At 41.0% G+C, this 144,179-nt stretch overlaps 4 protein-coding genes across 5 annotated transcripts in view; 2 read left to right on the top strand and 2 right to left on the bottom strand.

Moving 5' to 3' along the window:
* LOC122652849 (glucan endo-1,3-beta-glucosidase 9) overlaps positions 1 to 15,220 on the bottom strand; it is a 19,519-nt gene extending 4,299 nt beyond the window's left edge. Inside the window, exon 1 of the mRNA XM_043846728.1 lies at positions 14,885 to 15,220. Within this exon, the coding sequence (XP_043702663.1) occupies positions 14,885 to 15,219 (335 nt within the window). The 5' untranslated portion in view covers position 15,220. The remainder of the gene's footprint in view (positions 1 to 14,884) is intronic.
* A 1,603-nt stretch (positions 15,221 to 16,823) lies between these two features.
* LOC122650677 lies at positions 16,824 to 17,183 on the top strand. Its single transcript, XM_043844072.1, has one exon. It carries the CDS (start codon positions 16,824 to 16,826, stop codon positions 17,181 to 17,183), a length of 360 nt encoding a protein of 119 aa, XP_043700007.1.
* Positions 17,184 to 23,684: 6,501 nt separating this feature from the next.
* Positions 23,685 to 24,335, top strand: LOC122650676. The gene has a single exon (XM_043844071.1). The coding sequence runs from the start codon at positions 23,685 to 23,687 to the stop codon at positions 24,333 to 24,335; it is 651 nt and encodes a 216-aa protein (XP_043700006.1).
* A 34,718-nt stretch (positions 24,336 to 59,053) lies between these two features.
* Positions 59,054 to 115,111, bottom strand: LOC122652819. Of its 2 annotated transcripts, none has more exons than XM_043846684.1 (6): positions 114,791 to 115,111; positions 113,630 to 113,806; positions 71,387 to 71,518; positions 71,026 to 71,205; positions 70,240 to 70,404; positions 59,054 to 59,537 (listed from the first exon to the last, which is right to left on the bottom strand). In XM_043846684.1, exons 1-6 carry the CDS (start codon positions 115,007 to 115,009, stop codon positions 59,112 to 59,114), a joined length of 1,299 nt encoding a protein of 432 aa, XP_043702619.1. In that variant the 5' UTR covers positions 115,010 to 115,111; the 3' UTR covers positions 59,054 to 59,111. The 2 variants fall into 2 exon arrangements, with proteins under 2 accessions (XP_043702619.1, XP_043702620.1); XM_043846685.1 differs by having other exon boundaries at positions 71,387 to 71,512.
* Positions 115,112 to 144,179: the final 29,068 nt, after the last annotated feature.

Genomic DNA, 144,179 nt, shown 5'->3' with positions numbered 1-144,179 from the left:
ATAGACAATGTTGCAATTGATGCTTCAAAAGCCTTGATCAGTTTATAGGGAAAGAATAGGTTGTCCTTGGTTGGTTTACTCTATTGTTGCATCGCCCGTGGTTTAAATAACAGACAATATTATGATTGATGCTCAAAAGCTTTGATCTGTTTAAAGGGTTAAAATGCATTGTCCTTGGTTGGTTGTAACCAATGTTTCTTCAGCAGGTTGGATTTCTGAGGATAGGAATAGGGCTTGAATAATTAAAGATTTCTCATTAGAAATTCATACAAATTACAAAAGGGAAGGGAGGGGAGGGGCGGGCCGGGGGGGAGCGTGATAAGATAAATTTAATACAAGTTAAGAGAAACCTACCTGATAAATTTATTCGATTTCTTCTTTCAAAGCTCATTTGTCATAGTTTTATCTTCTATACCCCCCCCCCCCCACCAAATAAAAAAAGGACGAAAATTTCTTCTTATTTACTTCCATTGCAACCTCAGGATGGCTTAATATTTTAGGATTTTGATTCCACGAGCTGTTGATTTTGATGTCATACAACAACAACATGGCCTTATCCCAACTGTTGATTTTGATGTCATACTAGAATAAAATTGATAATAATCACAACCAAAATCATCTATTGAAAGTTTCAACACAGTTAAAAATATAGTTTAAAATCTCAGCGAAATTTCCCCGAGATTTCAAAAACTCCAGTAATTTTGAAGCTAGCAAAACAAAATATGGGGCAAAATAGAAGACTGACATTATTTCAGCGATATTTCAGGTGTTTTGGCAAAACAATATTGTTGAATGTTCATAGATTACCCGTGACCCAAACCCGGATCCAGACCTTGATACATTAAAGTGTCCAGGTTCATTATGCACATGTGATTTGGCTGTAATTTTATTTCCTTTATTGTATTGATCTCTGATTATAAATAAAGAGGTTGAGGGCACATTGTTCATAAGCCACATTCAAGCAATTCCAGATGGTATCAGAGCGGGAATACATCCGAGGATCCTGGAGATAAATTTTTTTTTGGTTTTTTCTCTCCTATCTCTTTCCCGCAATTGAGCCCTAGCCCCACCACCAGTACCACCACCGACCACCACCGCCAGCCCCTCTTCCGCTACCGCCCACCTCTCCTCCACCTTCCGCTACCGCCCACCTCTTCCGCCTTCCTTCTTTTCCGCCCACCTCTTCCGCGTTCCTTTTTTCCGCCCCCCCACCGTTCGACCACCACCAGTTTTTTCCGCCTCCCCTTCCCTCCCATTTTTCCACCTCCCTAGACCCTTCCCACCCTTCTTTTTTTTTCTCTTGGAAGAGTTCTCCCTTCTCCTTGTTTCAGCCATCCTTTCTTCACCCTTGGTGGTGAGTTGACTCCCACCAAGGATTGTTTGAGCACTTTATGAATCAAATTTATTCTACAGAATTTTTCTCCCTTCCCGGATTTTTTTTCAAACCAGCCACCATGCCAGGAGATTCCAATATTACCACTGCCTCCTCTGGACACGAAGGCACAACTCAGCATGATTTCCTTCCGTTCCAGACTAGCTCCATTAAATTGAATGGTAGCAATTATTTGTTGTGGTTTTGCTCCTGACTCTTTGCTATCGGTTCCCGTGGTCTCTCTGGGTATATAACTGGAACGGTAGCCAAACCATCTGAGGCTGGTTCTGCACTTGACAAGTGGGTGACTTCCAATTTTCTTGTCATGTCATACCTTGTCACCTCTATGGAACAAGAAATCGCCGAGCGCTATCTTCTTCTTAACATGGCTGCGAAGACTTGGAAGTGTTAACAGATTTAGATTAGAGTAAGGCTTGGATGATTAATGATCATCCCAAGCTCTTTATTTATATCTTGAAGAATAGAAGCCAGAAGTACAAATAAGCAATGTGGGACTAAAGCCCACATAATAGAAACACAAAAAACGCAATAAGATGATCCAAAATACCCCTACGGCTATGATTCTAACACTCCCCCTCAAGTTGGAGCAAATATGTCAATCATGCCCAACTTGACTAGATTAGGATGGAACCATTTTCCAAACAATCCCTTGGTGAAAATATCGGCAACCTGATCAATAGACTTCACAAAGGGAACACAAATCAATCCGTCTTCCAACTTCTCCTTGAAAAAATGTTTGTCCACTTAAACATGCTTGGTGCATCATGCTGTACTAGATTGTGAACAATGCTGATTGCAGCTTTGTTGTCACAGTACAACATCATAGGAAGAAGAACAGGAACACCAAGGTCTTGTAGCAAGCCTTTCAGCCAAAGTAACTCACAAATGCCAAGCCATAGCACGAAACTCTGCTTCAACACTAGAACGAGCTATCACATTCTGCTTCTTGCTGCGCCAAGTGACAAGATTGCTCCCTACGAAAGAACAATACCCAGAGATAGATTTCCGATAAGCAAAACCCAGTCAGCAGCGGTAAAAGACTATAGGTGCGTAGTTAGCTCTTCGTAAAGCGTTATACCGCAAACCAAATGAATAGAAAATTCCATGCAGAATTCAAGAAAGTGTGGAGTATACTAGGTAGTTGGAAGTAAATAATAGATGTGAAGAATTTAAGTTGGTGAAAAGGACGGAAATGGGTGTAAGGACAGAAATGGGTGTTGGTATAACCAAGAACAGACGAGAACAGAAAAAAACTGGAACTGAAGGATTTGACAAAACCTTGCCCAACAATAGGTATGAAGGGATAATGGGTCACCGGACTCCGTTATTGGGAGTGAACATAAGGATTCCATCAATATCCTAATTCATCCTAAAGTTGAGTAAGTATTGGAAAACCAGAAGTGAAAGTATTCATAGGAAAAACCATGTGAACACAAGTAATTTAGACTTATGCCTTATGACCAAAGACTATAGGAGTGTAGATATTGGATGAAATATGCAGACATAGTACGATCTTGCGATTGCTTAAGGTACATTTTTTAGTTCGATTTCCCTTAGGCCCTTATAATTAAGCTGAATAATAGATGAAACAAACCGGAGAGCGATTTAAATCACTTATAGGGGGGTGGATATGTTTGAGAACCACACCTTTGCAGCCCAATCGAAGCAATGACTTGCGCTGATATGAGACAGAAGGATCTGAAGTGCGCCGTGGGCAATCAGGTATTTCTTTGAGTAGCACCAACCAAAGGGGTGATGCAATTCAATAAGAAAAGGAAGTTGAATCCGAGAATCACGAACAGTGGCGTAATGATTGACAGAAGTCCATGACGTATTCCATGTATCGGTGTTGAAGAAGTACCTCCCGGACTCGACTCATGTCTCGACTCAGGAACCACTTGGGCTTGCTGCCGCCATGACCTGTCAAGAGAAACTCGAAGAGACTGTGGGACGTGAGGAGCACAATCTCCACAACCTGATTATCTTGTTGTAAAGGTACTGTGGAGTAGTCGCCTCGATCAAGGAACATCCAGTTTACGAGAAGATGAAAGGTGGTCGAATTATCCTCATTAACTTGAATCCCAAGACATGTTCAAGTTCGAGGACGAAATTTTTATAAGGTTCGGGGAATGTTAAACCCGTGCCCAAAAATACGAGCTAATTTGAATTTTTGTTTAAGGTCTGGAACCCGAGGTCAAAGCTACCAGTACACTGTGCTGCATTGATCCCATGGTTGAATTTAATGAGGTAGCCCCATTGGTGAGAATCTACATACTATTAAGAAGGTAAACACCAACTCCTTGAAACTATACAGTTCACCACCAAATGTATAGCCTAAGGAAGGTACCATCCCTTGATTTCTAAGGCCCTACCCGAGTACATGATACGTTAAGCCTTTGAAACATTTAGGGAAGGTTAATAGGCGAAGACATTAACAATAGGGTGATTCGATACTGTTTCATTAAGGAAGGAAGAAGAATAAAAGAGAGGCCTAGGCTCCTAAACTTAGCTTGAGTGTGAGAAGCCAAGCTTGGAATCCTATCAAATTGCTCCCAATTTCTAAGGTAAAGACCCCAACCTAGTGAAATTCTTTCTCCCAACTTATTCTTAAACATAGGGTTGGTTGGTATTCTGGAATTAAAGATAAGAAGTTAACACCCATCATGCTTGCATATGTTCTATCTTGTTTTGGGTTAATTATAAACCCAATTCCTTTGCATGCATGCTTAAACCCAACTATAGGACCTAATCCTAGTTCTAGGTTAAACTAATGATGACCCTCATCACCTTGAATGTTCGAGTTAAAGTATTTTTAGACCAAACATCAACTTGCATGTTTGATTTGATGATGAGAACTCAATTCCATACATGCATGTTAAATCTCAACACAAATATCAATTCTACTACTCTGGTAGATTGACCCCTGCTTAGTTAAAATGATATAACTCCATAATCCGAACTTCATTTGCCTTGGTTCCAATTTTGTTAGAAACTAGACTCATAGAGCTACATTTCCTTAGAAGGAACCATTGTCCAATTATGTCTCTAAGTGAGCTAAAATTTCACTTCAAGTTGCTGTCCAGAATCGAATCTTTCTGTTGGACAGATTGACCTTTGTTTAATAAAAATAATATAACTCCATCATCCGAACCTCATTTCCTTTTATTCCAATTTTGTTAGAAACTAGACTCATAGAGCTGCATTTTCTTAGAAGGAATCATGTGGAGGAACCAACCCCTATAGAAGCCACAACAAAAATTCAGCAATGCTGCCTTCTTTGGATGATGTACTGATTGGCCCAAAGCTCCAATGCAAGCTCCAGTGATGCCAAAACCTATATTTTCCCATTCCAAACTTGTGGGAACTGGATCTACTGCCTTCAAACACCTCCAATATGTATCTTGGAATTTTAGGAACCAATCTCCATCTTGGAATCCATGTGGGCCCCACCTATATAGCTAAACTGGGCAAAAAATCACTTAAAAATGCATTTTTCCTATAGGACTGCCTAGCCAAACAGACCTTAGTTCTATAGAAACTATAAATAGGGGCCCAGCTCAGAAATTAGGCTGTCATTGTTCAAAAACAGCAGAGAAGAAAAGAGCAAGAAAGGACGAGAGAAAGACAGAAGGAAGGAGAAGGGAAGAGAAGGAGGGCTTGCGGCTTGAGCAGCCTTGGCCGAATCCTTTCATAACCTAAGGTAAGCTCACCAAGCCTAAATCACTCATGTAATCATGACCCCATATCTGTTCTTTGATTTTGAACCCAAGAACCAAAGCTATATAGCTTGTCTCTGTAGGAATCTCAATGGAATCACTACCTAGAGCTCCAGGGCTGCTTAGATGCATGCATGCCTAGTTTTAGGAAATCTATATGATTCAACACTGTTTTAGCTTACGAATATATGCATCTTGAATTCCAGCCATGCATCTAGCTAGATTTCATGCCTGATCATGCATGCAAACCATAGATAGTGAGCTATGAGCATGGATCTTGGCATGAATGAGGTGTTTTGCATATTAGGGCTTAGGATTTGCTTGTAATGCACGTGCATGTCTGCTGTTGTGTGTATAATTGAAGTTTGAGTGGTTGCATGTCTGATCTCAGCCTTGCATACTGAGTTATTTGATGTTTGAACCCAAACCCATCAACCACTTGGCAAACCCTATCTAGGAACCACTAAAACAATTGCTTTAGCTTAATTATAAGCTATACTACCCTCTGAGAGCATCCCAAATCGAAGATGGGATGAATCCAGCACCCAAAACCAAGTCCTGAGCAAGAAAACCCGTGTCCAACAAGGACTGCAGGATGCACTGACGTCCAGTGAATCGTTCAGTGCTGCTGTACTTGGTCTAATCTGATTCTAGCCTATTGGACCATCACCGCAGGCCTAGGCCAGTGTGGGGGGCATGAAAACCACTCTAAAACACTATCCCAACCATCCTTGCTGATAACCATCCCTTGAGTGTATCAGTGGACCCAAAAAGGGGTCAGCAACCCACACTGTAACCCAAGCCAACCCAAGGAAAGAAGCCATGCTTCTGTTCCTCATGGTTATGGAACAATGAATAAGCAAACCTAAACCAATCCTGGAACTCTAAGACCCTTTTGAGACAGTGTTTGACACGTTCTAATGGTCCAGTTAACATAGGTTGTAACCCCGAACACGAGGTGCTGTGTCAGAACCGACTGGGACCGAGCTGACTGAAGAACAAATGAGTTTTGCACAAGGTGAATGGAATTACACCATGGGTGTAGGTGTAACATGACTGATGAGTCATGACAATAGCAATATTTACTGTCTTTATTCTTTTAAATTGCTTATATTCCTATTTGATTTCTGATTCATATCCGATGGCTATTGGAATTGAATGCGAATGTTATAAATGTGAAAATGCTAGATTAGATGCCGTAGCCGGCTTGAAAAAGAAGCCAGTGGTAGCCCGTAGAATGGGATACAGTTGACACCACCCGTCTCATACTATGTCATATAGAATGCATCTGGTTAGGGTATCATCACCCGTGCTACGAACCCTTGCCAACAGGGGTTTAGGTATTGGATACCACAAAAGTGTGAGGCCAATGTCCTGACGGCAATTGCTCGGTCAATCAGCTTATCGGGTCACTAAGACAGGTGATGTCTATTGGCCCATCAGTTAATAAGGCTAGTGGTAGCACAGTGGTAACCTAGAGGGCCGGTTGGGCTGACCTTGGGAAGGGATGCTGGAGCCGACTGGTTTTCTCCGACAACTCAATGGGTGTATCGCGGGAAGGGGTTAGAAGCCCACACCAGGGATACACATATTGGGGATTGTAGTAGCGCTATACCTGCCTTAGTTTTGTCTGTTAGGTGGCTTAATAATAATAATGAATATCATTCATATAAGCTCATGGTTATGTTTGCATGTGCACGTCTAGTTTATATTTCATTCATGGGCTCGGTGGAGCTCAAACTCTTGTATATTCTCTTTTAGGTGATTTTGCAGGTACTGGTTTACCACTGGACGATGAAGCTATTGATGGATTGTAGATCTTTCTCATGTTGTTGATCTACGGAAATTTTGTTATTATTTGAATTTCTCTATTTCAAGAAGTGTAATTACCATGACAATGTAATTTTTGAACATAAATGGATACGTATATGGTATAAGATAGGTATTTGGGATTTTATTATAAATGATATAAATCATCTATGGGTAGTTCGATCTTCCATTGCACTCTGATATTCATTTATTATCTTTAACCCTCATTGTGTGGTTTGTGACATGTAAGTACGACTTCTGGATCCTTGGGGGTTGGCGGATGTCGTAGGATATCCGGGTCACTTGCCTAAATCCTCCTAGGGGGTGGTTTGGGGCGTTACATTTAGAGTGAGAATTTGGGCTAGGGCTTTAGGTCGAGTGCTACGGGTAGTGAGGAGAGGGTTCAGTTGTAGTATGGATGGATTTGGACGGCTGGATAGGTCTAGACAGATTTTTAGGATGTTAGGTTTTAATAGGGATTAGGGTTTAGGTGTTAGGATGGGACTAGAATTGGGATTGAGTAGAGGGGATGAGCTGTGGTGTGAATTTGGGAAGATTCTAAAGGTGAGAGTGTACTGGACAGATTATAGATGAATTAAGGTTAGATGGATCGATGGAAAATAGGTAGGGCTTAGTTGGAGGATTAGAAGAAGGAAGAATGCTGAAACAGTAAATTACTTGTAATTGAATATCTTCAATGGCAGCAGCTTGAAGAATATAGGGTCTCCCGATCTACAAGATGCAAGGAGTTGACAAGAAGATCCTCCCGGTCTACAAGACGTAAGGAGTCAACTGCAGATCCATTAGTCCCTTCACCTTAATATTACTCACAAGGCACACTCTCAAAGGAGCAAAGCAGCAGCAGCAACAATGGCAGCAAGCAAACACAGTTCATTTTCAAATCTGAACTGTGGGGGAGCCTCCCACGATTTTATTATTTTATAATATGGTCATAGGCCTAAAACGTATTCATCCTAGGAATTTGAATCCTAGGCTGAATCCTAATTACAAACTAAAAAGCTCTCCCTCTAAAAATCGTGGAGGGATGGAATTAAAACACTTAAAAGAAAGATTCCCTAACTACCAATAGGAAATAAGCACCTAACAACCAATAGGATTAATTCACTTAAATTGAACCATGGTCTGAACTGGTTCAATTTAAGTTTACAATTAAACTGAAAAAAAACTAAGTATGGGAATCAACTAAGGCTCCAAATACTAGGCCCTAATCTTAGGGCTTCTTCTTCTTGTGGATGCTTGGATCTGTATCACTCCGGTTCCTCTTCCTTCAGGGAAGAAATCAGTAGGGTGCAAATGGGTGTTTGTTGTAAAGCACAAAGCTGATGGGACTGTAGATAGCTACAAAGCCTGGCTGGTTGCTAGAGGATTTACCCAAACTTATGGATTGACTACCAAGAAACGTTTGCACTAGTGGCCATGATGAATACTGTGAGAGTGATTTTGTCTTATGCTATGAATCAAGAATGGGACCTTCAGCAACTTTATGTTAAAAATGCATTCTTGTATAGTGAACTGGAAGAAGAGGTCTACATGGATATTCCTCCAAGCTTTGCTTCTCAATAGACTCAAGAAAAGGTATGCAAACTTAATCGTGCCCTATATGGCTTGAAGCAATCTCTCAAGATGTGGTTTGGAAGGTTTCATAAGGCAATGGAATCTATTGGATTCAAGCAAAGCAATGCTGATCACACTCTCTTCATCAAGAGAACTCCTACACATGTCACTATTTTGATAGTTTATGTTGATGACATCGTTATCACAGGGAGCAGTCTTGAAGAAATCTCCTCCTTGAAGCAATTCTTGGGCAAGGAATTTGAAATCAAAGAGTTAGGAAAATTGAGAAATTTCCTGGGTATTGAAGTTGCTCATTCTGCGAAGGGTATCTCTCTCTCACAAAGGAAATACACCACTGATCTATTGACTAATACAGGAATGTTGTGTTGCAAGCCTGTTGATACTCCTGTAAAGCCCAATTCTCATCTTCGAAGCAAGGAAGGAGAACCGGTTGACAAGACCAGCTATCAGAGGCTTGTTGGGAGACTCATTTATTTGTCTCATACACGTCCAGACATTGCATTTACTGTGAATATGGTGAGTCAATATATGCACGATCCCCATTCCCCAACATGATATAACACAGTTGATTCCCGTGTCAGTTTTGCTGATATCTCTATCTTCCACTGCTCTGATTTTTTATTATTGATTTGGATTGTGAGGTTAATGTACTGCTTCTGTGATCTTGGAGGTCCAATAGGATGCTTACTAGCATCCTAGTCACACTTAGGTATAGGGAGTGGGGTGCTACATATTCAAGAAAATAAAAGAAAGACAAGGAAAGCCCAAAGGTAATTGTGCAAAACAACATGGAATGATATCAAAACAATTTATAACTCATGACAAAAGACCAACTCTTTGCAAGCCACCCATCTTCCACCCCAAAACCCCCCACAACATCACCCTCTAATAGTCACACCTGACTTCTTTTATCCCCTAAAACATATAAAAAAGAAGATTTTAGATAAAAATTTGAGGGAAAAAAATACAACAAAAACAGAGGGCAGGGAAAGCCCAACCAAAAAAAAAAAAAGGTACAGTTCTCTTCAACCCAAACTCTTGCATGACAGTTTCTGCCCTAACCAAAAATAAAAATAAAATAAATAAAATAACCCCTTCCATGACCCCTAACAGACAAATGATTCCCTTGAACCTCTATCGTTTTCGCATTTCTTGGCTCTAATTAATATGACAAAAGTCAAAAACTAAATGATGACCAAAGCAAGCAAGTTTTAGCCATTTTATTATCTCTCACCTGCAATTACTAGCATCACAGAAGTTTGTTGAAGAAGCTTTCTCTAAAGCATGCAATCGACATTTATCATGCCTATCGCAACCCTATGATTATCTGATTATGTTGGATCCAGCAATCCTGTTTCCTTGGGTCACAGAATACGATATTTCGCTGGTAAAACTGCAACAACGATGCTTATAACTGTGAAGGATGGCTCCCTTCTCATGGTGGGTGTAATGTAATTTTAGATTGGTAGGAGACCAACTAGAACCAATAACATGGATCTGCTATGGATTGGGAAAATCGGCTAGGTCAAATTATGTGAAATTGTGAAAATAGGGTTAGATGTTAGGATTAAGTTAGGAGAGTGTGGATAATTTGGGAGAGAAGAGATGTTGAAAGTTATAGTTAAATCAGATGACTAACTCTGAAATTATTGAGGAATCCTAGTAGAAATAGGATTGAGGGGTAAAAGGGTGATTTCAGACAATCAGTTAGGTGGATGGTAATGAAATTTGGTTCGAGTCTCTCTTAGGGTTTGAGGAAGATTCGATCAAAATTTCAGCAGGTTCTAACGGCTAGATTTGGCTGGGAAAAATTCTCAAAAAAATCACCTTGTATGTGACCATCTATAAGAGAAGAATAATTGCTGAATCTAAAATCAAGGAATAAGGTAAATACTAAACCCTTGTAACAGACTCTGGCGGAAGAACCCAAACCTACCCATGTTGTAGATTGGTTCTCAAAATTGGGGTGACTTTTGGGTCTGATTCTCTAGGATTTGAGTCAGCCTAGGGTGAATAACAAACACACAAAATCTGAAAAAGGAGTAAGAGAGATCTGTTGGGAAAACCTTCCCTACCTCCATGATTGTTTTGATGATAACAAACGTGTTGGTACAAGCCATTGTGTATAAACATGTCAACAGGTTTGTTGATGGAACCAAGAAGATCAAGCCAAGAAATTGAAAAACATAAAGCTCAAGAATGTTCAAGACAAAGCTTGAAAGATCAAGGCTTTGAAGATACCTCACCATTCTCACTAAAGAATAATTGAAGAATTCAAGATGAAGACTCTTATGAAGATGCTCGTGTGCACAATTACATTTACACACACACACTTGCATACTTGTATTTGCATTTGCATAATATTAATGAAATTGCATTTGCATCATATAGAGACCTTAGGAGGTTGTACTTGAACCCACATAACCTTAGGAAATGTTGGAAAAAGGTTGGAGCAAAGCCCCACGAAACCCCACAGTCAAAATTGTCAGAAATAAGCATAACAAGGGAACGGGACTGTAATCCAATCGACCGGATCTTAGAATCCATTCCATCCAGATGCTGGCAGTAGCAGCACGGGATCGTACTTGTGACTTGGTCCGATTGACCGGATCCAGTGGGACGATGGTCCGGTCGACCGGACTGCGACCGGATGCCTTTTTGTCTTCCAACCGCTATATTTTTCTAACAGCTATGATTCGGTCGATCGGATGGACCAAAAATAGATCCGTTAGAGCTCTTTTGCACATGTTTTTAGTGCATAAAATGACCCTATAAATAGAGGACTTGTGAGAGCTTTTCACATATCCAACACAGTCCAAAATACTACTTTTGTGAGAGGTGAAAAGTCATTCTAAAGTCCTATTGATTGAAGTCAAATTATCTCCATCAAGATCATTCTAGTTTGACTTCAACACTCAAGACCTTACAAGCTTTCATTCTAAAGAGAAGTTCTAAAGAAGGTCAAAACATTGAGCATTACTGCATATCATTCATCACTTGCAAGGAGTACATGGTATACTCCTTGCCTAGGTAATTCTTACCTCTTATTTATTGTATTGTTTATGCTTTTGAGTTAAGAAAGCATTAGTGTGTTAATCTAGACTGTACTTAGATTAATACGTTGGGATCCTCTTATCCTGTGAAAAAGATTGTAAATGTATTCTTCCCACCTATTGTACTGAAAGGAAGAAGCTAGTGAAATTCTCTCAAGGTTGGGAGGAGTGGATGTAGGCTGGGTTAGCTTAACCACTATAAATCTTATGTGTTATTCTCTTTGAGTATTTACTTTTATCTATCTTGTCTTAGTCAAAGAAAATTTTAAAAAGGCTAATATTTCACTAGTGATAACCTATTCACCCTCCTCTAGGTTATCTCACAAGATCAGCACCAGCCTTGTGGTTGCTCTTATCGCTAGGACAGAAAAGTAGAAAAAAAAAGAAGAGAGGATCTGAGAAGGGAGGTTCAAAAATTGCAAGGAGAGGAGAAAAACCCACAGGCCAATCCTTGGCTCCACAGCAACTCAAATCGAATCATTTATTCAACCGTAATATCCAACGATGAAGTTACATGTTTTAAAAAGGAATAACAAACTCCAACAACTGAATTTCAGACTTGTTGTTTGAAAATATCTTGAACCTTGCAGAGAAATTCCAGCAACTGAATGTTTCTTCAAGAGATCGGCTATCGCAGAATTGAAACTTGAATGGAGCTTGATTGGAGATCAATGGAGGGGGTTGGGGAAGGGGATGGCTATCTCAGCTCACCCTGGGCATCTCACCCAACCTATCTCAGGATTTTTTAACAAAAGCTAAAGCCAATATTCCATTAATCCAATTCGTGCACAACACTGGCCTCCTTTACAAACTTATATAGAAGACTCAAAAATAGACTTAGGCACTAAAAAGGAAAGGCCTAACCCTATCCTTAACTAATAAGGTAACCTAAATTAACTAAGAAAGTGAAATAATAAAGAAAACAAACTCAAAATAGGACTCTAACTAAACTAAGGAAGTAAATCCCATTTTCCCATTTTATACCCATATTTTAGGCTCATTAAATTGATCAATTACAAAATAAACCCATGAGATCAAAAGCCCAACACATATATAACCCAACCCAAAGCTTATTTTCAATAAAATATGCCCTCTAAGTGATTTATTTACATCAGGGTGCTTCTTTAGTCACCTCCCCACATCCTGAACCATAAATCCACCTGAGATGGTGACAAGACAACCTCTGTAAGGCAGATCTAGAATAAAAAGAAATCCACCTTCTAACGTTTGACAGCAATAGTCTAGGAACAGTGGGGAGATTGAAATAAACAGTGGCATGTTGGTCCATCCATAGGGCCTTTGGGAGGGCAGAAATAATTATGTGGGAAAAAGTTCAATAAAATGTGTGACTATAGTACATAATTGCATGGTTCTCAGAAAATTTACAAAGTTTTTGGAGGACAACTCCATCAGGTTCCATTCCTTTGTGTATAAGAGTTTCAGGAGGGACTATTTTGAATCAGATCTTTGTCTGAACTCAGAAGTCCTGTAATATTAGGGGGGAAGGGGATGTCTGATGTGATTAGATTCTCACTTATAAACATAGGCCATGCCATATCAACAGCAGAATGAGGGGGCTTGGCAATTTCTTAAGAGGGAGTTTTTATATTATCTTTGCCTTGTTCCTTCCCTCCTACTCATGAAGATGGACATATCCAATTCCTCTGTCATCCGGACATTTCCATGTTTTCAACGGTCAGGTATTTAGGTCTTGTTACCTAACTGCATTTACTATGCACTAACAGTCATAACAATGAATGGAAGGACAGTGAGCAGATTCTGGAGTGGAGAGATTGGAGGGGTATAACACTAATGAACAAGAAAAACCAGAGTTTCTCAAATCCAGAATAAAGACGTGGGAAGGAAAGACTTCTGTATGCTGAGTGAAAAGAAAAGAAGTTCATGGAGAACACTAAAGCTTAATACAGAATGGAACAGTCAAGAGACCTAATTCTGTAGGAAAAACACTGAACAATGAATTCGTGAAAGTTTGAAAAGATAAGAAATCAATTGGTGACAGTTGATAAAAAGAAGAAGATGGAGAAAAAAAATTTCTATGGGTTTGAGAAAGCTAAGAAGAAGTAATATTAAATTCTGAAAACAGCTTCCTATAGGTGGATATTGACAATGAAGCTGAGAGAAGGAAATCGGTTGAATACTACAATCTCCGTATGTCGGTGCCAAGGGGACAATATAAGTGTTGAGGAACAAACCCAATATTCTGTGAGTTTGGGATCCTGTAGTTGACAAACTCTATAAAAGATTGTCCACTCGGAAGTCGGAAGAGCAAATAAACATCTTTACGAGGCAGGATCACCTTCATCAAAACAATGCATTCAAGGCTACCACTTTATTACTTATTAGTCATTAAAGCTCATGAATTTTAATCAAATGGAGCAAAACCAGACTTTCTATATGAACTTAAGGAAATAAGAAGGAGAACCTGACAAAATGGGATATTATCTGCCCCTCTAAAGAAGAGGTTTAGCAACTTAGCTTTGGATAAGTTAGCTGATAGGAAAACTGCTTTTCTTTCAGAGACATGAAGAATTTCTGAGAGAGCGCCATAGATATTTGTATTCTGTGACAAAGCTAGATATGGCTTATATAGGGCGGGCCACCGCACAGCAGTAAGGTTGCTCCATTGCAACCAAGTAGTCGCGGATTCGAGTCAAAAAACAGCCTCCCCAGCAAGCGGGAGTAAGATTGCGTACAATATGACCCTCTGCACATACCTGCAGTGGCGGGAGCTCGTGCACTGGGTACGCCCTAAAAATCGATGTAGCTGCCAAAACCAAGTACTTACTAAAAATATGCCTCCGGGCAGGACTAGTCACGATTAAGACAGCAAATTCATCTGAGCACCAAAGCCATGAAAGCATGTCCGAATGTGGCTCAAAGTCTTTCTCATAGATTAGGAACAGAACTCAAGCATCCGTCCCTACATTATGTAAATGACATCTATTTCTTTATCCTAAGATTGACCCAAGGGTTTCCCAAAGGCTGGAGTCAGCACAAACTCATCAATATTCCAATAAAGGATTTCCGTATATAGTTGCATTGCCATAAAAGGACAATGTCAGATAAGGGCAACCGGTGCTAATAGGGACGAACACAAATGAAATTCCTCCAAACATTAAAAAAAGGCAAAAAACCAGAAAGAAACAGACCACGAACGAGCAAAAACAGAAACAAATCACAAAACACCCAAGTTCTCACCCTAAGATAGAAAACAGAAGCAATCCGGGAAAGAACACAAATGCAACCAAAAAATCAGACAAATACAAACCCAAATGATAAAGAAAAGAGACACATACTCGATTTGAACTCCACCATTAGAAAAATAGCGAGTGACATTATCGTGCACCCAACTATTCGCGACCTTCTTCGATGAACTCAAGTTTCTCAGCATCGAATTTGGAATGCCAACTGTGACATCGATTCGAGAACCCGACAGGGCCCCAAGAACGAGCGGGTCTGCATCAAAGAGTTTCACTTTAGTGATCTCATTGGACTTCAGTAGCTCCACCACATTGGTAGGTGGAAGAGGGTGGGAAGCAGAAGTTCCCCAATTCACTCCCATGGCTCCTATCTGCAACGCCGAGTTTGAAACGGCCAACACAATCCAAACCACACAAAGCTTCCGCAACATCTGCGAGACAATTTACCCTGCCTTTCATGAGGTTCCCAACTTTCGCTGATCACTTATCAGACAGGTGAAGCCGTGAAGGCGTGCAGCGATTGAGAAAGCGAACATTGTTTTTACGGTAAATTACACATTAGCCCCTGATTTTCAAATGAAACTCAGATCACCCCCTGATGTTTTAAAAACTCAAATCACCCTCTCTACAGTAACGGTGTTAATCTGCTATTAGTTATTGGTGTGAAAAGATTATTTTATCCTTGTTCTAAAACATTAGAATTAGATTTACAATACTACCCTTTAAAATCTATGTTTGGATGTCAAGGATAGTTTAGAGATTTAAATTTATTTAACTGGTTGACATCATCACTTAACAGCATAAAACTAACGGTATGGACTAATTTGTCATATTGGGATCTAAACCAAGGGTAATTTGAATTTTTTCAAAAACTAGGGGGTGATCTGAGTTTCATTTGAAAATTAAGGGGTGATGTGTAATTTACCCATTTTTTTATTTTCATAGTCTTTATTACTTTTAAATTGTAACTTTCTTATTTCCATTAAATTAATTTTTCATCACCTACATTTTACACATTTCACATATGTTTTTGTTTATTTTTTGTGAAATTTTTAATACTCACAATTTATAAAAAATATATTTTCCCCAGAAAAGTAGTTTTTATTGCAAACTGGAAACTGATAAATATAAAAAAAAAAAAATTTAATTTCGTAAATCATAATTTTTTACATTTAAAACATCATTTCCATAAGTTTTAGACTTTTTTTATATTTTGAATTATTTTAAAAATTATAAATTTGAAAACTTCATCATCCATGGACCATTTTTTTTCTTCTATTTTTCTATTTTCTGTTTTTTTTTTGCCAAAAACCCCTTAAATCACCAAAATTAAAAAAAGGGTAAATTACACGTCACCCCTGGTTTTCAAACAAAACTCAGATCACCCCTTGGTTTTTGAAAAAATTCAAATCACCCCTGGTTTAGACCCCAATATGATAAATTAGTCCCTACCATTAGTTTCATGCTATTAAGTGATGATGTCAGCCAGTTAAATAAATTTAAATCCCTAAACTACTCTTGACCAATGTTGAAGATGAAGGAAGGGTAGTATTATAAATTTAATTCTAATATTTTAGTACAAGGGTAAAATAATCCTTTCACACCAATAACTAACAGTAGACTAACACCGTTACTGCGGAGGGGGTGATTTGAGTTTTTTCAAAAACCAAGGGTTGATCTGAGTTTAGTTTGAAAACCAAGGAGTGACATGTAATTTACCCTAAAAAATTGTCATGATAAATATAAGGGAAAATTACGTTGTGACACCTTGAGGTTTATCCTAAATACAGAGTGACCCCTTGTGTTTCTAAATTATACAGTCGCACCCCCTGAGTTTTGGTTAGTTGTTACAGTCAGCCTCACTCCGTTAGTTAGGTGTTACAATGTTGGTTAAGTTTGCCTTCAAATGACTAATATACCCCTTCCAAGGTGTGAGCTTACCATTTTGCCTGTAGGGCATCCCTAACTTCACACCCCCCCTTCCCCTGTTACTCAAAAAGATGAGAAGTTGATACCATATCAAGAACATGTTGAGATGGTATCTGAGGAATTCGAAGAGATCTCCTTCTCCTATATGCCAAGGGATAGTAATCGGTTCGTGGATGTGCTAGCAACCCTAGCATCCATGGTTGAGATGGAATTTGGAACAAAGGTACATCCGTTCTCAATTGAGTTAAGACATCAACCAACATATGCCAATCACATTCATGCTTTAGCGATTGATGGAAGACCATGGTATGCAAATGTTACTGATTTCATAAGGGAAGGGCGATACCCTAAGGATGCCATAGCCAAGGAGAAACGTTTCTTGAGGAGATACGCAGCTCAATTTGTGCTACTTGAGGACATTTTCTACAAAAAGGTCATACGATGGAGTACAATTGTTGTGTGTTGATGAAGAACAAGCAAGGCTAGTCATGGATTGAATCCACCAAGACATATGTGGCCCACACATGAATGCAAAAATGATGGCCAAAATGATCCTAAGACTAGGGTATTATTGGAATACTATGAAAGCCGATTGTGCACAATATGTAAGGAAGTGTCACAAGTGTCAGATATTCGACAATCTCATACATACACTGTCGTCAGAGTTACACACTCTAAGGTCTCCCTAGCCATTCGCCACTTGGGCAGGTAAAGGTACTTTAAGAAGAGAGAAAAACCTGCAACAAGTAAGGACTGCCGAAAAAATCCTCACTGCGTTGGGTATGACTCCCTCGTAAAATATCTAGTCCCTTATTGTCTCAACCAAGACAATAGGAACAATGTCCCCCATAGGTCGTCATACCTATAGCCGGGGACCTACAACACAAATTCATGGTTAGCTGCCATAAAAGAAAATATCATGCCCCAAACCACCAGGAACCAGAAGTAGTTAATATAATTCACAAACACACATGCCCACAAGTAATGGATAATCAATACACAATGCAGTGGAAACTAAAGATTATCATAAAGGATTTAAATACATACAAGATGTTTGTGCAGTTCCCATTTCACACCTTGTTCATAGAGTCAAAGACCATGCTTCAACGCCCTTCATAAACCAGTGCATCTGCTTCTTAGAGAGTCTCTCCGGCTCGAGTATGAAGCGAGGAGGCCTCATAGGAATACAAGGCCCTCTCAACACTGGGCCACTGCCTGTAGGCCCTATCTCCCAGGTACCAGGCGTACCCAGAAGGCCCCACAAAGACCATGCACTTGTTGGGTAATCAGTTCCCTCCCCAATCATTGGTTTTGATGATAACAAACAAACCTGTTTGAAAATGGACATCAAGTCAAGAAGTCAAGAAGCCAAGAAACCCAGAACCAAAGAATCAAAGAACTTGGATGATTAAGGATGTTGTAAAGCCATACGAAGCTTCTTCAATAAGAAGATCTAATCAAGATCTTTTGAAGATTGAAGAACATCTTTGAAGATGTCAATATGAAGCTCAAGATTGAAGACTCAACCTTGTAGACACACACCACTTACACACAATGTACTGTATGATAATTTTAAATGAAAGTTACATTGCATACATCATGCATTTTAGAGACCTTAGGAGGTTAGATTATATACCATAATGGCCTTAGCATTAATAGGGTTCAATATGTGAAAGTATCCACTAAGAAAAATCACTGAAAATACCTTGTCTATGAACCGGTTTCAGAACCGATTGACTGATTGTTCCTTATATAGATTGACCGTCAGTCACAGAGGCTGAAGTGGGATGAACCTGTTGGGGAACCGATCGCCCAACACCAACCGGTTCCACAATCGATCGACCGACGATCGATCGGTTAGTCAATTTTGATTCCAACGGCTATATTTTCAATGGCTCTCTTAAAGAGGTCGACCGACACACAAAGTGGTCGACCGATTTGACTAAAAACTAGCCATTTTTAATCCGTTGTGACTCAAACTTAACCCAAATTTTTTGTATAAATAAAGCATCTTCTTACCTCTAAACACAACATTTGAAACCCCCCAAGTAATAGCCATTGAAGACTTGTTTGTGTGAGTTTCAAATCAAATGAGAGCTATATTCAAGCATCAATCTCAAGCTCTCTTTGTTGAAGTCTGGCCATCTCTTACAAGCATCATTCAAGAGAACTTCAACACATCAAAGACTTTCTCCAAATTCATATTTCAAGCTTTACTATGTTGAAGGGATTACATAGAGCATTCATATATATATCATTCTTCACTTGCAAGGAATACTTGTCACATTTCTTACCTAGGTAATCCTTATATTTTATCTTTCAATTGTTTATGCTTTTAAGTTAAGAAAGCATTTTTACATTAATCTAAACTGTACTTAGATTAGTAGGATCCTCTTATCTTATGAAAAAGAGTTAGGATCCTCTTATCATGTGAAAAAGAGTTAGGATCCTCTTATCCTGTGAAAAAGATTGTACATGTGTTCTTCCCACCTACTGTACTGAAAGAAAGTTACTAGTAGAATTCTCTCAAGGTTGAGAGGAGTGAATGTAGACTTGGTTTAGCCGAACCACTATAGATCTTGTGTCTTTCTATTTTCGCATTATTTCTGTTTACTATTTTGTTTCAAACACTTAATTGGGAGATAAATCAAAAAATGTTTAAAATTCACTAGTGATAACCTATTCACCCCCCTCTAGGTTATCTCACAATTGGTATCAGAGCGGGAGCTCAATACCCAAAGACTAAAGATCCATGATAGCACACCACAACGCACTTGAGGGACTAAATGTCTCGAGACCTCCACTGTTCAATGGAGATAACTTTGCATATTAAAGAATTAGATTTAAGAACTTTATATATGCACACAACTTAGATATTTGGCATGTTATTGAAAATGGTCTATATACTTTCACCAAGAAGGTTGGTGATGAGAATGTACCCAAAACAACTGACGAATTATCTCCAGTTGAAAAGAAAAAAATTCAACACAACTTTAAAGCTATTACCTTTTTGCAATATGCATTAAGCGAATCTAAATTTGATAAAATAGCTATGTCTGAGTTTGCTAAAGAGATTTGGGATACTCTTGTCATTTCCTATGAACGAACAACACAAGTGAAAGAATAAAAAATTGATAAGCTTGTGATTGAATATGAATTATTCAAGATGTTAGAAAATGAAACTATTGTTGATATATTTTTGAGATTTACTATCATCATAAACAAGCTGAAGGGATTAGGGAAGACCTACACCAAGTCCGAAAATGTGAGAAAGATTTGATGAGCACATTTCTGTGTGAAATCTTAGGGCATAAAAGCATACATTTTACCACATTGGACAGAGTTACTTGGTGCTTTCATGTGCGTTTCAGGTTTTTGGGCTATTTATTGCTATTCTGGACTATCAGAGGCTACATCTCTAATTTTACATGTAAAGTTGTCCAATATTTTTATATGGCTATAAAGAGGACTAAATTTAGAGCAGGTTGGACATGACGGAATGCAAGTACGCATTTGTTTAGGCCTCAATGTAGTGAATTATTCTTTTTAGCCCAAGAAATAATAATGGGCCAGAAATGAGCCAAAACGCAAGTCCGGGCCAGTTTGAATTTTTTGGAGATTTATATTTGGCATCGAGGAAGGCGATTATGATCAAGGGTTGAGATCCTCTCAAGTATTTACCTCTTTTTGCATTGTTTGTACAATTGGAGGAGAGAGAAAAGCCAAATGGGACCCCACACCTGTTCACATGTGACCAAGGGTAAGATGGGAATAAAGATGAGAGAAATAGTAGGAGAGATAGGAGGAAAAAGAGATTAAAGAAAAAAAAGAGATAATCTCTCCCCCTCTTTCCTAACTTCTTCTTCTCTATCTCCCACTCACGACTCTTTCCCCTCTTTCCTAACTTCTTCTTCTCTCTCTCCCCTATTTTACCTCTCTTTCACTTTTTACTTATATTTTATTTATTTATTTATTTTTTATTATCTTTTTTCTCTCTTATCCCATCACAAGCCCACGATTCCCATCTCTCTCTCCCTATCTCCCACTCACGACTCTCACTCCCCCTTTCCTAACTGATTCTTTTCTCTCTCTCCCCCCTTCTCTAATTAGATTGTCACATTCTCTCGATCTCTTTTCTCTTATCTTTTATTTTATTTTATTTTATTTTTTCTCACCTTATCTCCTCTCTCCACGATTTTTAGAGGGAGAGAAGCCCCAAATTCGTTGGAAGCATCTCTCCCCCTCTTCTCCCCTTTCCCCTATAAATATCCCCTCTTCTCTTGTAAAATGATGGATTCAATTAGTGAAATTTTATTTTCTTTTCTTATTTTTGGCTTTAGTTCTTAGTTTTGATTTCATAAATTAGTTCTTTCAAGTTCTTAGTTTTGCTTTCATAAGATTAGTTTAATGGTTGTAATTTTGATGTCATCAATTAGATCTTTCAAGTTCTTAGTTTTGCTTTCATAAGAGTAGTTTAATGGTTGTAATAGGTTTAGTTCATGCTTTAATGTCTTCAATATGGTTGTAATAGTTTTAGTTCTAAGCTTCCTAGTCTAAGCTCCTATGTTGATGACAAGACTTGGAGATTTAGAGGAGGAAGTCATGGTAAGTTCATGCAAGTATTCATTCAAGGTTCTTCAATTAATCTGGTTCAAGCACATCTAGGTTTGCATTCTCTAAACTCTCAATCTCATTCTCTCCTTCTCCCTATATTTCTTTTATTTCTCTTATGGGTTACTTTGTTTATGTGGTTATTTTGTTTATGTGGATGTGGATATGTGGCTACATTTTTATTACTTCCAACTTGCGTTAGTATAGGATTTTATTTTTTACTCTCAATTTACGTTAGTTTGATAGGTTAGATGTTCATGTGTTAGGACGCCAACTTAATCCCGTAGATGCGTAATTTGTTAGATCCGTTAATTTAGTTACCCTTAATTTAGTAATTTAATTAATTTGGTTCACTTCGCATTATTTTTAAGACTAGTTAAATAGAGTGATGTATATCTCCTCGTGTTCGACCCGTAGCTACGATTGACCCGTACGCTTGTGATTTTATTTTAACTCAAACAAGTTTTTGGGGCCGCTGCCGGGGAGATTATTGTCCATTTTATTTATCTAATTTTTAAGTAGTTCGAAGTGTTTTAGTTTATTATTTTTTCTTCTTCTAAAAAAAAAATAAATCAGTTTTTGAAAACCTCTTCTTGTTTCTCTTTAGTTTCAAATAGTGTGCGCCCTCTGTTTCAAATAGTGTGCGCCCAATCTAAAGTCCTTCATATGCTTCAACCCTCCATATTTTGGTGTCTCTCATAGGATTAAATTACCTATGACACTACATCTTGACTTGGTAGGGGGGATTGACATGTAACTTATCTTTGGAGGTGACCACTCTTGATAACAAGAAAGTGACATAGTGAGAGCGTTGAAAACATAAACGTATAGTAAGCCTTCACTCTACATCAGAATCCACATTGGAGTCGCCCGTAGGTGGCTATAGAAGACTATACGGGTTCCTTTGCTGTCAACCTATATGGCATCCTTACAGCTTTTGAACCATTGTTTCGCTTTTTGAGGGACAAATGCACCATCTACTTTAGGCTCCCTCTTGTTTTTAGCACTTTTTTTTCTTTTCTTAAGTCTTTTATTTTCTTTAATTTTTCTAAGGGAGACCTCAATTTGGGATAGGTGATTAGTTTATGCATGTCTGGTAAACTCTCTCTCCCTATCTCCCACTCACGACTCTCACTCCCCCTTTCCTAACTTATTCTTTTCTCTCTCTCCCCCCTTCTCTAATTAGATTTTTACATTCTCTCTATCTCTTTTCTCTTATCTTTTATTTTATTTTTTTTCCCACCTTATCTCCTCTCCACGATTTTTAGAGGGAGAGAAGCCCCAAATTCATTGGAAGCCTCGCTCCCCCTCTTCTCCCCTTTCCCCTATAAATACCCCTCTTCTCTTGTAAAATGATGGATTCAATTAGTGAAATTTTCTTTTCTTTTTCTATTTTTGGCTTTAGTTCTTAGTTTTGATTTCATAAATTAGTTCTTTCAAGTTCTTAGTTTTGCTTTCATAAGATTAGTTTAATGGTTGTAATTTTGATTTCATCAATTAGATCTTTCAAGTTCTTAGTTTTGCTTTCATAAGAGTAGTTTAATGGTTGTAATAGGTTTAGTTTATGCTTCAATGTCTTCAATATGGTTGTAATAGTTTTGTGGTCAAGTGCCTACTGCACTTGGTAGCTAGTGGTGCGTAAAGGCCCATTGCTACCAGGAGGTCTTGAGTTCAAGTCTCCTAGTTCACATCCTACATCTCCCCCCTTACCTATCAAAAAAAAAAAAAAAAATGGTTGTAATAGTTTTAGTTCTAAGCTTCCTAGTCTAAGCTCCTATGTTGATGACAAGACTTGGAGATTTAGAGGAGGAAGTCATGGTAAGTTCATGCAAGTATTCATTCAAGGTTCTTCAATTAATCCGGTTCAAGCACATCTAGGTTTGCATTCTCTAAACTCTCAATCTCATTCTCTCCTTCTCCCTATATTTCTTTTATTTCTCTTATGGGTTACTTTGTTTATGTGGTTATTTTGTTTATGTGGATGTGGATATGTGGCTGCATTTTTATTACTTCCAACTTGCATTAGTATAGGATTTTATTTTTTACTCTCAATTTGCGTTAGTTTGATAGGTTAGATGTTCATGTGTTAGGACGCCAACTTAATCCCGTAGATGCTTAATTTGTTAGATTTGTTAATTTAATTATCCTTAATTTAGTAATTTAATTAATTTGGTTCACTTCACATTATTTTTAAGACTAGTTAAATAGAGTGGCGTATATCTCCTCGTGTTCGACCGGTAGCTATGATTGACCCGTACGCTTGCGGTTTTATTTTAACTCAAACAAGATTCTCAGGTCACTTTCTCCCAAATGGAGACTGAAGGTTACGACCATAAAATAATCAAAGAATCTGAACATGGTCAATATGGATGAGCTTATGGGATCTCTCCTAACTCATGAAGTTGAGTTAAATGAAGATAACAAGTGGGCAGAGATGAAGGAGCCAAAGAGAAAGACTATTGCACTAAAAGCTGCAAACTCCTCTGATGATGAAATGGATGAAGATGAAAATCTGAGTATATCAGAACAGGAGATGTCTCTAATCCCTAAGAACTTCCAAAAATTCTTCAAAAGGAAAGGAAGAAAGTTCTTCAACAAATTACAAACATCAAGAGAGAACAAAGGTAAATACATCTCTAAGGATAAACGTTCTTTGTCTAACAGAAAAGATATAGTTTATTATGAATGCAGAAAGCCTGGTCACTTCAAAACTGAGTGTCCAAAGGGTCAAGACAAGAAGAAAGCCTATGTCACTGAAATATCATGGGATTCGGATGAAGAACAAGAAGAAGATCAATCCGAAGAAGAAACCACAAACCTAGCACTAATGGCTCATGAAAAAGAAAATGAATTAGAGGTAAATTCTGACTTTTTTAGTTCAAATAGCAATTCAATTGATTATATTGATACAAATGATATAAATGAAGATGATATAGAAAGAGGCTTTGAAGCTCTCTATGAGGCAAGCCAAAAGCTTGAGGCTTCCAACTCTACATTAGAAAAATAAGTTATTAATCTTCATAATAAGGTAGATAGTCTAATTGATTATATTGCTAAGCTTGAAGAAGAAAAGAAAAATTTGAAGTTGGCCTTGCTCACCTCTACTAAAGGATAAAAGTCCTTAGATGCTCTTCTTAGTACACCACAAAAGACCCCTCTTGATAAGGAAGGTCTAGGCTATGATGGGAGAATCCCACAACAAGCCAAAGGAAAGAGTAAGATGGTACATCCAAAAGAAGTAAGCCAAGGTCAAACTTCAAATTCTCAAGTCTCCTCTTCTAGAAAACCATGAAGAAAATAAAATCATGGAAAACCAAAGAATCATGCCTTCCAATATACCTATCACAAAAGGTATAGGTCACAAAGGGAATTTGTTCCCCAAGAGCCACAAAGGCAATACTATAGACCACAAGCTCTATACTTTATGGAAAGAAACTATAGACCTCACCCAAACCATAAGTCATACAAGCCTTACTACCTAAGACATTATGAATCATATATTCCTCAAAGAAGAAGGAGATCTCAAAAGTCCACCATCTCTCTTGAATATCTATCCTAGATATCAAAAACCAAAAACTCAAAAATTTACAACACAATCCAGATCATCCTCAAGTAGCTATGGTCAATCCCCAAGGAACCTTTATTCCATGAACTACTCTACTAAGAGACTATGGGTGCCCAAAGGAACCCTTGATCCTAACCACAATGGACCCATAAGAATGTGGGGGTCAATGTATGTTTAATCTTGTTTTGTAGGTATGCTTAAAGAGCAAAGATCAAATTGAATGGTACATTGATAGTGGATGCTCTAAGCATATGACATCAAATGAAAAGCTTTTTACAAAACTAAGAAAATATGATGGTGAATGGGTGAATTTTGGAGATAATGGCAAAGAAAAAATTATTGGCATCGAAAACATAAATATTGGAGGTACTACTATTTCAAACATTTGTTTGGTAAACAAACTTGCTTACAATTTACTTAGTGTAAGTCAACTTTATAGTACCGGATTTAAAGTAAACTTTAATGTTTCACATTGTTTAGTTATGGATGCTGTTGCATGTGAAAACCTCCGTCGTCCGGTTCTCCCACAGATAAGCCTGCAAAAAAGATGAGTGAGCGCAAGAGAGCCGGTGTGGCTCCTGCCTAGGAATCTTCGACGCTCAAGTTAGGTCTCCAGTGCAACAGTGTAACAACTAGTAAAAAGTGAGATGAGCGTTTGAGCTCCATACCTGAGTATTTATAGAGGGAGTTGAGGCGGTTGGGAGAGTCCTAGTATGTAGGAGTTCTTCTCTTGGAAGGCTCTTTCATGTAGAGCAGAGTGGAGAGATATTTTCGGGGTCGGACTCTCATTAAATAAGAGTCCATGTAAAGTGTGATTCTGTATTGCGATGGGATTGTGGATTGACCCTTATCCCGCGATTCTTGGGTGGTGCTGATGTGGCCTCGTGATCTCTGGTGGGAGCGTTATGGTGGCCTCTGTGGAGAGCTCGGCCTCGGCCTATGTGACCTGAGGGTCATCATAAGTTGTGTGTGGGCTCAGCCACACTATGGTGCTCCAATCGTGGCTGACTTGCGTAGGCTCAGGCCCAGGGGTCGACGGGCATGCAGCTCGTCCATGAAGGGCAGATCTCTGGGTTAGCATTGATCTGTCATCGTGCCGTGCACTCAATGCTCGGTTGACTTCTCGATGAGGTGCGTGCTCGGCTGGGTGCTCGACCCCAGAGTGGCGGAGTATCAAATCTGGCAATGATCTGGTCGGTGGGGCTCGGCACTGCTCGATTCGGTTCATTGATTGTCCTCGGCTAGGCCATGTGTCAGCCTCTGATTGGTGGGTGATTTATGCCTTATCACAGGTCCCCCCACTCATCAGGGGTCAGCTCGGCATTGATGAGTGAAGTTTCTTGGTCAGTTCGTCTGAATCCTCCTTGCGGCCGAATCGAGCTTCGTTTGTCGATGATTTGACATTGTACGGTCTGACAGTTGGGGTGTCAGTGCTAGGTCAGCAGGAGTCATTATGGCGGGCTTGAGAATTCGAATCATCCTTTGATCTGGACCGTTGATTCTCGTTGAACTCTCCTCGGCCATTGGATCGCTTCAGCCCAAGAGTTATTAATAGGTGACTCCTCCCTGTTCATTCTTCACTGCTTCAAGTTATTGACCGCTCGGCTAGCTTGGATTTCTCAGCTCTCCAATGCTCGGCGCTTTCTAGTTCGTGCTCAGCCCATCTTCAGCTCTTCTTCAACCAGTAAGTCTTCTCTGCCCAGTATGCCAGTTGGTAGTAGTCATGTGGGTGAGGTGTTCGCCGGGGTCGCAGAGGGTATGAGTTTGAGCTGAGAGCTCCCAGCTCGTTCTCCCATGATAGACCTGTTGGACTCAACCTCGGATGAGCCCATTGTTGCAGAGCAGCGTCAAGCCGACGTCGCCGAGCTTCCCTTGCCCATGGTGTCCGGCCTTGAGGCCCAGCCGATTCTTGATGATCGAACTAAGGGCTCGGGATCGTCTTCGACAGATGATGAGGAGTCAGACGAGGGAGGTTCTTCCCAAGGTGAGGTCGGTTCAGTCAGCTCATCTGCTGACGCTCCTGAGCCTGAAGAGGGGAGTGTTGGCACCGTCCCAAGTACAATTACTGATGCCGACCTCCACCGCCTCAGGGCGACCTATGCCATCTCCGAGGACATTAGACTCTGAGCTCCTTGTCCTGGGGAGATGACTTGCTCCATCAGGCCCGGCGAGGTGGCCTTGTATGAGATCCCATTCAAATATGCCTTCAGGCTTCCCATACTCGGCCTGGTGGATCAGATCTTGGACCACTTCCACCTCTCCCCAGGTCAGCTGGTGTCGAACTCATGGCTGGTCTTGTACGACTTCCACGTTCTCTTCTGCGAGATGGGCCGAGCTACGAGCATGGCCCTCTTCTCTCGGCTCTACTTTCTGAAGAGGTTATCGGAGAAGGGGTGGTACTATTTCACTCGCTGAACTGGGAAGAGTGCGGCCCTGAGCGGCCACAAATTTTTGGTCGGCACGCCAAGCTTTAATAAACACTGGAAGCCTCAGTTTCTTCCATCCCAAACTGCCCTTTCTGAACCAAGTGGAAGGACATCCACCTGAACTACGTCAATAGGACTCTGCCTCTGAATGAGAATGATCTAACATCGCTCGATCTGATTCGTCAGGACCCGCCTTTTGATGTCCTCCAGCTTCAGGAAGAAGGGTTTCACCAAAGGTGGAACCTGACTCCGGGTAGGGTATTCGAGCTGAGTCAGTTTCTGTCCCCCGAGCTGACCCATTTACTTGGTCTTTTTTCTTTTTGGTATGCTTCTAACATTCTGTCTTTCTTGCAGTGTGATGATCACATTTATGTGTGAAATCTTAGGGCATAAAACATACATTTTACCACATTGGACAGAGTTACTCGGTGCTTTCTTGTGCTTTTCAAGTTTTAGGTAAATTCTTGTGAAAATGGAGAAGATGATGTTAAGGAAATGTTTTTAAGCTGTTTAGAGGTGTTAATGACTTGGATACGTAGGCCATCGAGTCAGCTTCGTAACGGTTCAAACGACACTTGATTCCGAGTTGAAACGAAGAAGTTACGGCCGTTTCCATAACGAAGCGCGAAAATGGTCTGTAGGGATTTATTTGTAATTATTGATAGTCAGACGGGGACAAAGTGAAGCGAAAGCTCGGATTCTAGGGGCCTTAACGTAATAACCAGAAGTTATATTTCCTGTACCCGAAAGATTCCATTTGGAGGGCTCTGGACAGTCCAACTTCAACTTGAGATATCTTGGGCTCTTGAACTCCACATTGGACGAAATTTGGGTCTATTTTGGGTGATTTTTCACGAGGAACACAATGGTGAGGCCTATATAAGCACCCCATGCTCCACGTTTTCTGAAGGACAGAATGGGTATTTTATTTATTCTTGAAGGAATCCTAATCATCACCCTTACTCTCTCTCTCCTCCAACTTCTCAAGGGCACTTCTGGAATTCTACTTGGGATAGATTTATTTTGAAAGATATTCTCTCACCTATGGAAAGTTGAAAAGTCAAAGATGCTTTGATTTTATTGCTTAGAGAAGATATCTACAAAGAAAAGGAAGCACTTGTTAGAATTGGAAGTTTACTTTTCTAGAAATAGAAGGTCTATGTAAACAATCTTCTCTTCTTCTTCTTTCTAATTTTTTCTTTTTTTTCTTAGGATTCAAGGCATTGTAAAAGAGGAAGGAGAAGAGAATATTCTCTTTTCTTAGGGATATTTCTCCTATACTTCCCTCTTCTCTCTTCTCCTCTCTTCCCCCTATAAATACCCCTTGCCCTTTGGCTTGTAACAAGTTAATTTTTTAGTTCAGTTTTTAGTTAGTTTCTAGTTCAATTTTAATTCAGTTTTTAGTGTAATTTTTAGTTCATTCACTTAGTAAAATTTCTTTTCTTCTTCTCCTTCTAAGTTGTGATTTTTGGCTTTTCTAAGTTCTAGTTTGCTTTTTGATTTTTATTTAATGGTTGTAATAGGTTTAGTTTATGTTTTAATTTCAATATTCAATTGGGTTGTAATTTCTTAATTCTAGTTTAGGTTTTAAGCCTTCTAGTCTAAGTTCTTAAGTTGATGACAAGACTTGAAGATTTAGAAGAGGAGGCCAAGGTACGTTTATGAAATATTCAAGCTTTTCAGTTACATTCATGCAAGCACATCCAGGTTTTACTATCTAAACTCTCAATCTCATTCTCCCTCTCCTCTATCTCTCTCTATCTTCTTCTTCTTCTCCCTCTATTTCTTTTATTTTTTTATATGGTTGTGGTATGTGGATGCACTTTTATTCCCTTATTTATTTTCATGTGATTATGAAGTGTGGCTGCGTTTTTGTTATTCTTTCCAATTTACGTTAGTTTGATAGGTTAGAAGCTCATGTGTTAGGACGCCAACTTAATCCCTTAATTTTGTTAGATGCTTATGAGTTAGGATGCATTAATTTTCATTAGTTTCATTAGTTTAATTTAACACTTTAATTTGGTTCACTTTGCATTACTTTTAAGTTAGTTAAATAGAGTGGCGTATATCTCCTCGTGTTCGACTCGTAGCTACGATTGACCCGTACGCTTGCGGTGTAATTTTTAAACTCAAACACAGTGGTCATCCACATTCCCCCAATGGATTCCGCTCGGCTCAGGGCTGAGACCATTGCGGACAAAATGAGGAAGAACGTCGAGAAGAAATCTGGAGGCGAGTCTTCCAAGGCATTGAAGGGCAAGGCGACGCTGCTGAGCGCAGCTGAAACGATGGTCGGCCTCGAGGCCCAGAAGGATAGAGCCCCGCTGAGCCCCTCCCGAAGAGGGAAGGGTCGAAAGGGCGAGCTGAGCCCGCCGAGGGACATCAAATGCTAGAAGCTCTCGATCAACCTGACGTGTGGTGGTCCTCTGCCTGTGGCCTCACTGACCGACATCCCCCGGTACGTCTTGGGGAGGGCCTCGGCCAGTAATGTTCTAGTTCGGCTGAGCTAGCGGCTCTTCCCCGAGGCCTCGGCCCTGACATCGGCTGCTCATGCCAAGGAGTGGCTTGACACAAGTCGGCTCCCCAAGGACAAGGAAATGCTCGAGAAGTTGTCTGATCCCAAGCTCCTCTCCTCCCTGTTCCAGGACTTCAACATGGTAAGCTTTCTGCTTGGTTCTTGTGAATGGATCCGACCTGTGGAGTCTGATCTGACATTTGGTCGGATGTTTTCTGGTAGGACTTCGCCAAGGCAGTGGAGACCATGCTCTGTTTTGAGCGGCTTCTGACTGCAAATGATTCTCTCGAGGTCTAGGTCGAGCAAGCCAATAAAGAGGCTTGCGAGGCCATAGGGGCACGTCGTGAGACTGTCGCAAAGCTTGCCGAGGCGGAGGAGACGGCGGTGAAGCAGAAGGAGGAGGTCGAGACCTTGAGGGCTCAGCTCGGCCAAGCCAAGAAGAAGGCCAAGGAAGACCTGGCTCGGGTTGGAGCAAAAGCCATTAGCGACTACCTCATGTCAGTGGAATACACCAAGGTGTGTCATGAGATAAGGAAGCCGCCGTACGGAGAGGGCTATGACGCGGGCTGAGCCGACCTCCTAAAGGAGATAAAGGTCGCCTACCCCACCCTCAACCTTTCTCAATTTGATGATGACACGACCATTATGGTCGAGGAGTTGGGAGACGAGGCTGGGGTGGAGGTTGACCAGATTGGCCTGGCCGAGACCGCTCCCCGGGATGAGGTCGCCCCTTCCGCTGAGGATGTCGCTGACAAGGAGGTTGTCGCCGAGGACCCTGCTGTCGAGGACCCTGCCACCAAGGACCCCCTTCATATCGCCGAGCTCTAGGCCCCCTTTTTTCTCTTTGATGTATATGTTCCCCTGCGTTGGGTTTTGAACAAAATTTTCTCTTTTTCTCTTTTTTTTTTTGTTTTTTTATGTACAGGGCCGAGCTGCCCACTTTTTGTAACCTTGCTGAGGTGTCGGCCTTCAATGAATAGAACGTTTTTTTTCCAAATTTGCCTAAGTATTTGAGCTCGGCAGTTGTTTGCTTTCCTTTCTTTGTGAATTTGTTTTGAATGTTGAGATTGAACTGCTAACCCGGCCTTATAGCCGAGCTCGGGTCGGATACCCTTTGAGTGGCTACGCTGTCGAGCCGACGTTATGGCCGAGCCCAATGCCTTGAAAATTTTGCTTGAACTTTGGTATTCGTTCAGCTCGGCCAAGTCTATGTGGACCGGTCTAATGATTTTGTTGTCGGCCTATGAGGGTCGATCTTTGAGGTCGGCCAGGTCTATGAGGACCGGTCTTATGACTTGGTTGCCGACCTATGAGGGTTGGTCTTGGAGGTCGGCCAGGTCTATGAGGACCGGTCTTACGACTTGGTTGCCGACCTATGAGGGTCGGTCTTTGACGTCGGCCAGGTCTATGAGAACCGGTCTTACGACTTGGTTGCCGACCTATGAGGGTCGATCTTGGAGGTCGACCAGGTCTATGAGGATGGGACTTATGACTTAGTTGTCGAGCTATGAGGGTTGGTCTTCGAGGTTGGCTAGGTCTATGAGGACCGGTCTTACGACTTGATTTTAGAGCTTAAAAATATGCCAAGTGGTGGTGAAAGACTTTATTTTATCGAATCAAACGTCGGGGCCGAAGCCAAATACAAATATGCTCGTCATAAACCGTGCTGAGCAAATTACTTTAAGAATATTACTGAAAAAATTTCTTCAAATTTTTTGAGTTCCAAGATCTCGGTACCTTCTTGCCCCCCGTAGTCTGCAAGCGATACGTCCTTGGGCGAATCTGCTTGTAGACTATATGTACTGGCCTTCCCAATTTGATGCTAACTTTTCTTGCTGCCTTGGCTGGGACGTGTTGAGCTTTCTGAGGACGAGGTCCCCTTGGCGGAAGTGTCGCTCCTTCACCCTTGAGTCGTAGTACTTTGCCGTCCTCTGTTGGTATGTTGTGTTCTGGAGTAGGGCATTTTCTCGAACTTTGTCGAGGAAGTCAAGGTTGGCTCTCAGCCCATCTTCATAGGTCTTCTCATCAAAATTGAGCACTCGGTATGACGACACCATGACCTCGATCGGGGTGAGGGCCTCGGTCCCGTATGCTAGCCGAAAAGGGCTCTCCCCTGTTGGTGTTCTTACAGTCATCCTATATGCCCATATGACACTTGGGAGCTCTTCCACCCATCTTCCTTTGGCCTCATCCAACCTTCTCTTGATGCTGGCGAGTAGTGTTCGGTTGGACACTTCTACTTGTTCATTTGCTTGTGGATGAGCTACTGAGACTGGTCAGAAGTCAATATAGAAGTGCTTGCAGAACTCTTGGAAGGCCGGGTTGTTGAATTGTGCGCCATTATCTGTGATGAGCACTTTTGGTAGTCCGAACCGGTAGATGGCCTTATCTTGGAAGAATTTCTCCATGCTCTTCTCGGTGATGGTAGCCAAGGGCTCTGCCTCAACCCATTTAGTGAAGTAGTCGATGGCGACGACCACGTATTTTCGATTTCCGAAAGCCAGGGTGAAGTCTCCAAGTATATCCATCCCTCACATGGCGAAAGGAATTGGACTCCACATAGAGGTCAGCTTGGTTGCAAGTCGGCTTGGCACTGGTGCGAAGAGCTGACACTCTTGCACGTCTTCACATACTTTATGGCTTCTTCTTGCATTTTTGGTCAGTAGAAACCTTATCGCAATATCTTGTATGCTAGGGCTGGGCCACCCATGTGGCTCCCACATATTCCTTCGTGCACCTTAGCCAGGGCGTACTCAGGGCCATTCGGCCCGAGGCATCGGAGAAGGGGCGCTGAGATGGCTTTCTTATAGAGCACCCCGTCGATCATAGTGTACTTGGCCTCATTGTTTGAGGCTGAGAACTTGAACCTTAGGGCATATTGAACGCGAAAGCCTTCGGGGCTCACCAGGATCAGCCCAGCTCCGCTTCCTCCGGGGTTGCTCGAGCCGTCAACGTTCATGGTCCAGGTCGGGTCGGCCTCAGCTTCTGTATTGGCTTCTTCTACTGTCTTCTCTTCCTCGACCTCGAGGTCGGGCATTGTGCACTCGGTGACGAAGTCGGCAAGGGCTTATCCTTGTATCGTGGTCCTCAGGCGATAGCTTATATCATACTTACTCAGCTCAACCGCCCAGGTGATCAGCCGACCTGATACGTCGGGGTTGTACAATATCTTCTTGAGAGGCTGGTCAGTCAACACCGCGATCAGATGAGTTTGAAAGTATGGCCTTAGTTTTCTCGCGGCCGTGACAAGAGTGAATGCTACCTTCTTGAACTTGGAGTATCTCGTCCCAGCGTTGACAAGAACATGGCTGATGTAGTATATAGGCTTCTGAGCTCGGCCTTCTTCCCTAACCAACATCGCGCTGACCGCCACCAGGGTAGTAGCTAAGTAAACTTGAAGATCTTCTTTTGGCTCGAGTCGGTTGAGCAGAGGCGGGTTCTCCAAGTATTTCTTTAGCTCCTCAAAAGCTTATTGGCACTCGTCAGACCAGATGAAGTCCTTCGGGTTTTGGATGTTCTTGAGGGCTTTGAAGAACGGTAGGCACTTGTCGCTCAACCTCGACATGATTCGTGCCACTGCTGCCACTCACCCATTTAGCCTTTGTACTTCTCGGATCGTCCTTGGAGAGCTCACCTCTTGGATGGCCTTGATTTTTGCCGGATTGGCTTCGATGCCTCTGACGGAGACCATGAAGCTGAGGAACTTTTCCGAGGTCACACCGAATGCACACTTAGCGGGGTTTAGTTTCATTTGGTTCTTCCTCAATAAGCCAAAGGCCTCTTCTAGGTCGGCCGAGTGGTGGTCGGCCTTCAAGCTCTTTACTTACATGTCGTCCACGTAGACTTCCATGTTTCTTCCGATCTACTCACGGAATATATAGTTCACGAGCCGTTGGTATGTTGCTACAGCGTTCTTCAATCTGAATGGTATGACCTTGTAGCAAAAATTTTCTTGGTCAGTTCGAAATGTTGTGTACGACTCATCCTCCTCATGCATCATGATTTGGTTGTAGCCGGAGTATACGTCCATGAAGCTCAACATTTTGTGCCCCGCCGTGGCGTCAATCAAGAGATCAATCCGAGGTAGTGGGTACTCATCCTTTGGGCAAGCCTTGTTAAGGTCGGTGTAGTCGACGCACATCTTTCATTTCCCGTTCGACTTGGGAACCATAACGACGTTTGCCAACCAAGTCGGGAATTTTTCTTCTTGGATGAAACCTAATCGACTTAGCTTCTCTACTTCTTCCTTGTGGTGGCTTGGCGATCAAGGGCATAGTTCCTTCTCTTCTGTTGAACCGGCTTTCAACTCGGATCTATGTGTAGTCGATGCTCGGCTATATATCGAGGTATATCGGGCATGTCGACGACCGACCAAGCGAATACGTCATCATTTGCCTTCAAGAAGTTTTCGAACCGATTCCTTTGTTCCTCGCTCAACAATGACCCGAGTTGTATTGTCTTCGTCGGATCTTCATCGCTGAGGGAGAATGGGGTAAGGTCTTCTACAAGTCTTCTGCGCCTTTCTGTGAGCTCATCCTACTGGTCTTCTGGGAGGTGTTCGACACACATCGCTATTCCTCGGACGTTGCCTTTATTTTGCTTGACGAATGTGGCATAACAATCCCGAGCTTTCTGTTGATCACCTCGGATTTCTCCAATGCCGTTCTCTGTAAGGAACTTCATCTTCAAGTGTGTCGGCGAGATGATGGCTTGGAGAGCGGTTAATGATGGGCAGCCGAGTATGGCATTGAAGGCCACCACCGATCGCACTACCATGAATTTGACTTGGATCGTCGCTTGATATGGAGCTTGTCCGAACGTGACCAATAGGTCGATTGAGCCCTTGATGGTGGCGGCGGTGGCTCCCGAGAACCCATGAAGTGAGGTGCCCTCTGGCTTGAGCGCTTCATCGCCGAAGCCAAATTGTCGGTACGGGTCTTGCGACATAAGGTCCACAGATGCGCCCGTGTCGACTAATACAAGATGAACGGGTCTCTTTGCAATTTTCACCTGGACCACCAATGCATCATCGTGACGTAAACTTATACCTTCCAGGTCGGCCTCGGTGAAGGAGATTGCCGCTTCAGACTTTGGCCTTTTACCTGGCATCTCGGCGACTCTGACAAACCGCGCGTTTGCCTTGGCCTTTCGAGTGGACCCTTGTTCGGGCCCTCTGAGGATAGTGTATATGGGAGCTCCCTTGTCACTGCTTGGCCCAGATCCGTCATCTTTCTTCGCCGCTCGGGCTTTATCTTCGTCACGCTCAGCCCGCCTATTTTTGGGCCTCGGCTCAGCCCTCCTTTGACCGCTATCTTCAGGTCATCGACCCCCACGTTCTGCTCGGCCTCCCTTGACATATCGCTTCAGGTGCCCCACTTTTATCAGCTCTTCAATTTCCCTTTTCAACTGATAACAATCCTCGGTGTCATGATCGGTGTGTCCTTGTGGAATTGACAATACTTGTTGGGATTCTGAGATGACCCAGCTTGCATTGGTCGGGGTCAGCGGATGTACCCGCCATCCTTTATTTGCATCAAAATCTCCTTTTGCGAGGTATTCAGTGGGGTGTAATCGGGACTCAGTCTAATCTGTCGGCTTGGCGATCCATGCTGGGTCTCTTTTCCTCTTTGCGGTCATCGGTCGTCGGCCTTTTCTTCTCGGCTTGGCCTTCGTTTCCCTTTCGGGCTTGGAGCACCTCGGCCATATTTACAAACTCATTGCACCTCTCCAAGAGCTCGACCAGGTTTCTGGTCGGCTTCTGGGCCAAGTCCTTGATGTGGTCTATATCAGCGAGCCCGTTGCTCATCGCAGTATGGGATGTGGCCTTATCTACATCCTTGATGTCTAAGGATTCTTTGTTGAAGCGTGAGACGAACGCTTGGATCGACTCATCAGATCGTTACTTCACGCTAAGGAGGTTGACCGTTGTCTTCTTATGTTTCATGCTACTCTAGAAGTACGTGACAAAGGCTCGATAGAGCTGAGCAAAGCTCGTTATGGAGTTTGGTGGCAGCCAAGAGAACCATGAGGTTGCCACGCCCTTGAGAGATGAGGGGAAAGCCCGACAAGAGACAATCTCGATTCCCCCATACATGGTCATCATCGCGTTGAAGTAGTTGATATAATCCATCGGGTCGATCAAAGGGAGGCGGCTTGAACCCGGCCGATAGTGGCGCGGTCATGATCTCAGGAGGATAAGGGTGTCGTCTAACCAGGGAATAGGCGTCCGGGGTCACCTATTTCTTTAATCCCTCCACCTACTCGACCAAGTCTCATAACCACTTCTCCAGCTCCGTTTCAGGTACTCTGCCGTTCGGCTCGTCCACCTGATGTAAATTGTCCCGTTCATTTGGTCGAGGTCAGCCATTTTGTCCTTCAGCTCAGGATCGGATCACTTGGTCGTCCCGTTGAGGTTGGCCATTCTGGTCGGCTCGGTCAGCATCACCCCTCCTCATTCTTCTTTCCATCTGGAAATTGGACCCACGGGGCTTCTCGGCTGTTCTTCTCGGAGAGGCGGCGGGCTTCGGCACTGGGGGGCTACTTCTTGCTATTCTCGATGTGCGCTCGGCTATCCCTCCTCTCTAAGCTGGCCCAAAAATACTGATCTCCTCGCTATCGATGCCGCTGGTTAAATCTCTTGCCCAGTCTTTGGGCTCCGACGATGCTTCTGCTCACCCCGCCGAGCGGTCCTATTGGGTCGCGGAGGAGGAGTTTTCTGATGAGGCGGATGTGACAAAGTGGTCGGGGTCGGCTCAGCCCGATGCTGGCCACCATTCTGCGACAAGTTTCCCTCTACGCAGACTGGGGCTGGAGGGGGCGCGATCAGTGGTTGACCCACCAGACCACCCCAGGCCATCTGGGTCATGAAAGTACGCAACATCTCGTTGGTGTGGAGCATCTGCAGCTACAAATCCATAACTTATCTGTTATTTTCCCAGGCTTCTGGATCCAAATCCTCCGGTAAGGGTGGCGGCAGTGGTAGGCTTAGCCCGTTCAAGTTTGGCTCGACCTATGTCCGGTCAGCCGTTGCTGTGTCCAGCACACTTCCACCATTCCCACCCTTCGGCGGGGCAGTTGGATTGGCCGCGGGGCCCATGCTGGGCTGCACACCCCTTGCCCAAGGGGGTCTTCCGATTGTCCCTTGCTGTGATGCCTTAGGGGGCCGCAAACGTCTCGCTTGCCTATCAAGTTACTGCTCATCCCCGTGGGAGGCAGAGCCGTGCTATCCTGATCTTGTTTGCACCATTGTTCCTGCTCTTGAAGTTGGTAGAAACATCGATGGCTTGCTGACATCGTTCCCACAGACGGCGCCAAATCTGTTGCATGTGAAAACCTCTGTCGTCCGGTTTGCCCACGGATGAGCCTGTAAAAAAGACGAGTGAGCGCAAGAGAGCAGGTGTGGCTCCGGCCTAAGAATCTTTGACGCTCAAGTCAGGTCTCCAGTGTAACAGCATAACAGCTAGTAAAAAGTGAGATGAGCGTTTGAGCTCCATACCTGAGTATTTATAGAGGGAGATGAGGTGGTTGGGAGAGTCCTAGTATGGTAGGAGTTCTTCTCTTGGAAGGCTCTTCTATGTAGAGCGGAGTGGAGAGACATTTTTGGGGTCGGACTCTCGTTAAGGTAAGAGTCCATGTAACGTGTGATTCCGTATTGGGCTGGGATTATGGATCGACCCTTATCCCACAATTCTCGGGTGGTGCTGACGTGGCCTTGTGATCTCCCGTGGGGGCGTTATGGTGGCCTCTGCGGAGAGCTCGGCCTCGGCCTATGTGACCTGAGGGTCATCATAAGTTGTGTGTGGGCTCGGCCGCACTATGGTGCACCAATCGCGACGGACTTGCGTAGGCTCGGGCCCAGGGGTCGGCGGGCGTGCAGCTCGGCCGTGAAGGGGAGATCTCTGGGTCAGCATTGATCTATCATCGTGCCATGTACTCAATGCTCGGTTGACTTCTCGGTGAGGTGCATGCTGGACCCCCGAGTGGCAGAGTATCAAATCTGGCGATGATCGGGTTGGCCCAGCTCCGTAGAGCTCGGTTCGGTTCATTGATTGTCCTTGGCTCGGCCATGTGTCAGCCTCTGATTGGTGGGTGATTTATGCCTTTTCAAATGCTAATGATGAAATCATATTGGAAGGAACTAAAAATAACAATATATATACTTGTATTATTGATGACGTTAGTCCTAGTATTACATGCTTGATTTCACATGAAGAATCAAATATTTGGCAGAGAAAGCTTGGTCATATAAATGTTAAGTTGATAGAATCCATTGCATCAAAGGATCTTATTAGAAACTTGCCTAAACTCAACTTTAACAAAAACTATTTTTGTGATGCTTGTCAAAAAGGGAAAGAAGCAAGAGTTTCTCATAAATCTAAAAATATTGTATCTACAAGTAGACCCAATGAATTACTTCATTTAGACTTGTTTGGTCCTATACCTATTCTAAGCTTGAGTGGTAAAGTATATACGTTTGTGATTGTTGATGACTATTCTAGATATACTTGGACCTTATTTCTTAAACACAAAAATGATGCTTTCAATGAATTTGCAACACTATGCAAGAAAATACAAAACCAAAAAGGCTATTTGGTCACTACAATAAGAAGTGATCATGGTGGTGAGTTTGATAACTCAAACCAATTTGAAAAATTTTGTGATGATGAAGGTATCACACACAACTTCTCAGCTCCTCGAACTCCTCAATCTAATGGGGTTGTTGAAAGAAAAAATAGATCACTTCAAGAGACTGCCCGAATCATGCTTAGTGAATATTCGTTACCAAAATATTTTTGGGCTGAAGCGGTAACTACTGCTTGCTATGTTTTGAATCATATTTTAATCCGAAGGATTTTGTCTAAAACTCCATATGAATTATATTTTGAAAAGAAACCCAAGGTTGACTATTTTCAAATTTTTTAATGTAAATGCTTTGTCTTGAATACCAAAGATCCCAAAGAGAAATTTGAAGAAAAATCTGATGAATGTATTTTTCTTGGATACTCTGGCAATAGTAGAGCCTATAGAGTATTTAATAAAAAAGACCTTAACTGTGGAAGAATCCATGAATGTCAAATTTGATGTTTCACTTCCCAAAGACAGATATAAACCAATGGTTGATGATGATGAGGATACATTATCCGAGATCAAAAAGAGAGTTGAGACCATCTCTCTAGATGATTCCATCAAAGATAACCCTTTAGAAGAGTCAACTGAACTTCCTAAAGATATAAGACCTGTAAGGCATCACCCCTTAGACCAAATAATTGGGAATATTGAGAAAGGTATTCAAACTCGATCTAAAATCCAAAATACTTGTGATTTTGCTGCTTTCTTGCCTGTGATTGAACCTAAGAACATAAAGGAAGCACTGCTAGATAATGATTGGATTTTGGCTATGCAAGAGGAATTACATCAATTCGAAAGAAATGATGTTTGGGAACTTGTTTCAAAACCTAAAAATAAATCCATCATTGGAACAAGATGGGTTTTTAGAAATAAATTTGATGAAAATGGAATTGTTGTAAGAAACAAGGCAAGACTAGTTGCTCAAGGCTATAATCAGCAGGAAGAAATTGACTTTGATGAGACTTATGCTCCTGTAGCTAGATTAGAAGCTATAAGAATGTTGTTAGCATTTGCTTGTCATAAGAACTTCAAACTTTATCAAATGGATGTAAAAAGTGCATTCTTGAATGGTTTTATAACTAAAGAAGTTTTTGTTTCACAACCTCCTGGATTTGAAAACTCTACTTTGTCTAATCATGTTTATAAACTCAAGAAGGCTTTATATGGACTTAAACAAGCACCTAGAGCCTAGTATGATAGATTGAGAAGATTCCTTATTGAACATGACTATATTATTGGTAAAGTAGACATAACTTTGTTTGTTAAGCACAAAAGTTCACATTTAATCATTGTTCAAATATATGTCGATGATATCATTTTTGGTGCTACTGATAAATCTCTATGCATTGAATTTAGTAATTGCATGAAAAATAAATTTGAAATGAGTTTAATGGATGAATTGAATTTCTTTTTAGGACTTCAAATTAAACAAATTGAAAATGGGATTTTCATTAATCAGTCTAAATATATTAAAGAATTATTGAAGAAATTTGATATAAATGCTTAGAAAGCTTCTTGCACTCCTATGAGTACCTCACTAAGTTTATCAAAAGATGAGAATGGAACTCCTTTTGATCCCACTCGATATCGAGGTATGATTGACAGTTTGCTCTACTTAACAACAAGTAGACCAGACATTATGTTTAGTGTTTGTGCCTATGCTAGATTCCAAGCTAGCCCTATGCAATCTCATGCTAGTGCAGTTAAAAAAATTTTCAAATATTTAAAAAACACTGTTGATGTAGGATTATGGTATCCTATAAACAATAATTTTGAATTACTTAGCTTTTCTGATGTCGATTTTGCTGGTTGTCATCTCGATCGCAAGAGTACAAGTGGAACTTGCCACTTTCTTGGATCATGTCCTGTTTCTTGGTTCAGTAAGAAACAAAATTACGTCGCACTCTCTACTACTGAAGCTGAATATATTGCAGCAGGTAGGTGTTAGGCTCAAATTCTCTGGATGCGCCAAACCCTCACTGATTATAGCATCTCTTTTGAAACCTCAAAAATCTTGTGTGATAGTACAAGTGCTATAAATCTCAGCAAAAATCCAATTCTTCATTCTCGAGCCAAGCACATCGACATTCGTCACCATTTCCTTCATGACACTGCTCAAAAGGGCAAAATTGTCCTTGAACATATCGACACTGCAAGGCAAGTCACAGACATTTTCACAAAACCCCTATCCAAAGAGCGTTTCTGCACGCTTCGATGTGAGTTGGGCATCTGCAATCCTTTTTGAATAAAAGCATCCAAAAATACTCCTTTTGATTAAAAAATCAGTTTTTGTTCCAAAAATTCAAAAATAAAGGATTTCTGCCCCAACCAGTCGACCGGATCGCTAAAATTTTGTTTTTAAGGGAATCCGAGGGGTCATTTCTTCATACCCTCTCATTCTATTTTCGTGCCTCTTCATTCCAAAACCCCTGAAAAAACATTCTAGGGCAAAACCTCTATAAAATCCCTTGAATCCTTGCCCCATTTCACTTCAATCTCATCCTCTTCCTTCAAAAACCTCTTTTTCTCCATCAATGGCTCTAAAGGATGGTGCTCCAAGCAAGAAGAGAAAGACCACTGCAAACAAAGGGAAGACTAGGGTTTTCAATGAGTCTCTCTTCTCATCTCTTAAAGCCTCTCTGTTTTGGCCCAAGTATTTGAAAAGGAAAGTGATCCAAGAACGCCATGTGAGGACTGGAGAACTCCAAACTGGTAATATCTCTGAATTCTACACTTTTCTTGGATGGGATTTTGCACTTTACCACACCAATTTCTACTATCCTGCTTTGGTAAAGTATTTTTATTGCAACTTGGAAGTTGAAGGCCAAGATGGAGACTTGAGAATCAAATCTCTAGTCAATGGCACTCCCATCTCTTTCAATATGAAAGATTTGGAAGATATTTTGAATATTAGGGCTTATGGTGAGTTCAAGTATCTTAAGACCAAACAGAATTATGATGATTTCATGAATGAGGGTGAAGTCTATGGCAAAATCATGCAAACTTATGATAGAATCTCCCAAAATGTCAAGGCTGTCCAACTTCAAGACATTCCTAGGGTGATGTGTCTCATCAACTCCTACAATCTTCTACCCAAAGGAAGCCATAGGGATGCAATGAAACCCTTTGAGGCATACCTTGCTTGGTGTTTGGTTACTGGAAACCAAATTAGCCTTCCATAGCTCATGATGAGGGTAATGGAAACTGCTTCCAAGAGAGTTTCCCAAGACAGTCTTCCATATGGTAGGACTCTTACTACAATATTCTACCATTTTCAAATTGATTTCTCAAATGAAATTCTTGAAGACAAGCCGTGTGACATTGATGCTACAACCATCAAGAAGATGAACTTGTCCATTGTTGCTCCTGTTACTGAAAATCGCAGGAGGAAATCAAATGCATTTGGCACTGAAGAAGAAGACTATGATGAGAGTGATGATGAGCACTACAACCCTCCAGAAGGATCCTCCTCCACTTCTGATCGCCAGATGATGCTGGACTACATGAAGGCCACTACTGGACGCCTTGACTCCCTGAACGACAAGATGAACTCCATGATTCTTCAACTTTCTCGCATCACCCAGCACTTCAACATTCCTACTGCTCCTGATGCTGATGATGCTCCTGATGCTTAGTCTATCTTCTATTTTTAGTCTTTAAAGCCTTGAACTTCTAAACAACTTAACTTTGGTACATTTGGGTTGTAATAGCTTAGACTATGCACTGCTTTTCATTCCTGCACTCCTACATTTAAACCTTTATATGCTATTGACTTTATATGCTTATGGTTTAAATATTGGTACACATGCTTTATTATTTCCTTAATGCATATTTGTAGGGGGAGCTTACTTGCGTATGCTCATACTTGGCTACTAATATTTTCTGCAGGGGGAGCTTATTGCTCTTTTCATCCCTTACCTTTTTGCTGTTGACAAAAGGGGGAGAGCAAAGTGATGATTTAATTTCTCAGAAAAGTGGATGATTTCTGATGGCAATTTTTTATGGCAATTAATTATTTCTTTTCTTATATTACATACATAATGCCTATGATAATATACTTAATGCTTATGATGATGTATTTTTGTCTTGCAATTTTCAAAATTATATATCATTGCCTTTTTGTTAAATCATAAGGTTTGTCATCATCAAAAAGGGGGAGATTGTTAGGTAATCACTTCCCTCCCCAATCATTGGTTTTGATGATAACAAACAAACCTGTTTGAAAATGGACATCAAGTCAAGAAGTCAAGAAGCCAAGAAACCCAGAACCAAAGAATCAAAGAACTTGGATGATCAAGGATGCTGTAAAGCCATATGAAGCTTCTTCAATAAGAAGATCTAATCAAGATCTTTTGAAGATTGAAGAACAACTTTGAAGATGTCAATATGAAGCTCAAGATCGAAGACTCAACCCTGTAAACACACACCACTTACACACAATGTACTGCATGATCATTTTAAATGAAAGTTGCAATGCATACATCATGCATTTTAGAGACCTTAGGAGGCTAGATTATATACCATAATGGCCTTAGCATTAATAGGGTTCAATATGTGAAAGTACCCACTGAGAAAAATCACTGAAAATACCATGTCTGTGAATCGGTTTTAGAATCGATCGACCGATTGGTCATTACACAGATCGACCGCCAGTCACAGAGGCTGAAGTGGGATGAACCTGTTGGGGAACCGGTCGCCCAACACCAACCGGTGTCATAACCGGTCGACCGGCGATCGATCGGTTAGTTAATTTTGATTCCAACGGCTATCTTAAAGAAGTCGATCGGCACACAAAGTGGTCGATCGATTTGACTAAAAACTAGTCATTTTTAATCCGTTGTGACTCAAATTTAACCCAGATTTTTTATACAAATAGAGCATCTTCTTAGCTCTAAACACAACACTTGAAACCCCCCAAGTACTAGCCATTGAAGACTTGTTTGTGTGAGTTTCAAATCAAGTGAGAGTTATATTCAAGCGTTAATCTCAAGCTCTCTTTGTTGAAGTCTGGCCATCTCTTACAAGCATCATTCAAGAAAACTTCAACACATCAAAGACCTTCTCCAAATTCATATTTCAAGCTTTATTATGTTGAAGGCATTACATAGAGCATTCATATACATATCATTCTTCACTTGCAAGGAATACTTTTCACATTCCTTGCCTAGGTAATCCTTACCTTTTATCTTTCAATTGTTTATGCTTTTGAGTTAAGAAAGCATTTTTACATTAATCTAAACTATACTTAGATTAGTGTGTAGGATCCTCTTATCCTATGAAAAAGAGTTAGGATCCTCTTATCCTGTAAAAAAGAGTTAGGATTCTCTTATCCTGTGAAAAAGATTGTAAATGTGTTCTTCCCACCTACTGTACTGAAAGGAAGTTACTAGTGGAATTCTCTCAAGGTTGAGAGGAGTGGATGTAGGCTTGGTTTAACCAAACCACTATAAATCTTGTGTCTTCCTATTTCCGCATTATTTTTGTTTACTATTTTATTTCAAACACTTAATTGGAAGACAAATCGAAAAAGGTTTAAAATTCACTAGTGATAACCTATTCACCCCCCTCTAGGTTATCTCATAGCACTGAGGCACAAGTCTTCTAGCAGCCTCTAAACGAGCCTGGAGGCCCAACTCAATAGACTCGAAAGGCTGCCACACCACCTGTCAACATGAGTCAAGGTCAATATCAAGTCAAACATAAGGCAAGCAAGAATAGGCATAAGAGAGAAATTTTACCTCCTGAGGGGAGAGTCGGTCCAACATCTCCCTCACCACTGACACCGGGACCTTCCTTTCCTTAGGACGGGTGTTGTCAGCCAGCCACATCCTCACCCTAGGAAAATATATGTCGTCTCGAGACCTCAACCTAGGGGCACGTAACCCAGATGATCATAACACCAGCACTGTATTCAGGATAAAAGACATCAATACAAGCAACATATCAAATACAGCCACAATTCAAATTAGATACAAGAAAGGGAAGATAATGGATTACCTCTGGTACGAACCAAGTGCCGCTAATGCACTCAGTACGCCATATGGCCAAGGAATCCAGTGTCCTTAGCATGTGGGCATAGCCTGCTCTAGCCCAGTCAAAAGTCTTCACCTTAGATTTATCCCTGAGGTACCACACCATGGACATGTGGATCCTCATGCCGCTGGTACTGAACAAGGTGTTCCCCACAAGATAGAGGATGAAACACCTCGCCTGCTAGTCCAGCTTCTCACGGCTAGAGGAGTCAGTCACTATCCTCTTCTCCCACTTACGATGGAACCACTGCACCGCCACATTAGAATCTGGGGGAAGGGACTCAAGAAGCCTTTTCAGCTCCTCATCATTGTACTCCCAGGCATCAGGGTGCCCTGTTATTGCCTCACCACCAAAAGAGAGACTTGTGTACAAGAAGTAGTAGAGGGGCATGATCGTCATCTCACCCATAGGCAGGTGAAATGTGTGGGTAGAAGGCCACCACCTCTCCGTCAGGGTCTACACCAAAGACATGTCGAAGTATCTAGTCAGAAGAAGAGCTAGATCCTCAAATCTTGCTGCCACGACTTGTTGCCGGACAACACTGTACAACTAGTTATACCAACTCAGAATTGTAGTACATGACCCATATTTATGATAGGTCATGGGTTCCTGCAAAATAAGACAACAATTCAAGAATCAGATCAATACCTACCCAGTGGGTCAGCCAAAACCTTATCAAAACAAAGGTTATAAGTTGGATTAGCCCTCGACAGCGGAGATCCATAAAATAACCTAAGACAAGCCAGTAGCACACATGAGCATTGGTTCAACACCAAGATGGGTCATGTCACACACAGAATCCCATACAACGAACCTATACTATCAAATCCCAAGTGGATCCAAGCAGGACGAGCCAAGTGCAATTCAGGGCAGAACTAACATAGATCAAGGACTATATAGCATTGGTTCAAAAAAGGGGAATCCCATACATGAACCTGAGCAATGGGAAAACCAATCCCCAGTAGATCCTAATGGGTTGATACAGTAAGATTTTTCATAATACAACACATATAATCCAAGTCATCATAACAAGCAATGGTTCTAAAATGGGTTAATCTATAGACGAACCAAAGCTAAGCTTGAATCAATCCTCACAAGCAAGATTATATGGTTACAAATAGATTTCAAAGGAATCAAAAAGCTTACCTTGGGCGGCTTCCAGGCATTGCCATAGATATGGGAGGGTGTATCCCTAAGCAATCGGCCCTCATACCATGAAGCCCTAGATGATTCATCGCAATCGCTCAATGCATCCTCATCAGGATCGATCTCCAGACGGCGAGCAGGATCATCTCCTTCCCATATCATAATGCTCAAACTCCATCGCCTCTTGGGAGGAGAAGCATCATCAGGAAACATTGGTCTCTTCCCCTATCTTGGTCGGACATGGCAAGGAAAGACAAAGAAGAACAAGGAAAATAGAGAAATCCAAGAAGAGAATCATTTAAGTCCAAGAATGGAGGATTTGGCTCACAATTGGTCTCACTCGGCATCAAATAGCACAAAATCCCTTTTAGAACCCTAAGAATCCGAAATGTCAAGAGTTAGAAGTGAAAACGAATTGTGACTCTTCGTCTTTATAAACAACAATTTCGCCCAGAATCTACATCGAACCACTATCGAATAAAGCATCTCGATGTCGATGCAGACTCTCATTATCGAAGAAGCCTTTTTCACTGTCGAAGTACACATTTTGCCACCACATTTCAAACTTGAGCAAGTGGGTCCACCCCATGGTGACTTGACACCCCCAGCAAGCCAATGCCTACCTTACATGTGACCCACACTCGCAGTCAAGCAAGATACCCAAACCCCCCCAATCACGCCCACATAATTGGCGATTACCAACTTAGGATCTCAATCTACGTATTCTGCACACCCACTAGTAAAATTACCAAACTACCCTCATCATGGCCAGAACCACAACAATCTATGGCAATTTACCAAACTACGCCTACAACATGCCCTATCAACAACAAATTTACTCCCTAAAGTGCCTGTGCTATTGGTGACCCTTCACATGCACCCTTGCCCTATCAATGACAATATTTCCCAGTATGTCCGTACCATGGCAAATACTGTTTACAACCCCGATGGAAGTGCCCGCACTATCGGCCAATCTCATCACCCCAGCCAGCGTGGCTTGAACTATTGACAACTAGAGCATTACTACAATTCAATTGATGGAGCCACTTGAGCAGGTACGCCTCTATCCCCCACACCCCAGTGCCCCTGAGCAAGGTACTGGCGAGTTTTTACTCAAATCGACAAAGCAAAGTGTTCGTAAAATCACTTCTTTGACCTACAACTGTTGCACAATCTCAGTCAAAGAGGGGCATTCTGTAGATAACATATTTTGTCTTTCCCCCCAGAGGTTTCTAGTAGCGTCAGTGTGCACTGCTTGAATCCATATACTGATCACCCATTCCCTTTGCCGGAGCCCAAACCAACGCCTCCAAGCCCTCCAAGACCCCCTAGAAAGGCTAGCCCAGACCCAGACCCCTTGGAACCAGCTTGGCCCAGCCTAAAATCTGGTCCAAATAGTCCAAACCATCCTTGTCGATACTGAAACCTAGATCGTCACTCAAAGGCCCCGAGTCGACACTGAGCCCACCTACCATCGACATCGAGCCATTTCTTCTCACCGTCGGACAGAATATTTCTACTGTCTAACCTACTTTGACATTTAAACAATGACAATCGATAGCCAAACACCAACCCTCGATGTTGAGTCCTGTTCATCGATAGTCACTCAATGTCGACCTCACCCCACTGCAATATCGACTCGGGCAATTTCAATGTCGAATCTCTGTAAATCTGATAAGCCCAAACTTGCCATGTTTGACTCCAATTACGATTCCTTTCGTAACCAAACCTATTTTTGGCACCTTGGATCCCAATCTTGGCTCCCTTAGGTCCCAAGAAATACCTCTTAAGGCAATAAAACACTTGCCACCCATCCATTGGTCCTTACCTTGACTTTACACCCACCGTCGATGCAAAGACACCTCTCTTGGGTGATCTAGATCAACCCAACCATCCCTACACAAATTTGGGAGTGCACACACCCCTCTACACCTATAATACATCTCCGCCCACATTGAGAAGGGCTACATGCACCTTCTATGAGCTTTGCCTAGTCCTCAGTTCAGAAACAGTGCTCCCTTGTCAAGAAGCTTTGAGTTCTTAGCCTTTGGCCTTTCACTTGGCCTTAGTCTTTGCCTCTCTCACCTCTTGAATACTACAATCCTACTTGAGACCTCAAGATCAAGATTTGAAGACATCAACCCAGTAATCTTTGCTTGACTACAAAGTGTTCGAGTACATAGAGACAAGAGAAGCCACCACAAGCGGTGATACTTGTTGCTCAACGTATAAACCTCATGAGTTACACAAAGGAAACCTCCACAATTTTGTTTCGATCTTCTTCTATTGGGTAGGTTCTCTATCTTCAAACTCTATTTAGTTTACGTTGTTTTCGCTTTTATTTTGTTTTGCATCTCCTAGGGAAGTGTGATCCCATCTTTTCTATCTAACTTTTATTGTTTATCTTTCCCTTTGTTATGCATCTCATCTTTAGCATTGCATGCATATCTCCATGATCCCCAGCCCCTGTACTCTAAGACTCCCTCATGCTTACATCTGTATCAATCTCTTATCATACACATGTTCCCTTACTTTATTTTCAATTTCCAAGTTATTCCATACATATGCATTGAACCATCATCCTCGTTTTCATACTCTTCTCTTATCCCTGCCTAGATTAGAATCAATCATGCTTAGGTCCCATAAGTCTTTGAGTCCTTTATTTTATTTCCATATACTAACCCTTGCCTTGCAACCGAACCTTCAGGAATGTGTTTCTCAAACCCACCTATATTTTATTTTTTTACGGACTTGCTTGCATTTTACATTCTCTCAAAGTATGTTATACCATTACCTATTCCTAGCAATAGAAAGACCAGCAAGTCCGGGCAGACTGGGGTGGCTAATACCTTCCCCGGACGGTAACTTAACCCGTACCCAGACCAACGGACCAATTGTCCCTAGAAGGGCGCAACATAAGAGTACATTTACAATTTTTTGGATCCTAGACCCTCCTCTAGGTGGCGACTCTCTACATACAATTCAATTCACCTCTTCTCCCCAAAAATTGGATGAGGTGGAGGACATAAGGAGATCCCCTGCCATGGGCCATTGTTCTCACAGCGAGTCAAAGTGGAGCTGGCTGAAATTGAGAGCGCATTAGGATGAGCTTGGCTTTCCTTACACCTTGAATGGCCATTCAGTGGGATATTAGGGTCCTCTTCTTACCAAACATTTGTAGTGGTCTGGAATGTTGATCGACTCTTTTTGTCAAATCAGTCTTGACACTTGATCTTTTCTTTTTGTTCCCCTTGCTTGGCCATTACTCTTATAACTTTAATATTGCTCAAAACATGCATTTTGGAGCAAAGGCACAAACTAAGTGAGCAAATATATTAAAGCATTAATTATTTCTATTCAAGCAAGAAAGAAACATATGTTGCACCTCGGCCAACGCAAACTCTATCCTCTTTTCACCATATGTTGGTAAGAGAGAATAAACATATGTTTGCCCCATGGCTAATCGCAAACTTTATTCTCTTTTCGCCATATGCTTGGCAAGAGAGAAGAAACATATGTTTGCCCCTTGCCCAACGCGAACTCTATTCTCTTTTCACCATATGTTGGCAAGAGAGAAATATCCAATCAAATGGATCAGACTAACTTGGTGGCCAGGCTACACCTGAATTTTCTAAGCATGTTGCCTTTTGATTAGGTGAAAAAACTTTTACCTTCGCATTGACGTCTTCTTTGCAATACTCCTGCCTTTGACAGAAATTCGTCGGGTCCATCCTTTGGTCCATTCCTCAGTCTAAACTCCTGAGGGGGCTTGGCTGATGAATTTTTGACAAATCTAACGTGATTAAATTAACTGGAAAACCTTCTCCTTCAGAAGCTACATCGTCCTCATTGGGTAAGGGTAAATGGATGGTCATTTTTAGAGGATTTGTATTAGGGTTATGCGCCTTGCTCAGTACTTCGACACCAACCTTGTTACTATTGGGACAACCTTTGGCGAAGACCATCTTAACACGTCCAACATCGAGCATCATAGGACATCCTTTAGACTCACCTTCATCACTTATGATAACTTCTTTTCCCTTGTTCTGAGAACGGGACTGACTCAGTCTTGAATTTTTCATTATCACACTTGTCTTTGTGACTTGCCTATTAACCCTACGGTCTACTGATCAAGAAAACTCCGTGTATGATTTCACATGACTTACACATGGAACCTGACTTGGTACCCCAAGTATACTTTCCTGTCTCTTCTCACATTTTGTGTAGTCGGTTTAGAAGATATTAGAAGGACCAACTAGTGGTATCTCATGATTTGGTTGGGTTAACGGGGGAAGACCAACCCTGGCACACACTAGAACCATCATTTAATCTAACCATAGTATAAGATTTCACAATATATAGGTATCTCAAGCCTACCAAGATATCTGAAAAATTCCAAAATTTCTGAAATTTTGCCAAAATACTGAATTTTTTCTGCCATACTTCAGTAGTCCATCTCGGTGGGTTTTTGGCCATATCAAGGGCTGAAACTTCATGGGCACCCTTATTTAAGCTAAATAAACACATTTAAACCTTCATATTGCAAAAAAAAAAGAACTCAAAGTGGTGATTGACAGTATATGGTCACCAACCCTAATTATAAATAGTTAAATAGACATTGATTAGGCAGTAAAATACATAAAAGAAATTTAAACAAACTAATGAAAACTCATAAGAGATAAGTCATAAATCATAACTCATAAACTTCATAATAGTCAAAGACTCAATAGTCAATAACTCAGCACACAAAGTCACAAGTTCACAAATCACAACTTACAAGGTACAACTTACAACTTATAAGAGTGCAAGACTCACAAGACTCACAAGTCACAACTGGCATACAAGTATAAAAGTTTAAAACTAATGCTAGTAATAATTGCTATGCCTTCCTGGATCGACCCCATTCATGCTCCGTTGGAGTCGACGTCCACTACTCTCTATTTTAAGGACATATGTAGACCACGGTATAGTTTGGGAGAAGAAACGAGTATAGTCATCCACAATTGCCATGTAAATGGAGTCATCAACATACTGAAGGTAACCTATCCTAGGATATGGGTTAGGGACAGGGTTACCAATCGGTCCAGCCCGGGAAGAAGATGATCCAGTATGGTATGATGTCGGCGGACTCGGCGTTGGAATTGGCACTGGCAGCATGTATGGCTGGTGAGGTTGGTAGCTAGGGTATGCAAAGATGTCATCCACAAAAGATGATCTAGTATGTCCCTGGGCCTGGGACCCTTATCCCACTAAACTGCCTATAGCCATATCTACCATGTGGTTGTGATGGAGTGGTATGTGTGTCAAAAGATGGGGCACACCAATGCCCAGTCGATCCTCCCTCTCTATCACCCATACTCAAATTGCCAACAGAGCTAGATAAGTCATCAATATCCATATGGTCAGCACCTTGTGTCTATCGACCCCTACACTTCTTGGAGTATGATTTTATAGGGTCTTGTGAGGGTAGGGGTGCGGGGTCACGTGCACCGTTGTTCGTATCCTATGTGGCATGATCAAATTGTGTTTCTCCAGTGAATCGAACTGGCTCTACAAGCACCGTATCCTCGCCTACCACATAACACTCTCACATTCCTACAAATGCTACACCACCACCACCACCACCACCACCATCATCAGAGTCACCTCCATCAGTTCCAGTCTAAGTATGTGTCTGAGTTTGATTCCTACCAGTACCACCTGAGGACCTAGACCAGTCATCATCCTCATTAGGATTGCCACCAATGGGCTGGAATAGTATAGGTGATGCTTCCCGTGCATGTATGTCATCCATATAATCATCCACGATAGCACCAATCTCAGAAGCTATCATGGGGTTTGACCTACCTCCCTCCTGATCCAACACCGGCTCACCTCTATCCCTCACCCAATCCATAATAGGGTCCTCATCGTCTGAGTCAACTTGAAAGATGTCGGCGAGGTCAATAGTGCCCCTTTTCCCTCATGTTCCATGCGTATGTGTTGTAGTTTCAGCCTCAAGTTATATTGCACATACACTAAGTTAGATAGACGTTCAGACCCCAATCTGTTGCGCCTCTTGGAGTGGATAAGCGAAAATGTACTCCAGTTCCTCTCACAGCCAGATGCGAAACATGTTTGGGCAAGAATCTTGATTGTTATTCTCCTTAAATTCTCAGCCGATTCTCCATACAACACCCACCATTCAGCTGTATTATAAGTTTACAACAAAAAAAGAAGTGTCAAAATTTTTACAAGTTTCAACTTTCAATACATATATAACTTAAAAGAATTAGATATTGAATTGAGTACCAGCATCACCGCGTGCTCTACCTTGTATTGCAACATCGATTCCAAAACTTCCTAATGCATCCCTAATAATCTTCATCTACACCCATGTGGAAAATTAGTAATGACTCATTACTAATTAGTAATTACTACTTACTAATTATATTTCAAATGAATTCTAAGACTCACTTTATTGTTGCATATGGCTTGTAGTTGACCATCTAGCTCCAACTTCCTTACTACTTGTTTCACAACATCAATAAGTTGAGTTTCCAACCCAAGCCTATTATTATATTGATACTTGGGGTTCAAGTAGTATGCTAAAATTTGACATATAGAAATGAGATATATGTAAAATGCTAGGTAATTAGTAATACTATAAAAATATGCATTAGTTACATAAAACAAATTTACTCACCAGCCTTATGCAGTAGATGCATAAGTTGATTCTCCCATCGAGCATTGATGATATCCAAGAAGTGCTTGCTACTACAAGGAGCCACACTGTAGATACTATCTTTCATCAAGTCCATTGTAGCATATAGGACTAGCATGGTGGGGACCTTGAGAGCGGAGTCCGCTATATGTAGAACTTTAACTACTGTCTCCAAAACTTTCACCACTTTACTTAGCTTTGTCCAGGATTCCTCAGATGACATGGTTATTTGTGCTTCCCTCCCATTTGCAGTATTAGAACCCTTCCATCCAAACCACTCCTCAGAAGCAAATAGGCTTCTCAGCCCGGCCTTCTTTATCTCAATGCTTTTTAGGGCAATGTAGTTTGTGGTAAATCTTGTGATGCCCGGCCTCACCAAGTCACACCCACATTTTTCCCTCAATAGATTTAGTGCAAAGGAGTGGTTGTATACAAAGTTAGTGACTTGTCTTGCACTTTCAACCACAGTCTTCACCAACTTTAACTTTCCCATATCCTTCAGCATTAGATCAATGCAATGGACTGCACAAGAAGTCCAGAAGAGTCGGTACTTACTATTATTCATCATCTTCTACCCGGCCTTCTTGAAGTTGCTTCCGTTATTCGTTAGAATCTGGACAACATGCTCTATTCCTAAATCTTTTTCAACCACTTTCTTTAACAATCTATAAATATATTTTGCATCCTTTACCTCTTTGGATGCATCCACAGATTTGAGGAAAATTATCCTCCCACCACAATATACCATAAAATTGATGATGGATTTTCTTGTAGGCCCAGTCCAACCATCTGCTATTATAGTCACCCCATATGTCTCCCACATACTCATCATCTCCCTAATGTATTCATCAATATCAGACTTCTATTGAGGTAAATAAATATTCATTATCTCATATGAGGTGGGCTCGTTGAACCCTGGGCCAGCCTCTGCATGGTACAATAATGGGGGCCTTGGGCGGTGTTTGCTGGGATGGTATGGTATAGTATCCACTTAGCTATTGACTATTTAACTGACCCCTTCATCCCCTTCCATGCCCCTTTAATTTTTAGCTGACTGCTTCCTTTTTTCCTATGTCGTTTAGGATCTGATGTTGATGGTGGTACTGGTACCGATAGAGGTGTTGGGTCTGTCTTCACACTTTGTGATCTTTTAAAAGGATTGAAAGATCTAGAATCTCCAGATGTGCCACCTCCTCCACTACCCCCTACTCTATGTCTCCGTTGATCCTCTTGAAAACTAACTCTATTCCTTGAAACAGTCCATCAAAAGTCCCTAGCCTCCTCTGTTGTTTGTACATCATCAGGTACATTGATGTCATCATCATCATCATCATCATGGTATTGTCCTCCTCCTCTCATTGAACTCCTCATTGCATCCTCAAGTTCTTCACTTATCCTCTAATTGTCAGCCTTCCTCTTCTTCTTTTCCCTCAAACTGTCACCAATTTCTCTAGCTACTTGAGTAGGGACCATATGGCAGCCTACAACATCTTTAGATGCTCCAGTCAGATGTTGTTTAAGTCTACTAGACCCACCTTCCAAAAACTACATGTGACAATAATTACATTGGGATTTTCTCTTATCCCCATCAATTGGTGTGTCATGTAACCATGCAATGTCACCCCTAAGCTACCTGGGTGGCCTCTTCTCTCTCTGCTTCCTCTCCGGCCTCTGTTGACTACTTTGCCCTACTTGTTGCTTTCCTTTCCCATGTTGTCTTTCGCGATCAACCATAATAATATTTGTTTATTGCAATGTAAGAAAAACAAATAATTAAAAACTTAATGTAGAAGCACTTCAATTTACACCTTGAGACTACTTAAACAATTGTATAGCTATTTAATATTTTTCCCCTAACCCTTATATTTTTTTCATAATTAAAAGTAATTTTTTATATATAATTTTAATATAAATATTGACCTAACACAACAAAATAAAAAATGATTAAACATAATATATATTTAATGCATTTCAAAACATGTAGAAATCATTTTCACATTTTTTCATGATTTTTCAAACCTAAAACTCATTTTTCCTTATTTATTTCTTTATTTTTTTATTTTTTAATATTTTTCTTAATTTCCGAAAATAAAAATAATTATTTATGGGCAGAAAAATAATTTCGGCACCGTGAAGCTGCAAATCGGTCATTGGTGTCTAACATATTTAATTGATCCCCATCTAAGTTATAGAACCCCTAAATTTTTTCTATTTTAGTTGTAGGAAAATCAATTTTTAAAACAAAAAAATATAAAATATAAAATACAAATGTAAAAAAAATTTCGACACCGTAAGATTGTAGATTGGCCTCCGATGTCTAACATATAAATATTTCATCATCATCCAACAACTCTTGAACATAGTAATTTCAAAAAAGTTAGTTTTAAAGAAAAAGGATTTACCTTAAATAGTGAAAAACCCTTGGAGGATGTGCTTAGATGAGGCTCCGACGTGTTTCCGGCGACAATCCGTAAAAAATGAGCTTTAACAAGGCTTGGATGATGCTTGGAAGAGAGGAAGAAGAGCAAAAAATGAAGAACTTTGAGCTTTTCAGCAGGTCTTGGTCGATATATTGACTGAGACTTGCGAAATATGGCATTTAAAACAAGTGTCACGTGACACTTTAAGTCAAAAAATAGTATTTCGACGATATTTCGTGTACTCACGAAATATCGTCAAAATCTCACAAAATATCGTCAAGTTTTGATACTTTTTCATTTCGAGCTACCATTATATCCGAAATATTCCGGTATATCGTCGATATTTCGCAAAATCTTGTACCATGGATCTAACTGACGGGTTTGAGCATCGGCCGAAGTAGCTAATGTTGTGGTTAACTGTCAGAGGCTGCATTACATTATGCAGCATGGTCGCCACTTGTTCAGGGCGTATCTCTACATATGCTCTAAGTTGTGATTCAATGTCTGAATCTTGCGAAGGAGGTCGTCTTGTCCCTCGTTTGCCTCCTTGTTGAATACCTTTCTTTGCCATATTTCATTTTGAGGGTCCCATTGGGTGTGTCAAAAATTGTTTGGCTCTTTTTCCAGATCGCTCAAACAACTGGTGAACCGTAGGATCGGTCTACCTTAGTAAACAATATTGATAAAGAGCGCGGGCGTGCCTGAGTCTTCAAGAATCAATGTAAGAGAAGTTTACACTTCTCACTTCTATCAGGTTATGTGGATTACCCCTCTTGCCTCGATTGCTCCAAGGACTTCAAAAGTAAGATCAAATTGCAATGATTATAGGAAAAGGGGAAATCACAAAAGAAATGACAGTGAGGTGAGAAATCGAGATCATCTATTGATTCCTGGTAAGAGTACATTCAAAGGAACTACCACTATTATAGAGAATTGCAGAAGAACTTGATAGGGGGAGAAAGAAAAAATGATCATAAGGATCTGGGGGAGAAAAGAGTTACACCAAGGAAATTTAAATGTAGAACTAAAAGATAAAATGAAGTTGCAGATTTGTTTGTTGAAAGAGAGATCTCTTCTTCTTCTTATTAAGTCTTCCCTTTTATATTTATGAAGAGAGAAACTCCATTATGTGTCTCCTCAACGGCAGTTTCTCTTAACGGTTCTAAAATCACGTTCTACTTAGGTGCTTTCCACTTTGGAAGTGGCTCTTAACCGTAGGTGTTTCACGGTTATAATCAGCTTGGCTCCTCTTATGTTCCTTCTTTACGAAAGACGCACACTTATGACCGATCCTTTGGAGCTGTGTATAATCGGTCTCGGTTTGTATGTGATCGGTCTCCCCTTATTGGTTAAATTGGTAATTTTAGGGTCTAAAGAACTATGGTTGCCCGCCGTTTGTTGCTCTATTACAGTCCTACACAACCAAGGTTAAACTTGGTTTGGCAAAGAATGGGATTCGCTACCAAATTAGAGGAGAACACTACAGCACAACCAGCTTTATTATATACATTGTTTCGCATCCTTCTCCCAACCTCATGTAGATGAGATTTGGTTGAGCATGGCAATGGTGGAATTTAAGCTTATAAAGACCGCACAAGCAGAATAAATATGGATAAAGGAATGCTTTACCATGGAGACGAGACTGAGAAACCAGCCGAGAAGAAGATAGAATAGGAAATGGAATAAAATCTGTCAAACTTTCCCATTTTCCCGTTATTCTCTAGTTCACCATTACCGGTTTCTGGTTTTCCATTGGCTTCTCTCTCTCTCTCTCCTTCTCCCCTTCTTAGGACAATTATGAACTTTCTTCTTGGACAACTGTAAATCGGTGATGGGCCTGAGGCCCAGCTGGTCAGCCCACATGGGGCAGGCCTGCCGAGCCAATAACGAGAGAGAGAGGGACGATCACTTAAGTGACCGATCCCTCCTCTGATTGGCCAATCCCAGGGTTTAGCCTATATATAGACATAAGGCATAAACCCTAGGAGCATGATTTAATTAGATTTCTCCCTCCTTTCAAGTTCTGTGTTTCCTAGGGTTTCCATCGTTGCCTAGGGTTTTGTGGTGTGGAGTTCTCTGAGGAGAAGCCTGTAGAGATCACGTTGTGCTCGTAACTGCAAGCCGCATTCGATCATCCTTTCCGCTGCGATTCCATTCGGTTCAGGTAATCCCTAAACCTCTTTGTATATGGAATAGGATGTATGTTTCACTAACAACAACATTGGAATGTACCACGATTGTTGTCCTTAATGCTCTGATCTCCCTCCTCTACACGCTCCACAGATGATGTAAATGAACCAGAGAGAGCAGAGTTCAGATATAAAGATCTTCTATTTCTTTGTAGAAATCAAGCATTCACCACAAAAGTCCCTGATTTTGTGCAAGGACACTAGAGAGGGGAAGAATCTGATATCTATCCCATCAAAGGGGCAGAGGAAGATGGGGTCATTTACAAGCAGAGATTGTGGAAAGGTTGGTTTTGTCCCATCAAATGCTGATCTCTGGGTGGTTTCTGGATTCTTGTCGGATGTGGTCAGTCATGTGGAAGTGGGTGATCAACAGAGGTTGGGAGAGGTAGAGAGCAATTGAATTTGTTTGGGCCGATTTGGGTATGAAATGAGTGTGTTTTATGAGCAAGATTTTGTTTCTTGAGTTCTGGTTGGGATGACTGAGTATAAGTGTTTCAAACACATAAGTATCAGTTATGGACTGCTCAGAAGAGGAGATTCCAATGTCAGCGCTTCTATGAAAGCATTCTTAAGAGCACAGATCATAGCGGACGAGATGCTCGTGCTTGTGATCTCATTGGTCATGTGTAGTAACCCTTGATGCACTGTCGCCTCACTTAATCAACACTGGATAGGGTGTTACACGTGCTACGTAACGACGTGCCTTGTTACAATTCACCACGTCATGATAACTTTTGATTATTGCATAATACCCCCTGTTCCCTTCTGAAAAAGTTCTAAAATACCTCTCGATCAAGGTTTTGGACAAACTTCAGAAGGCCATTTCTTCATTGTCTTAAAGGCTTTTTTGACGATTTTTTTTAAAATTGGGTATTTTTTTCAAGAGGAAGCCATTGGAACTAGTTGCGGCATCATCTGATCACTGGAATTCAACGATATCACTATTTTATGTTCAATGACTGTATTGAAAATTGGTTGAACAGTGAAGAGTACAGAGACGTGATTTCTACGCATCAGAGGCATCATGATTGTTGGGATAACCCGCTAGTTTTGATGTTCTAGGTTGCTTGCTTTGTTGAAACTTTCGTCTCTGTAGAAATACTAATTTTGGGTCTTGTATTGTGGGGTTTTACATTCTTATATTCTCAATTGATGAATTGTACCTCCATTCAAGTTGGGGCTCGATTAGAGAAGGGGAGACTGTCTTTGTTTACATTGTTACACAAACCGAAGCAGGGATTATTGTTCTTGGGTTGTAGTTGCAATCAAAATTGAGTATAGTGCAAAATACGAAATCCTAATTACGGTATTACACCATGGACGTAGGATCACTACCGAACCAAGTAAAATCATGAGTCGACCATTAATTACTTTCTATTGCATATATTGTAGGGTGTTTGATCTGCATAGTGGGATGCACCATCTTGTAAACCTGGTCACACAGTGGTTGCGAAGTGGACTTGCATGTGTGTTGTGATTAGTTGGTGAAATTTGTTTTGCTCGAAGACATCTCTGTAAGTTCAAGTAGTGTTGAAAATTTAGGTTTGAATTTGCAGAACTTGTGTAGACACTGATTCAATGGAATTCACAAAAACATAGATTGCAACTTTGGTTAGGCATATGCTCCTGTCAACTTATTCAATGGAATCAGTTGCAGTCTAATTTGGACCGACTGTGCGAAGTTGACTTTGGATCATAAATGGATTGGCAGTTCCAATCCAAAGCCTACAGCTTGAAAATAACTGCTAAACATATTTGTAATCCTGCCTAAAAGTCTGTTTGGAATGGCCCCCAATGGGACCATTCCCATATGTTTTTGTTATTTTTGAGGCCTTTATCTCAAGGGTCTAACCTTACCACATGCCCACCATTTAAGTGAAATGACCGGAAGAAAGAAACCAGAACAATAAAATCGGTTTATAGCAACAAAATCATGGTACTTTTATTAATGAACCACTCAAAATGCTAATACACATACCCAACCCCACCCCCCCTACCCCCAAAAAAATCCCATCCAAAGCTAAAGGAAAAGCTAACAGTTTACACATTTAAAAATAAACAAAAAATCATAAATACGCCCAAAAATTGATTCACATGTCAATAAAAAAAATAATGTTACACGCAGTAGCCTCTGATGAGTCAGAGATGGAGAGACTGTTCACACACAAGGCTTTGATGAGTGTTTAGGATCTTCCACCGCAAGGATGTGTACACTAGAGCATGATGGTACTGCACTGTAGACAACCTCCGTAACTGGTGGTGCAGGAAAAGGTTGAACAACCTTGTCCACCACTGGACTTACAGTAGCAGTAAAATCATGTGGTGGCAGTGGCAGTGATAGTGGTGGGGTTGGAGCTGTGGATGTGGGCATTGGAGCACAGCACACAATGGTGTTTGTAGGAATTGAAATGGGACAGACTTCTGTGACTTCTTCAATACCCTCATCCAAGTAGACGACATCTTGCATAGTGAGCTGGTGGTATTCAACAATCTCCCTTAGGAAGCGATTCTCACGTGCATAGATAGAGTTCTCATGTGCCAAACGAGCCTTCTCAGCCAGAAGCGTCTCTAGTTGAAGCCGGATCTGAGGTGGAAGCATAGTACATCAGACTTTGGAAACAGACATGATTTGAACCAACAGTGTTTCCGTCCTGTACATAATAATACATGCATTTGTTTGTGCATCATATGTTTGTGCATCATATTACTGATAAGGAGACACTTTGATTCAGTATACACAAATCAAATGTTGTGGGAGGAAACACAGCTTAATGATCCCATTTTGCCCCACATAACTCATCAACAAAAGTGTAATTTTATAAATTTGGATCTGATGCATGTGATACACTCACTAATTAATATATTTTCTTTTCTCATAAAAAAAAAAAAGCATTGTCACAAACTTCTCAAGTTCAGGTATCATAATCATGTTATACTATATATCCAGTAAAATAGCACAAGCTTTTAAGTCCTGCTGCCTCAACATCACTTCACCGTTCCACCATCCCTGGAGCCAACATCCTGTGCAGACTGCTGCTGACTAGAGGCGGGATATGGTCTTTGTCATGCATGTTATCATTTATAAGGGGGACACTTGTATTCCCTCAGATGCACTAATCTAGTTCTCTTCCCATTTTTACCATTCCTCCTACCCAATTCCACACGATATATTCAAAAGAAGAAGGAGGAAGGGAGGAGCATGACAGGCAAAGCAATCTAATAGAACAGGTAAATGTAAAAAAATGCAACAAAATCAGTAGATAAAAAGGATCAATCACAAATTCAAGAGTGGGCATCGGGATACTTAGCTCACTACACAGACTCTAGCATAGTTGTCATGGCGTCGCCATGGCGTTCTGGCGCTAGAGAAATGTGCATATCAACCAACGCCATGGCATCCCTGTTTCCCTAAATCTCCTATTTTAGCCTTAGTTTCTGAGTTTTTTCTTTCTGGGCGGTACTACCAGATTCTGGAAAGCCATCATAGGATCCTTACACACACATCAACTGGTTCTGAGATTTGATCCATCAGTTCTTTTCTCTTGGGCGATCCATACCTGGAAGTTTCATATCTAGAAGTCTATCTTTTTGTGAGATTCAAAATTTTAAAGTAACCTGCAACTAAAACATCCACCAGATCTGATTTCAGATCTCACCATTCGGTTGCTAGCAGAATTTTGAGGCTATTTCTCGTTGGGATCGGCAGACCTTGGCGCTGCGATTTTGTTCCAGAAATTGCAGGGAGAATCGTCTTCATAAGGAGGAGTTTCCTCTGCTGGAACTACTCCAGTTCACCGCCTCTCTTTCTATCGTGTTATTGCAAGGTTGAAGAAGACATATTAAGTCTTTAAAATTGCAAGGACAACTTATATTATTTACATAAGACCTCCTATATTCTCTATTGCTATTCTGTTTAGCCCATTCAGTTTTCTCTTTAACTCCATTAAATTACAGTTCTGCCACTCCTTTACAACTTCAGTTTAATTACAATTCTGCCATTGCTCTTATAAATCTTGATTTATCTACTAGTTTGCCATTCAACTTTGGATATAATTACAATTCTGCCATGGTCGACTTGCCATGGCAGGTGACGTGTCCATATATCAATCAGACACCCCTCCACCGACTTGGATCGCTGTGATGCTGTGACACCTATGCTCTCTAGTCTCTACCTTCAACCAACAAATCTGCCAGAGTCATTAGCTAATCAAGATATCCATCATCAAATGGATAACATGTTCAAACCATAGTTGTCATGGTAACTAGGCGACCTAAGGCGTTGGAGGGGGTACGTAGGTGACAAGACGCCTTAGGCTTGCAATATATGACTATATGCAATATAGCAATGATAATTTTATATAATTATGCTTATATGCAACATAGAAGCCAAATTAATGCAATATGATATAATTATGCTAATAAAGATCTAATATGAAAACAACAACAACAACAACAACTCAGCCTTATCCCCAACTAAATGGGGTCAGCTACATGCATCCTTGCCCTCCAATCATATTCGAGGTCATACTTGATACAAGGCCCTAAGCTATGATGTCTTTCTCACTACATATGATATAATATAAGCATATTCATCAACAAACAAAACAATAAACATAAATCAATGTAAACTCGTGAAGTGTCAACAAGGCATGTTGTTGCCTTGGACCCAAGAAAGAGCCTGAACGCCTAGGCGACGCCTTGACAACTATGCTTCAAACAACAAGCAGATGACATGTGTCATTCAAGAAGTGCAAGCGACTCCAGAAGCCACCTGTTGACCTCCTGACTCCTAGATGGTGAGTGAATCAGCCGTTGAGAAGACCAATCAATGGCCAAACTGAACCCGGAGTATGCCATAACCTATATCTTTTCCCATCACCAACTTTTGCCAACATTCTATGAACATTAAAGGATAAATGAAACCATCGATTATCCAACACCTACTTAATGTCCAGGATCCAGGTGAGGTGACCAATTTACAGGCTGTTGGGCACACCAGCAGGTGTTATAGTCATTGTTGTCAACATACTGAGTCAGCAGTGTCAGTGAGATCACTATCTGGAGTATACATTGCAGTGGGCAGCAACAGACAGTGAAAGCATGCATGATTGAAGAGTTGTTATTGCGAGAGCCAACACATACTCAAAAAGTCAAAAATATGGTGCTGGAGAACTTGGAGTGGAGACAAGGCGAAGTGTAGTATGGTTTGTTGGGAGTCTGCAGATGGGCTGGACTATCATTTTGGCAGTAAGCTGAACTGTAATTTTCGAGTTATCTCAGATAGAGAATCAATTGAAGCTCAAAACTAAGAGACTCTGATCCATTGAAAGGAGATCAAAATGCTTCAAGTCTTGCCTGAATCGAAATAGTTTTGAATGTCTTCCAGAATTCCTGTTTTGCACAAAGGCCACTGAAGGCATTTCCGGGTGTATTAATGGCAAATTCTAGAGTAGTTCAAAACATGAAAGATGTAGCTCTTCGAGTCCTCTTTTAAATGGCACAAGTCTCAAGTCATTCCAACATCGTATGAGGGACATATAGCTGTTTTCCCAAAGACACGCAGAAGATGGTCGAACCAGGTGGTTGGACCATGCACGGATTGGGGCTATTGTTAGCCTACTTAATGGAGTTTTTAGGGCTTTAGTCCTTATCTCTATCTGCAAGAAAAAGAGAGATAAAAAAAATAAAAAATAAAAAACCTAAGGGAGAGAAGAGAAATAGAAGACAGTCTCCAAGAAGAGCTCTAGAGGATTGCCCTTCATACCATTCATTGATTTGAGTCATTGGAAGGTTTCTTCAAGAGCTTCACGCAAACTCAAGGGTTTCAGGCTGAGAAGAGATTGAGAGGAGAAGGAAGAGGAAGAAAGAGGAAGGAAAAAGAAGGCAGTGGAGTGAGGCAGTGATTGGGCACATCCAATCTACAGCATCTCTGGAGGTTACCCAGAGACATAGGTAACCCTTTGGACATATCCCTTATTATTGAATTTCATCATAGGCTAGATGTTTGTGAAAAAAAAGCCTATGTGAATTCATGTGATGTAATTGGGTGGGATTTGCAATTGATTGAGCTTATAATTGGGGCAATACTCTACCATTGTTATCTATATTTTGAGTAATCAGCGGGTGCTGGACAGAGAGCGGTTGCAGCTCCTTGACAATTGTGGCTGTCTAAAGGTGGGTGTTGTAGCACCCTCACAATTGTAGCTTTGTAAATTGGGGATTGTAGCTCCCTATAGTTGTAGTTGCTAAAGAGTGATAAGCATTCACTGAGCCCAGAGTGAGCATTGCTTTGTGGATATAGGCACACTGCCGAACCACGTAAATCTGTGTCTTTGTGGTTTGTTTATTATTTGGGTATTGAAGTGTTTTCTACCAGGTGGGTGTGTACTACCTTGTATACCTGGCCACATTGCGGTTGCAAGGTGGGTGTTCATACGGCTGTGTGATTGGCAAAATTAGTCAGTACCAGCCAATCGTGATTACAGGGGGGTTTTATTGTCTCGGTGTCAAGCAATGTAATTATTTTGAGGGCCACTGATTCAACCCCCCCCCCCCCCCCTCAGTGACACATTCGGTCCAACAAAGGCATTAAGGGTAAGCACACAGACAAGCATGTCAGACGGGCCTATATAGAGAAAGTCATGTATGTCCTGAAGAGGACACAAATTCATATCTATACCCATGAATCATCTTACAAGAATGAGATTAAGTGAGGAAAATGTTAAGAGTTATTAGATGTTATGTTCTAAGGGTACTTTAGGAACTAGTCTTTTGTCTAGTTGCCTTATAATGTATTTTCTTGTTTTTTACCTTTTTACATTTTACCATAGATCGAGAACTCGTGAGATCTCGCCAAGTTTCTCAGTTTTTGGAAAGCCCGAAACGAGACTGCTTGTGAATCTCAAAAGTGCAATATCTCGGCGAGATCTCGGTTTCGACCCTTTTTTTACCCCACCTACCACTTAAATACCTTACCTAACTTGCCAAAACTCAACATATCTCGGCGATATCTCGGATCTCAGGTCCAGATCTCGGGTTGACCCAAAGTTGAGGCTTCGAGTTGGGAAAAAAAAAATGCACCAACTCAGCAAGATCTCGACGAGATCTCGACTCGTCTCGGTTTTTCCAAGAGCCGAGTTGGTATCAAGACCCGAGTTTTAGTACCTTGCTTTTTACCTCCCTAGGGAGGTGGATGTAATATCTTTATTATTATCAATGAAGTAATATAGCTGTGTGGAGAATACTCACACACAACACATTACCGCCGAAACATCACTTCCTCTGTTCTCTTGTCTTCTTCTTCCTCTCTTCCTCATCTCTTCCTCCTTCAACTTCTTCTCCTTCTCATAATTGTATTCCTAACCTAAAATCCAACTTGGAATCAGAGCTTTAGGTTTGAATGTCGTATCCATCCTCTTGCTCCTATTCTTTTCCTTTGTTTGGAATCCTAGGCCACAAGGGATTCCAAGGAGGAGGTTCCTACGTAAAAAAGTTGTTGAAGAGAAATGAAATAAGTTCTATATAACCTATTTAGGTGTTTGAAGATGATATTTGAACTGCATTGAAGCTCCCTTAAAGATTTGAAGCTCACCAAGCTACAGCTAGGGTTACTGCCAACTTCTAGTTGCAGGCCTTGTTTCTCTCTCTCGTGTGTTTGAACTTTGGATGGCTCACTAGAGTCGTCCAAGGGTGCTTATTATGCCCCATATGTTCCTCTTTGTTGATTGAAGGACTTGTTTGAGCATAGCTCATTCTCGCGGGATCTCTTTTTCTGCCAAGGTAAAACTGATACTGTTTGCTACCTTTTTTCTTGCATTTGGAATGCATGTGTTACTCCCTTGGTTGAGAAATGATTATGGACAGCTTTGTTTGAAGTCTTTGACCTTGTTTAAGTTGGTGTTGCTCCTTGGAGAGTGTTAGGGTGAAGTTTAGTCAAGCATGTACTTGTTTTCTTCTTTGGTGGAATTCCTTTCTTGTGTTTGAATTCCATATTTGGGTTGAGTGTGTACTACCCACTTGGTTTGGAGACCCATGTTTATGGTCAAGTGTCATTTTCCCTACGATATGGCTGATTCAGATGTCTCTGGGTTTGGTTTGGTTGATTCACAGCCCACTCCAACAGCCTCTGAGTTTGTTTTTGAGAAGCCACATCCACAAATCTCCATTGTGAAGCTTGATAACACCAACTACTTGGACTGGTCACACTCAATGAAGCTTTCCCTTAGGAGCAAAGGGAAACTTGGGTATATTATAGGTACTATTACAGCCCCAGAGCCTGGCTCTCATGCCTATTAGAAATGGGAGACTGAAAATTCCAGAGTCATGACATGGCTGATCCTCTCCATGAAGCCCGAGATTGGGAGAAGTTTTATGCGAAAAAAAACTGCCAAGGCAATTTGGGACAGCGTCTCCCAAACCTTTGAGGGTGACTCTGCCAAGGTCTATCAGCTTCTCTAAAAAGTTACGGAAAATTACAAAAAACCCGTTGTAGTTTGAAAAAATTACACCGATCCCCTCAAAATTACATCTACCTCCCCTTTAGAGGGGGGTAGGCATAATTTTGAGGGGATCGATGTAATTTTTTCAAACTATAGGGGTGGTAAATGTAATTTTCCCAAAAAATATTATAATGAGGCAAGGTGACAGGACCATTTCTGAGTACTATAATACTTTTATTGATCTTTGGGAGGAGTATGACCACTACATAGTTCTTCAACTGACCAACCTAGAGGATGAAGCAAAGGTGTATCGCACTCTTGAAAAGGAGTGTGTCCTCATTTTACTTGGTGGCCTGAACCTTGATTATGAACCAATCCAAATCCAGATTTTAGGCTTGTCCCCTCTTCCATTTCTTGATGAGGTCAGTAGCTACTTACAAAGTGAGGAGACTCAGTGTGTTGCTATGGAGCCACCATCAGCATCATCTCTTGAGAGGTCTGCTCTCAATTCTAGTTCTTTCAGAGACACCCGTGGAGGTGGTAGAGGTCAAGGGCCTAACTGTGGGGAAGACAGAGACAGGTTTCGATGTGACCATTGTGGGAGATTTGGACATACTAAGGATAGGTGTTGGACTCTTCATGGCCGTCCTCCTAGTACACGAGGTGGTGGCACTCGTGGTGGCTGTAGAGGGGGGGGAGCTCGAGCACACTCTGTGATGACTGAGGCAGATGTTAGAGAGTACCCACCTAGCACACAGGATGATTCAACTTTGGCAGATACAGTGTTTCGTAGGGTCATGTCACATCTGAGCACATCTTCTTCTACACCTACAGTGGCCATCTCCTCTTCATCCTCTGCCTTGTAGGTCTCCACCTCAGCTTCTATTGCAGCCCAATCTTGGGTTGTTGACACTGGTGCCACTGACCACATGACTGGTACGTATCATTATTATGATTCCTATACCATTTGTTCTGGTAAGGATAAAGTTAGGGTAGCTGATGGCTCCCTTTCCTCCATCTCTGGTAAGGGCAACATCCCTGTTACATCATTAATTTCTTTTACTTCCGTCCTTCATGTTCATAACCTTACTATTAATTTTTTATCTGTAAGTCATTTGACTAAATCTTTGAACTTTAGTGTCACCTTTTTTCCTTCTCATTGTCTTTGTTAGGATTTGGTGACTAAGAGGATTATTAGCAGTGGTCGTGAGGAGAAAGGCCTTTACCTTTTTTAACCTATTTTTCTCACAGCTCAGTCCTATGTGTGTGGACGAAAATGATAGTAGCTTTGTAGATTATGTTATGTTATGGCATCGTCGTCATGGCCATCCATCTTTTGTTATAATAAGGAAACAATTACCTCACTTATTTTCTTCTATCACTTCTTCTCATGTTTTTCAATGTGAACCATGTATGTTTGCCCAACATTGTCGTTCATCTTATCCATATCATGGTAATAGATCTACTGCTCCTTTCCATGTTGTGCATACTGATGTTTGGGGACCTTCCCCTACTACCTCTTTATTTGGCTATCATTACTTTGTTTCATTTGTTGATTATTTTTCTCGTACCACTTAGATTGTTCTTATGAAGCATAAAAGTGATGTCTATGATGCATTTAAGAATTTTTATCAGATAATTCTCACTCAGTTTGATACTCGAATCAAAATTGTTCGATCTAATAAAAGGGGGAGTACATGTTTAATGGCCTCCAAATCTTCTTTGCTAATAATGGCATTATCCATCAGCTAGCGTGTGTTGACACACCCTAACAACATAGGGTTGTTGAGAGAAAAATTCTTCATTTATTGGAGGTCACCCGTAGTATCTTGTTTGGCATGCATGTTCCCAAGACCTTCTAATCTGAAGCTCTTCTCACTGATTCCTTTCTCATAAATTGCATGGCTACCAAACTCCTTGGTTCCAAATCTCCCTTAGAAACCTTATCTCCACAGGTTTTTGCTTTCTCTCTTCCTCCCAAAGTCTTTGGATGTGTTTGTTATGTGCATGTTAACAAACCCACTCGCACTAAACTTGATTCCAAAGCTCTCAAGTGTCTCTTTCTTGGGTATTTTTCTATTACCAAAGGCTACAAGTGCTATCACCCTTCTTCTCGTCGGTGTTTTTTCTCCAAATATGTTACCTTCCTTGAATTTGTCCCATTCTTTGCCCCTTCTCAGCATCCTCTTCAAGGGGAAAATTGTGGAACTGAACAGACTACTGATATTCCCTTTCATTCTCCTCTACCTATCTCTCCTTTTATGCTTGACATTGGAAAACACGAGCTATAGATGTGGTTGATACTGATGATCAATCAGGTGTGGATGATAGCAATGAAAAAGAAGTGGTTGTGTACAAAAGAGGTGAATGCTTGAAAGGAAAGATTTGCCAAGAGTCCTCTTTGGATTCACATCTTGAGATCCATTCTCCTCAGTCAGGTGACAATCCTTCTCTTACCTATGATTTAGACCTTCCTATTGCTGTTAGGAAAGGCAAAAGAACATGTACTAATCCTATAGGCCAGTTTGTTTCCTATGATGCTCTCTCTCCTATAGGTCCTGCCTTTAATGTTGCTCTCTCTTCTGTTTCTATTCCCAAGAATGTTATCGAGGCTATGTCTGACCCGAAGTGGAAACAAACGATGTCTGAGGAGATGATGGCACTTGAGAAAAATGGTACTTGGCAATTGGTGGATCTTCCTAGGGGACGAGTCCCAATTGGATGCAGATGGGTCTACACAGTTAAGTATCAATCTGATGGTACAGTTGAAAGGTACAAGGCAAGGTTGGTGGCCAAAGGATACAGGTAAGCCTATGGAATTGACTATCAGGAAACATTTACTCCTGTGGCTAAGCATATAAGAGTTTTATTATCATTGGCAGCCAATAAAGATTGGCCATTATATCAGTTAGATGTGAAGAATGCCTTCATTCATGGTGACTTGGAAGAGGAAGTGTACATGCAAATTCCACCAAGTTTCAAAATACCTTCAGCTGAAGGGAAAGTGTGTCTTCTCAAGAAGGCACTATGGTCTCAAACAGTTACCAAAGGCATGGTTTGAGCGATTCTGGCAGGCTATTCTGAAGAATGGATATTCACAGAGTCAAGCTGACCATACTATCTTTACCAAGCAGGCAAATGGTACCATCACAACTCTGATTGTCTATGTTGATGATAGAAGACGCTATATGATCACAAACAGTCACCTAAGGCATGGTTTGAGCGATACTGGTAGGCTATTCTGAAGAATGGATATTCCAAGAGCCAAGCTGATCACACTCTCTTTACCAAGCGGGACAATGGTACCATCACAACTCTTATTGTCTATGTTGATGATATTGTGGTCACTAGGGATGACAAAATTGAGATAAATAAGTTGAAGATCTACTTGGCTCAACAGTTTGAAATCAAAGATCTAGGTCCCTTGAAGTATTTCTCAGGAATTGAAGTTTCAAGGTCCAAGAGAGGAATCAATATATGTCAAAGGAAATTTGTTCTTCATTTGTTGACAGAGATAGGGATGTTGGGGTGCAAACCAACAAATTCTCCTATTGAGCAGAATCGCAAACTAGGAGAAGATTGTGGTCCCTCTCTTGTTGATGCGGGAAAGTACCAAAGGCCAGTGGAGAAGCTTATTTATCTTTCTATGACACGCCTAGACATTTCTTATGTAGTGGGAGTAGTGAGCCAATTTATGCATGCCCCCAAGAGTGGCTACTTGGATACTGTGTATCACATTCTTAGATTTTTTAAGTCTTCTCCGGGGAAAGGACTGCTTTATGCAAGGCACAATCACTTGAGAGTGGAAGGTTTCACTGATGTTGACTAGGTTGGATCCATCACAGACAGGAGAGCTACCTCCGGTTATTGTACATTTGTGGGAGGTAACTTAGTCACATGGAGAAGCAAAAAACAGCCTGTTATAGCCAGGTCGAGTGCAGAGGCAGAGTTTAGAGCTATGTCTCATGAAGTGTGTGAACTCATATGGTTGAAACGATTGGTTCAAAAATTGGGGTTTGCCACTGAAGGTCCTATGAGGCTCTACTATAATAACAATGCAGCTATAAGCATTGCTCACAATCCAGTTCAACATGACAGAACAAAGCACATTGAGGTGGATCGACACTATATCAAGGAGAAGATAGAATCTGCTGCATTTGTACCCACCCCTTTCATGAAGATTGGTGATCAACTGGCGAACATCTTCACCAAAGGGCTTACCTCTCTTCAGTTTGGTACTCTCTTATGCAAGCTAAGAATGCATGACATTCATTCTCCAGCTTGAGGGGAGCGTTAGAGGTTATTAGATGTTACGTTCTAAGGGTACTTTAGGAACTAGTCTTTTGTCCAGTTGCCTTATAATGTATTTTCTTATTTTTTTACCTTTTTACCTTTTACCTCCCTAGGGAGGTGGACGTAATATCTTTATTATTATCAATGAAGTAATATAACTGTGTGGAGGATACTCTCACACGCAACACATCACCGACGAAACCTCTCTTCCTCTATTCTCTTGTCTTCTTCTTCCTCTCTTCCTCCTTCAACTTCTTCTTTTCTTACTTGTATTCCTAACCTAAATCCAACTGAAATACCCTGATCAATGGTAAAGTTAGATTGGTATATTTTAAAAGAGTTGCTTAAATGAATCACATGAGGTCCATGCCAATGGCGAACATGAACTCATTTGAAGATCAGAAATGCAGACAAGTTTTATAAATAACAAATCGCACACAGAGGCAAATACATAGAAATATGCATCATAAAAATCAGAACCATGAGAGTGACGTTTTTCTCTAAATTGGTTTTTTTCTTTTTTTTGGGAGGGGGGGATGGGGGGTAAATGCTTACCAGATCATCATCCTCTGGACTATCTCCCTTCTCATGACTCTCCCTGAGAATTCTATTCTCCTCTTCTAGCTGAGCACATCGCTCCTTTGCAAAAGCCAGATCTGCTTTGACTGTTTTCAGCTCTCGTAGGAGCAGCTTGGCTTTGGCAGCCATTGCCATTGCAACCTGTCTCGAAAGAAAGGCCAATCATGCATTTTACCAGAAGAAAAAACACATCTGAAAAGCCAAGATTATGAAAATAACTCAAAGAATAAATGGGAAATGTATGTGAACACCTTCCTGTTGGGTAAAATGACAGGAACAGTAATTTGCATTCATATGCACAGAATTCTTTACCAGGTAAAACCATCTCAAAATGGACAACTGAAAAAGAGTAGCACCCCAGAGAAATATTTTAAAACTTCAATAACAAAATGTAGGCCCATAAATCTGAGTTAGAAAATACTCAGTTGAGTAACCGATGAAGTTACTGGGATGTGCCAGTCGGAAAAATATTTCAATTATTTCTGTCTGTTAAGCCCTTCAACTGTCAAGGGGTAATTCTTACCAAAAAAACAAAACTGTCAAGGGGTAATAATAACTAGGGAACACCAAATAAATGATGAGGTTGGAAAGGAAGAATGGTTATTGGTTAAATCAAAATTATTCCAGTTGCACTACAAAATCCATTCATGTGACCGTTATGTGACTGCCACCAAAACTTAACAGATTCTGAATGGAAGAACCAAATCAATATGCACAAATGCTTTTACTATATGATCCAGTGATACACATTTGCCACCTTACGTCGCGAGATGCCTTGAGTTGAGTCTCATGGTCTGTTTGCATCTGTACTTGCTGCTGTGGGGCGCATACATCATTGGCTTGGTTCTGTGAATCGGAACTGCTCCCCTTTTTCCTGATATGCAGCCTACGAGTCTCTTGGATGATGTCTGCAGTCCGATTCTCAACCAGTGTCAGACCCTCCTGCACAATTTCACTAAAAATTTTATCGAAAGCTAGACCTTGCTGTACATCTACACAGAGAGAAAGAAACAAAAATTCACATGATCTCTCTCTCTCCAACTCTATTCTAGAATGAGACTCTGACCATGATTTGAATTACATATGAATAGCAAACTTAAATTTTTTAATATTTTAACTTTACCTCAAAAGACTTTCCAATTGTACCACCAAGGTAATTAAGAGAAGATGTGATAGCATCTAACCCCTTCTGTATTTTAGGATTCTCTGACTTATGACTGTTCTCAGGATTTTGGTAAGGCTGATGGAACTGCAATTAGAAATAAGCAAAATTTAAGGGACACATATATGAGTAGCAAAATTAGAAGGATAAAGCATCTCCATTTCACAACAGAATGACCACTGCATGAACCAAAAACAGATGTAAAAAATGGTATACTTGAGGAAGAGGAGATGGCTGAAGGCTTATTGGTTTAACTACCATTGAACACTATCAAATCCCTTGAATTAACCACTTACATTTATACAATTTTGTGAGAAAAATGTACAATATTTACAACTTTATAAAAGCTTAAGTTTATAAATAATTAACTGAATGATATGAGCAACAAATGAAGATATATACTTTCTGATTGGCATTCTAGAACAAATCTATATGGTATATCTAATTTCTAATTCTAGCTGAAAAGAAGAAAATCAACATCTTATTCAGATCATTGCTTGAGAATATCCTCTATACTAAGGGTGTTAAACGGTTCAATTTCTGTGTAAACAGCTCGGCTCGGCTTGGTTCGGTGCAAGATTTTTTTAGGTAAAACCGAAACCAAACCGTTCAGTTAACGGTCATGGTTCAAAATTTCGCGATATATGGCTGAAATTTCGGTAATTTCGACACTGCCGAGACAAGATGGGCTTCCGAAATGAAAAAATGTTCAAATTTCGGTATATTTTGTCGAAATTTCATGAAATTTCGGTAGATTTCGTTAAACAGTGTGTATTTAACCATTTATACATCAGGGTCCGACCGTATACTGTCAATCAAGGGTGCAAATCCAAAACACCACTTTGAGTTCTTTTTTTTTTTTTTTTGTTAATATGAAGGTTTAAATGTGTTTATTTAGCTTAAATAAGGGTGTACATGAAGTATCAGGCCTTAATATGGCCAAAAACCCACCGAGATGGAGTGCCGAAATATGGCAGAAAAAATACCATATTTCGGCAAAATTTCGGTATATTTTGGAAATCTCGACCAGCCCAAAATGGCAAGACGAGACGAGATTTTAAACCTTGTTAACGGTTTCGGTTTTAAATGGCTTTAAAAAGGTTTTATTAGGTTTTTTAGCTGTTGGTGTTATCATTGTTGTCAACACAGTCAGCCAAAAAGATCAGTTGAGCAGTGGGTTTGTGTTGGTATTTTTGATGGTCAACACACTCACTCAGTTGAGCTGAGATGCAGGCATATAGATGGTCAGTCTGGAGACAAGCAGAGTTAGCACAGCTGGAAGTCTATGGAAGGTAACAGTTGGCAGTTATTAGTTGGAGGCTACAGTGAGCAGCTAGAAGGGGAATGACATTGACATCATAGTACTAAATCTCGCGAAATCTCGGTCGAGATTTTGGAAATTTCGAAAAACTTGAGATGGACGAAACGAAACAGGACTTCGAATAAAAAAAAGTCAAAATCTCGATCGAGATTTCGACCATATCACGATATCTCGAGATGAAGTCTAAATCTCGCGAGATATCGAGATTCTTCTCAAAACCACTTTACATAAAAGACTATAACTCGTTAGTCTTTCGACCGAGACTACACAAGCTCTTCATTTTGTGGTTTTTGCTCATTTCTTCTTCATTCTTTCACTTCTCATTCGAATCTTTGCTGCATCTACACCTGAACCACTTGGAGAACACAAGATTCAAAGTTCTTAGCACATTTGTGAAGCCTTTCCACTATTCTAGGTAAAACCATAATCTCAAAATTTGTTTTTTTTTTTGGGGGAAATGCATGATCAATACATGTTTGTTTGTGATGAAATTAATATATGTTAGACACCGGAGGCCGATCTACAACTTCACGGTGTCGAATTTTTTTTGGGTATATATATTATTTTTTTATTTTTCTGCTTCAAAATTTTGATTTTCTTACAACAAAAATCTAAAAATAATAGGGGTTATGTATATTGTATGGTGATCAATTAAATATATGTTAGACACCATTGGCCGATCTACAGCCTCACGGTGTCGAAAATATTTTTCTGCCAATAATTAATTATTTTAATTTTCGAAAATTATAAAAAATACTTAAAAAATTCAAAAAAAAAGGAAAAAATATGAGGTTTTTGTTTGAAAATTAATGAAAAATATAATAGTAAATTGCACATAATTTTTAATTGCTGCCCATTTGCATATCATTTCAATTTTGTTGTGCTAGGCCAATAATTATTTGAAAAATATTTTAAAAAATTATTTTTATATATGAGAAAAATATGAGGGTTAGGGGAAAAATACTAAATAGCTATAAGTAAATTCTACATGTTGTTTTATTGCTGCCATTTGCATATGATTTCGGTTTGGTGGTGCTAGGCCAATATTTATTTGAAAAATATTTTAAAAAATTGTTTTTAAATATGAGAAAAATATCACCAGAAGTTTTTGGGAGTTGGTGCCACTAGACTCAAACAACATCTAGCTGGGAATTCTCCTGAAGTGGTCTCATGTCGTATGGTCCCTGTTGAGGTATCTAGGGCTATCATTGAGTACATGAAGGGAAGGAGTAAGAGGAAGGCTCAGAGGGAAAAGGCAAGGGTAGAACTTGAGGATGCAGTGAGATGTACAGCGGGAGGCTATTATGATGATGTTGATCTGGTGATGATGATGATGATGATGACAGTGATGATCCTGTCTATGTTCCTAATGATATAGAGACTGAGCGAGAGGCTAAGGATTGGAGACGAGCACAGATGATGAGTACAGCCACTTATCATGAGGATCAGGAGAGACAGAGAGTAAGTGGTAGTGGAGGAGCTGGTACCTCTAGAGCTGGTGCTAGTGGTAGTGGAGGAGCAGGTAGTAGGCAGCCTGGGTTGCCTAATCCCTTTAGGAGATCACAGAGTATGAGGGCAGCTCCGCCTCCAGCAGTACCACCACGAGATGACCCAGCACTTCACCAAACACCTGGTGTTTATAGAAAGAAAGGCAAAAAGCAACCCAAAATCAAGGGAGCATGGAAAAATCTTAAGGGGATGGTGAAGGAATCTATAGCTAAGTGGATGTTATACCATCCCAGCAAACACAGCATAAGGCTCCTTTTATCAGACTATGATAGATTCCATTGCTGAGGCTGGCCCAGGGTATACGGGGCCCACCCCACATGAGATCATGAATGTGTATTTGCCCCAACAGAAGAGAGAGCTTTAAGACTATATCAATGAAATGAGGGGGATGTGGGAGAGCTATAGGGTAACCATAATGTGTGATGGTTGGACTGTTCCTACAAGAAAGTCCATCATCAACTTTATGGTGTATTGTAAGGGGAGGACAGTCTTTCTGAAGTCTATTGATGCATCCAAGGAGAAAAAGGATGCAAAGTATATCTACAAACTGTTGAAGGAAATGGTAGATGATGTAGGAGTGGGGAACGTTGTCTAAATTGTAACGGACAACGGAAGCAACTACAAGAGTGTCGGTGAGAAGTTGATGCAAAACAGTAAGTACCGATTATTTTGGACTCCATGTGCTGCCCATTTTATAGAGTCCTATAGACCTCATGTTGAAGGATATGAGAAAGATCAAATTGGTACAACATATTGTGGAAAAGGCAAGGCAAATGACCAACTTTGTCTACAACCATGGGTTTGCATTAAACCTCTTGAGGGAGAAGTTTGGTGGTGACTTAGTGAGGCCAAGCATAACTAGATTCGCCACCAACTACATTGCACTCAAGAGTATAGAGACCAAGAAGTCCAGACTTAGATCTATGTTTGCTTCTGAAGACTGGTTCAACTGGAATGGGTCCAATACCCATGGTGGTAGGAAAGCACAAGCTACCATTTCATTAGATGACTTTTGGTCAAAGTTGCATAAAGTGGTACAACTTTTGGACCCAGTGGTCAAGGTTTTGCATATAGTTGATTCTGCTCTCAAGGGACCAACCAATAAGCCACATCTATATGCTTCCATAGACTTGATGAATGAAGGTGTTTACAATGCGAATCCACGAGGTAGCAAACAATTTCTCAAAATTATCAATGAGCGCTGGGAAAATCAACTTATGCATCCACTGCATAAGGCTGGTGAATGTAGTTTGTTTTTATGCAAATACATCTTTTTAAGTTAATTTGAAAGATATATTACTAACTATTCAGGCATTGACAATATGTAACGTCAATTTCAGCATATTATTTGAACCCCAAATACCAATACAATCATAGGCTTGGGTTGAACAGTAGTCTTATTGAAGCAGTAAAGCAAGTAGTTGCCAAGTTGGAGCCGAATAGTAAATTACAAGATATATGCAACAATGAGGTGTGCCTTATAAGTTATAATTCATTTGAAATTACTCACTTCAATACTAAATAGTAATGAGTCATTACTAATTTTAAATATTTTCCAAATGATTATAGTTGAAGTCTTTTAGGGATGTATTGGGAAGTTTTGGAACCGATGCTGCTGCAGAGCAAGGCCGAACACGCAGTGATGCCGGTACTCATTAGTCATTACTCAATTCAATATTTTATTCTTCAAATTATGTATGTAGTGAAACTTTTGAAATGAATATAACATGTCTCTTTTGTTGTACTGCAGCTGAATGGTGGGTGTTGTATGGGGATTCGGCACACAATTTAAGAAAAATAGCAATCAAGGTTCCCTCCCAGAAATGTTCCGCATCTGGCTATGAACGGAATTGGAGTACATTTTCTCTCATCCACTCCAAGAGGAGAAATAGATTGGGTTTTGAGCGTCTATCTAACTTGGTGTATGTGCATTACAATTTGAGGTTGAAGATGCAACACATACGCATGGGACAAGAGGGTATCAAGGAAAATATCGATCTCGCCAACATTTTCCAGGTGGAGTCAGATGATGAAGATCCTATTGTGGATTGGGTGAAGGATAGAAGTGAGCCAGTGTTAGATCAGCCTGGAGGAAGGCCTAACCCATGATAGCCGAACATATAGAAGCTAATGTGGTTCATGGCTGCAGAGAGTGAGGTACAGGCACGGGACGCGTCACCCATACCGTTCCAGCCTACTGGTGGCAATGTTGATGAGGAAGAAGATTGTTCCGTATCCTCTAGTGGCAGTGGTGGGACTCGGACTCAAACTCAGACTCATACTCGTAGAGATGATGATGGTGTTGATGGCAGTGGTGATGGTAGAGATGGTAATGATGGTGGCGATGGTGGTCAAGCATATGAGGGAACTCGACTCCCGTATGTGGTAGAAGAGCAGCAAGAGGGACTCCGATTCACCAGAGAAACATAGTTTAATCATGCCACACAAGATACAAACCATGGTGCACGTGCCCCCACACCGTCCACCTCGACCTACTTGAAAAAGCGTCGTGGCCAGTCCCGTCCTCGTGGTACTAGTAGGCAGGCTGATCTTACGGACATTGATATCTTATCTGGCTCTGTTGGTGGGTTGAGTATTGGCGATAGGGACAGCAGATCGAGTGGGCATTTCTATGCCCCATCTTTTCATATAGAGAGCAGTCCATCTCCAGCACAATTAGAGTATAGTTCATCTCATTCACATCCATATGGCGAAGGGCAGTTGACTTGGGGGCGGGAGCCTATATCTTCTTCATCCATTCCCAGTTTTGAGTATGACTCCTACTCACAGGGACGTAGTGGATCGTCTTTTGTGGATGACATCTTTTCCTACCCAACCCACCAGCCGTACAGCCCGTACCAATACATGCTCCCAGAGGCGTCATATCATAGTGGATCAGTGGGTAGTACTTCTTCACAGTTTGGTGACCCATATCCTAGAATAGGTTACCTTCAGCATGTTGATGATGCAGTTTACATGGCCACTGTGGATGACTACAATCGTTTCTTCTCCCAGACTATGATGTGGCATTCATTTTTCCTACAGTCGGAGAACAATACACGTCGGCTCCATCTTACTATGAGTGGGGTTGATCCTGGACGGCGGAGTAGTTATTATTAGCAAATTTGCAAATATTTGAGTCACTTGATGACTACTTGACTTGTATTGGACTATTGGGGATATTTTCATTTTGATATCATCTTCTTAAGTTGTTAACTTGTTATTGACTTAATGTATTTAATATTATGACTTAAGTTATGACTTATGAGTCATTCGTTTTATGTTTCCAACTTCCAAGTCAATTTACTTGTTTAAATTGCTTATTAATCATTAATTTATTATGTCCTCTGGTACTTAAAGTCTTAAACAATGTGTATGTGTAATTAACTAAGTTATACATTAGGGTTCGACCATACATTGCCAATCAATGGTGCAAATCCAAAACACCACTTTGGGTGACTATTTCTGCAATTTGAACATTTAAATGTGTTTATATAGCCTAAAATAGGGTTTTAATGAAGTTTCAGGCCTTAACTTGGCCTAAAACCAAATGACCTACCGAAACATAAGAATAAATGCAAAATTTCAACCGAAATATCCAAAATTTCGGATATTTTGGTCAGCCCGAAACACCAAAACGAGACGAGTTTTCGAACCATGATTGACATGAGTGGATAGCAGGCAGTGGCAGACAACTGGACAGTTGGTGTGGCATGGCAGAAGGTCTTGTGATGGCCAGATCAGAGCAGAGCAAACATCTGGGTTGAGGTGTTTAAGCAACTGATAGATGTATGGGTTAGTGGCAAAGGTTGAAGGTGGAGTGCAGTGGCTTGCAGTTGCAGTTTGCATGAGCAGCACCTTGAGGAGAGTTTTGAATAGATAGATAGTATGGCAACAAACAGTATCAGTGAGTAGCAGTGTCAGAGACATGCCTCAGTAGGCATAGCCGGTGAGTTGGTCAATAAACATGGTTGAGCTGGTACAGGGTACAGTGAAGGCATCATGTACAGTCATGAATATCAGTGAGATGAATGGCTTAGTTGACATAGCTGGCAGTTGGAAATAGGACTCGTACAGTTGGCGTCGTCATGAGTCAGAAGTTAAGACATGTTTTTTGCATGATAAGGACGAGGTATTGTTGTTGAAGGAGAGAAGGTGTTGCCAAAGATGAAGAATGTTGTTATATGCTGAAGACTGCATATTTATGTTGTAGCAGAAGCTTCACAGATTTTTTGAGCTGTCATTTAGTTGGAATTTGGAGGATCTCAAAACATGAAAAATGAAGATCTCTAAGTTAGCTTTCTAAGAAAATTTGAATCACATCAATCCGATATCGGAGTGGAGAGTTATGGCATAAACTTCAGGCATGGCACCTAAGCTGAATGAAGCAGAGTTTGTACAGCAGTCGTATTCAAGCTCCATTTTGAGATCCATGCATTGATTATGGGTTGATGGTAAAAACATGAAAGTTGTAGGCCTTTGAGTTAGCTTTCATATGGAAAAGAATCGGGTCAATCGGAGTTCATACGAGGAAGATATGACAGAATATACATGTTCTTGGGTCTGATAGAGCATACATGTTCTTAGGTCTGACAAATGCCGGCACGAAATAGGATTTGTTTGATGCCAAATGGAGTTTTGCCAACATGGTTCGGAGTATTGCCGACCTCGGATGGAGTCAGAACAACGTCGTCAAGCGTCCATTTTAAGTTGTTGAACTTCTATTTCATGTGGTCGACATGGGTTTGATTGATCTGACTTTGGATTGATTTTTGAACACGTTCCAGGCAGAATTAGAGGAAGGATATTTCTATGAAGGTTGTAGCAATTTGAGTCTACTATCAGATGCAAAAAGAATCATCCCAATCAGAGATATAAATAAGAAGTTATGCCTTCTGGACTGAGAAAACAGTTTACTAGACTGGTTTCCGGTCCAAACTAGGTGGTTGGACCAAGCACGGGTTTGAGTCTTTTGCTGGACTTCTTAAGTGAGTTTTAGACTCATTTTCAAAAAATCTTCAAAAACTAAAAGAGGAAAAGCCTTAGAGAAGAAGAGGAGTTAGAGAAAGCTCTCAAGAGCTTGAACCCAATAATTCCCAATAGAATTCCTTTGAAGCTTCCAAGCTTTGAAGTGAAAAATTGTGCTCACTAAAGGTGCTCAATGAGATTCATGGGTTTGTGAAGATACTCAATGAAGTTGTAGTTTGCTCAAGAACATTCATTGAAGGTCTCCACATGTTGAGATGAAGCCAATGAGTTGAAGAGCGTGGTTGGGTTGAGAAGAGAAGAGAAGAGAAGAAGAAGAGAACCTAGGTATGTTTGGTTCTTGTGAGGAGCTTCAAGTAACCCAAGTGACGATTTGGTTAACACTTCGACGGCGAAGAGGCATCGATTTATGTGAGCTGCTCAAGGGGATATCGACATCAATTGAAGACATTCAATCTACGGCATCTCTAGAGGTTACCCATTGGCATAGGTAACCCCTTTTGACAAATCCCATTGTATGTATTTCACCGTAGGGTAAATGTTTGATTAAATGCCTAGGTGAATACTTAATGTAGAAGGGGTTCAAGTAAGAACCACTCTACAATAGGATTGATGATAGGTTGCAGCAGAACATCAAAATAGCAATAAAATCAGAATTAGTAACTTAGAGAAATAAAACCAAATCAGCCAGCAGTTTGAATCCAGACTTAAATCAAGTGGAGGTCCTATGGAGGTGATCTGCTGCTAAAAATCAGAATAGGGAGTCGCAGGGGTGTTCCCAAAATAGAAGGTTGGACTTTGGAGAGTAACTTGCAAACCAGAGGGAATCTGGTCACCAAACCAGGGTGTAGGACTTGGTGTGGGGGTTCTATGCTCCAAAACTCTGCAGACACTGATGAATAATGATGGAGTTGTGGGGCCTTGAAACTTGAAGCCAATCTGGAACAGAAACTGGAATCCGCAGGAGATGGAATTTCTTAGTTTAATCAACAATAGTAGCAGCAATGGTTGGAGTTGGAGGAATCGATTCAGGTCTTCAAGGACTCTCCAGCAGCAATAGTTGCAGACACAAGAGACAGCAGCAAGCACACTCGATTGGGAGCAGAGGACTAATAAAGAAGAGAAAAATAGAATAGGAACTAAGTCTAACTAAAATAGAAACTTAAGCCTACTTTCAAAATCTAAAATTAGAAACTAAACTAAACTTCTAATTCCCCATACACAAACAAAATTGACCCTTCTAAAACGTCTTCACAAGATCTGGTCTTGGGCCCCACAGGATCTAATAATATTCCGCCAAGACAAAGCAAGGGGCTGTGGCACTGTTCACGTGAACAGTGTTTTGGCCTCTTTATCGTCCTGTTTTGTCCTACATCAATACTACTTGTAGTTCATTGGGAGGGGTTTGTACTTTGTATTGAGCTTGTAATTGGGGCAAATATCATAAGCCCGTCATTTATTGTAATCATAGTACTAAAATTTCCGAGATAACGAAGTTTCGCCGAAACATTGTATTTTTTCTATGAGTTTTGCTTGGCCATTTTGGGTTGCAAAATGCTGAAATGAGCAAAATATTGAAACAAAATAACCGAAATTTCAACGAAATGGTGCATTTTTTTTACCGAAAATTTGTATTTTTTTTATTTCGAAGTAGCATTTAGTCTCGGTAGAGTCAAAATATCCTTTCGGCGAGATTTAGTACTATGATAGTAATGGGGTGTTCAGTTGGTGCTGGACATGGGGGTTGTAGCTCCCTAGTAGTTGTAGCTACCAAAAGTGCAGCATTGTAAACAAATGTTGTAGCACCTTCATAGATGTAGTTGTGTAAATTGGGGGTCGTCGCTCCCTGCAGTTGTAGCTGCAGAACATTGTATTGTGCATATACTTAGATAGGATTTGAGTTGTAGCCCAAACTACCATTTGCACCACGGATGTAGACACACTACCGAACCACATAAGACATGTTTTATGGTGTGTGTGCTTTTGTGGGTTGTGCATGCATTTGTATTGTGGATGTATCTATTGCAGAATGGTTTGTGGTGGATGCATACATGATGTTTGGCTGGTGATAGCCGTATATATGTGTATGTGTTTGTGCTCCAGGTGGTGGTATGGATAAGGTATGTTTATGAATGTGCTTGAATGATAAAGACTCCAACGAGTGAGTTTAGATCGTTTTGTCACCACTGATTGAGTTTAGATCGTTTTTAGTCACCACTGATTCATCCCCCCCTCTCTCAGTGGCCATTTGGGTCCAACAGTATATTAATCGGTTTAACATCGATTTAAATGGTTTGGTTCAGTTTAAACCGTTTAACTAAACAATCTCAATTTTCAAACCAAAACTGAACCATTTATTAAACGGTTTCACGGCTTCGAAGTGAACGGCTCGGTTCGGTTTGGTTTCGACACCCTTACTCTATAGACTATAAGACCGACCGAAAAAACACAGATCGAACCGAACCGATCCTTATTGGATTGGTTTTGGGCTGGGTATGACGGGACTGGCTGAAAACCGGACCGCACCAAACCGACCAATATCAAACCGATAAAAAAATCGTTGAGAATTAAGGTTATGAATAGGGAACTTGATTTGTAACAATGCTTCCATTGATTTCCTTGTTCACTATAGTAGTTAGATAGTAAATGAATGATTTGATAGTAGGGTTCATTTTGTGATTTCAATATTAGTTTTCTTAGTGACTAGTTATTCATTGATTCAATATTAGTTATCTTCCCTTTACAATTAATGATAAATAATGATATGATTTGTAACAATGATTTCGCTACAAACTTCATTTATCCATTGATTTCAATATTGGTTATTTCCCCTTACAATTTATTTCTCTTTGTTCTGAATTACAACAAATCAATTTTCCTATTTATAGTTGTTTACTTGTTTGACTTGAAGAAGATGAACTAAAGTGTTTTTATTGAATCTTTACTCACTAGAAGTTATGAATGTAAGATTTCATTGTGGTTCAAACCCGAAAACCAAACCGATCTAACCCGGTGTTAACCCGATATTGAAACACCGAAATAAACCGAAATCGCACCGGAGCAAAACCGAAACCGACTAAAAACCGAAGTTTCTTAACAATTTGGTTTTGATCTCACTCATTCCGAGACTGAAACCGAGCCGAACCGACGGTTCAACACACCTAGGTTTAATCATGTAACTAAAATTATAAGGGTGGTGACAGGTTGCAACTATCAACAAGGGTAAGAAGAAACAGAAGCAGCCGGAGTTGCCATTCAGGAGGTCACAGAGTGTGAGGGAAGCCATACCCCCCCCCATCCCCAGGGAATAGGGATGATGATGATATACTTGAGCAAGATCTTACAATTTACAGACCGAAGAGTAGACAGCAAAAGCTGAAGTAGGTGTGGGGTCAATTAAAGGGTATGGTGAGGCATGGCGGGTCAAAATGGTTCTTTTACCATAGCATCCCAGCACATACCATTGAGGAACCTTACTATCGAAATATATTAGACATTGTGGGTAAGGCTAGGGAGGGATTGCAGGGGTCCACTACTTATGAGTTGATGAATGTGTATCTGCCTCAACAGAAGGAGTTAGAGGAGTACATTGAGACCCTCAAGGGTCTATGGCCAGATTATGGAGTCACTAAGATGTGTGACGATTGGACTGGACTTACTAAACAGCCCATCATCAACTTAATAGTCTATTGTGATGGGAGGACTGTGTGCCTCAAGTCAGTTGATGGATCCAAGGAAAGAAAGATGCAAAATATACTTACAACTTGTTGAAGGAGGTGAGGATAGAGAACATTGTCCAGCTGGTGACGGACTACGGTAGTAACTTCAAGAAGGTGGAGGAGAAATTGATGAAAAATAGTAGATGCTGCCTTTTTTGGACCTCTAGTGCAGCCCATTGTATTGACCTTATGTTGAAGGACATGGGGAAGAAGAAATTGGTCTGAAGTGTGGTCAAGAGGGCAAGAAAATTGACCACATTTGTGTACAACCATGGATATGCCCTATAGCTACTAAGGGCCAAGTGTGGTGGGGATTTGATTGGGGGCAGGCATCACTAGATTCGCCACCAACTACATTGCCCTAAAGAGATTTGAGTAAAGAAGCTAGGACTCAGATCTATGTTTGCCTCAAAGAAGAGGTTTGGTTGGAGGGAGACGAGTGCTCTAGGGGGTAGAGCTGCCCAATCGAACATATCTTGTGAACTATTTTGGTACAACCTGAAGATGGCCTTCACATTACCTGACCAAGTGGTGAAGATGTTGAGGATGGTTGACTCTTAGAAAAAACCTATCCTACCATACTTGTATGCAGTAGTGAAGATGATGGACCACCAATTGGCAGTGGCAATACCACATGGTGGTAGGAGCTACATCCAGATAGTCTAAAATCGATGGGGGAAGCAACTTATGCATCCACTACTTAAGGTTGTGAGTTTTTAATTTATAGTTTATACTTTACTACCCAAGTCAAATTGCTTTACATTAATAACTTCATAAGCATTGCTGTTTACAATTGCTTTGTTTTATGACTCATTACCTGGGCTATTTTGACGTCCTCCTTAGGATCCTGGATGATGAGGTCTAGCGGGAAACAATTGAGAAAGCAATTGGAGATAATTGGATTGACATGAGGGGTTCAGCGAAAACCATCTGACATTACACCTTTGTTTTGTGACTCATTGCCTGGGCGACTTGTCGTATTTGTGATCGACATAGTCATGAGTATATTACATACGAAGAGTTAGCACTGCTCATCATGAGGGATCGAGAGTGCTAGATCTGGTGTAATTAGATTGCTTGGGGTATTTCGAGATTGTTTGCGAGTGATGTATTATGTTGATTAGATGAAAGCTTGATATAGTACTATATTATCTCGTTAGGTTGCACGCCCCATTTTCCGTATGGAGGGTAACACGGAATGAGAGAAACTTGAGTACATAGTTAACTAATGTGCCCTGTGTGGGCGACTAGGAGATGTTAATCGATATGGGTCGCAGGCCCGGCCCAGACCACCCACAAAGAGAAGCCGACCAAACCCGAGCACATGGGAGAGAGACGGTCACTTAAGTGACCAACTCTATCCCCCCTATCATTACCATATAAGAAAACCCTAACCTAAACCTAACTTTAACCCTAATTTTGACCTAAAACCTCAATTCTGCCTCCATCGAACCAGAAGTTCTACAGATCCTGGTTGAACTGGCTCCTAGTAGGTCTCTTACCTATCTCAGACTACATTACTTGGTACCATTACCCCCTCACATACGGGTAAGCATTGAGGCAGATGAGTTTCTGAGACACATCACAGTGGTTCACATTGATGTTCGTCACCGCATTGCCATTAGTAATGATGGATACAAGGCAGCCGCTGACCAACATCGTTACTTTGTCAAGTTTCAAGTGAGAGATTTGGTTATGGTTGATGCAGGAGCAATTCCTTGGACCGGGCTAAACCCGTTGGGGTTCCATATGAAGACGAACCGGGTTCAATTGGGTCTTTGGGTTAAAGAAAGATATTTAATTTATTTCTTTAGTAGGGTTTTTATTAGTTGAGTTTATCATGTAATTTTCTGTTTTAGTTTTAATCAGCTATTTAGTGGTAGAGTCTATTTAGGATTTTATTTCAGCTATGAGTCCCATTAGAGTTAAGGTTAATTTCAGTTTTAGAATTTAATTAGGAATCTTTAATTATTACCTTTATATACTGTTGTAATTGTCATTTACTTTTAGATTTTGAAGAATGAATTAATTTGTTTGGTTGAAACCCCTTGTGGTTTGACTGCTCATGTGTTCTTATATTATCTTCTCCTCCTTCGTTGTCTTCTTCTATTATCTTCTCTTTTCTACTGCTACCTTTTTATTTCAACTCACTTTACATATAACACATTCTGTTCACCTGGTTTCATGTTAGTGTGCTGTTCTAATGGAGTAATCAGTACCAACCTTTGCAAACCTGGTAGAGCTTCATCGGTTTGGCTTTCTTCCGAGATTGATTAAAGAAACAGACTAACCAAGAATTTAAGACTGCTTCACCCCTACCGTAAAATTCAGTTGCAAACTTTGAATCTTTCCTGGTTCTTTGATATATCGATTCAGTTGTTCTAATCTCCATTGAATAAGTAGTTACAATACTCTCTTTAAATCCCCAACCCCAACTCGATCCAACCTGTATTGGGGAGATTTCCTCCCCACATCGTGTTTGGTTTTTCCACCTCTGGTTGGTTCTAGAGGTTGAAGACAACCACCCCCCCCCCCAAAAAACCCTCAGCCACGATTCCTTTTCTTTTTTCTTTTACTCCTTAATTTCCAGTATTGCCCCTTCCTTTTCTTCACTATTTTAACTTTTCCTTAATTTACTTTAATTCCTATTTTACCCCTTTCACTAATACGTTGCATTCTATTCACTTGGGTTCCATTTAATTACGATACTTCCATGCCATTCTAACTTTCAGTTATTTGCCATTCTGCCAATGCTCTTATAAAACTTCACATATTTACTGTTTTGCCACTTTTGCTTATGTTTTGATTTACCTAACACTTGGACCCGTAAGCGATCCGAGCCGGGTTTTCGAACCCCGAATCCGCATTAATGGTTCCCATAGCTTCGGAGAGATTCCCTCCAGGTACCAATCACAAATTAGTCCGTTTAAAGTGCTGAAACGCATAGGCCCTAATGCTTTCATGGTAGAGTTGCCACCAAACATGAAGATTAGCAACATTTTTAACGTAGCTGACCCTACTCTATATGTGGGTCATCATTCGGACGAGGGTAACACTGAGCACGCTACTGCAGCCCCAGTCGACGAAGAAATAGAAGATATCTTTGATAACAAGCTTACTACGATGCGGGGTGGCAAAGGCTACTACTCTTTCCTTGTCAAATGGAGGGGACGATCTGAGCTTGATTGTACGTGGATCCATGCCGACGATTTCAAGCATCTTAACCCAGATCTCTACAAGCGCTATATATCATTCCTTCATTTGTCAGAGTTGAATGATTTTAAGAGGGGGGAGGAGCTGATGTAGACAGATCCTTGGGCCTCAAATATAGCCGCAAGAATCATGCTCACGATCCACATTAATTGGACCAGACCCATGGGTCATAGGGCCAATCAACCTTGACTGGGCCAACCCATGCAGGTTGGGTGCTTTTAGCTCACTCAAAGCCAAATAATGGGAGGACAAGCTGGCTGGGATTCAAGCTATTTTTTATTTATTTAATTTCCTTTTTCAGTTCAGCCTTTGTCTAATTATTTAGACTAGTTTTCTTAGTGATGTAGATCAATCAACAATAACCTGTCCAGGTTCAAACCCCCCCCCCCATTGGACCAGTATTTTGGGTCCACACGAGATGGGTATTTTTTTAGCCCCAAAATTCTATCCAGTTTTCTGCCCAAATATCCATCGATCAACAGTCTATCAGGCAGCAGATTAAGGGAAGTATTTCAGCAGATTTCGTGGGGTCCAGCTGGAGATATGTGTAGAGATTTCTTGCTGGAATGAGACCATGCGTTACAGGACTTCTAGCAGATTTTGTTGAGCCCAAGCCCACTCGCATGAAGGAGATAATTCAGGATTACTTCCTTCCTTACGGCGAAGACTAAAGAGAAGATTCTTATCAGATATCTGGGCCCCATAAGCCAGCCGGATGATAACAAGATTGAAGACCCAATTGAAGGCTATCGACCAGCTATACTGCTTTAGTTAATTAGGATCAGTTTCCCTTTTTATGTTAATTCAGTTACGCTGATAATAGCTAATAGGTTAGTCCTAGATTTTAGGAGTTTATTCAGTTATGTAACTAGAGTCAGTTTAGGAGTTAGTTACCTATTGCTATTATGATTTTTATTGTTTCCACAAAGTTATTATAATGTAATTCTAGATTGAATGTAATCCAACTAGAAACCAAAACCAGAAGCTGTTCTTCAAAGGGTGACTCGGTTAGGGCTAATTTAATGGAAAACGCTAAATTTGGGGTTAGGGTTTAATAAGGTTAAGGTTTTGAGGTTAGGCTGAGGTTAGATCATGGAAGAAGAACTCGAGAGATCGCGCGAGATCTTGACAAGATTCTCGGTTTTTGAAGAGGTCAAGACGAGATGTATGTCAAGTTAAAAAATTACAATATCTCGGTCGAGTCGAGATCTAGACCCGCCCCAGTTTTCGACCCTTTTTGCCTTTAAAGACTTTCCAGAACTCAACAAAACTCGCGAGTTCTCAATTCTATGTCTAGTTCCAAATTTCAACCCCTTTTTCCCTTGTGAGCTGCTGCTGCCTCACTTTGCACCTGGATTTCAAATACAACCTTTTGGAGACTACATTCAGCTACAAAATTTAAAGATTTGCATCATATTTGTGATTCTTCCAACTAAAATTTGAAGAATTTTTGAAAGGTAAACAATATTTCCCCAAATCTAGTATTTTCAAAAAAAAATTGTACAAACCTTGGTAGATTCATGTCAATTTAATATATTTTACATAACCAATACATGCCTTAGTATGACAGTAGTAGCATGGTATAAAATCTCGCGAAATATCGGCGATATATCGCCATATTTCGTGAATCTCGATATGTCCGAGATACGAAACACTTCCGAAACATAAAAATACAATATCTCATCGATATATCGTGATATATCGACGATATATCGTGGATCTCACGATATATCGCGAGATATTGTAAAAGTGACAAATAGTGTCACATTAAGAGCCTTATAATTCCATATTTCGCAGCTCTTGGTCAATATTTCGACCGAGAGCTGCTGAAATTCAAATTTTCTCTCTTCTTCCTCCCTTCCAAGCCTCATCCAAGCATTGTTGAAGCTCCTTGTCGCCGGGAAGACGTCGGAGGGTCATCTAAGCTCATCATCCAAGCCTATTTTCATTATTTAAGGTAAATTCTATTTCTCTAAAACTATTTTTTTTTTAAAAATTTTGTACAAATGTTGTTGGATGTTGATGATATTAATATATGTTAGACACCGGAGGCCGATCTACAGCCTCACGGTGTCGAAATTTTTTTCCCATATGTATTTTTTTTATTTTTTTTCTGGTTTTAAAAATTCATTTTCCTACAACTAAAATAGGAAATAATTAGGGGTAATATGACTTAGATGGTAATGAATTAAATATATGTTAGACACCAATGGCCGATCTACGGCTTCACAATGTCGGATTTATTTTTCTGCTCTTAAATAATTCTTTTAATTTTCGAAAATTAAGAAAAATATATAAAAAATAAAAAAAACAGAAATAAAAAAGGAAAAATATGAGTTTTAAGTTTTAAGTTTAAAAAATAATGAAAAAATATGAAAGTTATTTCTATATGTTTTGAGATGCATTACATGTATATTATGTTTACTAATTTTTGGTTTTGTTGTGTTAGGTCAATACTTATATTAACATTATATATAAAAAATTGGTTTCAATTATGTGAAAAATATAAGGGTTAGGGGAAAAATATTAAATAACTATACAAGTGTATTAGTAATCTAAAAGTGTCAATTGAAGTGCATCTACATTAAGTTTTTTAATTATTTGTGTTACTTACATTGCAGTAAACAAGTATCATTATGGCGGATCGTGATAGACAACGTGCAAAGGGCAAGCAAAAGGTGGGGGAAAGTAGTCAACAAAAGGGGCGGAGGGAACAAAGAGAACAGAGGGAACAAGAGAGACCAGCCAGCCAGCATAGGGGTGACATTGCATGGTTACATGGTACTCCCATTGATGGGGATAAGAGAAAATCTATATGTAACTATTGTCACATGCAATTTATGGGAGGTGGGTCCAGTAGACTTAAACAACATCTGACTGGAGGATCTAAAGATGTTGTAGGTTGTCATATGGTCCCTCTGAAGTAGCCGGAGATTGGTGATAGTTTGAGGGGAAGAAAGAAGAGGAAGGGACAAGCAAAGGATAAGAGAACAACTTGAGGATACAGTGAGGAGTTCGATGGGAGGAGGAAGACGATACAATGATGATGATGATGCTGATGATGATGATGATGATGATGACATTGCAGTACCTGATGACATACAAACAGCAGAAGAGGCTAGGGATTTTAGGCGGACTGTTTCAAGGAGCAGAGTAAGTTTTCAAGATGATCGCAGAGAAAGAGTAGGGGTAGTGGAGGAGTCGATTCGGAGGTCCTAGAACTTTGAATCCTTTTAAAAGATCACAAAGTGTGAGGGCAACCCCAACACCTCTACCAAGATGCAGTACCACCATCAACATCTCGATCCTAAATTGCATAAGAAGAAAGGAAGCAGTCAACCCAGAATCAAAGGAGCATGGAAGGGGATGAAGGGATTGGTTAAAGAATCAATAGCTAAGTGGATGCTATACCATACCATCCCAAAGAACATCGCACAAGGCCCCCATTATGATACCATGATAGATACCATTGCGAGGCTGGCCCAGGATTCAAGGGCCCCACCCCATATGAGGTAATGAATGTTTATCTACCTCAACAAAAGAGTGAGATTGATGAGTACATTAGTGAGATGAGGAATATGTGGGAGACATATGGGGTGACTATAATGGTAGATGGATGGACTGGGCCTACAAGAAAGTCCATCATCAATTTCATGGTTTATTGTGATGGGAGGACAGTGTTCCTCAAATCTGTGGATGCATCCAAAGAGATAAAGGATGCAAAATATATTTACAGATTGTTAAAGGAAGTAGTGGAAAAAGATGTGGGTATTGAGAATGTTGTCCAAATTGTAACGGACAATGGAAGTAACTTCAAGCTGGCCGGTGAGAAGATGATGAACAATAGTAAGTACCGGCTCTTCTGGACTCCTTGTGCAGCCCATTGCATTGACTTAATGCTAAAAGATATGGGAAAGTTAAAGTTGGTGAAGACTGTGGTTGAAAGTGCAAGACAAGTCACCAACTTTGTATACAACCACTCCTATGCACTCAATCTATTGAGGGAAAAATGTGGGGGTGACTTGGTTAGGCCTGGCATCACAAGATTTGCCACCAACTACATTGCTCTCAAAAGCATTGAGACAAAGAAGGCCGGGTTGAGAAGCATGTTTGCTTCTGAGGAGTGGTTTGAATGGAAGGGTTCCAAGACTGCAAATGGGAGGGAAGCACAAACAACGATGTCATCTGAGGACTTCTGGACCAAACTAAGCACAGTGGTGAAAGTTTTAGAGCCAGTAGTTAAATTTCTACACGTTGCTGACTCCGCTCTGAAGGGCCCAACCATGCCAGTCCTATATGCTGCAATAGACTTGATGAAAGATAGTGTCTATAGTGTGGCTCCTCGCAGTAGCAAACACTTCTTAGATATCATAAATGCTCATTGGGAGAATCAACTTATGCATCCACGCATAAGGTTGGTGAGTAAATTTGTTTTATGTTTACTAATTCATAGTATTATTATTTACTAATTACCTATGCATTTGACAATACCTCTATTCTATATGTCATATTTCAGCATACTACTTGAACCCTAAGTATCAATATAACAATAGGCTTGGGTTGGAAACTCAACTTATTGATGCTGTGAAACAAGTAGTGAAGAAGTTGGAGCCAGATGGTGCACTACAAGCAATTTGCAACAATGAAGTGAGTTCATTTGGAAACTCAACTTATTCATGCTTTCAAATAAGTAGTGAAGAAGTACTTACTAATTTTCCACATGGGTGTAGATCAAGGTATTTAGGGATGCATTGGGAAGTTTTGGAACCGAGGCTGCGATACAAGGCGAGCACGCGGTGATGCTTGGTAATTCTTTTAAGTTTTAAATTACATATGTATTGAAATTTGAAAGTTGAAAGTTGAAACAGCATTTGACACATGTCTTTTTTGTTGTAAACTTGTAATGCAGCTGAATGGTGGGTGTTGTATGGGGAATCGGCTGAAAACTTAAGAAGAATAGCAATTAAAGTCCTTGCCCAAACATGTTCTGCATCTGGTTGTGAGAGGAACTGGAGTACCTTTGCACTCATCCACTCCAAGAGGCGCAACAGATTGGGGTCTCAACGTTTATCTGACATGGTGTATGTGCACTACAACTTGAGGCTGAAACTGCAACACATACGCATGGGACATGTGGGACAGAGGGGCACCATTGATCTAGCTGACATCTTTCAAGTTGACTCAGACGATGAGGACCCTATTGTGGATTGGGTAAGGGATAGAGGTGAGCCAGTGTTGGATGAGGAGGGAGGTAGGCCCGACCCCATGATAACTCGAGATTGGTGCGATGTGGGCGAGTATATAGCGCGAGGGTCGGATACATGCGAGGAAGCCTCACCCATACCATTCCATTGGTGGCAATGTTGCGATGATGAAGACTGGTCTAAGTCCTCAAATGATGATGATGATGATGATGGTGATGATGGTGATCTTGGTGGTGGTGATGGTGATCTTTGGTGGTGGTAATCTTTGGTGGTGGTGATGTTGGTGGTGGTGATCTTTGGTGAAGAATTTGACAAAGATGCGAGAGCGTTATGTGGTAGGCCAGGAGGCCCAGGATACGGCACTGTAGAGCCACTCCGATTCACTGGAGAGACACAGTTTGATCATGCCACACAAGATACGGACCACGGAGCACGTGCCCCCGCACCCCCACCCTCGAGAGGCCCCCTACGTACATACAACAGAAGCGTAGGGTCGACAAACACGATTGCAACCTGATCACATGGACATTGATAACCTATCTAGCTCATTGGTGGTTTGAGTATGGGTGATAGGGAGGGAGGACCGATCGGACATTGGCGTGCCCCATCTTTTGACGCACATGCCACTCCATTGGCATCGGATTATGGTGCATCACAACCTTACGGTGGATATGGATATGGATCATCATCATATGGGCGATTTAGTGGGGTAGGGGACTATGATTACGATCCCGATCCCAGGGGACATCTTGGATCATCTTTTGTAGATAACATCTTTGCATACCCTAGCGGACCTAGCTACCAACCTCACCAGACCATACATGCGGCCAATGCCATCGCCTCTTGCGCCGGCGCCAACATCATATCATAGTGGATCATCTTCTTCACTGATGGATCGATTGGTAACCCTAGTTTATATCCTAGGATAGGTTACCTACAGATGTTGATGATTCCATTTACTCAACACTTGTGGATGACTACACTCGTTTCTTCTCCGATTCTATATCGTGGTCCACATATGTCCTTCAAACAGAGAGCAATGGACGTCGACTCGGCGAGGCATGAGTGGGATTGATCCAGGAGGCACGATAACTACTATTAGCGATTTAGCACTTGTAATTTGTAACTTAAGTTATGATTTCATTAATCCATGTGTATTTAACTATTTATACATTAGGGTCGGCGACCGTATGTCAATCAAGGGTGCAAGCCCAAAACACCAATTTGAATTCACATTTTTACAATTTTATGGTTTAAATGTGTTTATTAAGCTTAAATAAGGCTGTCCATGAAGTTTCAGGCCTAGATATGGCCAAATACCCCCCGAGATGGACCCCCGAAATATTGCAGAAAAAATGCAATATCTCGGACATATTTTGCGATATCTCGAATATTTCGGATATCTCGGTAGGCCCGAGATACCGATATATCGCGAGATATAGTACTATGAGTAGTAGTGGATCTCACGCCTCATGGCAACCGGCTCCTCTATACCCCCTAAGATAGGGGATTTGGCATATGTTGATGAGAACACTAATATGTGTTATGTGGCCAACTATGTGCAATACTACAGCAGCATGATGACATGGGAAGAATATGTGGACCAAATCGTTCTGAATGAGTGATTTAGTCACATTTTATGGGATGATAGATCATAGATGTATATGTTAAACAGATTGATGTATTGTACACTTTATCATTTCTAATGCTTATTTAAGTTGTTTTATATTAATTGAATGCTTTGATTGCTTTTTGTAAACAAGAAAAGAGAAAGAAGAAGAAGAAGAAGAGAATAAGAGAAGGAAAAGATGGTTTCTCTATATTGACAGACCAGACCCAATACATATCAGCAATAAAGGGGCAGAAAAGGAACAAAAAGAGAGGAGGGGGAAACCCTCTCGGTATTGGCGCCAGAAAAATCTGACGCTAATCCCAAGAGGGGTCTTTCCCTTTTTACCCTCCAACTTACACTTCTAACACTTTCTATTACTAAATTATGTGTAGAGTAGGTATTTTAGTATGTCGTCGCCTACCAACCTAGGGTCCAAAGTGAAACTCCTATTTGGACTTTGTTTTTGCAAAATCTGATAGTGCCATTGTGTTTAAATGGCCTAAAATAGGCTGAGTATGAAGTTTTAGCCCCCAAATAGGTCTAAAACCAATCGAAACCAGCCATCGAGTTGGAAAAAAAAATTACCCCAACTCGGAAATTTGGAGGGTCGAAACGTGTACTCAAGACGAGTTCTTCTTTTATGGGTTAGATGATATGTAGGAGTGTTCCAGTGAAGGTTACACCAATAAAAAACAAAAAAACCTGATACTGCTGGACAGAATCGGCAGCAAGGTTGAGAAGGGAATGGGATGAAATTGGGGTTAGGTTATGGAAAGGGGGGATGGTTGAAGGACTTTGGCTGGTCATAATTGAACCAAAGCCGGATCGAGTCCTCTATAAGGGCTGAGGAGCACTCGGTCAAGATTTGAGAAAAATCTCATCGCTGTAATGGTCTAGGATGAATTGAGGATTTGGGAAATTAAGAAGAAGGGTGACCTAGGGTTTGGGGGAATTCAGACTTTCTTGTTTAATGATGAACAGACTAGAAATCAGATTTGCTGATGTAGAGAATCCTTGAAACCAGAACTTGATTGTAGAACAGTGAATGAAGAAGATAAAAGTAACCACGAACCGCCCGGGCTTCCCACCGCAAGGTGTCAATCCGATCAAACACCGATTCCATCAGCCTTGATCAAACACAAGACAATTCACCTTGAAGAAGACAAGTTGCAGCAACAGCTTAAGAGTTGAAATTTTCAGATTGTGAGGTAAAGAGGAGCGCCACAATTTTATTTATTTATAAGGGCGAAAAGGCCTTTTTCCTATACAGCCAAGGAGTAGAAACCCCTGGCCGATTCTAATCACATCAACACCTCCTCTCACAAAACTGTGGAGAGGAGGGGGGACAATTAAGTTGTCACATGACAACTTAAAAAGTCACATGACCTACTAAAACAATTAAACTAAAAAACTACTTATTTCATTTAAATTGAACCACTGGTTCAACCAGCTTTGGACCAGTTCAATTTATTACATCAAAATAAAACTAAGTATAGAAATCTACTAACTACTAACAACTCTAACAACTACTTGGACTGCTTGGACCTGTTCTTCTTTCAGACATAAGTCTTCAGATCTGCATCATATTAGTTTATAACCACCAATTGTTATAAATAAGGGAAGAAGGTTGAATACAGCTTACGTTGAGATTGAGTAAATTGTGATTCTTGGTTCAGGCTACGTTTGGTGAATGTCTGAACAGGGTTCAGAACTGTTTTTCCATTCTTTAAGAACAAAAAAACGTGAATTTGTGTTTGGCTTGACGGTTCGTTTTTTTGTTCTTAAAGAACGAACCGGAGGAATCTATCCATCAAAGAACGTTCTTAACAGAACAAGAACAAAATAATTGTTGAAGTATCAAGCAAAACCCGTGAAAGCAACCCTGGGTTTTGAGAAAGTCTTGCGAAGAGGAGGGGAAGAGAAGGGGAAACGAAGGGGAAGAGAAGGATTCACAGCCACTTGAGATGCCAAATTGCAGGTGCGATGCCCTCTATCTCTCTCTCGCTCTCTCTTCTTTTCTCTCTGTCGCTTCCTCTCTCACTCTCTATCGCACTATCTCTGTCTCGCTCTCTCTCCCTCTCTCACTCTCTATCTCGTTATCTCACTGCCTCTCTCTCCCTCTCTCTCTCTCACGGTCGTTGTTGTGTGATGATCTAACAAGATCTGAAATTTTTTCCTTCCATGTGTCTCAGGAAATGGATCTACATCCCTAAAACTTGAAGGATTCAGCCAAAAGGTATGATTTATGGATTTCTTGAGCAAAATTTGATTTTTAGGAATGGATGCTAGGGATTTTATTCTTACATACTGTGAATTTTCTGGTTTGTATTTTAGGTATGGATGTTAGGGGTATTATGGGTTTTATTTTTACTACTGTGAATTTCCGGTTTGTGTGATCTATATACAACTGCTGCTGTATTTTTCTGCCCGTGTTGGGTTCTATACCTCTCTATGTCTCTGTTTGTATAGATTTTATGGATATTGTATGAACTGTGGGTATGTTTATGATTGACCGTGTACTATGGATCATGGCCATAAGAATCCATTGACCTGAGTGATGGTTACTTGCTGGTCGATTTTTAAAAGAATTTGACCAAAATGTGCACTTGGTGGGAATGGAAATATGAGAAGATGGGTACATCCAACTTGGGAGGTGTTCATCATTAATCAAGGCTATTAAATGTAATCAGTATAGAACCAATAAGACCTGATGAGGGTGGTAGGTGATGTGCTTTTTGATTGATTTGTTTACATTAGTGTGGGTCTTAGGAATTGTTTAGAGGCAATAAGAAAAAATTGAAGTTAGACTAATACTTACCAAAGCATATAAAAGTGAAGAGTTGTTAGAGAAAAGAAGTCTGAACTTAGCAGTACCAAAGGAAGACGGGAAGAAATTGTTAGAGAAAAGAAGTCTGTGATAGAGGACTCAATTCTTTTGATTGAGCTAGTAACAGAGGAGCCAATCTCCATACACAAGTCTGATGTGGATCATGAATGTGAAAAGGAGATGGTGATTGTAGAGGAATCAATGACTCAAGGTGACATCAGATTCTTTACAAGGCAGTAGGTGGATTTTTAGCCTGATTATCCCTCCTATTTACCTTTCTTTCTTATTTTTCAGATTTTACAAGCCAGACTTTCTGTTGTCCTACACCTGTGATAGTCTATTTTCTGCCATGTTACAGCCAACTTCTAATTGATACATCTTATAGAGTATTGCTCAGATTAATTTGAAACTTCAAATCAGATCATTGTTTCAGTAGTTATTCCAGTAATCTGGTCACATTCTCTGAGTTCCAGTTCTGAAATAAGAAGTTCTACTATGCTGGTAAAGAATCCTAATGGCATTAGGACTTCGAATCAGATCATTATTCCAGGTCTGTTTTCCACTAGAATAGACCACTCGACCTGAATTTTATCCCTATCTGATTATTTTCAAGAGAGATAGAAACTTTCTCCCTCTGCTGTTCTATTTCTTCTCTATTTTGTGATACTGTTTAGTATAGTCTCTTGCTGGATTTTTTTGCTGGTCCAGGATTAGCTAACATTAATATTGCGCTTTGATTCTGTCTCCTATACTCTGTTTTTCTGCAAGTAAGTTACTGTTATGAATTCATCACTTCGGGTATGAATTATGTTCTGATGTTGTACATTGTATTCTTTCTTGTTAGAAGGTCTGTATTTTTTCTGGGTTTTGGTATGGTGAGTGCATTCAAATGTGTTATGGACTCATGGGTTTTGTATAGGAGAAGTTCTCCTCTCCTATACTCTGTATTTTTCTAGGTTTTGTATCTTTCTTCTCAACACTAAAGTTCTTCCTGGCTTTATATAGATTGAATACTACTTGATGGGTCTTTAGCTCAAATTGGTAGAGCACTTGGAACATGAGCATGTTCCTAGGGGATGGTGGTTCGAATCCACCAAGACCTTTTTTATTCAAAAGCTCATAGCATAGTCAGTTATGGCACTAATCCACACAAGAACCCAATTTTTAATGGCATCTTTGAAATTTGACATATTTTTATAATTACATTGGTTATGTTAATAAGATATTTTAATTTTATGCTAAGGTTGGTAAGAGAGAAAATGATTTTGCAAGTATTTTTTGGTATAATTTTGAAGGACATGGCATTACTGTAATTAATATCAAATGGTGAAGAACAAATTATACCAAACACTATTTTCGTTCTGAACGGCGTTCTTGAGACCGTTACCAAACAGTCATTTTCGGTCTCAGAACGCCGTTCTAGACTAAGAACGCTAAAGAAGTCAAGAACGGGCGTTCTTTGTTCAGACATTTACCAAACGTAGCCTCAGTTAGAAACCTTGTTAATGGTTGTGTGGATGCAGTTGGGATGAGATGTCTAAGCTATGAGAGGGTGGGTGATGCAGTATCAAGCCTGAAGAAGATCCCTCATGCTGTTTTAGTCTACATCAAAACTAGACCCAAACCGCAAGGCCAAGAACCAGCCTTGGGTTAAGCTGGCCAGGGTTAGTCCCTATGATATTATTGTTGGTGGGGCCCATTAAGTCAACTCCAAAGAGCCACCAGCCTGAGTTTAATTTTGTTAAAGTGCCTTTCCATATTCCAATGTGTCTTTTCATTTTCCTAGGCTTAGTTAATGAGTTGATTTTTTTTTCTAGGTGCTTTAATTAGACTTTTCAGTTTTCAAGTTGGGTCTTTTAAGTTTTCTATGTAGAAGTCCAAAATTTTGTGTAAGTAATTAATATTACTTGGTATTAGTTTCTAGGTAATTTAATTCTTTATTGGAGTTAGCTTCTAGGTGATTAATGCTGGAGTCCAAGAGTCATTTTTATTTTTCTTTATTTACTCATGTAATCCAACAATGAGAGGAAGATTTGAAGAATGAATTGAATATTGGATTTCATTGGAAATCAGCAGGTGTGTTTGATCACCTTCTATCCCTCCCCTCTCCTCAACGTCTTCTCTTCTCTCTCTCCCCCTCTCAATCTTGTCTTTTCTTCTCTCTTCATCCAAGATCAGAATGCGATCTTAAAACCTCGTCTTCTCCCTTTATCCTATCCCTAATCTCCCTATAAATTAGATCTGATCTCTTTATTACAGATCTGAACCTTTCGCCTGTGTCAAATTGGTATAGAGCCGAAAGTTCCTACATGTTGTTGTTACCTTAACCAAACAGGGCTGTAACAAATCAGCCTCAACTTGAAGTTCTCCTATGGACGCAGCAAGGCAACATCTCTGTGACTCACTACTTCAATACCAAGAGTGTATGAGTGTTCAAATTGAAGAGCTGTGTTGGTCACGAGGACTTTAGAAGAAGCCTTGAAAAATTCAACAAGAAGGTATTTGAAGTTCTTATGCAAAATGAAGAGGAAGCCATCTCACATGAGCCTACTGATGAAGTTGCCCATGAAGAGCCGGACGATGAAGCTCCACTGAATGAGATTGAATCTGATAAATTGATTGAAGGTCCAATTGAAGATGTCAAGATTTCCACTCAGATTCCAATCCAGGAGACGTTTGACGACGATCATCAGAAGATCCTGACGATAGATCTCTTCTGTTAACCGATTGACTATGTGCTTCACGATGGTTACTTTGATAAAAAGCTTCGAAACGAGGAATTTTTACAAGTTGATTATGGCTTGATCGTCAATGCAAATCATGTGGTCTTGGTCCTCCTCCATTACAAAACTCATGGACGAGTTTTTTCTAACATCAGGGGAATTGATGCAGTATCCAGCCTGAAGATGATCCCTCATGTTGTTTTGGCCACAGCAAAACTAGACCCAAACCGCAGGGCCAAGAACCAGCCTTGGGTTAAGCTGGCCAGGGTTAGTCCTTGCGATATTATTGTTGGTGGCAGCCATTAATTCAACTCCAAAGAGCCACCACACCTGAGTTTAATTTTCTTAAAGTGCCTTTTCATATTTCAATGTGTCCTTCCATTTTCCTATGCTTAGTTAATGAGTTGATTTCTTTTTCTAGGTGCTTTAATTAGACTTTTCAGTTTTCAAGTTGGGTGATGCAGATTCATCATTGAAATGGGCTTATCTCCTTAGAAATAAGTCTAGGGTTGGGATATATATCTGTTGGGCCTTTGATCCCAAGGATTTTTTATGTAATAGGCCACTTTTATAGGCCTAAAGTTGGGGTACATGAGTTGCATACGGGATTAGCTCTATACTTAGTTTATTTTCATGTTTTTTATGTTTTAAATTGAACCGGTCCAAAACTGGTTTGAACCAGTGGTTCAATTTAAGAGATTTTATTAGTTTTTCTTTTAGTTGTTTAGTTGGCTGGATTAGGACTCAATTTTGAGTCTATTCAATTTCCTAGTCGGTTTAAGTTAGCTAATAGGTTAAGGATTGGGTTAGGCCTTTCATTTTAAGTGTAGGAGTCTAATTTTGAGTCTTTTATATAAGGTTGTAAGGGGGCAAAGCCTTGAACACGAATTTGATTAATGAAAAAGCTTTTGGTTGCTGCCATAGCTGCTGCTCTGCTCTATTGAGTGTTGCCTTGTGAGTTACATCAAGGTGAAGGGACTGGTGGATCTCCAATTGACTCCTTGTGTCTGGTAGTACTGGGAGGATCTGTTATAAGGCATTGGTGGACCTCCAATCGACTCCTTGCATCTTGTAGATCAGGAGGACCTGCTTCTAGCCTTCAAGTTGCTGCCATTGAAGACCTACAACTCCAAGTAAGTTTTTAGTGTTATCCATCATCCCCATAGTTATCAAGGTGGCAAGGTGACCATGGCGTTTGAGGGCCTTCCTGCCTTGGCGATAGGGCGGCCTCAAGGTGTCGCCTTGGCGAACAAGGCGTTCTAGTGTATTTTTTAATATAACCATTTTATTAGGCTTAAATAGCATATTAATTTTTATATAATTGTACTTGTATCCGAAATAAATATGAAAGAATTGAAGTACATAATCAAGGAATTGCAAAATGGCATAATCATGACATGTCGGCTAAGGGTAGAGCATATCTACAAACACCTTAAAGACCTCCATGGAAAAGAGGGAAAGATAAAACGAAACGAAAAGACCTCTCTCCTATGTCCATCCAAATGCAGCCAAGAGAGCGGCCCAATCAAAAGTTCAAAACCATTCATAAATATGAAATATTTACAAGTTTTGGTCTTGTGATTACTTCATTTTAGTCCAATAAAGAAATCATTCAATTCTGTTAAAAAAAATGAGGAAAAGAAAGAAAGACAGGATTGAATGAAGTTAAAGGAACTGTTTGTTACTCCACAATCCACGGTCCTCTTTAGAAACAAACAAAAGAACATACAAGGCTGGAGATGTTGATGGAGAGTGGAGAGGTTAGAAGGGGTTTAGGTTTAGAAGGAAAAAAGAAGAAAAAAAAAAGCACAATACTTACAAGGCTGGAGATGTCGCCGCCTCGCCGAATGTCGATGGAGGTTAAGGCTGGACCGCTGGAGATGGAAACGTCGATGGAGACTGGAGAGGTTAGAAGGGGTTGAAGTTTAGAAGGAAAACAAGAAAAAAAAAAAAGCACAATACTTACAAGGCTGGAGATGTCGCTGCCTCACCGGACGCCGGTGGAACCTTCTGGGACTGAGAGGGACCGTGGAAGCTGGACTGCTGGAGATGTCGCCGGTGGGGGTGGAGGTTGCTTCTCTCGCCGGTGGGGGTGACTGCTGGAGATGGGGGTGTCGGTGGAGAGGAGAGGTTAGAAGTTAGAACTTAAAAAGGGGAAAGGGGTTTAGATTTTAGAAGGAAAAAGGGAAAAAAAACATGAAACTTACAATTAGCCTTGCCGGACGCTGGTGGAGGATGGAGACTGAGAGGGAGGACTGAGAGGGAGGACTAAGAACTTGAGAAGGAGTCAAAGGACTGTCTGAACTCTGACAGAGTTGCTGCAAGTCGCCGCCTCGCCGAACGCCAGTGGAGGATGGGGACTGAGAGGGAGTACTGAGAAGGAGTCGAAGCCTTGAAGGACTGAGGTCTGAGCTGAGCACTGCCGGAGTCACTGCAAGTCGCCATTGCGCTGCTTCTTTTCTCTTTCGTTTTTTCTTTTTGATTTTGGTATGTCCCGCGAAGGTGATTAGGTGAATCGAGTTTGGCATTGGTATTTCGGTTTTGTTTTTATTTTTTTAAGTTTAACATATGATTCCATGCTTCTCACAGCATGGAACCAAAAATGTACAACCAATGACATATTTTCAATTAGAATAACTTAAAGTACATAAAAAAAGTTAAAAAACAAAAATATAAAAAAAAAAAACACCAAAAAGCGACTGCCTTGCTCACAAGGCGTCGCCCTTCTTACATACCATAAGGCGCCCCATCGCCATACCCCCAGATTTCCGCCTGCCCACCATGGTGACGCCTTGATAACTATAATCATCCCCCTTCTCCTCCTAATCCTCTAAGCCCAGCCCCATCATTCCCATTGTTAATACCCAATCCTTACTACCTTCCTCATCCACCATTAATACCATAGATCCATTAGAACCCTAAAACCTGAAATTATTCTTCTTCCCCTCTAGAAGGTCACATGCAAGGTGATTTTCGTGAGAATTCTGTCTAGCCAAATCTAACCGTTAGAACCTGCTAAAAATTTGATTGAATCTTCCTCAAACTCTAAGAGAGACTCAATTCAAATTTCAGCACCATCCACCCAGCCAATTGTGTGAAATTACAGTTTTATCCCTCTCTCCTACTTCTACTAGGAAACCTCCATAACTCCAGATTTAACCATCTGATTTAGCCATAACTTTCAGCATATATTCCCCTCCACCCTACCCACACTTGACCTAAACCCCTTGCCCTAACTCCACCTCTAAACCCTAGATTCCATCGCTTCCCTATTTCCCAAAACCCTAACCCTAGTTGCTGCCCAATTACATCTAAACTACTTCTACTCATCCAAAACCAATAAAACCTAGTTCATTAGACTCCCCTAAACCTGCCTAGCTTTACCATATAAGATTCATTTTCATTACCCTAACCCTAACCCTAAATTTGACCTAAAACCTCAATTCTGCCCCCATCGAACCAGCAGTTCAACAGGTCCTGGTTGTCTGGCTCCTAGTAGGTCTTCTACCTATCTAGGACTACATTATTGGGTCTTTTAAGTTTTCTATGTAGGAGTCCAAAAGTTTGTGTAAGTAATTAATTTTACTTGGTATTAGTTTCTAGGTAATTTAATGCTTTTTTGGAGTTAGCTTCTAGGTGATTAATGCCTGAGTCTAAGAGTCATTCTTATTTTTCTTTATATACTCATGTACTCCACCAATGAAAGAAAGATTTGAAGAATGAATTGAATATTGGATTTCATTGGAAATCAGCAGGTGTTTGATCACCTTCTATCCCTCCCCTCTCCTCATCGTCTTGTCTTCTTTCTCTCCCCCTCTCAATCTCGTCTTTCTCTCTCTTCATCCAAGATCAGAATGTGATCTTAAAACCTCGTCTTCTCACTTTGTCCTATCCCTAATCTCCCTATAAATTAGATCTGATTTCTCTATTACAGATCTGAACCTTCCGCCTGCATCAGTGAGAGGCCCAAGGCAGAGAGTGAGAGACTCAATCCTGTCTATCTAATGGAGGACAGAATAGGAGAGGGGAAATCTGAGAAGAAATAAGAGGGGGGGAGAAGAAGCCGTGAGAAGAAGAAGAAAAGGGGGGTGTGCACACGCACAAACTCACTTTTCTTTTAATTCATTCTTGCATATCTCAATACGTTGGTTACACATCTATTTATAAACCCAAAAAAATAAAGACTCCTAATTACTTACTAAAACCAGGCTAACTAAAATAGAGACCCAATAAAACTCAAATTGGAAATTTCCCTACGTGTCTAATAATTACCTGAAAATAAAAGATTACATAATACCTTCTCAAATAAAATAAAAAAACTTCCTAAAATCAAGGATTTAAGTATCGGTATCGGGTATCGTATCGGTCAGGCGATTTTAAGAGACGTATCGTATCGTATCGGAGATACGTATCGATCGGTGCAGAAACGCATGAAAATGATCAAAACACACATGAAAATACACTTTTGGACACAAAAAACAATATAAACAAGCAATTTGTGTCATATATCATGCATATCATAGTTGTCATGGCGTCCTGGCGCTGGAGAGGGTTGCATGGCGACCCTCTTTGATTTCTTCTTCATGTCTCTCTTTCCCTCTTCGATTTCTTCTTCCTATCTTCGATTTCCTCTTCCCTCTTCGATTTCTTCTTTCCCTCTTCAATCTCTTTCGATTTCTTCTTTCCCTCTTCGATTTCTTCTTCGATTTCTTCTTCCTGTCTTCTTTCCCTCTTCGATTTCTTCTTCCTGTCTTCTTTCCCTCTTCGATTTCTTTCGATTTCTTCTTTCCCTCTTCGATTTCTGAATTTTCTTCTTAAAACTTGAGAAACAATGGAGAAAAAATAAAACATGGCTTGAGTATACATCTATTAACACATTAAAAATAGAGAAAATAAAAAATAAAACATGGTCGACATGCTCGCCATGGCAACGACATGCTTGCCAGCCATGGCGACATGTCGATATATCGACGTGACACCCCTCCACCGACTTGGATCGTCGTGACGCTGTAACAACTATGATGCATATATACTAAGAATTATGAATAATCAATAACCAGACAAGTGCGGCACTTTGAAATTGTTATAAAAGATTAAAAGATGAAATTCCTTACATGTAGAGTCACTCTATTGCCATGAAGAATGTCGGGGTGGATCAAAGTCATGTCTGTAAGGGTCTTCAACAATAGGAGCGACTAGGATGATGTTGTGTATTGTCCGAACATAAGCACAATACTGAGCCCAGTCAAAATACTGATGGTAGTGACTCTCCCACTCATAGTAGAATCGTGTGTACTGCTTTGGAGTGGCTAATGTCACGAAAGCACTAGGTTGTGCTTGGGCTTGATTCTCTCCGTATCCATAACTTTCATACCCTACAGAAGCCCCATGTCCATAGCCTGAAGAAGAACCTGATGCATAATGCCCATGGCCTGATGAAGCACCAGCATAATCAGAACTAATGCTAAGTGACTCCATGCCACTCATAAGCACATCACTATCATATGGATTGTGGGAGCGCTTGGCAGACTTGCCCTTATGCGGCTTCCACGAGTAAGTCTTATGGCCAGCAGGCTCAGGACCATGATCCATATCTTGGGTAGTATGTGTGTATCCTGCCTCACATGCGAACTGAACCCCAGCACGATGTTTTGAAGCCTCATGGCCACCACCACTACCTCCAGCACCACCACTACCTCAAGCACCATGGCCACCACCACTACCATCATCATCATCGTCATCGTCATCATCATCATCGTCATCATCATCATCATCAGTAGCAGCAGCAGTAGTAGCAACAACAGAACCACCACCACCATCACCATCGTCGTCTTCATCATCATCATCAACATGTTGTTGAGTTCCTCCATACGGATGACCTGACCTCGTCCTCCTGACTAAACCTTCTTCAGAGCTACTTTCATTTTCTTCAACATTAGGACAAGGATCTTGTGATGGTGGCTGTATTGCATCCTCATCCATCTGTTGAATGATGCTCTCTATCACTGGATCAGGTTTGGTTGTCTGGCGATCCTCACTTAATTGATCCATCACCAATACCTTATCGGTATCCTCTATCCATGCTCTAATTGGATCTTCATCGTCAAGTAGGTGGTTGATGTCGATTGGGTTGACATCTACATCATCTCCTTCTCTTTCCAGCTCTAAATATTTAAGCTTCAGCTTCATGTTGTAATGGACATACACTAGCTTCTCCAACTTTGAATAACTGAGACGATTCCGGGGTTTGGTGTGTATCAACCCGAATGTACTCCAGTTACGTTCGCAGCCACTAGAGGATGCCGTCAGGGATAACATTCGAATTGCAATTCGGGTTAAGTGTGGAGCACTAGTACCCCCATAATTGAACCACCAATCAGCTGCACAATAATACATGAAATATTAAAAGACAAAACCTTAAAACAAATTTTAAATGATATAATAAATTAGGTAAACCTAACTTACCTGGGCGTTGTGTGCTCCTAGCATGGATAGCCATTCTATCAGCAAAACCACGAGTGGCCTCCTGAAAATACTTAACCTAGAGAGGTATTAAAAAAAATAAAATATTAGTTCCATTTCCACCAATCACTCTATTCTTGGTTTCAATCATTTATACAACTAATTTAGCTCTAACCTCATCCATGGCAAGTGTGGCCTTCGCTACATCTGGCTCCATTTTGTTCACAACATTCCTTAGGGCACGCAATAGATCCGGTCTACACCCTATATCATTGGAGTATTGGATATCCGGATTCAAATAATATGTTGCACATGGTTTGTAATGGATGGTTAGAAACCTAGAAATTCTAATAATAAATAAATAAATAGTAACTTACTAACTACTAAGTGTTTAAAATGAAATCAAAGTCATATACTTATAAGATTACCTGGCCAATGAACATCTTGAACCAACATATTTTCCCGTCAATCGGATATAATCTTCAAATACTTCTTGTTTGATGTTGGGTTATTCTCATGTATTTTTCTCTTCACACATCCCATGGCCTCTACCATCTTACCCATGGTCTGCTCTTTATCCCCATCAACCTCTCGAAGCAGACAAAAGAGTGGCATCATAACATTATAAAGTCGGCCCATCGCAGCCCAAAACTTTGAGGAGGTGACAAGATCTTGAAAAAATCTCCCAATTTCAAACCTTGCATAATTGCTAGTCAACCACTCAATAGAGGTGAACATCTGTAGCAGCCCATGCTTTCGGGAAATGAAGCCATCAATTGCAATGTAATTTGTTGCAAATCTTGTTGTTGCAGGCCTCACTAAATCCCCTTGTGTGTAACTCCTCATCAATGCCAAAACCCAACTATGGTTGTAAATAAAGTTGGTGATTTTCCTTGCATTACCAACCAACTTTTGGATCTTGGGCAATTCTCCTATGTCCTTGAACATCAAATCTATGCAATAAGCTGCACATGGTGTCCAAAATAGATGTTGCCTCTTTACCATAAGCAACTGACCAGCCTTCTTGAAATTTGTTGCATTGTCAGTTACTACTTGGACAACATTTTCTTCTCCTATGTCCTCCACAACTTCATCCATTAACTTGTACAAGTAATTGGCATCTTTGATTTCACTAGATGCATTGACCGACTTGTGGAAGATCGTCTTTCCATCACAGTAGATAAGAAAATTGATGATGGATAATCTTGTTGGTCCACTCCATCCATCACACATGATGGTTACTCCATATAGTGGCCACTTCTCCTTAAACCTCTCCACATACTCATGCACCTCTTGGACAATATCATCCAAGTAAGGCCCAACAATCTCATGAGGTGTGGGTGGCTTAACATTTTTCCCACATCATTGAATCTCCTTTACCATGGCCTTGAAGTGGGGATCTTTGGCCTTATGTGGTGGAATCATAGAACTGTGGAACCATCTGGAGATTGCTCTACCTATCCTTTTACTAAGTGTTTTGGATTGAAAGCTTTCTTCAATCCTCTGTTGTCCAGCATCCCTTGGTCTATAGACATTAGGATCCATGTCTCTGATATCTGGGCTCTTCTTTCTCTTACCCTTACCACTCTTTGTAAACCGGTCAAACATCCCCTTCACATTGGTTGCTCTACTAAGGCCAACAGGCTGCTTACCCTTACTTAGAGATGGATGACAAGAGGAGCCAACACCAATATCTACAGGGCCCTGGCTAGGTCGAGCTGATTGACTTCTAATCAATTGCTCAGCTCTCCATTGTTGCTCTTTTGCTTCATGTCTTGATTGTTTCATCGCCAATGCCAACTCTGGGTCCTCTGCTTCCATATCCGATCCTTCATAATCTTCAAAATCTTCCATCAAATTTTCCACCAATGCATCAACATCATCATGTGCTTGCTTGGAATTTTTTTTGGAATCTCTAAGGTGTTTTTGCATTGCCCTGCTTAACTCTACAGGGCACTTTGTACCATAGTTGTCACGGCGTCACAGCGATCCAAGTCGGTGGAGGGGTGTCACGTCGATATATCGACATGTCGCCTGCCATGGCGTTGCCATGGCGAGCATGTCGACCATGTTTTATTTTTTATTTTCTCTATTTTTAATGTGTTAATAGATGTATACTCAAGCCATGTTTTATTTTTTCTCTATTGTTTCTCAAGTTTTAAGAAGAAAATTCAGAAATCGAAGAAGAAATCGAAGAGGGAAAGAAGACAGGAAGAAGAAATCGAAGAGGGAAAGAAGAAATCGAAGAGGGAAGAAGAAATCGAAGGCAGGAAGAAGAAATCGAAGAGGGAAAGAGAGACAGGAAGAAGAAATCAAAGAGGGTCGCCATGCAACCCTCTCCAGCGCCAGGACGCCATGACAACTATGCTTTTTATACTTGGAAACATTTCCATATCCTCCTGCCATGTGCTCTTTTTGCCGAGTTACCCCACCTCCAAGATGTTGGGTGTCACAGAAGTTGCATTGTGTATGCAATCTATTATTGTTTATTTTGGTACAATAAGACCACTCAATGTCTTGTTGTCGCGGCATTGTCCTAAATACCAAACAAAAGTAGATAACTATATAAGATATATATTAAACAATATTCAAATCCACACATCAATAATTTATTATTTATACAAGTATAGACAGACATTATGATGCATGTCATGCATTGCATCATTTTCATGTATTTACTACCTAGCAAAGTTGCCCTAAACAATATTTAAACATTTTTATATTTTCTACAACTAGTTACACATTATTTAATTTTTTAAATAATGAAAAAAAATGACATAATGTACTACATATATGAATCTAAGTCTTTGATTCTATTTCAGCCAATTATACATTTTATCAAACTATAATGAAAGAGTATAGATGGAAAAATCAGATTTTTTACATTTTTTTAAGTATTTTATAAATTCAGAAAATACCCAAAAAATAAAAATAAAATACAGATTTTAGGGTAAATGTATAATCTCCTTGGGATGTCATACATCGATACATAATGTACTCCATATATTATAAACATTACCATTTGTTTTAAAGTTGAGAAGAAAAAAAAAAAATCATTTTAAAGAAGGAATTTTCGGTTTTGGGTAAAAATGGTCAAAGAAACATGGATTTGAAACCAAATCTTTGTAAATGCATACAAAGAATGCAATTTCTATGTTTGTTTAACATATTCTCTTTGATTCATACCAAAAAACATACCAATAATCAAAGATTAAAGCAAAAGATTCAAGCTTTTTTCAAAAAACTTACCTAACCCTTCAAGAACAGCTTTTGAATTCGAATGTGGGCTGTTAGATCCACCAAATGATGTGATTTCAGCTCCTCTAAGTTCGTTTTTGGCAAAGAATTGAAAGCCCTCAAGAAATCTTACCCAAAAAGCAAGTTTAAATGTGTTTTTGGAAGGGTTTCTCAAAGGTAGGAAGAGCTTTTTTCTGCCAGGACTGCTAGAAATCGAGTTTTAGGTGACAAGAATGAAATGGCCATGTGTTTTTTAAGTTAACGATAGGTATCGAGTCGTCTTGATATGTATCGATATGTATCGACCCGATATGTATCGTTATGTATCGGTCGATACATATCGATACATATCGAGACGACTCAATGCATCTCGATACGTATCGTTTTTTAAATATAATAAAATAATATTTTTAAAAACTCTTGGCTGTATCGATACGTATCGATCGTATCGGTACGTCTCGATACAGTCGAAACATTTGCATTTTTAAAAAAAAAAAGATACATCTCGGCCTGTATCGTATCGACCACGTCCGATACCGAGACGATACGATACGGTCCGAGACTTAAATCCTTGCCTAAAATGCTTAAATTCTAAATTTCCTATTGAATCCAAAGCAATCCGATTGAACCCGGTTCGCCTCGTTTGAAATTGCCAGAAGGGTCAACCCGGTTCAGCAATTGTCCTGCATCAACTCGCCCGATGTTGAGAAAAACTCGTCCACGAGTTTTAAAGAAGGAAAGGATCAACATCCACGATCAAAAGCTAAGTTGGGACGATGATCCCGCACATTTCCTGATCAACCGTAACGATCTCCCGATAATCGTCAACAAATGATATGACTTTGATTAGAACATGACCACGGGGTTTTGCCACTGTAATCGGACCATTGATCGGTTCCACGACTGCAATCTCGATCGGATCGTCAGCTCCATCTTTTCTTGAATGACTATCGACGCCATCACACCCATCAGTGGTAGCTCGCCTTTTGGCTCTTCAGAGACATCTTCAGTAGAGTCTTCCGTCAGTGCAATAGAATCTCCTCGAAGTGATTCAGTCGGTGATGCCTCAATCATAATTTCCCTGTCTTTCTGTGCTGAAGGCACGGATGTGTTCTTGAAACCCTTTGGCCGTCTGTAGCTCAATTGTACCTCACTTAGGCATGAAAATTAAATGTCCAGTGTACGGCAATCATCATAAACATTATGCCCTTGAAGAGCATTTCTTGCTAAAACGGTACTCAGAAGTGACTGATACTGGATAAGGGCTTGAGAACTAGCAGACTTATGAAATGTTGTCATGATCTTTTCCACAAATCCATAAGGAGAAAATACCTTATGCAGTGCTTCCACCGTTACAGGATATAATCAATGATGGATTGTAACCACGAGAATTTGGTTGCATTGTATCTGAGTCCTACTATTGGTCAATTCCCGTAAATATGGTGAAGTGTAGAACATTGATGGCACAATTGTAAATACAATGGGATTTACGATATCAATGGCAGAATTGTCAATATGGGATGTTCAATTAGAAATACACAAGAAAAGAGTCACGGGTATGGGGAGGGTAAACTTTGGAAACTAATAAAATTAAAGGAGAAAAGGAAATTTGAGAGAAAGATGGGGGATAATTCTGGAAAAATAAAGAAATAGGCAACACTTAGGGGTGAGGGTAATATGGAGAAATTGCTTTTAAATGAAGGGAAAATAATAGAATAAAGATAAACTAGAGGGGCAGTTTAGGAAATTGAAAAGAAAAAGACACAAAAGGGGACTCTTGAGCGGTTACCGTGTTCGACTTGGACATGGAGAACCAGAGGGGTTGGTTGCGCAGAAGGGCTCTTCCCTTTCTTCATGCAACTTCTGCAGAAAAAAATGGCAGAAGGTCTTCGAACTTGGTGGAAATAATGGGATGCAGCGTCTTCAACTTAGGGCACGAGACTCAGCAAAAGGATTGCTTCGAGGACTTCAACTTCAGCGAAAGAACTGCAACTTCGAAGTAGATGATGACCTTCAAACCAGGTAAGAGTTCTTTTATTTTTTTTTCTCGGTTCTCTGTACTCTGTCTCTCGCTCCTTCTGAAACTCTTTTTTTTTTTTTTTTTTGGTTCTGGTTGTTGCTGGTGGAATCGAAAACGGTGGAGGGGCTCAATCGTTTCACGGGGGAAATGGAAGAAGGCAGGGAGGGCTGCCGCTGGAAGCAACAGTTTTTTTTTTTTTTTTATTTGGGAACGAAGGGGTTTGAAAGATAACAGACAGAATGTGATTATTATGTGCGGATGGTTTGGGGTTTTACGAGAATCAAAGGGGGAAGGTGGGGTTGCTGCTGGTATTGTTTGATCACAACCACAGTGAAAAAAAGAACAGAATGGGGAGAAAGATCACTGAGAAGAATAGCGGGGGAGAGAGACTTAAGAGGATGAAGAATGAGAGAGAGAGAGAGAGAGAAGGGGGGAGGGGGGGGGGGAAGAGATTCAACCAGGTTTGGGCTCTGATACCAGATAATGGGGGACAGAATAGGAGAGGGGAAATCTATGAAGAAATCAGAGGGGGGGGGGGGGGAGAAGAAGCCATGAGAAGAAGAAAGGGGGGAGGGGTGTGCACACGCACAAACTCACTTTTCTTTTAATTCATTCTTGCATATCTCGATACGTTGGTTACAAATCTATTTATAAACCCAAAAAAGTAAAGACTCCTAATTACTTACTAAAACCAGGCTAACTAAAATAGAGACCCAATAAAACTCAAATTGGAAATTTCCCTATGTGTCTAATAATTACCTTAAAATAAAAAATTACATAATACCTTCTCACATAAAAAAAAAACCTTCCTAAAATGCTTAAATTCTAAATTTCCTATTGAATCCAAAGCAATCCAATTGAACCCGGTTCGCCTCGGTCGAAATTGCCAGAAGGGTCAACCCGGTTCAGCAATTGTCCTGTATCACTATCCTTCTATCCTATCTTCTATTTTTCCTTTTTCTATTTCAATTGATTTCATTGTGTGATTTCCTACAAGTTTTGCAATCGATTAAGGAATTACTGCAAATCTGAATCCAATCGATGATGTGCCTCAACTGTTGAACTTGCAATCAATTGATAAAAAAGGTGGTTAGGGGTTGTTGCTGGAAATTCTGATTGAGGGTCAACAAAACAAGTACCTGCAATTTTATTATTGAGGGAGTTTTGCTGAACCATTAAAGCCTTTGATCTCCTCAGTCATTCATCAATTGCTCTCCAGTTTTTTTGAAGACCAAACCAGCATTAAACTTAGGTGATTGAGTGATTTGATCGAAGCTAGAAGCTGATTTAAGTCTGGGTTTACTTATTCACCCAATTCTCCACATTTGAACCCTAGTTCAAGAAGATCCTGCCTGAGGCTAGGTCCTTCGTGATCCAAACTTATATAAGCAAGCCTCAATTTTCCTTGTAAGAGGCTTCTAGTTCTTTCCTTTATTCTTACTTTCTATATTCAGTTTTTAGAAAGTTTACTATTTTATGTAATAGGGGACCTTAGGGAATCCCCCCACGATTTTAATAAATGAAAGTTTGCTTGCTTTGGGCAAAGACAATCTATGAGATGCAGTGAGGTGAGATACCCTAGACTGAGAGAGTCTTCCTATCTTTTCCCACTTATTCTCTTCTCCAATCAATATCCCCATTCTGAGTTTATTGCTCTGGCCATCTAAGACCAACGAGACCCCTACTGCTGTTTGCCTACTGAACTATCCATCAAGTTGTACCAAGTTGCTGCTGTTATTGCAGCTGATTGAAGGAAGAATCCCATCACCTGCGATTCTGGTTTTGAAGGTTTTCTTGCTGAAACCTTTAAAATATCCCAAGACAACCATCAGTTTCTGCCCAAGTTTTGAGGCTCAAATGCCCTCATAAGGAGGCCCAATCAACTCGAATTTGAGCCTATTCTGAGGTCTGGTGTGTATGATACCAGAAATCTTGCAATTTAGACCTAAATCAAGAAACAATCGAACTCACGATTGGGCCATCAATTCTGCCTGAAATTTTAAGGGTTGAATCCAACCATCCATACCTCCATTCGATGATAAATCAGCCCCTTTTTTATTGCCTGTTTCTGCGGTCTTGAAATTAGTTTATTCTCCAGTTCTTGAACCTTAGTTCTGCCTGTGATAAGTGTTATATTGTTGCTGTTTATTATCTTCCTTGGCTGGGGTTATACACCACCATTGGTAGGTATTGTTAGGGGTTATAAGGGTTATTTTAACCAATTGTTGCCTACTTTTTGTTACGAATTCATATACTGTTGTCAAGTCTGAAACCAGTACCTATTTTGGGTTATATCCTTGATCCTATCCGGAGTTAAGTTACTTGAGACTTGCCTCTACATTACTTTAGGTTACCTAATTTGTTTGTTGCCTGAAGTTCTTAAATAAATCACTAATCCTTGACAGTCTTCTGTACTGTTTCAGATCAAGTTTCTTACCTATACAACTCACCAATCTGCACCATAGCTTCCTGGCTGTGTAGGAAGTTTGCTGCCTCATTGAACTGCTGTTACTGCACTGCTTCCTTTCGTACTTCCCATTTTCCTGCAAGCCATTAATTCTGATTCTCTGCTACCTGAAAGCTACTATTTCTGGAATCTAAGATTGGTAGTTACTAAATCTGTTTCTGGTGCTTGTTAGCTCCCTAAAACACGTCCTGGTTGGTTTGACTAATCCTGCGGCCATCGGTTTCTATTTTCTATATCCACTTTCTATTTTGATTTGTTTGACTACTTCTACTGCCATTGGTTCTATTTTCTGTATCCACTTTGAATTTTGCTTTAACTTACTATTCCATGGTTTAATTGCTGTTTCTGAACTTTCTCCCTTAGTTTCTAATTTTGGTTCCAGTTTCTCTTTTCAGTTTGTCTACTACTTTCTAATTCTTGAAGTTTCAAATCATGATACTATTTGGGAAGTTGCTAAATTCTGGTTTCAGTTTTGAGTCCCTAATCCCTAGGATCCTGGATTACATCAGGTTTTCAAACCCTAATCCTTAGGTGATTAGAATACCCACCAAAGGTTGAGACACATTGTCCCCCATTCAAAAAGAATTCAAGCCTTTTCTTTTTATCCCTACCCCAAAGTTAAGATAAGAGATCAAGCATCTGAAATTTTCTATTTATTTTTGCTTTATTCCAAAATGATTTCCCATGATGCTACGGTTTATCATTTTCTAAAATATCAATATGCGTGTTATTATGGATTCCACAATGCGTATGATTATCTAGATTTTTCATAAGCTACCATGACAATTTTCCACTTACAAAAGGACCAGAATTTAAAACATTTTACGTCTAAGAAATTGACCAATAAAAGCATATGGAAATAGAATATTGATTACCTAGAGCACTGTTAGAGGAACTAAATTACCTGATCACCAGTTGATGTTTCAAGCATTTGGGGCTTTGTTCTGCTAGATGTTTCAAATTGTTGTGCAACATTATCATCCTCAAGAATTGCTTTAGCTTTCCTAGCAAGGACTCCCCAAAAGCCATACTTGGACTCATTCAAACTCTTTATCGATGTATATTCATAAGACGTTGGATCCTGCATTCACAGATCAGTCTATTAATATCAATCAAAATAAATATATGCTGCAGAAGGCTACAATTAAAAGAACTGAGGAAAAAAAATCAAATACCACCATTTCAATTAGAAGAAGGGAAAAACCTTTTTTTCTAAAAGGGGGGGGGGGGGGGGCGCACTCCTAAACAAACAACTTTCCTTCTACAAAACACACCCTCATAGATGATGAGTACTTTTTTAATCTGTGCCAGTTACTCGAGCTGGATAGTGGACTTGTAGATTCTTCACCAGATTTCTACAAGGGGGATAAAACACAACTAAATTTTTGTTTTTATGTCTTTGACCAGAGCTCGACTTATCTATTCAATTTATTAACTTGTCTTTGTCGCAATATATTATCACTCAATCAACATCATCTGATGTTAAATGAGGTGAGGTTCCAACGCTATTTGGTCAGTTTTAATTATATCACCTGTAATATCTTCCGTCTACACTGCATTAGAGTAAATATACTTCATTTACAGAAGATCAAAAAACATGACTTTCTTCACTGCATTAGATAAATAAATTTAATTGGTACTCTATCCTCGCTGAATTCTCGAGTAATAGAAAATGTTCTGCGAGACCTCAATTCCAGGCTAAATTAAGGCCCCGTGCTATCTAACAGACAAAAAAAGACAATCAATCACAAACCAAACATTTCGTTCAAAAATTATCCCAGTCCAATGGCCACGATTTTGGACCAGAACAAGCATCAGCGGAACAAACTCAAACTCTCCCGCCAGGAACCAGGGATAATTTTCTCAAATGCAGCTATAGATCCCCCCAAAGCCATAAATTTGAAAAAGAAATGTGGCAATCGTGCCAACTGAAATTACAAAATCGAAGACTGATCCCAACCCCAAACTTTTCCGCAGATTCGGAGAACGGAGAACGACCCGTCAGTTATCAAAGATAGCCCTACAACTTTTTTCTTTTTTTTCTTTTTTGGGTTGGTAAACCAACCTGTCTGGATTCAGAAGATCTTTGACGATTGGGTTCTCTGTAAGCGGATGCAAGGGCGGACTCGCCATAGGCAGAAGAGAAAGAGGAATCACGATGAGCGGAGGAAGCTCGGATGGCTTGAGCGGCAAGAGACGAGGAGGAGCTGTCGTCGGAGGGATATCTAATCTCTTCCTTGCACGTCGCAGCCTTAGTGAGCCCTTGTCTTCTTCGATACGCCATGAAAATTGAAACCACGACAATGTCACCAATCCAAGCTTCCTTCCCAATCCAAGAGGGAGAGAGAGGGGTCAGGTATCGAAACCGGAAACCAGAGGAAAACGAACTCCCCGGGCTACGTGGAAAAGAAGTGAAGACTCGAAATGCAAATTCAACCGGCCCACCTTCCCGTTTCCGAGTTTCATTTGGTTTACCTTTTCCCCTTCCATCTTTCTCTCTTCCTTTTTCCATACATTATTATAGGGGCGCTGTTCTTTCATTATTATAACTATAAAGTAAAGAAAAGGATAAAATTACACCTTCGGGTAAACATTTACAAACGCTATACTTTATTCTGGGTAGCGGGTACCTCACATTTGTACTATAGAAAGAGATTTTTTTTTTTTTTGAGAAAAGATAATATATATAGGGAAAAGTTTTCATACACGACTGTGTAAGCCATGTACGTGAGAGGGTCTCTCACAAAGAATTGGAAAAGTCATAAATCCCCACCTATTAATTAATACCTTGAAACTCCCACACTCTCACATACACAGTTTACATGACCGTGTATGAAAACTTTCTCCATATATTAATTAAAAACGAAGAGTATTTACAATAGAGCCTGGATTGGTACTTTGCTCCAAAAGAGTCTTCCTAGTCATACTATGTAAGGTAACCATTAACTGAGTATCTTCTAAATACGTAAAAGACATATTAGAAAAATTGTCTTTGAGTTCAGCAAGTTCTAAGAAATTGGAAAGACAGTGACATGGGATTTTAAAATTTTCACTAGAGAAGAGTTGGAGCAGTTCTTTGTTCGTGCTTCTAACTTCTGAGAGGATTATGCCTAAGCTTGAAGCTTGTTTCTATTCATGAAGGATCCCCGATAGGTCATCTTCCAAAATATTTGTTGACTTCACAACACTTGTAGAAACATTAACAACCTGGCCAGCAATGAAAATGCAAATGGCCCAACTCATATTACACTTGGTTTCTTAAGTTTTTCTTTTGTATAAAATACAGAAAGAGTAAATATCTTGTACACCCCCTGTTGCACAAAGAAAAGTATTGAGGTTTTCCTCAACACTGCAACACTAAAACTAGAGTAGAAACAATTATGGAAAACGAAGGGCACTCTTGAAGATTTCTTGATTTCTCTATTGACTGAATGCTTCAATCCACTTACATGGGCACTAGGGCCTCTATTTATACAAGTTTCTCTCCCCAACCCTCTTCCCTAGACTTTTCAGATCTGCCAGATGGCTTTCCTTCTAAGGTGGTCGAGTTGTGCTCGGATTAGGAAATTCTTTGAAAGAGCGATCTTCCCCCCATTTCCAGGGACTCGGAATCTTCTTTTTACACGTGGGTAGTGGTTAGCAGTCACCATCTATCAGGATTCTATAAAATTGATCTTACTGATGTGTCTAAACCAGTATAATTGCTACACACGTGGTCTGATCAGTCTTGGATGAAAACTGGTTTATTGGAATCCAAGCCATTCCAAGTGTCATCCTCGGATTGGGTAGGTAAAATATGGTGTATCACCCTCAGAGGTTTGTTTAGCTGTCATGTAGCTCCCAAGATTTTTAAAATCGTACTTACAGACCCCTGAGACTGACAAAATACCCACTCCGTTAGAGTGAACAGGTTAAGTGATGATGCCAACAGGCCATAAATATGTAAATGGACAAAATACCCTTGTGGCTATTGGAGTTACCATAATACCCTTTTGGATAAATTAGAATCTATTGGAGCAAAAATCGAGAATCTATGGAGAATCTATGAATGACAATCATGGTAGCCACTATTATACACCTGTTAGACATTTCGAAATCATCCTTTTATGGTCACATGTACCGGGTTTTGGGGTGGCAAGTTGAAAAAAAAAATGCTACAACCATGGCTGCAACTTGCATTACAAAAACACCCTCCTTTTTTTGGATGTTTAATGATCGTTGGAACCTGTTGGGTGTTCACCGGGGCTTATAGGCACTCCGGTGGCCTACAATGGGCTCACCATGTGTTTTTATTTTTCTTTCCGTTTTGTTTCCTGAAAACCCCGAATCGCAGAACCCTCTTTCTTGAATGAAATTGCGTTGTCCGGCCCCTTTTTCAGATTTGGACATCAGAATATCAATCGCTAGTGCCTGGCGGTCGCTTGATGGTGATTTCGAAGGCCACCGGGCTTTGGTTCAGCCGCCACAAGAGGCGACAATCAGATTTCCCAAAAACCCTTTCTATTTTACCATTTTCAGGTTTTAGGCGGTTTTTTAAGTTTCCCGGTCTATAGACACCAAGATTGAGTTCGTTGGTGACATCTGAGGTCGTCGGTCCTCTAGTTTGGCTACCGCAAGATGCAGCAATGGAGTTGTTGAAATCCTAAAATGGGTTTTACCTTTTCTCATTTCTAGTTTTGCGATTTGGGGAAGGAGAGGGAATATTTCCTCTTCAATTCCTTATTTACTCTTGGCTATTTTGGTGATAGCTCTTGATAAAGCTTTAACTGTTCAATAGCTTAAAGGGAAAACCGATCTTAAGCCTCCTTTGGTTGAAAATAGATAGTCCAATGACTGAATTTAAGGATATGACTTCTCATCAATTTTATTGACTCACTCACATTAACACTAAAGGTTTTTCTAACTCAAAGCCTATTTTGGTCTTTTACATTATTACACTAACACACATATTGATAACAGAAAGGAACGTACAAAAGGAAATAAACCGTTCCAGATACAGAGTTAGCGGAAGCGAAATTAAATTAAATCATTTGAAATTATAGAGCATCGGTTCTCTAATGATAACACATATTACAATTCTAACATAAGTAACCATTCATTACTCTCCCTATACATAGACATACAATTTATACATGACTGTGGAATGAAGACAGGAAATTAAATAATAAATAATCGCCACAAGGGCACCAATCTTAGGTGTACATCTACATCCAAGTCACAGCCGCTGGTTCCACTTGATTCGCATCCAATGGTGCTCATCCAAGTTATACCTCCTGCATAACAATTAAAAAGGGGTTGCGCAATGGGATTAGCTACACTAGCTAATGAGGCAGTAAAGGAGAATGCACATACACCATACAATCAATATCAATCAGAATGATGCATGCTAATGTTAGATTCATTTTCCACCTAACACACAATTCTATCGGTCAAGTATATGCTACTGTGATAACTCGGGAAACACTGAGGGTCACTTATCCAATCACCCCAGTGAGACCTCAATTATCACAAAGGGACCTGCGCCGGTAGAAGCCATCATGACCACCTAGTGGCAAACCCCGATAGCCATCACTACCCCTGCCCTGGCCTCTCCCACCTCCACAGACCGCAGGTGCTCAGACTATCCAACATATAAACCCCTGTTGGCAAGGGTCGTAGCATAAGGGAACAAGCATCCTAGCCGCAGATATACTATATGCAGGTCCTATCGTCCCGAGAGGTATTCTAGGTGCATCAATGTCCCATTCCATCTAGTACCCGGGTACCAGCACGGTACAGCACATACAGTTCAGGATGACATACAATAGTTTTCATAATTAAATAAATTGGGGTTCCGATACCGGCACACCCGGCACCGTAGCCCGATAAAATGGTGAGCATACTATCATATTCATTAACAGATCACAATTGAATAAAATGCAATGCGCACCATGCTTATAAATAAATAATAGCATGCTTAAGATTATCAAATATATTAATACAAACCCAACAAAGTCACCCAGAACCCACTCACCTAACACAGGTGTTGCCATGTGTGGTTGACATGAATCTCACCTGGGCTTCCCGCTCTCCATCGAGTTGGGTAGCCTAGGAATACAAAAATAATCATTAAAGCATGCATAAAAGGGTCCCACACTGGGCCCACAAGGTTAAAATCAGACTTCAACCAAGATAGCACGAGCGGACTCACGGGTGGTCTCAGCAGAGGTGAGTCCATCCCCGACTCCGTTTAGGCCAAAAGGTGAAGACAGAGCGAGCGGACCCACAAGCGGAACATCTCAGTTGGATCCGATCGTTGATCCGTTTGACACCTGAAACGATCATAAAAGGTAGCGGATCCATGGGCGGATGTGCTTCTTGGGTCCCCCCCTGCATCTGTTCGATTCTTGAGACAGACCCGAGAGCAACAAGCTTCGAGTGGAGGCAAACAGAGTGAATATGTGCCTTCGTTCGCTCAGGCCAACACACAGGGTTTATACTAGGCAAACTGACGGGTGGTACCATGCTAGGTGGATCCGATCGTTCGTCCGTCGATAGTCACTTCCGAGATTTCAAGGAGTTTCAGCTCCAGCTTGAAGCTTGGAGCTCCTTAGCACCTCAGGAACATGGGGTAGGTGTCTAAGCCTTCCTAGGGTCACTAGGTCCTAGGTTCACCTCATGGATCTAAGATCCTACAAGGGTTTGGTCTCCATTGGTCCAAGGGTTGGGGTTCAAGGTTTAAACCATAGATTCATTGGCCATGGCTGCAATTGCAGCACTTAGAGACCTAGGTCAACATCCAATAGAGCTCCCAACTAGGGCCAAGCTTCACCTTGAGTCCCAAATGGAACCCTAGGTTAGCCCTAGCTCAAGAAACCAACAAAATAAAAAGGGAAATGAGGGAGAGCTTGGTTGAGGGAGCTTACCTTGGTGAGCTTCCTTCTTCCAGCCACTCTCTCCATCTCTTCTCCTCCTCTTTCTCTTCTCCGTTGGATCCGGCCACCTGGGGAGGAGGTGTGGAGCTACCAGCCATTTTTGCATGGTTTTCACCTTCTTCCCTTCCCCTCCTATTCCTCTTCTACTTCTCCTTCTTTCTCCGTCCTCTTCGTCCTTCTCTTTTCTCTTGTCTCTTCTCCTCCACGGTTTATAGGGGAGGGGGGAGAGATAAGTGAATGAGAGGGGTTTAGGTATCCTTTAAGGGGTTAGATGGGCCTTAGGGTGTGTTTGGTTTAGGTACCCCCAATCACTTAGTGGTCCTAGGTCTTGTTTGGTTTGGGTTAGGGTGCATAAAACTCATTGTTCTCCCAAGTTAAGCCTTGTGGGTCCCACTTCATGGTCCAAATAACCCAGCAATGGTGAGGGCAGGGGTCCATACGGTCCAATGGTTCAATTAGGGTGTCCGGGACATGGGTATGTGGGTCCCACAGAAAAATAAACCAAAAAGGCTGATGACAGCACGGGCGGATTATCGATCGGATTCACCAGCAGTGGATTCGATCGTGACTCTGGTGCTGCTATTATGGCCCAAACTTCAAGGAAAATTATGGGGCTTTGGTCCACATTTCCAAGTCTTCAAGGGGAATCTTTCCAAGGTATTTCTAGTTCAAGGTCATCAATGTTGACCATAGCCATAAGGCAGTACCCATTAAGTAAGGTTTGGATTGCCCCGGGGTATAGGTGATATTTGGAGTGCGGATGTAACAAATATCATGAGGTTTATGGGTCTATAAGTAAGGTTTTAAAAATCTTGGGGGCTACATGACAAGTCAACAAACCTTAGGGGGTGTACAAGATGTTTACTCATACAGAAACCATGTTTGAAACATTACAACAATAACCATAATCTTATCTCAACTAAAAGGATAGTAGAGGGAAATTCCTGAAACCCAAGGGTGAGGATAAAGGCAAAAAGAATGCAAGAGGCAAATGCTTCTTTTGCAAGATGGAAGGTCACTGGAAGAGAAAATGTTTTGTGCATTCTTAGCAACCATGAAGGATAAAAACCTGGGTGAATCAGGGACTCCTAAAGAAGGTACATGTGATGTAAATGTTCTTTATGAGTCGATTCTATCTATTAAACCATCTAATTTATGGTTGATGGACTTTGAACCAACTATTCACATTTGCAATGTATTGCAGGGGTTCAAGGAGACAAGAAAACTGGAAAGAAATGAGGTGTGCATGAGGATGTGCACTAGAGCTAAAGCCATAGTGTAGATACCTCATTTTGTCTTTTCCCTCGAAGATTTCCTATAACGATGATGAGCATCCTCTAAGACCCAGAGCTGGTGTATCTGTAGATGTAGCGTCAGTGTGCACTGCCCGAATCTGTATACCAATTGTCCATTCCCCTTACCAGCCCCCAAAACAGAGCCTCCAAAAACCCCTGGAAAGGCTAGCCCTGACCTAGACCCCTTGAACCAACCTGGCCTAATCAATCCAAACCATGCATGTCGACACTGGAACCTAGATCGACACTCAAAGGCCTTGAGTCGACATTAACCCACCTTCCATCGACATCGAGCCATTCCCTTTGAATGTCTAACAGTCCTTTTCTTCTGTCTAACTTACTTCGATACTCAAACAATAACATTCGACATTCACACACCAACCCTCGATGTCGAGTGCTATTCATCGACAACCATTTGATGTGACCCATACCCCACTTCGATATTGACTCGGGAAATTTCAATGTCGAAACTCTACATATCCGAGAAGCCAAAACTTGCCATTTTTTACTCTGATTTTGATTCCTTTCACGACCAAGCCTATTTTTGGTACCTTGGATCTCAATCTTGGCTCCCTTAGGCCCCAAGGAACACTTCCTAAGGCAACTAAATACATACCCATCTCCCATTGGCCATAACTTTAACTTTACACCCACTGTCGATACAAAGGCCCCTCTTTTGGACAATCTAGATTGATCCAGACATCCCTACACGAATTTGGGAGTGCACACACCCTTTTATACCTATAAATACACCCCCTCTCACATTGAGGAGGGTTAGACAGCTGATCCTTGGATCATTCTATACTAGTTTGCACCCCTTGCATCCATACTTGGCCTCCCTTCAAGAGCTTTGAAGCCTTGGCCTTAGCCTATCACTTCCTTCACCTCTTGAGTGCTACAATCCTACTTGAGACTGCAAGATCAAGGCTTAGAGACACCAATCCGATAATCTCAGTGCTTGACTACGAAGTGTTGTTTATAAAGAGACAAGAGAAGCCCCACAAGAGACGATACTTGCTCAACATACAAGTCTTATGAGTTACAAAAGGGAAACCTTCACACTATCATTTTGATTTCCATCTAACTAGGTTAGTTCTCTTTGCATGCATGCATCTTTTATGATCCCCATCCCCTAGTGTTAGATCTGGTGTAAGTGGATCGTTTGGGGTATTTCGAGACTTTTTTTTTTAGAGTGACGTACTATGTTGGCTAGATGGAAGTTTGATATAGCACTCCTACCTTGTATCATCTCATCAAGTCGCACGCCTCATTACCTGTATGGAGGATAACCCAGAATGAGAGAATTTTAAATGCATAATTAGATTTATGCACCCTATGTGGGTGAGTGGGACCGCCCACATGTGGCAAACCGGCCAAGCCTAAACGAGAGAACAAGAGAGAGGGATGGTCACTTAAGTGACTGATCCCTTCTCTGCTTCTCTTATCTTTAGATTCCCAGAAGGAATTGGACTGGAGGGGCACCCAGGGTATTAGCCTATAAATACATCTTGGCTTAAACCCTAGAGATATAGAACTAGAATGATTTCTCCCTCTCTTTCAAGTTCTATGTTTTTCCTATTTGGGTTTCCATCCTAGTTGCCTAGGGTTTTATGGTGTGGATTTCTCAAGTGGAGAAGCTTCTAGAGATCGTGTACTGCTCGTAACTGCAAGCCATGTTTGTTCATCCCTTCTGCTGCATTTCCATTCCGTTCAGGTAAGATCTAAACTCATGTGTTTAGTATTAATGGAATGCTTATGATTTAATAGTGGCATCAGATCCGTTAGGGTTTGCAGTTCACAAATTGTGGATGAGATTTCTTATTTGGAGATCATTCTTTTTGGAAGATTGCATAGCTGACCTCTCTCGTCTTCCCTATTTTTTCCTTTTTCCTCCTTTCTTTTCTTTTCTTCCCAAACATTGCCCCATATCACTTTGTTGCTGCGGCCTTGGCGCATAGCGCGGCAGCAGCACACAGCCGCAGTGCCACGTGCAAGGCGCGCAGGCAGAAGAACAAAAAAACAAAAAAGGGCCTGCCAGCAACGTGCGGCAACAGCAGCAACAAGCCTCAGCCCGCAGATGCCACGGCCACGCGTAGCGTCTAGGGCAGCAGCCATGCTCGGCAGCAGCCAAGGCACGATTGCAATAGTTTTTTTTTTAAACAGAAACAAGAAGGAAGAAAAAGAATGAAAAAGAAGTAGAAAAAGAATGGAAAGTAATCATTAATGATGTCTTTTCAAAAGTAATGAATGCCATCATTATTGATTTTGTAAATCTTTTTATTAAAAAAAAACAACAAAAGGTTGTTAGAACCATGATGGTGGATTCTGTTGGTGCTCATGAACGCAACTGTAATACAGGGTGAGCCGAGTTCGGCTAGGGTGCAAGGTTGCTGCCCATGGCCGCGGGTCACCTATACTGTTGAATTCTATTAGGTTTGAAACAAAATTAAAAAAAAATTAGGTTTTTGCAAGAAGGTGGGTGAATAGAGAATCTCTTCTCCTACATTCTTATTTTTCCCTAAATTGAGTTATTATTGCATGGTTGTGGGCCTCTTAATTATTTGTTTTTAATTACCATTGAGTTTTTTTTTTTTTTTTGCTATTATGTGCTTGCAATTTTACCCTCCCGTGGCGGTATGACTTTGTTTGACTCACACCATATGGGTAAGAGGTCAAACCCCATCCCATGCAACCCTAAATTTTATGTTTTATGGGATGGAATATTGGTGCTTGTTATAACAGATATGTTTTGATGTATGTGTGATAGAGTTGGTACTTGGACATGATACAAAGTGCGGTGTTCCCCAGTAGTAGTGTAGTAGGATTCTTGAATGTAAAGAGCTGGTTGTAATTTTTTGATTTTTTGAGAACCCATATAAAGGGAGGCTATTGCATTGCGTATCATGACTTTGTATCGACTTGGCATATCACTTCAAGTACCAAATCAGGTCTCTTTAATGAGTCCCTTGCGCACTTGGTTGTATGGCGCATTAAATTGTGGTTAGGAGATGCCCTTTCCTCCTATATTTGTTCAAACTCAATTAAAGTTATATGTCCCTAGACCTACACAATGTGAGATTTGATTATCAGCTTAGCAAAGTTTTTGGTCTCACCATGTGGGAATAGGAACCGTTAATTTTAATTAGGGTTTCTTCAACATTTATTTACAAACATATGCTAAATGTCATCCCTTGCACATTATAGTGATGGCCACCAAGACAGTTGTTGCTGACCTTAACCAAGGCAATAAGTTGGATGGCACCAACTATGACATATGACATCATATGATTAAGTTCTTACATAATGAGCAAGATTACCTAGAACACCTGACAACTGAGATGGCCCCACTCAAAGTGGGTGCTACCGCCCGTCACCGTCAAGACAAAGATGCTTATGACAATTGGTTTAAGAAAGATCGGAGTGCTCGGTTTATTATGTTAAGCTCGATGTATGATGATCTCATCGGCCAGTATGAGAAATGCAAGATAGCCACGTCCATGTGGGACCAGGTTAAGCTCGACTGTGGTGGTACATCCACTACCAGAGTTAGGTCTATGAACTTGAAGTTTAAGATGTATCATAAGGACCCCAAGCACACTATGGTTGAACACCTCAGGGTCGTGAAAGACATGGTCCAGAAATTAGGTGATACTGGGCTACACCTTACCGAGGAGCAGCAGGTGCAAGCCGTCATAAGGACGTTACCTAATTCATGGGCCCAAATGAAAGTGGTTCTCACACATAATAATAGTGTCAAAACTGTCAATAACATTGCCGCTCACGTTGAGTTAGAGGTGGAGTGCCTAGAGGTGACCCAATCACATGCCCTTGTCGCTCAAGCGGGGCAGCACAAGACTTCTGGGTCTAAACACAAGAGACAAAGGAACATAGGGAATCAGGGATAGGCTCAGAACGCTGCACCAAGTGGAGGCAAATCCACCAAGCACAAACATGGCAAACGAGGTGGAAAGAGAGATATCACCAAGGTCAAGTGCTATAACTGCCAGAAGATGGGGCACTTCGCTCGTGATTGCACTGAAGCAAAGAAGGTATCATTTCTACCCCCCTCTCTCTGTACTTTTGTATGTACACATGTTTTGGTTGCCAAAACCCAATCTGATTAGATTGTGGATACAGGAGCAAAAAGACACATAGGTCGTGATTGAGGGGGGTTCATAGATTATAGAAAGATTCCAGATGGTGCCCAGAATATCTACATGGTGAATGGCATGAGTGAAGTAGTTCGAGGAGTTGGTACTTATCAGCTCACCTTATGCATTGGGTGCATCTTGTTGCTTCATGATGTGCTATATGCACCGAAAATCCAACATAATCTACTTTCCGTTATTGCACTTTTGACTTTAGGTTATTTCTTTATTTTTGATAGTGACTCATTTGAGATACGTTTGCATGGTAGTATTTTTGGATATTGTAGACTTGAGAATGATTTTGTTAAATTAGATTTGATAATTCCTACTATTTACTCTTCATCTTTTGTGGTTAATTCTGAAATTAGTTCGGATTCAATTGTATGGCATGCTAGACTGGGACACATAGGTCGAGATAGGATAGAATGGCTAGCTAGAGAAGGCCTTCTTGGCTCACTCACTAAAGTCAACCTACCAACATGTGAGGCATGTTTAGTGGGTAAGGCCCATCGAAAGCCTTTTGAAAGGCTAAACGGTCAACTCAAATCCTAGAGCTTGTCAATTCGGACATCTGCGGGACCAATGAATGTAAAGGCACGTCATGATGCTTCCTATTTTCTCACATTTATCGATAATTACTCGCGATTTGGTTATGTCTATCTGATCACTCACCGCTACAAAGCGCTAGATTGCTACAAATGCTTTATAACCGAGATTGAGAATCAACAAAGCAAGAGTTTAAAAATTCTGCGCACTGACTAAGGACGTGAATATTTGTCAGATCAATTTAAAGAGATGTGTGAGGAGAAAAGAATCACTAGACAGCTCACTATTCCCCACACCTCATAACAAAATGGTGTAGTGGAGTGGAGGAATAGGACACTTTTAGATATGGTTAGATCGATGATGGCACAGGCTAACCTCCCAATATCTTTCTGGGGGGATTCTATGTTGATCGCTACCTACATCCTTAATCGCATGCCATCACAGTCAATTCCTTCCACTCCCTATGAATTGTGAAAAAGGCACAAAGCCCTCTTTAGGGCATATGCGACCATAGGGTTGTGCAGGATATGTTCATAGTACCTCCCATAAGTTTAGGAAATTTGGCCCTAGAGCTAAAAAGAGTATCTTTATAAGGTATTTCGATACCTCAAAAGGTTATGTAGTGTATGGTTAACATCAAGATGGAGGGATGATAGAAAGTGAGTCCCGTGATGTGGATTTTATTAAGACCGATTTCCCCAGCATTAGTGACGCTAGTAGAGATCTTGATCTCTTTGAGATAGAGACTGATGAAAATGTTTCACCTACTCTTGGCGAGGGTAAGGAATAAATAACTTCTCATCAAGAGGTCGCTAGAGAGGGTAAGATTGAGCATCAGCCTAGTGGGAGTGTGCCACTAAGTGAAAGTGAACAACCAGAAGGTCAAGAACCCTCTGCGCGTAGGAGCACACGTGGACACGTTCCCTGATGTTATTTTGATATTGAAGGGAATGCTACCCTCATTTTTGCTCCAAGGGATGAGGATGAGCCTGCTTCAACAAGTGAGGCACTTTCTTCTCTAGCTAAGAAAATGTGGCAAGCTGCTATAGAAGACGAGTTGAGTTCTATGCGTAAGAACCAAGTCTGGGAGTTAGTTGATCTTCTGCCTGGGCACAAGGCCATCAGGAACAAGTGGGTCCTGAAGGTTAAAAAAAAGGCAGATTGATCAATTGATAAGTATAAGGCACGTCTTGTAGCGAAAGGATATACCCAAAAGGAGGGTATAGACTATGATGAGATGTTCTCCCTTGTGGTGAGAATGGCCTCCATACGCCTCATTCTAGCCATTGTCACAAATTTGGATTTGGAACTCTACCAAATGAACGTTAAAACTGCTTTTCTCAATGGAGAACTGAACGAAGAGATCTTTATGGCTCAGCCTATGGGCTTTGCTCCAACGTTCCATCTATGGCCTTAAACAATCGTCCAGGCAGTGGTACATTAGATTTCACCATGCCATTACCACCACGGGTTTTGATATGATTGAAGAGGACCACTGTGTGTATGTTAAATGGTCCAAGACAGGGTTTCTTATCCTATCCTTATATGTTGATGATATCTTGTTGACTGAAAATGACATTGAAATGATTGTCGCCACTAAAGAGTGTTTGTCCTCTACTTTTAAAATGAAGGACATGGGTGAGGCCAACTTTGTGTTGAACATGAAGATTGTGAGGGATCGCACTAGGAGACTTCTTAGTTTGTCTCTAGAGACTTATATAAAGAAAGTCCTGGAGCGGTTTCATATGAGCAACTCAAAGCCCATTAACACTCCAATGGACAAGGCATGCACTTTGAGCCTAGACCAGTGCCCTAAGAATGATGAAGAGAGAAATCAAATGTCTAAAATACCCTACACAACAATGATAGGTAGTCTAATGTACGCAATGATGTGCACGTGTCAAGATATTTGCTTTGTAGTTGGCATGGTGAGCCGTTACTAGAGTAACCCTGGGCCAGTTCATTGACAGGCAGTAAAGAGAATCCTTCGATACCTACGTGGGACTACAGACCTCTCGCTCACCTTCAGCGGTTTAGACTTGAGACTGAGAGGCTATAGTGATGCTGATTGGGCTAGTGATAGAGATGAGCACAAGTCCACTTCGGGGTATGTGTTTGTCCTAGGAGGCAGAGCTGTTACTTGGAGTAGCAAGAAATAGACCTGCATCACCCTATCCATGATGGAGTCGGAGTATGTTTCATGTTCAATAGTAGTTCAAGAAGCCGTTTGACTCAAAAGGTTCTTGTAGAGACTTAGGCACCGTTTGACAACGTTAGTAGCGTTTCTGTTTTGTTTTTGATTAAAAACATTTTGTTACTAGAATAACGTTACTGGCTTCCTAAAAGGTGTTTGATAAACCTGTTTCAGAAACGTATTTAGAACACTATTAATACTGAAAGGAGTTTGATAAAAGTTGTTTCTGTAACAGTTTTGTATTGATTAATGTAACAAACTTTGTCAGGATAAACACCAGAACCAGCTAATAATTACGTAGGTGGAGTTGAAGATACCATTAACCATACAATGAAATATGAACATGTCAGGGAAAGAAATGCGGGAAGAGGGAAATATAAGCAATTCTCATTCACAAAGAAGATGGTAATCCTAAAAGAGTTTCTCGTTCTGTGAGTTTAGATGGCAGGAGTTTCAGGGAGGGGCAAAAAAATTCTCTATTCACATTGTAGATGGTAATCCTAGAATGGATTATCCTCTCGAGTTTGAAGAACATATTTGCAAGGGGAACCACAAACAAAAGAATCCAAAAAAAAAATGAAATGCATTGGAAAGGGCTAGGAGACTGTCTTATCTGGAGTCACTTCCCACCATTAGCTCGGACGACAAATTTTTTTTGCCACCCAATTTTCAGAAAACTTAATGAAATCCAATACCAAATTCATTTGGTTACAAACACCACTGCAATGAAAGTGCACCGACATAAGCACAACATAACAAATGCACTCTTTTCACGATACACTAAGAAAAGGCCTTTCCAAGTTTGAACAATAGAGGGCAATACACACACGAATAGACAAGCTAAGAAGAAGACATGGCTTGTGAAATCAACAAGGGAATAGACAAAAGAAATCATAAAGAATATATGAAAATTTTGAGATTTGTAAAATCTAGGGTTCAATGATGAGAGAAGAACGAAGGGGAAAATGGGTTTTTTGTACAGATTTCGCACAAAGCTTGCTTGCAACCTTCTATGGTCTCCCATTGAAGATGATCAGACCAGCTCAGAGAGAAAGAGAGACAGCAATAGATTGAGAGAATGAGCGAGTGATATGGGAGGGAGGGTACCTGGACGATGAATATGCATCGATCTCGAACGATGAACAGGCAGCGATCTTGGATAATGAAGACTTAGCGATCTCGAACGATGAACACGCAACGATGAGAGAGCTTGACGGAGAAGAAGAAGTTCAGATCTATCTGGGCATTCACCTAGTTGCAGAGCTCGGCAGAGAAGAAGGCATGATTAGAGAATGGTCGAGAGATGGCCTGGGTCAGGGAAAGATCGAGAGATGGGAGTTTTATCGTGTAACAGTTTTTAGGTTTTGGTTAAAAAAATGTAAAAACAACAAATTGTTGTTATGTCAAAAATGTTTTTTTAGGCATAAATTGTTATAAATTTTGATTTTTGTTTTAAAAAACACTTGAAACAAAACGGATTTATCAAACGGTTTTTCTGTTCTATTTGTGTGCTGGAAACATTATCATCACAGAAACAGCAGAAACAAAATATTGTCAAACGGTGCCTTAGTGTTTTTGCTCACTCAGACGACATTGTCCTTATACATTATGACCACATGACAGTGCTTGCATTTGCGAAGGACCCCAAGTTTCATGGTAGAGCCAAGCACATTGATATACGGTATCACTACATTTGAGATATGGTCGCGCAAGGTGAAGTTGTTTTGTAGCATATCTCCACTAGCAATATGCTAGCTAATCTATTGACTAACCCCATTGCCCGGAGATGTTTTCCTAGTTCATGTTAGGAACTTGGGACTCAGGAGGATTTGATATGTGTTTTACTTGGGAATACTTCGTTTATGATGCACATTTATCTGTATTTCTCATACATTCATTAATAAGCATATTATTGTTTGAGTAATTTGTGTGTATACATTCATTATTTGTAAAGATGTCATCAGGCATCATATCGACCCACTCACAGTGGTGATTCGCCTCAGCGCTTGAGCGTAGCAAGCGAGATGAGCCCATGAGCATGTGTGCTTGATGGAACCTTAGTTAGAGCTCAGATGGGGCCTTTACTTGGTCCAACTTAGAAGATACCAAGCTTCTAAGTAGCCTGTTGAAAGTCGGATGTGAGGTTCTAGGTAGAAACCATGAGGGTGACTGTGCTAGAAACTCAGGTTATGTTACACCCGCACCCCAAATATCCCCTTATACCCAGGGGCAATCCAGACCTTTACCCAGTGGGTAGTGCCTTATGACCATAGTCAACCCTGATGACCTTGAACTAGAAATACCATAGAAAGAACCCCCTTGAAGACTTGGAAGTGTGGGCTAAAGCCCCGCCATTTTCCTTGAAGTTTGGGTCATGACAGTAGCACCGGATTCACGAATGGACTTACCTGAACTGAATCCGCTCGAGCATCCGCCCGTGTTGTCATTAGTATTTTAGAGTTATTTTCCTATGGGACCCACATCCCCGTGTCACGGGCACCTTAATTGAACCCTTGGACCATGTGAACCCCTACCCTTGCCATGGATTGGTTATTTGGACCATGAAGTGGGGCCCATAAGGCCTAACTTAGGTAATTAATGGGTTTTTTACACCCTAGCCTAAACCAAATAAGACCTAAGGGCTAATAGGTCTAAGTGAGGTTTAGACCCAATCCAAACAGACCCTAACTACCTAAATGGACCTAAGGCCCATGACTTGAGCCAAACATGTCTTAAGACCAACCCAAAACCTATTTAAGCCTAAAGACCCCAACCACATTCTAAGACCCCTAACCAAACACTCCCTAAAGTCCCTTCTACCCCTTTAAAGCTAAAAGAACCCCTTTTATTCCCTTATCTCTCCCCCTCCCCAAAATCGTGGAGGAGAAGAGACAAGAGAGGGAGAAGAAGGAGAAAGAAAGAGGGAAGAAGTAGGAGTGGAAGAGGAATGAGAGGGGAAGGGAAGAAGATGGGAGCTATGCCAAAATGGCTGGCTGCCCCACATCTCCTCCTCTTGCTGATCGGACCAAGAAGGAAGGAGAAGGTGAAGGAGAAGAGATGGAAAGGAAGGGAGGAGAGCATGAAGGCTCACCTAGCCTTGGACTCCACTCCTCCATTGGAGTATCTCACCAAGGTAAGCTCCTCAAACCTGATTCTCCTCCATTTTTCCCCCCTTTGTTTGATGTTTTCTTGAGCTTAGACTGACCTAGAGTTCCACTGGGACTCAAGGTAGAGCTCGGTCCCTAGTTGGAGCTCTAATGAAGCTAACCTAGGACTGGTTTGGACCCCTTGGTGCTGCAATTGCAACCATTGTTGGAGAACTTGGGTTTTGAACTTTGAAACCCATCTCTTTGGACCAAATTGAGACCCAACCTTGTAGGATCTTGGATCCATGAGGTTAAGCCTAGGATCTAGTGACTCTAGGAATGCTTAGACACCCCTCCCCTGTCCCTGAGATGCTATGGAGCTCTAAGCTTCAAGCTGGAGCTGAAACTCCTTGAAATCTCAGAAGAGACTACCGACGGACGAACGACCAGATCCACCTATCATGGTACCGCCTATCAATCCATCCAGTATAAATCCTGTGTGTTGGCCTGAGCGGACGAAGGCATGGATTCACTCTATTTGCCTCCGCCCGAAACCTGTTACTCTAGGGTCCTGTCTTAGGAATCAAACGGATGCAGGGGCGGACCCAAGAAGCACATCCTCCCGTGGATCTGCTCCCTTTTAAGTGTGTCTCAGGTGTCGAACGGATCAACCACCGGACTCAAGTAAGAAGTTCCGCTCGTGGGTTCGCTCGCTCTGATTTTACCCTTTGGCCTGAACGGAGTCAAGGGTGGATTCACCTTTGCTGAGACCACCTGTGAATCCGCTCGTGCTGTCTTGGTTGAAACTTGGTTTTAACCATTGGGGCCTAGCATTGGACCCTTCTATACCTATTTTAATGCTTTCTTTTGTATGTTAGGTTGGTGCATCGGTGAGATTCATGTGAACCATGCCGGATGACACCCGATGCCTGGGGAGATTCATGCCAATCACGCTCGGTGACACCTATGTCTGGTGAGTGGGTTCTGGGTGACTTTGTTGGGTTTGAATATTTTATAATTGTTAATATTAAGCATGTTATGGTATATTTATAAGCATGGTGCGCATTTGCATTTTATTCAATTGTGAACTGCTGAGAATGTGATAGTATAATGCTCACCATTGTATCGAACTACAGTGTCGGGTGTGCCGATACTGGAAGCCTCACTTTATTTAAATTATGAAAACTGTTGTATGTCATCCTGTACTGTATATGCCGTGCCGTGCTGGTACCCGGGTACTAGATGGAATGGGACGTTGATGCACCCAGAATACCTCTCGGGATGATAGGACCTGCATATAGTATATCTGCGGCAAGGATGCTTGTTCCCTTATGCTACGACCCTTCGTGATAATTGAGGTCTCATTGGGGCGATAGGATAAGTGACCCTTAGTGTTTCACGAGTTATCACAGTAACATATACTTGATCGATAGAATTGTGTGTTAGGTGAAAAATGAATCTAGCATTAGCATGCATCATTCTGTTTGATATTGATTATGTGATGTGTGCGCATTCCCCTTTGCTCCCTCACTAGCTAGTGTAGCTAACCCCGTTGTACAACCACTTTTTAGTTTATATACAGATAGCCTCTTGCCGAGCACCATTGGATGTGGATCAAATGGAGTTGATGATTGTGACTTGGATGTAGATGTACACCCAAGCATTTGTGCCCTTAGGCAATGGTTTATTATTATTTAATTTTTTGTAATCATTCCATAACCATGTATAAACTGTATGTTTATTTACTAGGAGAGATTGAATGGTTACAAACATTGATATTGTATTATGTGTTATCATTAGAGAACCGATGCTCTATAATTTCACATATTTTAATTTGATTTGGCTTTCGCTAACTCTGTGATGGAACAATTTATTCCTTTCGGTACGTTCCTTTCTGTCATTATAATGTGATGACAGGGTGGACTGTGGCTCGAGACACTGCATCTGTGATCCTAGTAGGTGTTGGGATGATATGTGATTGTCCCAATCATACCCTTATGTGGCAAAATATCTTACATCAGGATAGGGGCATGATAGGTTAAGCGCTTGAAGTAGTGGCTAGACTAAGATTTGTATGGTGTTTATTTAATGTGAGTGACATGCCCACCCTAGTGGGAGTTATGTCATAGCATGCATATCATACTACATGTGCTCATGTCAATCGATTATGAGAGTGACTGAATGGATCCCTACTTTGTCACTATGTGAGCCACGTGGATTATCTTAATCCCACAGTACCCTTATTACCTGAGACAATGTCATGAAGATGACATCCAATGATGCTATTGACGTTCTCCTTAGGATCATGGATGATATAGTCCAACAGGAAGCGATTATGAAAGCTATTGGGGATATTTGGATTGACATGAGGGGCTCAGGGAAAACCATCGAACGTTACACCTTTGTTTTGTGACTCATTATCCGGTGATGTGTCGTACTTGTGATCGACACAGTCATGAGTACATTACATATGAAGGAGTAACACTGCTCAGCATTAGGGGTCGAGAGTGTTAGATCTGGTGTAAGTGGATCGTTGGGGTATTTTGAGACTTTTTTTTTAGAGTGATGTACTATATTGGCTAGATGGAAGTTTGATATAGTACTCCTACCTTGTAGCATCTTATCAGGTCGCACCCTCATTACCTGTATGGAGGATAACACTGAATGAGAGAAACTTGAATGCATAATTAGATTTATGCGCCTTTATGCGCCCCCTATATGGGCGAGTAGGAGATGTAAATCGTGGATGGGCCTCAGGCCCAGCTGGTCTGCCCACATGTGGCAAACCGGCCATGTCTAAATGAGAGAGAGAGAGAGAGAGAGAGAGAGAGAGAACGATGGTCACTTAAGTGACCGATCCCTTCTCTGCTTCTCTTATCTTTAGATTTCCAAAAGGAATCGGATTGGAGGGGCGACCAGGGTATTAGCCTATAAATACATCTTGGCTTAAACCCTAGAGATATAGAATAAGAACGATTTCTCCCTTTCTTTCAAGTTCTACATTTTTCCTATTTGGGTTTTCATCCTAGCTGCCTAGGGTTTTAAGGTGTGGATTTCTCAAGTGTAGAAGCCTGTAGAGATCGTGTGCTGCTCGTTACTGCAAGCCGTGTTCGATCATCCCTTCTGCTGCGTTTCAATTCTGCTCAGGTAAGATCTAAACTCATGTGTTTAGTATTAATGGAATGCTTATGATTTCACATAATTGAAGAAATTCGCTCAATCAGAGAGATTGGTGAAGGTAAAAAACTCTTACAAAATCTCTGTCACTGAGAAGCTCAAACCGGTTAGTCTCGGAGTTCAAGTGAAGCGATCGAGGAAGGACAACGCCATCGGGGATACTATCACCGTAAAGATGGAGAAGGAGAAGGAAATTGGGGAGGTGAAGGTACAGAAGACGAAAGAAGTAGGGACGGTTATTACGAGCCGCATGTGTAGTTTACGATGTATGTTTCTACGTTAATGGCCGCTGGATTGGTGTAAATTCTCTTGTTTGGAGAGGAAACACTAAATGAGTTTCTCTCGTTTGGCTTCTGTGTGTGTTTGAATTGTAGAGACTCTTGCCTATCCGAGTTTCTGGAAAAAAAAAGGCAGAGATGTACCAATGGTAGTGAGAGGGGAAAATGGAGGATTTGGACTGCTCATTGACACGAAAGATGAAGGTATTGATGATGTTGTCAGTTGAATCTAAAAGGGTTTTCAGAGGAAGAGAAGTAGAAGAAGAGATTTGTAGAGAAGTGCGAGCACGGTCATGAGAGCAGGAAGGAGAGTGAGACCGAGACAGAGAGAGTGTGAAGTGAGTTGTAGAGACAGAAAATGGGTTCTATTGGTGAGTAGCTGACCCCTTTCTGTAGAGTTGAATTGAGGAAGAAGATGGGTGAAGAGAGAAAATGTTAAAAAATGTTATGAAAATTATTTACACATAGATAGTTACCAAACAGTTTCTCATTCTATATTATTTTATGTCTAGTAGCTACCAAATAGTTTTTCATTTTTATCAAAAATGATTGTTATTAATGACTTTTTTGTAAATTGGCCATAATGAAAATGAAAAGTGATACCAAAGAGACGCCAACTAAAAAGTGAAATCCCACCCCCTCACATATCATTGTTTCATGTGATGGGGTGATATGTTATAAAAGCCCTTGCCCCTCTTGTTAGATTCCAAAGAGGGTAGCTTTAATTACTGAAGAAAAGGGGGTTTATTTATTCATCCTAAGCTATACTTAGGCAGTGTAGGAACCTTCTCCCTTAAAAAAAATCAATCAGTTTTGAAGAGAGGTTGCCAGTTATGACTTTGACACACTGGTAATTCCTCCCTCTCCCCCACATGGGGAGAGGATCCGGAATTTTTTTTTTCTGCGAGTGCATTTAAACGTGGCAAATATTAAAGTTTTCATCCTCCCATTGTCCATGATACCACTCGTGACTCGCGAGTTACTCAGTCCATTCCAATCCCCGTGTCCTAGCCTTGGGACGTGGTCGAGTTTTATTTGATAACATCATCGGTTTATGAGTTTAACTTCTACAAAATAATGAAAAAAAAAAAGAAGGGTTTTTTTTTTTCAAATGTCCCCCTCAAATTGATTGCCCATTTGTATAGATGCACCCTTGAAACTTTACTATTTCCAATTGCATCCCTACTTTCCAAACATTGTAACACTTTAGTCCAATCCGTTAGTCTGGGACATTAGACGTTAGCTTTAAGGAACCTAAGGACCAAAATACCCTTATGATAAAAACCCAACAAAATTAAATAGTATAGTGACCAAATTGCCCTCATCTTCCCTAATACACCATATTTTATCTACCCAGTCCTAGGGTGACACTTGGAAGCATAAAGCCCAAGATACACGTTCTGTCTAAGATTCGTGTATCACATGCAGGGTGGTTAAACCGGTATAGCCACGCCAACATAGAATGTTAAGGGAAATCCTAAAGGCGTTATGAATGTTAACCATAATCCACATATGGAAAGATTCCTAACCGAGAACAATTCAATCTCTTAACGAGGAAGGAAACCTACTGGGAAGATCTTTATAAAGGGGACTGAGGTGAAGCTTGTATAAATAGAGGCCATTTGTCAAGCCTGCCCCTAACTGGTTAGAAATTTTGAATGAAGGACAGGGACCTCTGGCCAATCACCCAAACACCCTGTGGAGCATCACACCAGTAGTTGAACCCCTGAGAATGACCTCCTACATACCTGCTAGAAGGTGGATTGCAGCCCCATGCAGTTGCACTTCCCACAGCATAATGTACTGCCTAAACCCCAGGTATTCTCTCTCCTATCCACAGGGGCCCACACCTGGAAAGATGTGTATTAAGTCCTGGGTGTGATGTTGGTGCAAGGCCCAAGCCATGGGCCAAGCCCCTGTGCAAGCACAGAGGAATTACAGCTTTGCTGTATTCTCTAGGTGATGCACTGGACGATTGGACCAATGACCCAGTGAATCGCCCATAGTGGCTAAATTGCATTTTTTGGACTCCAGACATGTGGGGACCACCCATACAGACCACTAACACCCTCTAGGGGTAGATGGAAATTTTAGGAACCATTACCTACCCTTGGACCCTACCTGAGTTGCCAGAATGGCCTAGAATTAGTTTGAAAATGCATTCCGAAGGAGGGGGGCTGGCTGCCAAACAGGCCTTAAATAAAGCTAGCCTATAAATAGGCAGCCTCAGCAAAAAATAAGGTCCCTACACTGTTCAAATTGTGGAGAGAGAGAAAAGAGAGAAAAAGAGAAGGAAAAGAGAGAGAAGGAGAAGAAGAGGGAGGAAGGAGGGGATCACAACTTGGCATCCAACCTCTGTCCCTGCAGCCCATAACATCTCAGGTATACTGACCACCATCCCCTCATGTTGTTGTCCTCTATTGGATCTCTACTTTGTGGAGGTAAATCTGGCTAAGGAAAGCCCAAACACCTGGGGGCTGCCTTATGCTACCTCAAATCTGACATGCAAACACCTTGTTGCATGAAAGATCTGAGTATTTTACATATGTTATTCCTTCTGTTTTGCATCTAAGACTGAGATCAGTCTCTGTGTCAGATTGCACTGCCCAGTTGCACCCAGAATAGGCAGTTTGGACATGGATTCATGCATGTAGGCTGTCCCTTGCCTAGCTCCATGTTGGGACAGCTCCCTACCATGATTTTACACGTAAAACCATCCTTGCGTGCAGCCCAAACCGTGGCCTTGAGCTGGAACACAGCTGGGCTACTGTTCTCTGAGCTGTCTGGATAGCTCCTAGCTTCCAAATGGAGGAACCAAGCTATGACCCATGTGGACCATTGGATTCCACTCCAAATGGGGACCACAACAACCCCACTACCCATGCAAAAAAATCCAAGAAAATGAGCCTGTTCACGCTTCAAATAGGCTGGGCGATTGACCAACCACCCAGTGAATCACCTAGAGAATTAAAATGGGCTGTAATGCTGTCCTGCTTCTGTGGGCCTCTACCAGTGGGCCATGCACAGTGTAAGGAGGTGGTAAATGATTAAAATACCCCTCTTCACATTTGTTCATTGTTAATCATACCTTGGGTACCCAAGTAGGTCCCACAGGGCCTAGTAACCCTACTTGTGATGGTCCAGCTGAACTACTAACCTAGGAACTGGTTTGTAAGACTATCAAGACCATGTACAACTAATTACATCGATAAATACTAGATCTAACCCTAATCCACATCTCTGGATGATGCACCAGGGCATGGACCCGAAAGCCTAGTGTAAGACCCGGAGAATTCCAAGTGACACCAGATTGAACACCGAGTCAAAGCAGTGAGCCTAGACCAACACTAGGTTATCCAAAACAGTTTTGAATAATTAAAATAACACATTTTTGATTTATTACATTAGGATTTGATCCCGCACTCGAGGTGCACAGCCATACACCGGTCGAAACTAAACCAACAATTGAGCCAGTAGGACCAGACCAAGGTGAGTGAAATGTCATCGTGTATGTAAATGTAACATAATTAATATGCTGAAATGTATCTTAATATAATGATACTATGTTGTATATTTAATTCATGAATCTTGAAATCTGAAAACAATATTATGTTGACTGCTGGAATCTATGACTGAGCACTGTATGCTGTATGTGATTTGTTAGACTAGATGCCGTAGCCGGCTTGGAAATGAGGCCTGTGGTAGCCTGAAGAATGGGATACGGTTGACACCGCCCGAATCATACTATGCCATATAGACATATTGGGCTAGAGTTTCATCACCCGTGCTACGCACCCTTGCCAACAGGGGTTAAGGTGTTGGATACCTGTGGGAGTGACCATATGAATGGGAAAAGAAAAGGAAAGAAAAGAAAAGAAAAGAAAAGAAAAGAAAGAAATGTTATTGCACAGAAAAGGTGAATTATGGGCTATAAGCCAGTGAAAAGAAAAGTGATGAAAAAGGATGGATACCTCACAGATTAATCACAGAGGGCTAGTCGGGCTGACCTTGGTCAAAGCAGCGGGAGCTGACTGGTCCTCTCTGATAACTCAATGGGTGTATCGTAGGAAGGGGTTAAAAGCCCGCACCAGGGGTACATGTATTGGGGATTGTAGTAGCACTAACCTGCCTTAGTTGTGATGTTAGGTGGCTAAATTAATAAAATAAACTGTACCTTATGTAGGATTCATATGGTTATGATTGCATGTGTATGCATGATGATGTATTTCATTCACGGGCTCGATGGAGCTCACACTCTGGTATATATGTTTTTCTGTTAGATGATCCTACAGGTGGATGTCACTGTGGCAGGGAGACTTATTACCCGGAGGAGAGCATGGTAGTTATGACTATATTGGTATGGACCCAGATGGAGGTCATACCATTGGTAGGTGTGTTCTCGGTGATTGTTGAGGATGACCCATGAAGGGTGTTGTTGTTGACTTTTTATCTTGGGGACTCCTTTTTGTTTTGACAGGAGTTTCTCCTCGTTTCTTCTTTTAACTTTCTTCTTTTTGGGGCTCGGGTTAGCTTGTCTTGTATATATTTCTTTTGTATATGGTAGAGATAGGTTTTACGGCTTTATCTATGGGTGTGAGTGAGGGAATGATCAAAGACAGTATTGTACATATTATCATTTCTTGTACTACTTTACTTTTAGAATGTTTTAATGTATATATAGTTTTCTGCAACACTCTGAGTATCATATGATGTATTATGGTGGATGTGTATCTATGAATGGATTAACTGCTTCTAGATCCGTGGGATTTGATGGATTGCTATCGTGCAATTCGGGTCACCTACCTAATCCTCCCAGGGGGTGGTTTGGGGTGTGACACCATTAAACCCCAATTAGGGGAGATCAATGAATTAAGAAATCAAGACTGTTTCAAGAAATTTCTTCGTTTACATTATTAGTTTCAGTGTTGTTGAGAGGGAAACCTCATTTCTAGGCAAGCATCTTCCTTTGTGCAACATTTTTGGTGCCGTCTGTGGGAACGAAGAATGAGAGACCTGCAAAGATCCCACGATGAACAACACTGACAATTAGTCAAAAATCTCAAAGGCCGCTACTGCTACCGCCACGGCTGCCGCTTGTGCTACTACTCAAGAAGGGGCACCAGAAGGATCCTTTGGTCCTCACGCTGGACGGGATGATGTGATCATAGAAGAGGACGATTCCCAAAAGGAAGATTCTCAGCCAAGACTCCCTGGAGATCCACCGTGATATGTAACGGTGGAGCAATTCAAAGCAATGCAAACCCAATGGCAGGACTAGATGAACCAGATGATGGAGATGCAGTGTGACACCCTATAAGGAATTCCACCACCACCTCCGCACCCGTCTCAGATGAAGGAGAGAACCCATTCCCCAGAGCACAGTGAAAATTGTAGCGATGCAAACAATGTTCAGGGAAAGGGTAAAGAAGCTCTAGGAGATAACAAGAGACAAGAATCTCAAATGACCAAGGCTGAGTAGGCCTTGAATGACAAAGTAATGGAGTTGCAAGAGCAGATCTAAGAAGTTCTGAAGGGAAAGATTCATGCCCTAAGCCACAACTTCCAATTCACCACCGATCTCGCCTTTATAGACGAGATCAGAGCGGAGCGCCTACCTAAGGGTTTCAAGATGCCAACCATTGAGTAGTATGGAGGCATGACGGAACCGAAGGACCATCTTGAAAATTTCAAATCTTTGATGTTCTTTCAAGGGGCATCAGACGCTATAATGTGCAGGGCATTCCCCTCTACCTTGAAGGGTTCGACAAGACGGTGGTCGTACGCTTAAAGCCACGATCGCTCTCTAGCTTCGTGGAGCTCGGATGGGCCTTTCTTGCCAACGTCATGAGTAGCAGAGTCCACAAGAAGAGGGCAACCAATATTTTGGCCATTAAGCAACGCTTTGATGAAACGATTAGAGACTTTCTCACATGGTTCAACAATGAATCGTTGGAGGTACAAAATTTGACTTGATTATAAAGTTCCAAGTCCTACACAGTGGCATCAGAGATGTTGAACTAAAGAAGTTCCTGATCATGGATGAGCCAATTGATATGTATAAACTTTTCTTGCATTGCAAAAAAATATCAATCTTACAAAAGTTCTTACAACCGAGCAAGAGAAAGAGACAAAGCCTGAGAAGAAAGATCTGAAAAAGAAAAATTCCTCATCTATAGGAAATGGCCAGAAAAATGGTAAAGAACAAAAAGATGAGAAGAGGAAGAGAAATGATCTGGCATGGGTCCCTAGAAGAAATTGAAGCTGGAGCCCACTAATACTACCCTCACACACAGCCGAGCATACATCCTCAATGAGATTAAGGACCAGGTAACCCTGCACTGGCCAGCAAAGATGATAAAGCCTGTACATGAGCACAATAAGAACAAATACTGCAAATTCCACCAAGATCATGGCCATGACACCATCCAGAGGACAATTGAAGGATGAAATAGAAGCCTTGTTCCAGAGGGGCCGCCTGAGCGGTTTTGTGAAGAAGGAGGGCGACGACAGAAGACAGGAAAACCGAACCCAAGAATCTAAGGAGAGGGTAAAATCCCCTGCTTGGTTGGGTGACAATGAAGACAGAGTAGATCCAGATGGATGCAGGCGCCATACCGAGAATGCACCCCTTAGGGATATAGCTATAATATTTGGAGGATCCGGTTTGGGGGAGAGTCCTCGAATTCCAAAAAACATTATGCTCGGTGCGTGTTCCAGGCTGAAATGCCAAACAAGAAATGAAGAACCAAGCAGAAAATAACCTTCTAGGATTAAGATCTCTCTAATATCCAGTCACCCCATGATGATGCCTTGGTGATCAAGATGACCATCACCAATTGATCGATGACCAGGATACTCGTTGACAATGGAAGCTCCGTGGATGTACTTTATTATGATGCCTTTGAGAAAATGCAAGTGAGACCCGAGATGTTGAAAAGGGTGGATTCCCCACTCTACAGATTTAATGGAGCCCCTGTGCATGGCTCTATTGAGTTATTGGTGTTACACCTGCACCCCAAATATACCCTTATACCCTAGGGTAGTTTAGACCTTTACCAAGGGCAATGCCATGGTGGCATTGGCCAACACCTATAACCTCAGACTTAAAATATTATTATAAGAGACCTCTCGAAGTCCTGGAAGTATGGGCCAAAGCCCCGTAACTTTCCTTGAAGATTGGGCCCTGACAGTAGCACCAGAGTCACGAACGGACTCACTCATACTAAATTCGCACGAGGATCCGCCCGTGCTGTTACTTGCCCTTTTGGATTATTTTCCTGTGGGACCTACACCCCCGTGTCCCGAACACTCTAATTAAACCTTTGGACCATGTGGACCCCTGTCCTTACCATTAATTGGTTTAGTGGGCCATGAAAGTGGGCCCACAGAGCCTAACTTAAATGAATAATGGGTTTTAATACCTTAACCTAAACCAAACAGACCTTAGTGGACAAATAGGTCCTATAGACTTGGGCCCAACCCCAAACATGACCTAATTGACCAAATGGACCTAATGGTCTAAGGCTTGGACCAAACAAGCCCTAAGACCTAACCCAAAAACCCATTTAAAGCCTAAGGCTTAACTACATTCTAAGGACCCCTAACCAAACACTACCTAAGGCCCCTTCTACCCCTTAAAGATAAGAAAACCCCTCTCATTCACTTATCTCTCCCCCTCCTAAGCCAACTGTGGAGGAGAAGAGACATGAGAAGGAGGAGAAGGAGGAAGGAAGAAGAAGAAGTAGAAGTAGGAGAGGAATAGGAGGGGAAGGGAAGAGGATGGAAGTCATGCCAAGATGGCTGGCTACCCCACATCTCCTCCCCAAGCTGACCGGACCAAAGGGAGAAGAGAAAGAGGAGGATAAGAGATGGTGAGGATAGTTGGAAGGAGGATCTCACCAAGGTAAGACCTTAAGCTTGGTACTTCTACATTTCCCTTTCTATTTTGGTAGAATTCCTTGAGCTTGGGCTAACCTAGGGTTCCATTTGGGACTCAAGGTGATGCTTAGCCTAAGTTGGGAGCTCTAATGGTGCTGACCTAGCTCTAGAAATGGTCCCTAAGTGCTGTATTTGTAGCCATTGTTGGTGAAGCTTTGGTTTGAGACTTGAAAATCCAACCTTTAGACCAAATTGAGCCCAAACCTTGTTGGATCTTGGATCCATGAAGTGAACCTAGGTTCTAGTGACCTTAGGAATGCTTAGACACCCCTCCCATGACCTTGAGAGCTTGAGGTGCTCCAAGCTTCAAGCTAGAGAAGAAGCCCTCTAAAATCTTGAAGGAGACTATCGGACAACGCACGATCGGATTCACCAATCGTAGTACAGTCCGTGAGTCCACCCAGTATAAACCCCATGAATTGGCTAGGATGGATGAAGGAACGGACACAAGTTTGTTGTATCTGCCTGAGGGCAATTCACTCTCGAGCATGTCTCAGGGATTGATCGGATGCAGGGGTGGACTAAGGAAGCACATCCGCCCGTTGATCCGCTCCCTTTTAGGTGTGTCTCAGAACCCAAACGGATGAATGAATAGATCCAAGTATGATGTTCCGTCCATGGATCCGATTGCTCTATTTTTACCTTTTGGCTTGAACAGAGTTAGGGACGAAGTCACCTCTGCTGAAACCATCCGTGAGTCCGCTCGTGCTGTCTTGGTTGAAACTTGATTTTAACCTTAAGGGCCTAGAATGGGACCCTCCTATACATGCTTTAATGATTTCTTTTGTGTGTCTAGGCTGGTGCACCAGTGAGATTCATTTCAACCACGCCAGATGGCACCCGATACTCAGTGAGATTCATGTCAATCACGCCGGGTGACACCCAACTTCGATGAGTGGGTTCTAGGTGACTTTGTTGGGTTTGAATATATATATTTGACAATCTTAAGCATACAATTATATAATTATAAGCATTGTGCGCATTGCATTGTTATTCAAATGTGAACTGTTATGAATATGATAATATGCTCACCATTGTATCGGGCTACGGTGCCAGGTGTACCTGTGCCGGAACCCCAATTTATTTAATTATGAAAACCACTATATGTCATTCTGATCTGTATGTGTCATGCCGTGCTGGTACCCGGGTACTAGATGGAATGGGACGTTGATGCACCCAGAATACCTCTCGAAATGATAGGATTTGCATATAGTATATCTGTGGCTAGGATGCTTGTTCCCTTATGCTACGACCCTTGCCAACAGGGGTTTACGTGTTAGATAGTCTGAGCACCTGTGGTCTGTGGAGGTGGGAGAGGCCAGGCCAAGGGTAGTGATGGCTATTGGGGTCTGCCACTGGGTGATTGGATGGTTTCTATCGGCGTACGTCCCCTTGTGATAATTGAGGTTTCACTGGGGCGATAAGTTAAGTGACTCTCAATGTCTCCTGAGTTATCACAGTAGCATACACTTGACTGATAAAAATTGTGTTCTAGGTGAAAAATGAATCTAACATTAGCATGCATCATTCTGCTCGATATTGCTTATATGGTGTATGCGCATTCCCCTTTGCTTCCTCACTAGCTAGTATAGCTAACCCCATTGCGCAATCCCTTTTTAGTTGATATGCAGGAGGTATTTCGCTTGACGAGTAGCGTTAGATGCAAATCAAGTAGAGCCAGTAGCTATGACTTGGATGTAGATGTACACCTAAGAATGGTGCCCTTGTGGCAATTATTTATTATTTAATTTCTGTATTCATTCCATAATCATGTATAAACTGTGAGTTTAATTATTAGGAGAGATTGCATGGTTACAAACATTGATATTGTACTATATGCTATCTTTAGAGAACCGATGTTCTATAATTTCACATGAT

Source organism: Telopea speciosissima, chromosome 2 (assembly GCF_018873765.1).
Source record: "Telopea speciosissima isolate NSW1024214 ecotype Mountain lineage chromosome 2, Tspe_v1, whole genome shotgun sequence".
NCBI lineage: Eukaryota > Viridiplantae > Streptophyta > Magnoliopsida > Proteales > Proteaceae > Telopea > Telopea speciosissima.
Note: the sequence above shows the minus strand (reverse complement) of the source record. Positions and strands in the feature narration are given on the sequence as shown.

Bases quoted from the DNA above. Each gene is read 5' to 3' on its own strand.
- LOC122650676 (XM_043844071.1), top strand. From the start codon at position 23,685: ATGGTCAATATGGATGAGCTTATGGGATCTCTCCTAACTCATGAAGTT.
- LOC122652819 (XM_043846684.1), bottom strand. From the start codon at position 115,009: ATGGCGTATCGAAGAAGACAAGGGCTCACTAAGGCTGCGACGTGCAAG. The intron at 71,519-113,629 runs GTAATTTAGTTC...GCTTATTTCTAA, and splicing joins AAACATCAACTGGTGATCAG to TTGCAGTTCCATCAGCCTTA. The intron at 71,206-71,386 runs GTAAAGTTAAAA...GAAATTGTGCAG, and splicing joins CAATTGGAAAGTCTTTTGAG to GAGGGTCTGACACTGGTTGA.
- LOC122650677 (XM_043844072.1), top strand. From the start codon at position 16,824: ATGGTATCTGAGGAATTCGAAGAGATCTCCTTCTCCTATATGCCAAGG.